Here is a 144,179-nt window from a genome sequence, read left to right as displayed (position 1 = left end):
TCATCTTGTGGTGTTTTACACTGTGGACGTCCCGTACTGTAGCGCCTAACACATTTCCTGTCTGCTGTAATCGTTGCCATAATCTTAAGATCACACTTTGTGGCACACGGCGGGCCCTTGCTACGACTTGCTGTGTTTAACCAGCCTCGAGTCGCCCTAGTATTCTACCCCTCATAACGTCCTCAATATGTGTTCTCTGCGCCATTTTCAAAACACAGTCACCATTAGCACGTCTGTAAACGTTTGCACACTTACTCGCTGCACAGTACTCTGACATACACCAACACACCTCTGCGTATGTGGACTGCTGCCAGCGCCACCGTGCGACGACCGAAGGTCAAATGCACCGCATGGTCATATCCCGAGGTGATTTAAACCGGGAAACCGCCCACCAGAGCGTTGTTCCGCCATGTATCAGCATTATCCTTAATTTATGAGCATGAGTGTAAATTTGAGAGTGCATTACTAATATTTAGACATTTTCAAAGACAGCGCACATCGATTATCAACTTTGAGCATCAAAACAGCGACTTCTTGAATTTAAACGATAAACATTTATGCAGATGACGCAGCGATCCCCCTGCCAACGCCTCCAGGCTATTATTATGGAGACAAACGGTAATTACGAACACAGCATCACCACTGTGGAATAAATATTGTTCCTCGAGATGGACCTGATCAGCCAAAATGTGCATATAATCCTTGGCAATAATGTGACCTTGGTGAGTAACTATGGGGCCCATGGAATACCATGATATGGCTGTCCAAATCGTCACAGAACCCGAGCTGTGTTTCACTCTTGGCAGCAATCAGTCCGCTTCGTAGGCTTGGAACGGCGTATGCCAGACGTAAACTCAGCCAGAAATTGTAAACTGTGTGAAACAAGACTTATCCGGCCACGTGACTTTCTTCATTGCTGCATAGTTCAGGTTTCATGGCCTCGGCGTAACGTTTTTTTTGTTAAGGACATTTCCATCGCTGATGTGTGGTCATGTAATTTCAGCTCGGCCTAACAGTTACCAGCTATGGAGCTCTCTTCGCGTTGTTTTGGTGCTGACAGCGATCGCCTGGCGATATTCAGTTTTACAGTGACTTTTGTAGCTGTCGTCCTCTTATCTTTCGCCAGAGTCCTTTCCATTGACCGTCTGTCACTTTCACACAACACACACTTCCGCCCGCGTTGTGATTTAGCGGATGATGCTTTTCCGCTTTCCCTGTATGCGATATAAATCTTCGATACGGTCTCGCTTGTAACACCAATCACTTCGGCTTTCTTGGTTACGGAAGAACCTATCATACGAGCACAAACAGTTTACCCATTTTCGAAGTCACTTAGCTCCGACATAATGCACTTACGACTATGCAGAGCACTGTTTTAACCACGATTGGCATGCGGCAACGTATTGAGGGCACTGCACGGTTACCGTTCGTGGTCAAACACAGGGTGGGGCAAATAAAAGTGGTCCGGACGAGTGGATGCGATTGGACATGAATGTATGCATATAACTACACCCAGTCACTTCCAACAGTATGGGGCAACTGCCCATTAAGCCGGACAAACCTTGGAGCAGATTTACACAATATTCACGGCCGACAGAGTTGTTAGCAGAGGTCTGGTCACGGTCCGCGCTGGCCACCCAGGTCACCTGATCAGTCAGTGTGCGACTACTTTGTCTGGGAAGCCCTGAAGTCTAACATAACAAAGTATTGATATTTCTTCTTATCAGCTAAAATACGCATCACAACGTTATATTGTAGTCACAATAAAGGAATAAAATCGCTCTTAGGCACTCGTTTAAATGTATTCACCAGAACTTGAAACAATATTGAAATGACTGTAATGAATCATTGTCATTGAATAAACATAAATATAAATGAAATGGTAAAGGAAAATGTAAAAAATGTTCCCAACTACGTACTTATTCTCCTGACAACAGAGTGTTTCGTTACACAATATTTTACAGAACAGTAATCAAACAACTTTAAGCTAAAATTGCTGATTCTCTTTTAACACATGGGTCAGATATAGTACAAGTGTTGCGTACTGACTTTAGTAACTGAAGCGATTAACAATCAAAAAGAGATATCTGCTACAGAAAAACTAGTGGCAAAATTTACTGGTTCCCTGACTCGATTTGATGTTGTGGTCACCAACAAACTCAAAAAACGCGTTATTTTACACGCCTATTAGAAGGGTAAACTAAATGCAACACGATATATTTAATTATAGCGCACGCTAAAATAACTGTAAACCACAAATATCGATTTACCACGAAGTATTCCATTCGCAGTTCGCGTAACTTTCGATAATTCTCAAAAAAATATATTTTTATTCGTGTAGATGTGCACTTAAATTTTAGATGAACGTATCTCTTTTTAAAGAGTCAACTACCGCTAAAACTGTATGACGGATAAACGCATGGACAGTGGCATTAGGGGCCCATTGTTTTAGAATGAAGATACAGTTGGCAAAAGTTTCTAAAAATTACAAATTAAGTGGGCATTTCACGGTATAGTACGAATTTCTCGCGGCACTCGCAAATCTTCGAAAATACAAAATATCACGATAGAAACAAGTCTTGGCACAATCAATGGAAGATTATGCGAAAACGACACGGACAGTTAAATATTTGAATCTATAATTTCGAGTCGAACCTATCTTGCACAAATAGTGTTCACAGAAAGGCTAATTTGCAAGCTGGCTTTCATTTTAAATTAAAGCAAGAAATGTATGGATTTTTTCCTTAGATGAATTTGACACCTTTTACACTAGCGTGCCAAAAATTAGCTTCACCTTACCTCTGTCAAAATCGCAAAAGCTGTGGAACACGCACGAAGCACGTCTTCCGACGGGTGCGACGAAAATGAGATCAGTGATAGCAATTTATTAAGTACTTGTGCTAATTATTAGAAGTCAGGGCATATATATTGTTTATACTTAAATATTTAATTTATTAAAATCACTAATTTCTTGGTTTGCCAGAGTCTTCATGAGGATCAGAACATTTGCATCTCCGCATAGTAAGTTAAATAAATTTACAGCGTATTTTGTACCAAAAAGGATGCTACCGTATAAATGTTTTTTGGTAGTACTATGCTGGCAACTTACTCTACGTACGTCTACTTGCTATAGCAGCAGTCGGGCATCAGTCCTGGTTTTTGTATCACATTTCCGCTTTGTTTTACGTCACATATCACTGACTACGAAGTTTTTGAGAAGAGACAAAGTTTCAGACGTTCACTGAGAAGTTCAAATTTTTCAGTTCGTATTTTAAGTGATTTTTCAGACGATGTATAATGAAGGATGAAGAAATCGAGATCAGTGGTAACGTTTAAACAATAACCGCCATGCACTAACGCTGTGACGCTTTTGAAGAGGAAGAAATCATCAATTTCTTCTATACAGCGTTACCACAAACAGTACAGAGTAAGACTGAATATCATTTATTTAAAAAAAAAAAAAAAAAAAAAGGTTTTCATTAACAAGAAGAGAAATGAACTTGAATGAGAGCATACACACCAGGCCAATCTAAAATCAAATACCTGGACTGCATGCTAATAGTACAGCCATGATAAGGACGTACCGGTAAAAAAATAATAATCATCACTGAATGAACGAAATAAAAAATTTAATTTTTGAGTCTTTTTGGTCTTCAGTCTAACACATGTTGGGTATACGTGAATTGCTTTGTGTGACTCATATTACTTTATGCAGTAAAAACCTGAGAGCTCAGAACCTCTTATCTCGAAGCGTTTGATATATCGCTAGATATTAAATATTTCATAGATATACTACATGATCGTTGACTAAATATTTCCCTGTGTTGATGAAAATCTTGCAGAACACGCGAAAAGAACCCGCATTTTACCCGCTTCTTTCGAAATGGGAATAGAACTTCATACAACTCATCACTGACAGAAAGATGGAAGTGAAATTTGTGCCAGGATGGAAGAGAGTTTTAGCGGCGCTGAATCACAGAATGCGGAAGTCGAATACATAAGCACTTTGGTTTGATTAGAACAGTTAAAAGCACAGAAAAATAATCCATAGCGGTCACGAACCGTATATGAAAAAGGAAAGAACGATTTGTACCGCATTGTTGGCTGGGAGATCCTGAGCGGTACACTCAGCTGCGAATAGTCGAGATGGCACAACAAGACACCGAAAGCTCGCAGCACCGTTGCCATCTTTCAAACTGCGCAGCGCTAACGGCCGCAGGCGAAACACAGAGGCGTTTACAAATTCGCGTAACGTTATTGGCTGAGACAGGCCTGCGAAGCTGCCGTTCCAACCTCACTGCAACTGTGAGGGATCAACTTAGTCGACTCGCGACAAAACACAAGAGGGGAAAAATTTCTTCCACAAGCAGGATTCGAAACGGCTTCCTCAGAGTCGAGAACCACTGCATGAATGTGCGTTAGCAAACACGACTAAGGAGGAGCTTATCTATGAGGATATAGCACTCAGCGAAGAATAAAACGGAAAGAAATCCTTGACAAAACTATCAGTGAACACAAAGTTGTCAGAATGTCAACAATTACTCCTATTGACAGAAATGTAAAAGAAGTATACCAGAATTTTTGTTTAGGAAGTGGATAAGACATTGAATGTTAATTACCTAACATAACGTAATCAAAAATTCAGTTCTGGGGAGGGAAAAAAGTTCTGCAGAGAGAAAAAAAGATTTTATTGTGGAATAAGTAACCATCTAGAGGATAATGAGGAATGGGAAGGAGCACCACGACTCAACAGAAATTACATTTTCGAATGAATCATTTTTCAGCGAGTCCCTCTGTGAGCTAACTGTAACGTTCATATCGCGAGATGTAAGTAGAAACCACCCCCTGATGCATTACCACTTTCTTGTACGTCTGACACTGCAGTTATCGGTTAGCAGTTCTAGGCGCTTCAGTCTGTAACCGCGCAACCGCTACGGTCGCAGGTTCGAATCCTGCCTCGGGCATGGATGTGTGTGGTGTCCTTAAGTTAGTTAGTTTTAAGTAGTTCTAAGTTCTAGGGGACTGATGACCTCAGATGTTGAGTCCCATAGTGCTCAGAGCCATTTTGACACTGCAGTTAGGATCTCCATGAGGCTCTCGTGCAAAGTAGGATATATTTAACGAAGTACGCAGATCTTTCAAAACTTCTCTTTCGCCTATGTTAATCCTAGCTGATAAAGATAGCAGACCGTTAAAAAAAGCTTCGAGCTAGTCCATTTTTATGGATAAACTAACAAATGGTTCAAATGGCTCTGAGCACTATGGGACTTAACATCTGAGGTCATCAGTCTCCTAGAACTTAGAACTACTTAAACCTAACTAACCTAAGGACATCACACACATCCATGCCCGAGGCACGATTCGAACCTGCGACCGCAGCGGTCGCGCGGTTCCAGACTGTAGCGCCTATAACCGCTCGGCCACCACGGCCGGCATAAATTAACAATAAATATATTCAGTATAATATTTGCAGCTTGATAAGACTTTCAGAAAGTATTCTACGAATCCAAGATTCGCGAGAACTATGTTGCATCAATGGATGGAATGTTAGTCCAAAAGAACTCACTAATTACACCACAGTCTGCAATGTTCCTTGGCTAGCAGCTCAGCACGCCGTAACTCGTAATTTATTCTCCAAAAAACATCCAAATTATTCAAACAAAAAGCTAATGCCCATAAAAACAATTCGCCGTTTTTATATTTATGTGCATCTGCTTGATTTCGGTATGTGTTAGAAATAGCTCACTTTATTTCTTGCTTCTGGATTTCCCTTTTGTTTCCAATGTCTCTTTGGTTTAGACTCGAAGGTAATTTTAACGAATTCTGATATTTTATAATAATGGTGCTTGATTCTCACCTTGATTCAGAGTGAGCCGAGCCGTGACTGCTGGTGACTACTATCTCCTGCTTTCTTGTTTCTTTCACGCACATTAATGTAATTTTTTATAATGTTCGTAATTTACAATTTATTTATTAAAATATTGTTTATATACATTGATGAAAACTCTTACCTTCCGTTTCTCAGCAAGCAGCTCTTCTGGTTCGAGAGAATTTCGAACTGGTGCACAGTCACCATGTATCGTATTTCTGATTATTAACATGCAATAAATGTAATTTGATAAATCTAAGACAAATGATATTAAAAAAGCTACATTAAAAAATAAATTGAAAATAATAACTGAATCGAAGAATGTGAAAGATCAGAGAAACTAGAGGTACTAGTAGCACTTTTAAACAACCACCACCCTTCCCATGTGCCACTGTAAAAGAAAAACTAAAGTCTGTTCCATTCTTTTTCTCGCACTAGCGTCCTGGCCCACAGCCCGATTTCCTTTTCCGGCACACAGAAATTGGAAACAGATGGACTTATATATTTCCTTTTAATCAGTATGCGGCTGGTGCGGTTTTCTCTTTCATAAGGTTTTGCACATAGCTCCGAGTGGCACACGACAGTGCTGTCGAAGCTGCTCAGGGTCCGTGGAACTGCTCGACAAGAGGTTCCATGAGAGACTTTCGTTGCAGCCAGTCAGAAGCTCCATTTCCACCATCTGCCCGTAAGTCCATCTTGTTGGTGGTGTTCAATTCTTACACCAGGTCCATAGCAGTTTCCTTGGATACATACACACATCAAAAAAAGTTTTGCATCACTCCGGTTCCCAGAGCTCCTGAAGATAGACACTGACTGTGGATATTGTATCACTTACACAGTCCCGTTGGCTGTTCAGAGATGTCACTAAACCCTCCCAAATATGTAAACAACCACGCATGAGCAGCACCTATTAGACGGATGGGGTCCGACAGCCGATCAGTTAGAGACATTCCACCAGGAAGGAGGTTCACGGCTCGTGTTGTCTATAGTTCAACCATGATTAGACGGTCAGTACCGCGGTTCGATCGCGTCCGCATTGTTACTTTGTACCAGGAAGCGCTCTCAACAAGGGAAGTGTCCAGGCGTCTCGGAGTAAACCAAATGGATGTTGTTCGGGCTTGAAGGAGATACAGAGAGGCAGGAACTGTCCATGACAGGCCTCGCTCACGCCGCCCAAGGGCTAGTACTGCAGTGGATGACCGCTACCTGTGGATTTACGCTCGGAGAAGCCCTGACAGCAACGCTACCATGTTGAATAATGTTCTTTGTGCAGCCACATGACGTCGTGTTACGACTCAAACTGTGCGCAATAGGCTGCATGATGCGCAACTTCACTCCCGACGTCTATGGCGAGGTCCATCTTTGCAACCACGACACCATGCAGTGCGATACAGATGGGCCCAACAACATGGCGAATGGACCGCTCAGGATTGATATCACGTTCTCTTCGCCGATGAGTGTCGCATTTGCCTTCAACCAAGCAATCGTCGGAGACGTGTTTGGAGGCAACCCGGTCAGGCAGTACACCTTAGACACACTGTCCAGCGAGTACAGCATGGTGGAGATTCCCTGCTGTTTGGGGTGGCATTATGAGTGGCCGACGTACGCTGCTGGTGGTCATGGAAGGCGCCGTAACGACTGTACGATGCGTGAATGTCATCTTCCGTCCGATAGTGCAACCATATCGGCAGCATATTGGCGAGGCATTCGTCTTCATGATGCTGTAGTCTACAGGAAAGTAGTATCACACGAAAGTTGTGAACAAATCAATGAGAATTTGCAGAAAATAAATGCGTGGTGTAATGACTGGCAGTTATCTCTCAATATTAGTAAGTTTAACCTACTGCGTATAACAAGGTGAAAATCCCCATTAATGTAAGAGTACAAAATAAGTGATCAGTCTTTGGAAGCGGTAACATCAGTCAAGTATCTGGGTGTGGCCATTCGAAATGATCTCAAATGGAATGATCAGATTACACAAGTAACGGGTAAGGCGAACTCTAGATTGCGGTTTATTGGTGTAATCCTGAAGTGATGCAGTACTTTAACAACGGAAATAGCTTACAATACGTTAATTCGTCCAGTCTTTTGTATTGTTCATCTGTATGGGACCCTTACCAGCTGGGTCTGATTCAAGAGAATGAGAAGGTCCAAGGAAGAGCGGCAAGATTCGTGACTGGTACATTTAGCCATCGCGAAAGCGTTACAAATCTCATAGAAAGTTTGAAGTGCGACGCACTTGCAGATAGACGACGTGCTAAACAGAAGGGGCTGCTCACTAAATTCCGAAATCCAATATTCACCGATGATGTAGAGCATATATTTTTACCATCAACTTTCAAATCGCGTAATGATCATCATTCAAAGATAAGGGAAATAAGAGCTCGTACTGAGGCGTTCAGACAGTCGTTCTTCCGCCGCGCGATCCGCGAGTGGAACAGAGGGGGGGGGGGGGAGGGGGGGATGTGACTTTGGCGCGAATTGTGCCCTCCGCCACGCTCCGCTTGGTGGCTAGCGGAGTATATATGTAAATGTAGACAATTCGCGCCCCCAGCGTGCACATCTTGTGAATGACTTCTTTCAGGATAATGACATCGTTCGACTAGAGTGGCCAGGATGTTCTCCAGACATGAACCCTATCGAACATGCCTGGGATGGATTGAAGAGGGCTGTTTATGGATGACGTGACCCACTAACCTCTTGTAAGGTGTCAGACAAATCCAACACCTTCCATGAAAACCCTGACATGATAAGCAAATCCGGCAGTGTGTCACATAGCTCCGAATAAATCCTGACATTAGATTAACCAAAGTAATACGATCAACGAGTGAGCAAATGGAATACCACAGACTAACACAAGAACGCCTAAATGCATGTCATACCTTCCCACCGTGAAACAGACGCAGTTCCGAGGGAAGAAACGAGAACAGAAGGCGAGAGCAGAACCGTGATAAGCCAGAACGCCCTACGATAAGGGACGGACACCCACATAGCCGGCTGACTGACAGGACCACCCCCCAGCCCATGTTAAAAGATAGAGCCCTCCAGAAGAACAGTATAGATCTTACAATAACACTAAAAGGGCCACACCAGCTGAAAGTTTTAGCGTGAGACTTTTTCGCGTCTCTTTTACGTTGCAAACGTTAAAAACATTGCCCCAACATGAAAAGTATAACGTTTCTCATTGGATAGACAGAATTTTTGTAGGTGGAGCTTAAGGTTAACATTGAGACCCTGATTGGTCAGTTGAAAACACAGCCAGATAGCTTTTTTTAAACCAACATCGGTAAATTGTAGTAAGGAGAAGTTAGGAGAGTTGTTGCTTCCGAGACGGCGAGGTGTGGAGCTGCGCCGCCCGCCGCCCCCTGACGCTGCCTAACCAACGACAAGGTAATGAACGCACGTGATGCCACATAACAGCACATAAAGCTTCACTCAGAACTGCAGAAGTCTCATCTGTTACACCCCTTTTTGCGTAATACTAGTGTCGATCGTCAATTAAAGCTCATGGTATTCACATTTGCTAAGTAAGTTAAAATCTGAAACATGATGATTTTTCTGTTATATAATTATTGAGAAGCCACATCAGCCACTGTAATAGATAAGTAATTAAAGATAATTAAGGTTACTGTAGACCATTTTGATAGTTTTCTCTTTTATGAAACTTAACTTAAATCTAGATTATAGATGTGATATGGCATAGGTCATCCTTCGATCCATTGTAGAACTTGGAAACCCATTCATGGAATATTCGTTCACATTTTTGTTGAACGTAGTTGGTTTTTATCATCCTGTATTAAAATATTTCCTTTTATCAATAGTGCAATTTATAAACAACGTTTTGTGAGTAGAATAAAATTTCCAATGGTAAACTTAACTGCTTTTTCGACGTTATTTTACCAGCTAACTAAAAATAGGAAAGCCTTGAACCCCTTCCACTAAATTTAGTTAGGATTAAGATTCTTTTACAGGGAGTGCAGTGGAGCTGACGCTGAAATCATTAAGTATTTGATTATATCATCGCTAGTCTCACTGAACTCTTCTGAACTCTACATGTCATGTGTGGTCTGGCGTCTCCTTACCAGCAACAGGTCCCAGGTTCAAACTAGTCAATTCCCTAAAAAACACGCTCAGACCGTCGTTGCGCGAAAGTGGTAGGGAGACACGATGTAGAACAAACAGACACGACACAGAATGTTAGACACTCTGAGGGATCTACGCCGAATCGGCGTTAAGGAGTGGGACAATCTGGACCAACAGTGCCTTGACGAACTTGTGGATAGTATGCCACGACGAATACAGGCACGCATCAATGCAAGAGGACGTGCTACTGGGTATTAGAGGTACGGGTGTGTACCGCAATCTAGATCACCACCTCTGAAGGTCTCGCCGTATGGTGTACAACATGCAATGTGTGGTTTTCATAAGCTATAGCCGGCCGCGGTGGCCGAGTGGTTCTGGCGCTTCAGTCCGGAACCACGCGGCTGCTACGATCGCAGATTCAAATCCTGCCCCCGGCATGGATGCGTGTGATGTCCTTAGGTTAGTTAGGTTTAAGTAGTTCTAAGTTTAGGAGACTGATGGCCAGCTGTTAAGTGCCGTAGTGCTTAGAGCCATTTCAACCATTTGAACCATGAGCAATAAAAAGGGAGGAAATGATGTTTATGTTGATATCTATTCCGATTTTCTGTACAGGTTCCGGAACTGTTGGAATCGAGTTGATGCAAAACTTCTTTTGATGCATGTATTGGAAATTTATGACAGCGACTCAAGATTATTAAACAAGTCTCATTTTACACTACTTCAGTTTCATACAAAAAAAGCGCTGAAACCTGAGATACACTGAAGCAAAATTAATTCAATTTCTAATCCGTCACTTACACATTTTTCTTCACAGGACGGTTTCGAAATTCTCTGTGACAAAGAGAGAGGCAGACAAAACACTACTCAAACTGCAGGTTCCGATTCTTGTTTTGCTCAGTATTGCTTCTTGGACTGTTAGGTCCTGAACCTGCGTGTTCGCGAAATATTACGGGACGCCGAACGGCTATGCAGAGCGACCGCGGCTGCCGCAACCACACCGCAGCCATTTACATGTGAATAGCGCCGTTGTGCGTCCGGGTCAATGGCAATCGGTGTCACGCTGTCCGTCGAGGGCAATTAATAACGGTAATGGCGTGGCTGTCGATTAAGCCTCATCTTCAGCTTCCGCCTGCCGGCTGGCCGGGCCCGGCGCCCTCCCTCGGGAATCGAACCGCTCCAGCTGAGAAGCCGCGCGGCTCGTGCTGTGTGTGAACTGTCTTCCGTCGTGAAATTTTAAACATTTTGATTGGCTGTGATCCAGCAACCGTGCGCTGCTTCATTACAGGATATATACACAGCCACTTCGGTCTTCCTCGAGACGAGCGACATTTACCGTCACATAAGAGAATCCGTTCCTCCAGTATATGGTCACGAACAGCATAGGGTGTTCCATGACTATTTGTTAATCCACCGCCACCAGATTTCTCTTAATGACTGAGAGTATTAATGAGTATATGTACCATGAAGCAATCTTCAAGAAAGTGGTATCAGCAGGGTTCTCTACAACAGATACCGCATATAACTTTTTTATTTGTATTCAGAAAATGTTATTTCTGTAAATTGTGTCGCCGCCCCCCCCTCCCCCCCAATAAAAACAAATGGTATGTCGTTACTTTACGGTAATATGCAGAATAAACATATTAGTTTAATTTTATTTCAGCCAAATTTGTGAAGATACTTGCTACATCTGTAGTTAAACCACGCGACTAGACCAAGGCTAGAATATGGATTTCGAGTCTCGTCAAAATGTAGACAATTGATTTGCCTTGCACCATCTGTTGATATAGTCCACCTACGTAGCTGAATACGATGGCCGACATATTTCAAGCAGCATATGGACATTTCGTAAGCGCCGGCCTTGTTTTTAAAACCCGATACGCCACCCTTACACTGCCGCAACGGGCTGGCGATATCAATTTAATTCATGTATATAACCGTGCGCGGTGGCTTTATCTCAACACTATGCGTCGCACGTGGACCTCTGCCCACGCCACTCTGACGGGCACCCTGACAGCGGAAGTGGCACCACACTCTCTGCATCCCCTGGTTTCTGTTGAACGCATTTCACCGACACTCGTCCACATCAGAGAGTTCTTGATTGACTTCAGCTACTTACGGTCAGAACTTCCGACGACACGGATGCCCAGCACGAAAGACTATTATCGCCTCTATCAACAGCAGCAACCTGTAAATACGGTCGCCCACAAACATCGTGAAGTTGCCTGGAGCACGGTGTGGCGAGCGGTACACACGCCTTTTCTACCTAAGACGGTGCGTTCATTGTGGTACGTGGTTGTGAATGGGAAGTTCGATACTCGTCAGAGGCTACATTCCGTTCATCTGACGGACGACTCCTTGTATCCGACATGCTCAGTCGTTGACTCGGATGCACACCGCCTGACTTGTGCAGCGACCAGCGAGTGCTGGCTACTGACGCAGCGCACGCTGGCATTACTCTTGCGGCGATTGCCGGAGTCTATCTCCCCTGATGATATATTGCGCCCCGACGGCGTATACTTTCCATCAACCAGGACAAAGGCCGTTAACTGGCTAAAAGGCATGGCCCTTTACTACGTATTTTGCGATGCTCAAAAAGGCATCCTCGATTTTTGGTCCATACTGATGACGACACATGCAGCTTTCAGCCGCCACCCGAAGTACAGAACCCTTTTCGCGAATTATTTAGGTTCATTATTTGCGGATCCTCCTGCTCACTGCGGCGTTCCGGGTATGAGACGCTGAAAATGAAGAAGAATCCTCGAGCATATTGATCCTCTACGCACGGAATAGGGGGGAACCCCTCTCAACAGACGAGACGACGACTCGGACGCTCGGCTATGGCAGTTGTAGGATTTTTTTTGTAATAAAACAAAAATAAATCCATATATACAATACAAAATAAAAAAATGAAAAATGTTATAAAAATTAAAGAAATAAATAAATAAAACAACATAGACAAACCCGTTACATACTCTTCCTGATCCTTCGGTCCTTCGATCCTCGAACACGTTGCTTGGACATGGCGGCGGGATGGCCAAGCTTCGGGTGTCGACCCCTGCCCTACCCTTCGTCCTGCTCCTGCAAAACAAGAAAAAAAAGGTAACATGTTTGCCTCTCCGGCAGCGGGCCCGTGTTCGATTCCCCGCCTGGTTAGAGATTTTCTCCGCTCGTGGACTGGGTGTGGTGTTGACCTCGTCATCCTTTTATCCTAATCACCAGTACGCGAGTCGCCCAATGTGGCGTCGACTGCAATAAGACACGCACTCGGTGGCCGAGCTTCCCCGGATGGGGCCTCCCGGCCAACGATGCCATACGATCATTTCACTTCATCTGTTGATATTTTCATATAGTTCATTAGCAGCAGCTTCAGTAAAAGAAGTAGTAGAAAACTTTTCTCGTATATGTGTCTCACCCACAAGAAGCGCCAAATCTGCATCCTGTTAAACAACGAATGGGAGCAGAAAATTTTTTCATCAGAAACTTCAAAATTCTTAGATATCCGTATTGATGAGAACTTAAATTGGACAATATCTTAGTTCAGCAACATTTGCAGTTAGAATCATTGCAAATCTTGGGGATAGACAACTCAGTGAGTTAACACTTTTGCATATTTTCATTAAGGAATGCCATGTGGGATAATGTTCTGGGTTAACTCATCTTTAAGAAGTAAATTCTTCATTGCTCAAAGACTAATATGTGGTGCTGACCCCGATCATTCTGTACTCACCTGTTTGAGAGGGGCATTCTGACTACTGTTTCACAGTATGCTTATTTCCTCATGAAGATTGTTGTAAATAATCCGCTGAAGTTCAAAAGGAACAATATCTACGTAACTACAATACTAGAAGTAAAAATGTCATTCATTACTCCACATTAACGTTGTCCTTACCACAAAACGGGGTGCACAGTAACACAACTAAAATTTTTGATAACTTATCCGGTGATATAAAATGTCTGACAGACAGCAAAGCAAAATATGAAAACAAACTGCTAAAGTTTCTCCTTCACAACTTCCCCTATTCTGTAGAAGAATTTCTATTATTGTAATGCATAAAAGATGATTGGTAGTAATTACTAACATGTGCAAGAATTTCTATTATTGTAATGTGTAAAAGATGGAAGATAGGAATTTCCAACTCAAGTCTGTATGTTTACTAGTACTACTACTAATAATAAAAATGATAATAATAAATTTATAAATGTTCAACATCTACCCATATTTAAAAAATAATTTCCTCTGTGAATGTAAAGTGACTCATTTCACATTATTAGGATTCATCGTGCAAATTATCCATGGGACACGAAATAAACTCGCTACCTAACAAGAAAACGCAAAATCACATCTTGTTCGTACTGTTCTGAAATACCTTGATACCGAGGTTACGAGACTCTTGCTCTCGCTCATACATCTCCAGACCTCGCACCCACTCGAAACAAATACTATGTAATCAAACGTATCCAGACACCAACAAAAACATACATTTTTCATATTAGATGCAATGTGCTGCCACCTACTGCCAGGTACTTCATATCAGCGATCTGAGTAGTCATTAGAAATCGCGAGAAAGAAGAATCGAGCGATCCGCGGAACTCACGGACTTCGAGCGTGGTCAGGTGACTGGATGTCACTTGTGTCATACGTCTGTACTCGAAATTTCCACACTCCTAAACATCCTTAAGTCCGCTATTTCCGATTTGTTTATTATTATTATTATTATTATTATTATTATCAGTCTTCTGATTGGTTTGATGCGGCCCGCCACAAATTCTTCTCCTGTGACAACCTCTTCATCTCAGAGTAGCACTTGCCACCTACATCCTCTATTATTTGCTCGATGTATTCCAATCTCTGTCTTCCTCAACAGTTTTTGCCCTCTACAGCTCCCTCTAGTACCGTGGAAGTCATTTCTTCATGTATTAACACATGTCCTATCATCCTGTCCTTTCTTCTTGTCAGTGTTTTCCAAATATTTCTTTCCTCTCCGATTCTGCACAGAACCTCCTCATTCCTTACCTTATCAGTCCACCTGATTTTCAACACTCGTCTGTAGCAAGACATCTCAAATGCTTCGATTCTCTTCTGTTCCGGTTTCCACATAGGCCATGTTTCACTACCATACAATGCTGTACTCCAGACGCACATTCTCAGAAATTTCTTCCTCAAATTCTCTTGGTCAGAATGCCCTTTTTGCCATTGCTAGTCTGCTTTTGATGTCCTCCTTACTCCGTCCATCATTGGTTATTTTGCCGGCCGTTGTGGCCGAGCGGTTCAGGACGCTTCAGCCCGGAACCGCGCTGCCGCTACGGTCGCAGGTTCGAATCCTGCAGCGGGCATGGATGTGTGTGATGTCCTTAGGTTAGTTAGGTTTAAGTAGTTCTAAATCTAGGTGACTGATGACTTCAGATGTTAAGTTCTATAATGCTTAGAGCCATTTGATTCGTTATTTTACAGCCTAGATAGCAGAATTCGTTAACTTCATCTACTTCGTGATCATCAGTACTGATGTTAAATTTCTCTACTACTTCTCATCACCTTCGTCTTTCTTCAATTTGCTCTCAGTCCTACTCTGTACTCATTAGAATGTCATTCCGTTCAGCAGATCATGTAATTCTTCTTCAGTTTCAAAAAAAAATGACCCTGAGCACTATGGGACTCAACTGCTGTGGTCATCAGTCCCCTAGAACTTAGAACTACTTAAACCTAACTAACCTAAGGACCTCACACACACCCATGCCCGAGGCAGGATTCGAACCTGCGACCGTAGCAGCAGCGCGGCTCCGGACTGGAGTGCCTAGAACCGCAAGGGCCACCGCGGCCGGCTCTTCAGTTTCACTCAGGATTGCAATGTCATCAGGGAATCGTATCATTGATATCCTTTCACCTTGAATTTTAATTCCACTCCTGAATCTTTCTTTTATTTCCATCATTGCTTCCTCAATGTAAAGATTGAACAGTAGAGGCGAAAGGCAACATCCTTTTCTTACGCCCTTTTTAATACGAGCGCTTCGTTCTTGGTCGTACTTTTTTCAGAATTTCGAACATCTTGCACCATTTTACATTGTCGAACGCTTTCCTAGGTAAACATATCCTTGATTTTTCTTTAGTCTTGCTTCCATTATTAACCGCAACGTCAGAATTGCCTCTCTCGTGCCTTTACCTTTCCTAAAGCTAAGCTGATCGGTATCTATCGCATCCTCAATTTTCCTTTCCATTCTTCTGTATATTATTCTTGTAAACAACTTGGATACATGAGCTGATTGTGCGATAAGTCTTTCACTTGTCAGCTCTTGCCGTCTGCGGAATTCTGTGGATGATGCTTTTCCGAAAGTCAGATGGTATGTCGCCAGACTCAAACAGCCCACACACCAACGTGAATAATCGTTTCGTTGCCACTTCCCCCAATGATTTTAGGATTTCTGATGGAATGTTATCTATCCCTTCTGCCTTATTTGATCTTAAGTCCTCCAAAGCTCTTTTAAATTCTGATTCTAATACTGGATCCCCTATCTCTTCTAAATCGACTCCTGTTTCTTCTTCTATCACATCAGAGAAATCTACCCCCTCATAGAGAGTTTCAATGTATTCTTTCCACCTTTACGTTCTCTCCTCTGCAGTTAACAATGGAATTCCCGTTGCACTCTTAATGTTATCACCCTTGCTTTTAATGTCACCGAAGGTTGTTTTTGTGGTGTCACCGCCAGACACCACACTTGCTAGGTGGTAGCTTTAAATCGGCCGCGGTCCATTTAGTACATGTCGGACCCGCGTGTTGCCACTTGTGATCGCAGACCGAGCGCCACCACAAGGCAGGTCTCGAGATACGGACTAGCACTCGCCCCAGTTGTACGGACGACTTTGCTAGCGACTACACGGACGAAGCATCGCTCATTAGCCGAGCGGACAGTTAGAATAGCCTTCAGCTAAGTCAATGGCTACGACCTAGCAAGGCGCCATTAACCATTTTAAGATAGAGTCTCACTTGTATCTTTAAGGAATGCTGTATTCACATGAAGGATTAAAAGTTAAGTATTAAAGCAGCTACGTACTTTTCTTGCTACCATTCATTACGTATCCTGTTTCAGACCTCTATCTAGCCTACGTGAGATTACGCGTGCCTTTCGGCTACTTCAGTGTGGCGTAGCTGTCTTGTTACGCCACAATAGTTTTGACTTTCTTGTGGGCTGAGTCTGTCCTTCCAACAATCATTTCTTTTTCAATGTCTTCACATTTTTCATGCAGCCATTTCGTCTTAGCTTCCCTGCACTTCCTATTTATTTCATTCCTCAGCGACTTGCATTTCTGTATTCCTGATTTTCCAGGATCACTTTTGTATTTCCTCCTTTCATCGATGAATGAAAGTATTTCTTGTCACCCATGGTTTCTTCCCATTTACCTTCTTTATACCTATGTTTTCCTTCCCAGCTTCTGTGTTGGCCCTTTGTAGAGATGTCCATTCCTCTTCAACTCTACTGCCTTCTGAGCTGTTCCGTATTGCTGTATCTATAGCCTTAGAGAACTTCAACCGTATCTCGTCATTCCTTAGTACTTCTGTATCCCACTTCTTTGCGTATTGACTCTTCCTGGTTAATGTCTTGAACTTCAGCCTACTCTTCATCACTACTACATTGTGATCTGAGTCTGTCTGCTCCTGTGTGCGCCTTAGAATTCACTAACTGATTTCGGAATGTGCCTGACATGATGTAATCTAACTGAATCTTCCCGTATCACACGGCCTTTACCAGGTATACCTCCATCTCTTATGATTCTTGAACAGAGTATTCGCTATTACTAGCTGAAACTTTTTACAGAACTCAGTTAGTGTTTCTCCCCGCCGTGGGCCGGGGCAGACTGGTAAAACAGGACAGGCGGCGAACTTTAATGCTGGGCAGAACGCAAATGTGAACACACAGGGCACAAAACACTCCTAGGGATGGACCTCCGCGGCTGATGACCCACGCATGTGCCAATGTTAACACCATGGCGTCGACAACTATCATGAATTGGGCACGTGACCATCTGCACTCGACGTTGGTGTAGTGGCCGAGCGTTACCTTGTCTGATGAATCCCGATACCTTCTTCATCAAGCCGATGGAAGGCGAGAATCCGTCGTCTTCCATCGGAACAGCTCCTTGACGCCTGTACGGTGCGACATAGACAAGCTGGCGCCTGCTCCATTATGTTCTGAGAGATCGTGCGAGGCATTACGGCGGCCAAGGATTATTTTAGACTAGCTGCAGACCTCGTACATCTCATCATGACATCGTGTTCCCCGACGACAGTAGCATTTTTCGGCAAAATAATGCGCCACGTCACAAGGCCAGGCGTATCATGAATTGGTTCGAGGAACACAGTTGCGAGTTCCAAGTAATGTGCTAACCCCCAATTCGCCAGATCTGAACCCGAAGGAAAACATCTGAGATGTGATTGAATGTGACAACAGAGCTCATGCCCCCCCTCCCCCCTCCCTTCCCCGGAATTTCCGGATATTAAGTGACTTATAATTTACGGGAATTAAGTGACTTGTGAGTGCAGATGTAGTGCCAGCACCCTCCAGCGACCTACCAAGGCGCCATTGGTTCCATTCCACGCCGCTTCGCCGCTGTTATCCGTGCCAAAGGCTGTTAGGTAGGTGGTCATAATGTCCTGGCTGATCAGTGTAATTATTCCCGCCGCGTTCTGAGCGTCGTAAGGTCTCAGTGTGAAATGATTAACGTCGTAGTGTGGCATGCTGTACGGTGATAATGCTGGGTGTGTTTAAAATGGAAATGAGTAACGTTTTCGGTGATAAGCCGCACAACTCGAGGTTCTCTAGTGACTATTCTTACTTGAACCCGTCATTGTCCGCGTGCTCAGATTACTAGTAAGTGAAATAGTAAATCGAAGAAAGACGAAGGTAATGAGTAGTAGTAGAAATGAGAACAGCAAGAAACTTAACATCAGGATTGAAGGTCGCGAAGTAGATGAAGTTAAGGAATTCTGCTACCTAGGTAGTAAAATAGCCAATGACGGACGGAGCATGGAGGACATCAAAAGCAGACTAGCAATGGCAAAAAGGGCATTCCTGGCCAAGAGAAGTCTACTAATATCAATTCTCGCCTTAATTTGAGGAAGAAATTTCTGAGAATGTACATCTGGAGTACAGCATTGTATGATAGTGAAACATGGACTGTAGGAAAAATGAAACGGAAGAGAATCGAAGCATTTGAGATGTGTTGCTACAGACGAATGTTGAAAATTAGGGGGACTGATAAGGTAATGAATGAGGAGGTTCTGGGCAAAATAAGAGAGGAAAGGAACTTGTGGAAAACACTGATGAGGAGAAGAGACAGGATGATAAGACGTGTTGTGACATGAGGGAATAACTTCCCTGGTACTAGAGCGAGCTGTAGAGGACAAAACTGTAGAGATTGGAACACATCGAGCAAATAATTGAGGACTTAGGTTGCAAGTGCTACTCTGAAATGGTTGGCACAGGAGAGGAGTTCGTGGTGGGCCGCATCAACGCACTCAGAAGACTGATGACTAAAAAAAAGAAAAAGCTTCTTGGCGTTAAGTGAGACAGAATCGTCGTTTAATAAAGAGTACATTAGCAGATCGTCTTATGTATGGCGATCAGTGACTAGGACGTTGCAACCTGCAGCAATCTTAGAATCCAGAGACCAATTGCCAGCCTCAGCATATGGTAAGTGAATCTGGAATTTTCAGCTGCATTTAGTTTTTTCAAGAGTCAGTTAGTTGCAAATTTCAGGTGCTACATAGATATTTGAAAACGATAACGAGTCAAACCGAGAACTGTGATGTAATTAATGCAGAAGACAGTGTTAATCAGGACAGTGTTGCCATAGATCTCATCAGCCAATCATAATTAATTAATAGAATTAAAATTGTACAGGAAACTGAAAATAAAGGTTCAAATTTGAATGTAAACATTGAATCGCATGAGGCAGTGATAGATAACAATCATGTTGGCAATGTAGGAAGGGAGGACTTGTTAACGCAGTTTTACAAAATTTGGATGAAAATTTATGATAACCAATATCTGAACAAAATACTTGATGATAATAACAAAAAATTAAATGATAGTAAGTTAGATCTGAAGGCAAATAATCAAAGGATGGGTACAGATACGAACAAACTGTTGCATCTAAAGGTGACAGACATTCGTAATGAGATGCACAACCAGTTCAGCAAATTTACAAAGGAATGTGGGGAATCACAATGTGAAACAATGTAAATTCATCCACGAGGGTGAGACACATTGTCAACAGACAAAAGCGGATGTAACTCAAATGCAGACCAAGCAAATTCCCAGTAGGTAATTGTGAAACAAAGTCATACTGGACCTCACAGTAACGAAAAATTTGTAGTTGTTGGACTGTTCAGCTGAGTGGTAGCTACCATTCCTTCAGCAAAACAGCAGGCACACCTTTTCGTTTATGAGTTGATGCAACTTCTAATAAGGAGAGATTTATTTTAATTTCCTGTGTGCTTTTTAGTTTAAATTCTCAAATTTCTTGCATGTTTGTTTATTTATGTAGCACACTTCTGTGTTTTGATAACTGTTGATTTTATATTTCCGTCATCTTTAGTAAAGATACGGTCTGTGATTGTTGTGTTCATATGCGAGCGGAGTTAGTGACCCTTCATTTACAGCTCCAAGCAGTGTTAACTTCAGTCATGCAGACTGAGGATATTGCCAATGTGAATCACTGTGTGGGCCGGGCTAGGGATCCAAGAGACGTCTAGCACATCCCCCATGTCCCTCGATTGGTCTACTACTGTTGCCACATCAGTTACTGCCCACACTGAGGTCAACTCCTCGCCTGTGGTCGACTTAGAGGTCGTTCCTAGGTGATAAGGTGTGGCAGACACCAAAAAACTTTCTGGGTAGCCGATAAGAGGGCCTCCCCAGTTCGTTTGAAAAACAAGTTTCAGTTGCTGTCTGCATCCAATAAACATCCTGAGCCAGATTTAGTCACTTGCCCTATGCCAGGGGAAGCCTCTCGGCCTGCAAAACCTGGACAATCACAGTGTAAGGTATCAAACAAATAACACACCTTTCGTGGGATTCCTGAAACAATTCCAGTTAAACCTATAGTTACATGATATAGTTACGTGAAAATGTACGATTTTTATTCATATGCAAATCGAATTAACAAACTGACATCTCATGAATATAAACCACTAACATTCACACTAGGAGTTGTATGAATGTAATTTCCCAAACCCGAGCTACAAGACGCTGTTCTGAGGAAAGGAGAATTTGATGACAGCAACACCCATCCCATGTTAGGTTGAAACCTTCACAGTGGGAAATCCAGCAGACACAATGGGACACCATAGCCACTGTTCAGGCCGCCAGCAGAAGCCACTCTTGTCCCTGGAAGACATCAAATAAATCTAGCTTTTAACAATGACCCATTGGAAAGCCTTTCTGTAGGAACACGGTTGGAGATGGCAGATAAATATCCAGAGAAACCCAACTCAAAACATTCATGACTCACTGTGGGCACCTACATTAAAATCCACTTGGAAAAAAGCTATTTGTCTCAGTATTACGTAACATAAGTTGAACTCTGCCTTACGAAAGAAACGACGCCTTTGACATGGTAAAGAAACTGTAGTGGGTGGAGCTATACAAGTACGAATGCTCTGATTGGCCAGAAAGAAAAAGCGTGGCCGCCAGCTTTGATACAGGCAAAATGCAGACAGAAAAGATCTCTCTTCTCCTGCAGCAAATCGTTGAGTGTTTGAGCAAGGCGACTCGCGCCACACTGAGACGATTGCGAGAGTAATTATGTGGACACTTGTTCACAGACTCGTCTTAACTCTTATGGAGTTAAACTGCAAAATCTCCTAGTATGGAGAATTGCACCAAGTACTGACAGTTAATGCTTGCGAGCGATTTGAGGGCAACGACGTATGCGCTATTCCAGCCAAATAGCGCGTACCATGCCTATTAGCTAGGGAACAACTAGGAGTCTCAGCTTCACCAAAGACGTAGGAACAGTATCAGACAGGTATTTAACAGTCGACAAAGATTCAGAACAGATTCTCAGGCCCACAGCATGCGGACAGCAGTTACTGCAGCTGCCAACCAAAAGTAAATACGAGTGCCTTGCCAGAAAGTGATATTCAATTTCCACTCAGACCTGCTGTCCTCTCGTCCCTCCTATTTTTCCCATACATTCTATCATGCCCTGGAGTTAAACATATTCACGAATGTTGGGCCTAATTAAAGTAGAAATGCGAGATATCCTATTCAATGAAAAGAACTGCTCATCCACTGTAGAGTGCTTTATACTCTTGACACTATTCCTACGTCTTCGGTGAAGCCAAGCCCCCTGGTTGTTCTCTAGCTAATTGGCACGGCGCATGCTATTTGGCTGGAATAACATGTACATCGTCGCCCTCAAATTGCTCGCATCTGTTAATTGTCAGTGCTTGGTGCAATTCTCCATAGTGGGAGACATTGCAGTTTAGCTCCTTAAGAGTTAAGAAGAGTCTGTGAACAAGTGCTCACATAATTACTCTTGCAATCGTCTCGGCACAGAGCGAGTCGCCTTGCTCAAACACTCGACCATTTGCTGCAAGAGAAGAGAGATCTTTTCTGTCTGCACTTTCCCTACATCAAAGCTGGTGGCCACACTTTTTCTTTCTGGCCAATCAGAGCATTCGCACTTGTTATAACTCCACCCACTAGAGTTTCTGTAGCCTATCAAAGGCGTCGTTTCTTTTGTAGGGCATAGTTTTAACTTGTGCTACATAAGACTGAGACAAACAGCTTTTTTCCAGACCAGTTTTAATGCAGATGGCCACAGTGAGTCACCAGTGTTTTGAGTTGTGTTTCTCTGGACGTTTATCTGCCATCTCCAGCCATGTTCCGGCAGAAAGGCTTTCCAAAGGGTCGTTTTTAAAAGCTACATTAATTTGGTGTCTTCCAGGGACAAGAGTGGCTTCTGCCAGTGGCCTACAGAGTGGCTATGGTGTCGCAGTGTGTCCGCTGGATCTCCCGCTGTGAAGGTTGCAGCCTAACATGGGATGGGTGTTGCCGTCATCAAATTCTCCTTTCCTCAGAACTGTATCTCGTAGCTCAGGTTTGGGAAATTACATTCATGCAATTCCTATTGTGAATGTTAGTGGTTTATATTCATGAGATGTCCGCTTGTTTATTCGATTTGCACATCAATAAAATTCGTACATTTTTATGCAACTATGTCGTCTGACATACCGATTTATCTGGAATTGTTTCAGGAATTCCACGGAAGGTGTGTTATTTGTCTGACTCCTTACAACAGAGGGTGGGATTACTGGTAGTTTGGAGCTCCCATATTAGGCACTAATGGTGCTCCTTAGAGATATGATTGACAAGGAAGGGAAGAAGTGCAGCGTGCTCTCTATCTGCTTATCAAGGGGAATCTTCCCAAATGTGGAACAGGTGCTACATACCATGAAGAGCAGATAGTACAGATAACTCCAGGCGGTTGCTCATGTTGGTACTAATCATGTGGGTTGTTTTGGATCAGAGGAGATTCTGCCTGGTTTCGGGCAGCTGTCTGAAGTTGTAAAACTGCCAGTCTTGCTTGTAAGATGAAGGCAGACCTCACTATCTGTAGCAATGGCGACAGGACGGGTTGCGGAACTTTGGCACAGAGCCAAGTGAAGGGTCTGACTCAGATGGTTCTGCAGTCATGTAGGCTGCATATTCCTCGACTTGCGGTATGGGGTATAGGGTTCCACGTAGTAGGTCAGGGATCCACTACACACAGGAGGTGGCTACATGGGCAGTTTTTTAGGTTAGAGGATCTCGAGAAATTACAGAAAAGATATGTCTACAAGTGTGCAGGACAAATACAGCACGATGGCAGACCTAGCAATAATCGGTAGTTTAGTTATAAACTGTTGTGTATGTGTTAGGAAACAACCAGAGCTTCAAGCCCTAATAACTGAAGCTCAAATAGTTGTAGGAATTGAAAGTTGCCTAAAGCCGAAGAAAAGTTCAGCAGAAATCTCTACAAAGGTACAGTGTTTATTGCTGTTAGGAGTAGTTTCACTGGTAATGAAATTTATATAGGTAATTTCTGTAAGTTAGTATTGGTTGAGGTTTTACTTGACTCACCAGAATAAACTAATAATTGGTTCCCATAGCCAAGCCCCAATTCAGATGATATAGTTGCTAAACAGTTCAGAGCAAACTTGAGTCTCATTTCAAATAGATACCCCATTCGTACCATTATAGTTGGTGGTGATTTCAATCTACTTCGATATGTTGGTGAAAATACATCTTGAACGTCGACGGTAGGCATAAAATATCGTCGGCAACTGTATTAAATGATTTCTCCGAAAATTAAGCTGTGCCTTTACTTCAGGAGCCCACTCGAAATGTAAATCGTTGCGAAAACGTACTTGATCTCTTGTTGTTGTTGTTGTCTTCAGTCCTGAGACTGGTTTGATGCAGCTCTCCATGCTACTCTATCCTGTGCAAGCTTTTTCATCTCCCAGTACCTACTGCAACCTACATCCTTCTGAATCTGCTTAGTGTATTCATCTCTTGGTCTCCCTCTACGATTTTTACCCTCCACGCTGCCCTCCAATACTAAATTGGTGATCCCTTGATGCCTCAGAACATGTCCTACCAACCGATCCCTTCTTCTGGTCAAGTTGTGCCACAAACTTCTCTTCTCCCCAATCCTATTCAATACTTCCTCATTAGTTATGTGATCTACCCATCTAATCTTCAGCATTCTTCTGTAGCACCACATTTCGAAAGCTTCTATTCTCTTCTTGTCCAAACTATTTATCGTCCATGTTTCACTTCCATACATGGCTACACTCCATACGAATACTTTCAGAAATGACTTCCTGACACTTAAATCAATACTGGATGTTAACAAATTTCTCTCCTTCAGAAACGCTTTCCTTGCCATTGCCAGCCTACATTTTATATCCTCTCTACTTCGACCATCATCAGTTATTTTGCTCCCCAAATAGCAAAACTCCTTTACTACTTTAAGTGCCTCATTTCCTAATCTAATTCCCTCAGCATCACCCGACTTAATTAGACTACATTCCATTATCCTTGTTTTGCTTTTGTTGATGTTCATCTTATATCCTCCTTTCAAGACACTGTCCATTCCGTTCAACTGCTCTTCCAAGTCCTTTGCTGTCTCTGACAGAATTACAATGTCATCGGCGAACCTCAAAGTTTTTATTTCTTCTCCATGAATTTTAATACCTACTCCGAATTTTTCTTTTGTTTCCTTTACTGCTTGCTCAATATACAGATTGAACAACATAGGGGAGAGGCTACAACCCTGTCTTACTCCCTTCCCAACCACTGCTTCCCTTTCATGTCCCTCGACTCTTATAACTGCCATCTGGTTTCTGTACAAATTGTAAATAGCCTTTCGCTCCCTGTATTTTACCCCTGCCACCTTTAGAATTTGAAAGAGAGTATTCCAGTCAACATTGTCAAAAGCTTTCTCTAAGTCTACAAATGCTAGAAACGTAGGTTTGCCTTTCCTTAATCTTTCTTCTAAGATAAGTCGTAAGGTCAGTATTGCCTCACGTGTTCCAGTGTTTCTACGGAATCCAAACTGATCTTCCCCGAGGTTGGCTTCTACTAGTTTTTCCATTCGTCTGTAAAGAATTCGTGTTAGTATTTTGCAGCTGTGACTTATTAAACTGATAGTTCGGTAATTTTCACATCTGTCAACACCTGCTTTCTTTGGGATTGGAATTATTATATTCTTCTTGAAGTCTGAGGGTATTTCGCCTGTTTCATACATCTTGCTCACCAGATGGTAGAGTTTTGTCAGGACTGGCTCTCCCACGGCCGTCAGTAGTTCCAATGGAATATTGTCTACTCCCGGGGCCTTGTTTCGACTCAGGTCTTTCAGTGCTCTGTCAAACTCTTCACGCAGTATCATATCTCCCATTTCATCTTCATCTACATCCTCTTCCATTTCCATAATATTGTCCTCAAGTACCTCGCCCTTGTATAGACCCTCTATATACTCCTTCCACCTTTCTGCTTTCCCTTCTTTGCTTAGAACTGGGTTTCCATCTGAGCTCTTGATATTCATACAAGTCGTTCTCTTATCTCCAAAGGTCTCTTTAATTTTCCTGTAGGCGGTATCTATCTTACTCCTAGTGAGATAGGCCTCTACATCCTTACATTTGTCCTCTAGCCATCCCTGCTTAGCCATTTTGCACTTCCTGTCGATCTCATTTTTGAGACGTTTGTATTCCTTTTTGCCTATTTCACTTACTGCATTTTTATATTTTCTCCTTTCATCAATTAAATTCAATATTTCTTCTGTTACCCAAGGATTTCTACTAGCCCTCGTCTTTTTACCTACTTGATCCTCTGCTGCCTTCACTACTTCATCCCTCAAAGCTACCCATTCTTCTTCTACTGTATTTATTTCCCCCATTCCTGTCAATTGCTCCCTTATGCTCTCCCTGAATCTCTGTACAACCTCTGGTTCTTTTAGTTTATCCAGGTCCCATCTCCTTAAATTCCCACCTTTTTGCAGTTTCTTCAGTTTTAATCTACAGGTCATAACCAATAGATTGTGGTCAGAGTCCACATCTGCCCCTGGAAATGTCTTACAATTTAAAACCTGGTTCCTAAATCTCTGTCTTACCATTATATAATCTATCTGATACCTTTTAGTATCTCCAGGGTTCTTCCATGTATACAACCTTCTTTCATGATTCTTAAACCAAGTGTTAGTTATGATTATGTTGTGCTCTGTGCAAAATTCTACCAGGCGGCTTCCTCTTTCATTTCTGTCCCCCAATCCATATTCACCTACTATGTTTCCTTCTCTCCCTTTTCCTACACTCGAATTCCAGTCACCCATGACTATTAAATTTTCGTCTCCCTTCACAATCTGAATAATTTCTTTTATTTCAGCATACATTTCTTCAATTTCTTCGTCATTTGCAGAGCTAGTTGGCATATAAACTTGTACTACTGTAGTAGGCGTGGGCTTCGTATCTATCTTGGCCACAATAATGCGTTCACTATGCTGTTTGTAGTAGCTTAGCCGCATTCCTATTTTCCTATTCATTATTAAACCTACTCCTGCATTACCCCTATTTGATTTTGTATTTATAACCCTGTACTCACCTGACCAGAAGTCTTGTTCCTCCTGCCACCGAACTTCACTAATTCCCACTATATCTAACTTCAACCTATCCATTTCCCTTTTTAAATTTTCTAACCTACCTGCCCGATTAAGGGATCTGACATTCCACGCTCCGATCCGTAGAACGCCAGTTTTCTTTCGCCTGATAACGACATCCTCCTGAGTAGTCCCCGCCCGGAGATCCGAATGGGGGACTATTTTACCTCCGGAATATTTTACCCAAGAGGACGCCATCATCATGTAATCATACAGTAAAGCTTGATCTCTTAGCAGCAAATAATCCTGAGCAAATTGGGAGCGTTGTAACGTATACAGGGATTAGTGCCTACAATGTCGTTGTAGCAAGACTGAACATCGTAACATCCAAATCTACCAAAAATAAACACCAAATATATCTATTTAAGAAAGGAGACAAAATTTCGGATGACATCTTCCTAAGAGACAGTGTCTAGTCCTTCTAAACTGACTTTTTAGCGACCACCTAATGAACATCGTGATGAAATGAGAGAAATAAGAGCTCACACGAAAAGATTTGAGTGTTCGTTTATCCCGCGCTCTGTTCGAGAGTGGAACGATAGAGAAATAGCTTGAAAGTGGTGGTTCGATGCAGACGTACATTAACGACGCGGTTTGTGCCAAAGATGTGTGTGAACAGAATAAGAAATCGCTCATTAAAGTAGTATCGGATGTACTACAACAACACTCAGACTTCAAACCAAAGTACGGGAACTGAAAGAAACGGCGAATCACCTAAAAATACGCAACAAGCAGGATGATGTGAACTTAATCCGACAGGAAGTAGAAATCTTAGCGCAGGTTGATGTTCAAATATTATTGTTAATAACATGCACGGGCACGAACATTTTAAGGAGTCTTTTTCCCCACCGTTACATACAGTTGATTTCATGTAAAAAAAATTTAGAGTTGCTTTCGCACAAATTCAGACTGAGCCTGAAAAGATTGATATTTGTGTACGATACAAGATACTAAAGAATGCAGGGTCCAGAGCATGAGAAAATTGAGTATCTGATCAACACACTGCATTTGTAGACTTCGAAAATGCGTTTCTCCGCAAATATTGGTCGCGAGGGAAATAACGAAGTATTAAAGAGAAATTATTTTCCATGCATACCGGTAATTATAATCACATCGACTGGTCAATGCGTGACTTCCTTCAGAATCACTTGGAATGGAATAGTTATCTAGACGATCCCATCAGTGACGATGATCTGATTATAATTTTGATGAAGCATATACCGTGAAAAGTAAGAACTTAGCTTCAGGAACGTTCAATGATTTCGACGAACTATTGTGGCTTGTTGATCGTTTAGAAGAGATTGACAATGAAGGAATATCAAGTGAATTGGAAGAAGGCACAGCATGTCTCAAACAACATTTCCTGTGATGCGAAGCGCTGTGGCAAGATAATTTTGGACGCCCGCCGTGGAGTCAGCAAAACGATAATCGACCTAGATACAATAGTGCGCAAAGAGATGACCACTCGCGGAATTACACGCGCAGTGATGATCGTTTTCGAAATGCCAAGAGGAGGGAAAATGATTTTGATAGAACTAACAAGTGTTGCAAGACAGAAGATTTCGGGATCGTTCACCACTCTGAGATACAGATGACAGACACCACCAAACGAGCGAACTTTGGTAAGCTGAAGGTAGTTATGACGCGAGCCGTATCGGAATATGCGAACAATTTATTGGATCAACTCGTCAAATTCAAATGATTAGATGAGACACTGAAGCTATTAAAGCTGAATTACGGAGAGAAGATGTGCAAACTACGGATGATGATTTAATTCCAGAAATTTAACTTAATGTAAATGATCATAAAGTTGCAGCCATCCTAGATTGTGTAAGTGATGCTACTGCTATCTGCAAGAAATATTGTGAACAGCTTCGTGAAGCAAATATGCTACTTGTATTTCCTGTAAATAGCGGGCCGGTGTGGCCGAGCGGTTCTAGGCGCTTCAGTCTGGAACCGCGCGATCGCTACTATCGCAGGTTCGAATCCTGCCTCGGGCAAGGATGTGTGTGATGTCCTTAGGTTAGTTAGGTTTAAGTAGTTCTAAGTCCTAGGGGACTGATGACCTCAGATGTTAAGTCCCATAGCGCTCAGAGCCATTTGAACCATTTTTTGTAAATAGTGTGCATACAGTTAGTTACTGTAGCTGGTCACAAAAATCTTGCTGTTACTGGGCTAGTGCTCATTAGGTCATTAGGTGCAAGAGTTTGCAAAGACCCACAGGGCCGGTTCGAGAACATTTTTCTACACAAGCGACTAATCATTTGGCGTCCTCCCCCCCCCCCCCCCCCCCCGCCCTCACTCCCGCACCTCCCCCCCTTTTTGCTCGTACACTTGCACCCTTGTCAGTTCTCGTTACCAACTGTGATACGGACTATATACAAATCTTGCAGTCGTGTTCCAGTGGCGCTCCTCTCATCTTGGTGTCCTAAGCGTCTGCTGCCACTTGTGGTACCTCCTGAATAGAAATCTTACAGTTCTGTATAGACATTTTACGGCTATGGCGCCTTTGACGCCCTTCTCAGTTTGGCGCCCCAAGCGGCAACTTGTGGCTTGGGCGTTAAACTGGCCCTGAAGATACTTTGACGCGACTGTGTTGGTTGTTGTTTCTTTGACTGTGGATTAGATTTTTGGTAATGATTTTTAGCGAAAGAAGATGTAGGATTGATTTTGGATGAGGATATTTAAGCATTTGTGATAAGAATGAAGAACTGGATCTTAATTTTGTCGGATTCGCCGGAGAGCAAGACGAGGTTTCTACAGTTGTATGAATTATGGTTATGAAGGGGAAGATATGTAATGCAATCGAAGACCAGTTTACAGTAAAAGAAGAAGAAATTAAGAAAATCAAGTCCAAAATTCAGGAGAAAACAGTGAGTCGAGTAATTTGCCCACACTCTACAGGGAAGAACTGCCAGAACTTGTATACATGTAGAAGCATTTTCAAATAAACCTGAACTGATGATGTAACGTCAATATCAAATTAAGTACGACCACACAAACAATTCAAAATGAAATGGTATTCGATAGCACTAGCTAGAAGAGAAGTTACAGAGAAGTAGATCAAATACATGATAGAAAATGGTATAATTAAGTGTTCAGACAAAGAACATTTCAATCCAACACATCCAGTAATTAAAAGAGACGGCTCGTCACACTTATTGGATGCCCGAGCAATCAGTCGCGTCATTCTGCCTCAGCTGGATCAGTTCAAAAATATGGAAGAGATACTGCAGAAATTGAAAGGCACTTGTTACCTTAGTTATTTGGATGCGATGAATAGTTATTGGCAGTTGGGGCTCGAGGAGAAAAGCCGAAAGTTCACCGTATTCTTATACATATCAACGTTGCTACCATCTCAAACGGACACTGTTCGATTTCAATATTTCATCAGCAGTATTTTTTCGAGCTTTGGACAAGATTTTGGGGAGAAATTTTTCCAGAACGCAATAAAGCAGTTAGATGACATTTTTATTGCGTCTACATCATTGGAAGAGCACATAGATACCTTAGATAAAGTTTTGGATTCATTTAAATGGTCTGGAGACATGAACAGTTTGCAAACATCAGAATTTGCGAGGTAGAGGATAGCGTCCTTGGACATGTCATCTCGTCAGCAGTAACTGAGTCAGATCAGAAGAAATTAAGAGCAAATCTCGGTTTTGGTAGCTAGCAGCGCACCTGCTTTACGTGAAGAACGTCACAGACCAGATTGGTAAATACCTTCGTTGGACTGGTGTCCACCCCATCTTCTACAACAGCCGCAAGATCCAGACATGCTAGGCTTCACCAAGTATAGGACAGATTCTGTGCACACTAGAGGCTTTACAAGGTGGAACGTCAGTGTGCAGAAGCATACATCGGCGAAACCTGCAGGGCAGTAGCAAGCACATATGGAGGACGAGCGCTACATTCGACTTGGGCACCAGTGGCCCAACAGCAGAAAGACTATCGTAAGGAAATAAAATTCTGCAAAACGTACATACTTGCCAGGGATGGTGAAATGCAAGAACAGAGAGACTATCAAAATATTAAAACACTCCAATAACTACGAGTGGTAACTGCCACCGCGCGGTTTACATTCAGCATGAGGAAAACTAAAGTCCACACCCCATTCACCGATGATCGCATAGCAAAAGGCAAATACTTACGCCCTCAACATTTTTAAAATTTTGACTTAATGTCATGCTCAGTATAACGTCCATGACAAAATGTAAGTGATCTGGACAACAAAAAGATACATTAGTTCACCCAGAAGAAGGCCATTGTAGGCGTGGTCGAAGCGGTGGTTTCACCAGTAACAGTTTTTACAATTGCGGTACCACACATAGAAATCTTTCATGTTAATTATTGTTCACTTTCCGTTTAAGTTCCCAACTGTTAACTAGTACCGATCGTCAGAACTCCCGCATCATGGTATGCGCACAAACTTCGAAGAGGGTGCCGTCTTGAGTCCCTGTTGCAATTATGACATCACATACTATTATCGTCGGACTACAATAAGGGCTGTGAGAAACAGGTTCATTCGCAGCTACGGGGGTTGGCTGTGGTGGTCCATGAACGTACCACACTCTCAACTTTGGAGAGGAAGTCGTTCGTCACGTAGAGGAGAACCCGACGATGAGTACCCGAAACATAGCCCAAGACATGACCTCCTGTAGAGACACGGAGCATTCTCTCTTCTGTGGGCGTGCCGTGAAAAGTAAGATTTGGAAGTGATTTTTACCTCCAAAAAAGGCACATAACTTTCTTACCAAAACTTTGCTTAGTAAGATCCTCCACATACCCTAGAAGCCTGTAACACGAAATATACACTTTACATTAATTTGTCCTCTTTGCAAAAGGGCGACCGTTCCTGATTTGACCACGCTCAATCACCACCGGACCTGGTCAGACTTTTCGTCTTTCTGCGGCACAGCAGGGCCCCCATCCAAACAGAAAAAGGAAAAGCTGCGTTTCGATATAGCGCAATTGAACGCATTGTCATTGTGGCTTCAAATCTAACAATGGGAGGGAAGAAATTGTATGGTTACTTACTTGATAATATCATATGCCTCACCGTGCTGCATGCAGTTGGCTGTGAGAGAAGTCTGTTGTCCACAATACTCCCTCTTAAAGAAGCTTACTCCTGTGACAGTATTGTTGTAATTGACGTACAGAGCTAATTATCCTTGGGCATTACAAGCTTAACACGGGGCTTGTAGATACTGTAGAAACTAAATGCAGTTAAAGAAGAGAATGGACTGCTTTCAGGAACAAATTTCACTGGCAAGTGATTGTGTCTTTTAGCGTGGGAAAATAGAGCAGAACAGTATAACCGCAAAAGCTTTTTCCAAATGATTCTATTGGTGAGACGAAGAACCTGAGCTGACCACTGAAATGTATGGACACACCCCAAAGAAACACTGCAGAACACCATAGGGAAAATCTTACTAGTGTGGACACTTGTCTTCAAGGTTTTACGAGAGAAAACGTGCTGTTGACTGACTGCCCTATCGCTGGTTCTGGAGGTCTCGTACCACTTGGGCCACAAACGCACAAGACCTCCTGCCTGAGAGTGCCACTGTCAGCCCGCTACCACACACTGCCTAGCATATGAAATGAAGTACTACAGCAAAAGTCCACTTCCCAACGTTCAGTTCGTGTCAACGCAATAACTAAAACCCAAGAAAAATTACCCTGCGTTATTCATTACTGTAATGGGCACATCACTGTCTTCTTATATTAATGCTAGTGATTTAAAAAATCTTAGTTGTTAAGTATTGATGTTTCTCAAACGTAATTGAAATTATGTCTCAGTAGTCCAAAATACAATTGTTTGTGAAATAAAATGTTTACAATGTACTCTGCTTGCATTCTTCCAGCTGGTGTATTAATTCTTCATTTACTATTAACTGTAAATGCCATATTTACGTGCAATGATATGATTAATAAATGTAATCAACATTAATTTATTGTGAGACCTAACTAAATCTGTCACTACAACTTCTCGACATCAAATATGAATGGTTCATGGCTTCTATTCTGTAGCAGAATTTTTAGAGCAGCTGAAATACAGGATACTCGAAACAAGACAGTGCTGCTACTGCTAGCAGAGCAAGCTCTCTTATGTACAAAGGAAAAAAAACTCATGTATTTGCTGAAATAATAGTGGTTTTGTACTTTCTGTAAGCGTGATTGTGTCTGTGTATGTTTTCGCGTGTGGCCGGCCGCTGTGGCCGTGCGGTACTAGGCACTTCAGTCCGGGACCACGCGGCTGCTACGGTCGCAGGTTTGAATCCTGCCTCGGGCATGGATATGTGTGATCTCCTTAGGTTAGTTAGGTGTAAGTAGTTCTAAGTTTTAGGGGACTGATGACCTCAGATGTTAAGTCCCATAGTGCTTAGAACCATTTGAACCATTTTTGTTTTCGCGTGCGTGTGTTTTTGCACTGTAGCCCACAATCTGGAAAGACTTTTTCGATTAATAAATAAGTAAATGAGAAGGCAAGAAAATATAACACAATGGATAACGATCCTGAAGATCGTAAATTGTGGACTTAATAAGACAGTTTGAAAACACTGCACTCAGTCTATTAATGTTCCAGAGTAAGGCTGTATAATACAGCTTTGACAACGTAATCGTAACACATGCCTCAAAATTTCCTGTAACAATTGATTTAAAAACCCATTTACAATAACATCTGCAAGTACATTTGTTCGTTACAACTTTCATTTACACACTGGAACAATTTCCTAGATTTTGTATTAATATTACGATTACTTGTGGCTTAATATGTCATTTTAGCTGTGCTCATTGCCATTTCATTTGTTGTACACTTTCCTCAGGGTAAACTACTCAGTCTTACCTTCAAACTATTCGAACATCGAAAAAAGTTTATGTATACTACAGTAACCATGTTGATGAACACGGTGGTCCTCTTTTGTATTCATCTTTTCCATAGTTCTCACTGATTACTTGACTTTGCAAGACATTATTACCTCAACACATGGACACCTCAGGCCACACCTCAGTCTGAAGGGAAACTGTGATGCAAGTGACACCCTCCCAACTAAATCAGTTTTCATATACAGGAGTGTCTGACAAAAAGTCGCCATCAAAAGGTAAGTAATCTGTTTCTTGCAAGTTTTTGTTTTTACGCACTAACACAACATCCGAACGAGACCTCACCAGCTGTGCAGGAAAGACTGGAGTACACGGCAAATTCGAATTCAGCAGATCTCGTAAATCTTGAAAGCTTTTCATTTCTAAGTGACAATAAGAAAAATAGAGGAGTGGCCAGAAGTTCCGCTAGCATATACACACCCCAACCACACTGTAATCATTGGAAGAGATCTTTAATCATCCCACTATTGACTGGGATATTTCAGTTAGGTGCAACAAGTCATTCTGGAGAACATTGCTAAATACCTACTCTGAAAACTACGTAGAACATATAGTTTGGATCCCCACTCATGCTGAAAACATACTGGATCCAACGGCAACAAATAGACTTGACCTCTTCGAGGATGTCCACATTGAAACTTGTATCAGTGACCACGAGGCAGTTGTAGCAACAATGATAACCAAAATGCAAAAACCAATGAAAGGAAGCAGAAAGATTGACATATTCAGCGAACTAGATAAAGAGGCAGTAGTATTATATCACAATGAGGAACTTGAAACATTTAGATCATGACAGCAGCATGCAGAAGAATTATGGCTCAGAAGAATAGTTTGAAAGCCTACCACTCCTTTTGAAACTGAAATTGAGTGTTCATGTGAAATTATGAACCTGGTATTACACAGCAGAAATGTATTATGGACAAATGTAAAACTTTCTCAAAATCCTCTCCAGCCAGTACCAAACCAAGGCAAGCCATGACAATGCCCCGTATCGCATTCAGAATGACAAACAGGCAGAATGCTGATTTTGCGAAACGCAGAACAAAATCAGAAGATATTGCCTCATTTTTTTCACATGAGTGAAAACTCAGCAACATGACATCAGCGGGGAGACAACATCACGTCATTCTAACAACACTGCTTGATTTCGTAAGAAAGAGTAAAAGTTTCACAATAACACTAATCAGCCCTCTGATATTGCGGAAAAGTACCTTCGTGAGAGAACCATACTGTTTCTCATCTCCAAAGCACCCAAAGCTGCTTAAAGGTTATCCTAGCATGCCCCTTCGATTTCTATGAGAGTCTTTTCCATCATGGGCAACATGGATTGTTGTACAGGCTACGCCGATCGCCAACACAGCCTGCCGCCCACCAGCACCGTGGTTACGTGAGCCAACACTGCAGGCGAACATCAACGTAGATTGCTGAGACAGCGTCATCGAGTCCCGAGGGTGTGCATTGAACATCTGCAGGTCTGCGCGTCTACACAGGGAATAATACACGATTGTAAAGTTTAATGTAATAAATTCCTGTTCTGCTAATGCTGTATCATTAGCGTCCAGTACACAGACTGGCCTGCTCCATCGCACTCCATGTTCCATTATCCCAACACAGCACGAGTCTCAACCCAGGCTATTATACCAGTTTCTTCTCTGAAATACATCCCCTCCCCCCTACATTGAATAACGTCATTAACAATCGGAGATACCAAAACTTTCGAGAAATGCAATGAATAAAACGGGAATAGTGCAGAAGTAACACAAACGAAATTTAAATTAGAATATTGACTACAAACATCATACCATATTGCAGGATGTTATAGCTCGTGCGATCGCCCGTGAGGTGGGGAGGACTCACTTGGCCATGGGACACTGCCTCTCGGCACTTGGCTGCAGCGAGATTGTGTGTGAGTGAAGGGGCCGGCCGGGACGTGACGTCACAAGGAACTAAAGTGGGGCCCACGAGAAATTTGTGCTCCGCAACGAACTTGCGACGTCATACTATTCGCCTTGTGCGCCGTACATCATCAACACTCGGGCTCTGTGCAGGGCCCACGGAGAATCAGTGTGTCTGTAGAAGGGTTCCCACAAAAAGTCTTAACTCTGTCGATTGATACCGACAGCTAGCGAGCGTTTAAAAGCGTAGTTAGAAATTACTGAACTTCCATGAAATAACTACTTGCTTCCCGCGGGAGGCAGCTGCTGGCTCTTTTAACACCAGCAGTGTCACGTGCTGTGATGTACGCACCGCGGGTTGTCTTTCTCGCGGGTCTCGGAACTGCAGCTGCGCCCCAAATCATGTCTCAGACTCGTCTGTTTGTGATATTTCTGTAATTTTAATTTTATCTATATGAAGTTAGTCATAACTACAAACTGAAAGCCATAAAAACGGAACAGCTGGTAAGCGATAAGCCGGCTGTGTGGAAATGGCGAGCAGAATGAATTAATACGCAAACTTTTGCACACCTAACGAAAGATTTATTGATTTTTTTGTTTTTTGTTCGGTTTTCTACAGATTTTTCGCGAGACAAGTGCACTTGTAGCAGGTGATACCTTGTTTGCTGCAGTGATGCGCAGTACACTCTTCATTGTAGGATCCAAAATCAATTACATTACTTTGATTTTTATACTCTGCGCCGGCCAAGGTGGCCGAGTGGTTCTAGGCGCTACAGTCTGGAACCGCGCGACCGCTACGGTCGCAGGTTCGAATCCTGCCTTGGGCATGGATGTGTGTGATGTCCTTAGGTTAGTTAGGTTTAAGTAGTTCTAAGTTCTAGGAGACTGATGACCTCAGAAGTTAAGTCCCATAGTGCTCAGAGCCATTTGAACCATTTTTTTTATCCTCTTCGTTACAGAGAATGGCTGCTCACAACAGTAGGTTGACCCGAACAGTCTCATATTCCGCGTCTTATTCATATTTAGCTAAGGAATATTTCTGTCCTTCCACCGAGAGAAATTCAAACTATTGTAGCACCCATCCTTTAACGACGTTCAATTCTGTAAGTCAGTTAGTTCTAATTGCATCGTAGGCGGCACAACATTAGGTAAACTGAGAAAGGAGTACTGAGAAATTGCAATTATTTCTCTAAATACTATAGTTCTTGGAAATCCAATTCTAAATTATTTATTAGCTGATTAATTATATGTTGCTGTTTTACAAAACAGATGTTAGCAGATAAATTTAGAGAACCAAGGAGAATGAAGAACGTCAGATTACCATTCCCTACTTTCCTCTCAAATAAACGGAGTTTATCACTGAACGCCAAATAAACGAGTTTATCACTGAACGCTCTGAGTTTGTCCTGCATGTGTACCATCAATAAATCTTTCCTCTGCAGCGACACATTCAGTTTATTTAGGTGCATCGTTATATCAGCCAGAAAGGCAAGGTCTGATGTACATTTTGGTTCTGGCAAGGTATGTCTTTCCCTTTCAAGTCTAGTAGCAAAGCAATTCCCTCACAAATTGAAAAAAAATATATTTTTTTAAATCAAGTGCCGTAAAATTCAGCTGATCCACCGAACAGTGCAATGGTGAGGTAAATTTCCATACTGAGCTATATCTGCATACTTAGCTTCAAAATCTCGAATAAACCTTCGAAATGACGATGATTAACACCCGGCTTTCGCACAAAATTCATGCACTTCGCCACAATGTCCATTACATGAAGAAGATCCACAGTTTCAGCAAACAATGCCCCCTAATGAATGAAACAGTGTATATCGCAGATTTCCTTTCCAAAGTCATTCTTCAGCTTATTTTTTACGCGAGGGCCTAAACTTTACTGACCCCCAACCATTTCCTTTCCAAAGTCGTTCTTCAGCTTATTTTTTACGCGAGGGCCTAAACTTTACTGATCCCCAACCATTTGTGACGCACCGTCATTGGTCAAGGAATGGAGGTTTTCCGACGGTGTGTTCATGCAGTCTACGGAGCCACATACGACTGCAAAAAAATCGAGCCCAGCTGTCGTGCAATCCAGTGATGCCATACCTGTCAGCTCGTCCGTAACTTGCAGTTGCTTGTTCACAGCGCATACAAAAACAGCAAGTTTATTACAGTCAGCTACATCCGTGCTGTCATCGAATGCGAGAGAAAAAAATAAACTGTGGGCTTTCTTTCTGAGTTTCGCCTAAGAAACAGCTTCCTTGTCGAGAGTTCGATGGGACACTGTTTGCTTTGAGAGACAAAGGCCCCAAACAGAATGGTTTGCTAGTCAGTGCTATAATATGAGCTACCTAGTAACTTACACGAATTACAGCTTCCTTTAGATTTTATGCAGCAACATTTAGCTGAAAAGAATAAATACATGACAGTAGTACAAGACGTTTTTTACAGTTCTAAAAAATCTTCAATCACACTTATTTCAATCTTACATCCCTGTAGGTTGCCCTTCCAACTGGAAACCAGTTCCTAACAAGCATCCCCTTCTTTCGATCTGAATCTGCTGCGTGAAGGCGATTGTAAACTGAACAGGGTGTCTGGGCTAGAAGCATACACAAACAAATGCTTATAACAAAAGAACCCGACATTTTATGTTGTTGGGTAATCACGCGATCAATAGAGGCACTCTCCAAGATGTCATCCTCACTTCCTCACTTTTATGTACGGCGCTGAGTCGTATATCGCATGTGCGCGCATGGGCAGTAAGCGAACGTACTCCTGACAGTCAACATGTGGACGCCACAACAAAAGGCGCAGCGTGTGCTGTGGTTAGCAGAGTTAAATTCTTTAACACATGTTCAGCGGCGTGCAAAAAGGGAATGGAACATTGATCCCCTCACACGTAAAACCATTTATCAATGGAGCAGAACTCTTCGGGAAACTGTAAGTTTTATTTCAAGTGCTGAAAAACATCCCAAAATGTGAATGAAGAAACCGTGAAACGTGTGCGCGAAATATTCACTAGAAGCCCACATAAATCCATCAGACAAGCAAGTAGTGAACTAGCCGCTCCGCGTTCGACAGTGCACGTCATTGTGCACAAACGTCTCCAGTTGGCGTGCTCCAATTTTTGCACCACATTAAGCCTGATTTTGCTGTTGAAATGTTGCATCGCATAGACGAAAACGACGACTATTTCGGTGCAGTGCTGTTCAGTGATGAATAGACCTTCCATGTCTATGGCAAAGTTAACCCACGAACCTGTCGATTATGGCGAAGTGAGACTCTAGGCTACGTGATTAAGTACAAAAAGGACTCACCAAAAGTTAATGTGTGGTTGGCATTACATAACGTGGCATGACTTGTCCGTTTTTATGGAGTCTGCAGTGACAGGGCACACCTATCTCGACATGATGGCGAAATATGCAGTCCCACAGATGCCTCCCGGCTTCATTTTCCATCAGAATGGTGCTTCACTTCACTGTGATAGGGATGTTACCATATTTATCAATGAGGTGTCTTCTCAGCATCGGATCGGAAGGTGGGTGGGGGGAAGGGGGGTGGGGAGAGTCCCATTGCTTGGCCTTATCGGCCTCCCGATCTGACTCCGCTGGATTTCAGTTCATGGGGGTTTAAAAAGGACAATTTTTACAGAACAAAGGTTTGGCATCTGGTGGATTTTGGACAAACGATGTACGCCGCCATAGAGGCCATAACACCTATCATGCTTATGAACATGTGTCGAGAAGTGGAGTACCGTTTTGATATCTGTCAAGCTACAAACAGTGCCCACAGTGCCCACAGTGCCCCAATAAGCACAAAAATGTTTGAGCTCCTGTGTAAAACGTTGGACAAATCAAGTTATAAACCTTAATACAAACAAATGTTTTTGTATACCTATAGCCCGGACATTCTGTATTTTTTTACAGAAACAAGTGTTCTCTGACACGTCAGGCACTGCGGATGTTAGTAAAAAGGTATGTTTCTTCTGACAGATCAGTTAGAGGGCTTCCACAACCAGATATTTTCGTTGGTGTCACAATTACACATTCACTAGAACTAAACAGCTGGAGGGCATCTGTTTACTTGTGCCTGCAAAGTACTAGCGTGCATGACGTCAGCTCCCATCAGCCTGGAACCATGAGAAATACAGGCCCTGCAACGAACTTGTGACGCCACATTAGTCAACTTATCTGTCACACTTCGTGAATACTCAGCTCCACACAGGGTCCACAGAAAACCAATATGTAACTGAAAAGCTACCCAATTCTTAACTTTGTTGTATGCTACCGAGAGCTTGCATGCATTTAAAGATGCAGTCAAAAATTATTAAACTGTATAATTACTCGCTCCCCTCCAGAGATGTCTGCTAGCACTCGTAAGACCTGCAGTGTCACGTGCTGAGACGTATGTACCATGTCCTGTCTTTCCATTGGACCACGCCATCACCACCACAGCTCTGAGCCGAGGCCATGAGTGCACGTGGACAATCCTGTCTATGGGGCACTTGTTCAAACAGCCTGCCGTATTGCTTCATGTGTAATAAGCTGTGCCTTACAGGATCAGTTTACGTAAGAAAACGAATTTGCCATCTGTGACCTATGTTAGTTAGTTAGTTAGTTACGTGTTCCATTGATCGATGGCACGGAAAACCCGTTATGATGTGGAACGTGTCAAATGCACAAGAAATGTGCACAGGAAACAAGGTTTTTTTTTTACATTATAGTGTTATACCTAAATCTTTCTATTATCTATCCCATTCCCTTAAATGGCACAAAATGCATATATTATAAATCCTGATTTATTTACTCATATTCAAGAATTCATCCATGGTATAAAAGGAATTGTCAAGGAGGTGTGATTTCTATTTGTTTTTGAAATTACAACTGCTGTCTGTAAGACATTTTATTTCATCAAGTAATTTATCAAAAAGTTTTAAAGCAGCATATTTTACCCCTTTCTGTACCAAAGATAGGTTAAGTAAAGGATAGTGTAGTTCTTTCTTTTTTCTGGTACTGTAATCATGAATGTAGCAGTTGATTTTAAACTGGTCCATATTGTTGAGAAAAAATTTCATTACTGTGAAGTAGTTGTAAGAGTTCCTAACCCTTTAAACAGTTGACTACAAGATGTGCGCCTATGAACCCCACACATTATTCTAACTACTTTCTGTTGAGCAGAGAATACCTTTTGCCTAAGTGTTGAGTTGCCTCAGAATATTATTCCGTATGACATCAGAGAGTGGAAGTACGCAAAGTATGTTAGCTTACTAATTTCTACATCCTCAAAATTGGCAATTATTCTGATTGCAAAAGTTGCTGAACCTAGTCGCTTTAGGAGATCCAAAATATGACTTTTGCAATTAAGATTCTCATCTATATGTACACCCAAAAACTTAGTATGCTCTGCCCTGGCTACTGACTTCTTTTGATGTGCTATGTTTATTGAAGGAATGGTACTTTTTGCAGCAGAAAATTAGATGTACTGTGTTTTTTCAAAGTTCAGAGCAAGCCCATTCACAGAAAACCAATTAATAACTTTTCCAGAGACCTTATTTGTATCATTTTCTATTGGACTTCTTTTACTGTATTAATAATTATGCTTGTATCATCAGCAAACAGTGTCAGTTCAGCATCTTGTTTCAAGTAAGAAGGGAGGTCATTCACAGATATCAAGAACAGGAGGGGACCCATGATCGAACCTTGTGGAACACCTCATGTAATTTCACCCCCGTTAGATGAAGTGACAAACTCCTTTGAATCACTTGAAGCATATAAAGAGACTTTTTGCTTCCCGTTCTATATATTTGACTTAAACCACTCATATGCTGTTCCATTTATACCATAGAATTGTAATTTCTCTAACATAATGTCATGGTTCACATAATCAAATGCTTTCAATAAGCCACAGAATATTCCTACTGGTGACATTTTACTATTTAAAGACTCTATTATGTGGACAGTAAAATTGTAATTTGCTGTCTCAGTGGAACAGCATTTCTGAAATCCGAACTGTGATTTACTAAGTATCCCATTAGTGAAACTTCCTGGCAGATTAAAACTGTGTGCCAGACCGAGACTCAAACTCGGGACCTTTGCCATACACAGGCAAGTGCTTTACTGACTGAGCTACCCAAGCACAACTCACGCCACATCCTCACAGCTTTACTTCTGCCAGTACCTCGTCTCCTACCTTCCAAACTCCCATTAGTGTTGAGGTGGCTAACCACTCCTGAGTACATTACTTTCTCAAAGAATTTTGAAACTGCTTTAAGCAAGGATACTGGCCAGTAATTATTGACATCTGTGGTTTCCCCCTTTTTGTAGAGAGGCCTGACAATGGCATATTTTAAACAGTCTGGAAAAATACCGTGAGTCAGTGATGCATTACATATGTGACTCAAAACATCAGCTGTAATTGCTCCACATTGTTTTAATAACTTGTTAGAGATGTCATCTACTCCAACAGAACATTTATTTTTCAAAGATTTAATAATTTTCCTTATTTCACAAGAGGTTGTTAGATGAAACTTAATCTGAATAAAATTTTTCAAAACTGACTCTTCCATGTACTGCACGGCTTTTTCTTTTGAACTGTTCTCATCAATTTTTTTCTGCTACACTTAAGTAATTATTGTTAAATACAATGGCTACCTGTGTACTGTTGGTTAAGATGGTCTCATTCTCTTTAATAGTAGTACTACCTACCCCAGTGGTTACTTTTCCTGTCTCCCTTCAAACAACTTTCCATATTGATTTGATTTTATTGCTGGAGTTAGTTTCTTCTCTAACATACATATTTCTTGATTTCCTTACAACTTTTCTCAGTATGCTACAATAATTTTATAGCATAAAACTACTTCTGGATCTTTACTAGTTCTTGCTGTCAAATACAGTTTTATTTTTCTTTCTGAAGACACTTTAATACCTGTAGTAATCCAAGGTTTCTTTGAAAAGTTTGTGGTGTTACATTTAGTAATTTTCTTTGGAAAACAATGTTGAAAAAGGGATATAAATTTATCAAGAAATATGCTGCATTTATCATTAGCATTTGGCTCATTATATACATCTTCCCAGTTTACATTTGCTAAAATTTCTGTGAAGTGATCTATAGTTACTGGGTTGAGCACCCTCACACTTTTACTTAATGGTTTCTGAAGTGTACATCCTGTTAGGTCTTGTAAGTTACTCAGTTGTGCATCATGGTCAGATCATCCATTTACCACAGGGAAAGCAGGTGTTTGTTCTAAATCCTCTTGCTGTACAAATACATTATCTATTATGTTGCTTGATGACCTGTAAATCTGCGTACTGGTGTGGTAGATAACAATGACACTGTCTCTACGTTGTGTGTCTCAAAGTACCGTATTATATAGTCTTGCCTGTGGTGCTGTAAAATTCTTACAGAAGATAACTGCAAGCACTGCATATTTATGCTCTGTTGTGCTCTGTTACCCCTGAATTAATAGCAAAGAAAGTGAGCGGAGCACTTTTTATGAAGCAAATCTTAAGTATCCACATATAGAGATTTGTGACTCATGGTAGAATTTATGACAAAGGAAGAAGCGTAAGATAATAAATTCGTGAAGAATAAATGTATGGAAAAAGTAATATAATGTTTGGAATAGGCAACACACATAAGGTTATTCACTGTGGATAAATAAAAAGTATCAGGTCAAACTGTTTAACTTCCCCACCATACTAAAAGCACACAGAAGATTCAAAATAATGTTACTAGCTTCAGGAGCACGATCTTATAAGTGAGAGAATCTAATTGTACATCATTTCAAATCGCAGGTGGTTAAATTAGAAATGGATAATGATAACCACACGTTTTTATGCGATCAAAACCTAGAATAAAGCATAATGTTCTCTACACCAAGGTCTAATCTAACATTCAATGCTTTATCTCATAGCACACAGAAATTCAAACTACTTAAATGCATCCTACATACATGTCATTTGCTGTGATCTAACTGTATTGCACACAGATATCAGCTGAATGTGCCCATTACAAAAGCACAGGACACATCTAAATCATGTCTATGATGTGCTTCCAGAAATGAGAGTGCTTTGTACATGAGTCATCCAAACCAAAGTACACGTGCCAGGCTCTCTGATTGGTCAGCATCCATCAAAGCTTCTCTGTGTCCCTAAAACAGCCCATAAGTGATAAGATTTGTTTGTCAAATTGGCTCTTATCTATCCATGAGTTTGTGAAACAAGCCTGTAACCTTAGTAACAGAGTTTTTCAATATAATCTCACTTCTGAAGCAGATGATGTTCTCATTGTGAAGCTGTTTAAGGCTTCTGGGAATGTCTACCAGTGCAGACAAATCATTTCTTGCTTTGACTTTAGCTCTGTGTATAATGAAAAGGGAAGAAAGATGCTGGTCCAGGAAATGGTTGAAATTGAGAGAAAAATACGCCCACAAAAATCCACTAAAGAAAATACCACACTTGGAACCTGAATATTACATCATCTTTCTCCAAATGGACTGCCAGACTTCTAGTAACTGTGTTACTTCATCCTCACACTCACAAGTATGAGAAATGTTATTGTCTTATACTTGGTCCTCTAATGACAGTTCATTAAAATGCCATAACGTGGGAACATACGCTTTGTCCATGGAAGCATCGAGCAACGTCGATTTTTCTTTTATTTTATAGCACCCCGATTTGTATGTTGTGTGAAGAATACTGATTTTCTTCTAAACATCTTTCTGTGTAATATATGGCTGGGATAGTAGCAACATGTCTACCATTTTTGTAACTGCCAGTGCTATTTTGTTTTGATGCTTCACCACAGTTCCTGTGGTTGTGAAAACTCACTATACAGAGAGGTAAATTATGAAAGAACTCTTTTTAGCTAAACATTCATAGTGAAACATCGACACAAACAACGTCCACCATCTTGTCAATACTGCCGTCAGTCAAACTTCTCTGAAACACGTTAAACACTCTCTATGAGTGTCAAACAAGTCAAACGGTGCTGTATACGGTCAAACATTTGACAAACCGTCACACGAAAGAGCGTGTTCCACATGTTTCAGAGAAATTTTGATTGTGCCAGACTTGACAAGAAGGAAGAAGTTGTCAATGTTGAAGTTTCGCCAACTACGTTTAGCTAAAAAAGAGTTTCGTTGTAATTTACCTCATTGTAGTATGAGTTTTCACAACTACGGAAGCTGTAATAAAAACAAAATAGGATAAAAAGAAAATAGTACTGGCAGTTATCAAAATGGTAGAGGTTGCAACTTTCCCCCTTATATTAAGCAGTAAATAGTTAAGAAGAAAATCAATATTCTACGCACTCCCACTAGTGGAAGTGCAATAAAAAAAATCTAGTCTCTCTTGTTCTTTCACAGATGATGTATATGTTCCCACGTTGTGGTATTTTAATGACTTGTCACTGGAGAACCAAGTAGAAGAGCAAACATTTTCGCGTATTTGTTTTCGTTTTCAATGTGCAGGGAAGTAACCCACTTATTAAAAGAGTGACTGCCCATTTAGAGAAAGTAGATGTAATAATCAGATTCTGAGTGAAATAATTCCTTTAGCAGATTTCCATCAGTACTCTTTTTTTTTCAATTTCAACCATTCCCTGGATCACCGTCTTGTTATCTTTTTCTTTTTTATAAATAGTGCAAAAGTAAATGCAAGAAATGCTTGATCTGCATTGGTACCCATAACTACCAGTACAAAATACTTCAGAACATGAATGACATCTGTTTCAAAATTGAGCAGATACTACCTGTCGATTTCTTTGCAAAGATGTACAGCTCACAGCTCTATACAGAATCAGCTACTGCCGGACTGTCTTCGATTTGACCATGGAGTTCACAAGTAACTTACATATTGTGCATGATTTGAAAGATGCTCATGTGATAGCAGACATCTTTCAAGTAGGCCATTGTACTGGATAGATATGTACACTTGACAGCAAAAAAAGTGGGCCACTGCTAAATGCAACTAACATAACATAGCTGTGTTACAGGTCCTCTGTACGCCAAGACCCCATGGGCTATAGTCATCTGGGTACCGTAAGAGACTACTAGAGAAAGCTGCTCGTTATGGCAGTCAGTCCAGATGTAAGCTAATATTGCCATGCACGAACATTAGAAAACACATTAGTAGATATGAGAGACTCCCTAACAGTTGTAAATTAAACTTCATTAAAATAAGTGATGCTTCAGAAGTCACTCATTAAATGACATGACGAGTTGTTATTAGTAATACGAATTTGAACCAATTGTTAACAAAACAAAGCTGGCGCATCTGATCGACGCTCAACTAGGCGTAAAGAGACATAAAATGTCGAAGTGTTCAGCAGTATCAGTTTACAATGCCGAATGTCCGAACCTGGAAATAAATAACGATAGGCATTTTCATATTTTCGCGGCGCAATGAATGTTCGATAAAATTTCGGACATGCAGTCGCACAAATTTCACTTCTTCCTCTAATATTTCGGCTGTATACCGTCCAGCATTCTTCAGAGTTAGCCGAGGTGATTGACGTTCCAGCACTTGCTCCGTCCTTTTAAACTTTGGAACACGCAGTATATCGAACACCGACCCATACGGATTTACATTTACGTGCAAATTACTGCCACTGTCCTTCGCAGACGATGCATGTACTCTGAATTCTGGTACACAGAGCAGTCTGAAGGACGAGCTTCTACACATGAGAAGAGTGAAGCCAATGGGTACTACCAACAGGAGATTTATAGGACACTACAAATGCAACCAACAGTGAATATAAGTTTTAAGTCCATGGCTTTACTGCCATAAGTGAGAAGCCTATCGAGAAAAATAGGACGGATCATCAGCAAACAAAAAGTGAAAAAGATTTTTCGCCCTCCACCAAAGATAGCAGCACTCCTGGGTTCCGTTAAAGATGATTTGGTGCTTCGGAAGCCTGGGATTTACAGTATCCCCTCTGAGTGTGGCCGTTCATGACAGATGAACAGAGCACCGCAGGTACAACCGGCTCTTACAGCCTAATAAATCTGCTGTGGCAGAGCACTGTATTGACACTGAGCACTCTATAGTGTACGATAACGTCGAAATTTTAGGCTCAACTTTATCTTTCTGGGACTCTGTAGTGAAAGAAGCAACCGAAATTCGGTTGGCGACGAATTTAATTTACATATATAGCGGCTTGAGCTTGGACAGATCATGGAATCAGGGCACTTTCTGTAGTGCACTCACAAAGACGTCGCGACGGTGCAGCTCGCAGTGATACATCGATATCACAGTATGCATCGACCGCGCAGCTATAGATCTAATTCCATGCATACGTTTCAATTCTTTGCCACCAATCAACGTCTCTGGCGCCTTGTGTATATGTGGCCCCATGCGCAGTGGTGCGGTCCGCAGGTCTAAAAGGATGGAGCAAGTGCTGGAGCGTCAGTCACATTTGCTCACTCTGAAGATGGCTGGGCGGTTGTTAATATTGTGGTCTTCAGTCCAGAGGCTGGTTTGATGCAGCTCCCCATGCTACTCTATCCTGTGCAAGCCCCTTCATCTCCCAGTACCTACTGCAACCCACATTCCTTCTGAATCTGCTTAATGTAGTCATCTCTTGGTCTCCCTCTACGATTTTTACCCACCACACTTCCCTCCAGTACTAAATTGGTGACCTCTTGATGTCTCAGAAGGTGTCCTACCATTTGATCCCCTTCTCTAGTAAAGTTTTTCCCACAAATTCCTCTTCTCCCCAATTCTATTCAGTACCTCCTCATTAGTTACGCGATCTACCCATCTGACATTCAGCATTCTTCTGTAGCACCATATTTCGAAAGCTTCTATTCTCTTCTTGTCTAAACTGTTTATTGCCCATGTTTCACTTCCATATATGGCTACACTCCAGACAAACACTTTCAGAAAAGACTTCCTGGCACTTAAATCTATATTCGATGTTAACAAATTTCTCTTCTTCAAAAGCGCTTTCCTTGTCATAGCCAATCCACATTTTATAACCTCTCTACTTCGACCATCATCAGTTATTTTACTCCCCAAATAGCAAAACTCATTTACTACATTAGGTGTCTCATTTTCTGAAGTAATACCCTATTATCACCTGATTTAATTCGACTGCATTCCGTTATCCAAGTTTTGTTTTTTGTTTATCTTTACATTGTATCCTCCTTTCAAGAGACTGCCCATTCCGTTCAGCTGCTCTTCCAGGTCCTCTGATGTCGTCTGCAAATCTCAAACGTTCTATTTCTTCTCCATGGATTTTAATTCCTACTCCAAATTTTTCTTTTGTTTCCTTTACTGCTTGTGCAATGGACAAACTGAATAACATCGAGCTACAGCACTATCTCACTCCCTTCCTAAACACTGCTTCTCTTTCATGCCCCTTGACTCTTATAACTGGCCTCTTGTTTCTGTCCAAGTTGTGAATAGCCTTTCGCTCCCTGTATTTTAGCCCAGGTACCTTCAAAATTTTAAAGACACTACTCCAGTCAACATGGTCAAATGCTTTCTCTAAGTCTACAAATGCTAGAAAGGTAGGTTTGCCTTTCCTTGACCTATCTGCTAAGATAAGTATTAGGGTCAATATTGCCTCGCGTTTTCCAGCATTTCTGAGGAATCAAAACTGATCTTCCCCGAGGTTGGCTTCTATCAGTTTTTCCATTCGTCTGTAAAGAATTCGTGTTAGTATTTCGCAACCGTGACTTATGAAACTCATAGTTCGGTAATTTTCACACCTTCCAACACCTGCTTTCTTTGGGATTGGAATTATTATATTCTTCTTGAAGTCTGAAGGTATATTGCCTGTCTCATACATCTTACTCAACAGATAGAAGAGTTCTGTCAAGGCTGGCTCTCCCAAGGCTATCAGTAGTTCTAATGCGACGTTGTTTACTCCTGGGGCCTTGTTTCCACTTAGGCCTTTCAGTGCTCTGTCAAATTCATCACTCAGTATCACATATCCCATTTCATTTTCATCTACTTCCTCTTCCATTTCCACAAAATTGCCCTCAAGTCATCGCCCTTGTATAGACCCTCTATATACTCCTTCCACCTTTCTGCTTTCCTTTCTTTGCGTAGGACAGATTTTCCATCTGAGCTCTTGCTATTCATACAGGTGGTTCTCTTTTCTCCAAAAGTCTCTTTAATTTTCTTGTAGGCGGTATGTACAGCGTTATTACAAATGATTGAAGCGATTTCACAGCTCTACAATAACTTTATTATTTGAGATATTTTCACAATGCTTTGCACACACATACAAAAACTCCAAAAGTTTTTTTAGGCATTCACAAATGTTCGATATGTGCCCCTTTAGTGATTCGGCAGACATCAAGCCGATAATCAAGTTCCTCCCACACTCGGCGCAGCATGTCCCCATCAATGAGTTCGAAAGCATCGTTGATGCGAGCTCGCAGTTCTGGCACGTTTCTTGGTAGAGGAGGTTTAAACACTGAATCTTTCACATAACCCCACAGAAAGAAATCTCATGGGGTTAAGTCGGGAGAGCGTGGAGGCCATGACATGAATTGCTGATCATGATCTTCACCACGACCGATCCATCGGTTTTCCAATCTCCTGTTTAAGAAATGCCGAACATTATGATGGAAGTGCGGTGGAGCACCATCCTGTTGAAAGATGAAGTCGGCGCTGTCGGTCTCCAGTTGTGGCATGAGCCAATTTTCCAGCATGGCCAGAAACACGTGTCCTGTAACGTTTCTTTCGCAGAAGAAAAAAGGGCCGTAAACTTTAAACCGTGAGACTGCACAAAACACGTTAACTTTTGGTGAATTGCGAATTTGCTACACGAATGCGTGAGGATTCTCTACCGCCCAGATTCGCACATTGTGTCTGTTCACTTCACCATTAAGAAAAAATGTTGCTTCATCACTGAAAACAAGTTTCGCACTGAACGCATCCTCTTCCATGAGCTGTTGCAACCGCGCCAAAATTCGAAGCGTTTGACTTTGTCATCGGGTGTCAGGGCTTGTAGCAATTGTAAACGGTAAGGCTTCTGCTTTAGCCTTTTCCGTAAGATTTTCCAAACCGTCGGCTGTAGTACGTTTAGCTCCCTGCTTGCTTTATTCGTCGACTTCCGCGGGCTACGCGTGAAACTTGCCCGCACGCGTTCAACCGTTTCTTCGCTCACTGCAGGCCGACCCATTGATTTCCCCTTACAGAGGCATCCAGAAGCTTTAAACTGCGCATACCATCGCCGAATGGAGTTAGCAGTTGGTGGATCTTTGTTGAACTTCGTCCTGAAGTGTCGTTGCACTGTTATGACTGACTGATGTGAGTGCATTTTAAGCACGACATACGCTTTCTCGGCTCCTGTCGCCATTTTGTCTCACTGCGCTCTCGAGCGCTCTGGCGGCAGAAACCTGAAGTGCGGCTTCAGGCGAACAAAACTTTATGAGTTTTTCTACGTATCTGTAGTGTGTCGTGACCATATGAAAAAAATGGAGCTACAGTGAATTTATGAAATCGCTTCAATCATTTGTAATAGCCCTGTATATTCCCCTAGTGATACATTCTTGTACATCCATACATTTGTTCTCTAACCATCCCTGCTTAGGCATTCTGCACTTCCTGTCACTCATTTTTGAGACGTTTGTATTCCTTTACGCTTGCTTCATTTACTGCATTTTTATACTTACTCCTTTCATCAATTAAATTCAATATCTCTTCTGTTACACAAGGATTTCTAGTGGCCCTCGTCTTTTTACCTATTCGATCCTCTGCTGCCTTCACTATTCCATCTCTCAAAGCTACCCATTCTTCTTCTACTGTATTTCTTTCCCCTGATCTTGTCAATCGTTCACTAATACTCTCCCTCAAACCCCCTACAACCACTGTTTCTTTCAGTTTATCCAGGTCCTTTCTCCTTAAATTCCTAACTTTTTACAGTTTCTTCCATTTTTATCTACGGTTCATAACCAATAGATTGTGGTCAGAATCCACATCTGCCCTGGAAATGTCTTACAATTTAAAACCTGGTTCCTAAATGTCTGTCTTGCCAAAATTTAATCTATCTGGAACCTTCCGGAGTCTCCAGGTCTCTTCCACGTGCACAACCTTCTTTCATGATTCTTAAACCAAGTGTTAACTATGATTACGTTATGCTCTGTGCAAAATTCTACAAGGTGGCTTCCCGTTTCATTCCCTACCGCAAGCCATATTCACCTACTACGTTTCCTTCTCTTCATTTTCCTACAATCGCGTTTTAATCCTCCACGACTACTAAATTTTCCACTCCCTTAACTAATTTCTTTTATCGCATCATACATTTCCTCAATTTCTTCATCATCCGCAGAGCTAGTTGCCATATAAACTTGTACCACTGTGGTAGGCGTGGGATTCGTGTCTATCTTGGCTACAATAATCCGTTCACTATGCTGTTCGTAGTAGCCTATCGCATTCCTATTTTGTTATTCATTATTAAATCCACTCCTACATTACCGTTATTTGATTTTGTATTTATGACTCTATATTCACCTGACCAGAAGTCTCGTTCCTCCTGCCACCAAACTTCACTAATTCACACATATCTAACGTCAACCTATAAATTTTCCTTTTTACATTTTCTAACTTACTTACCCGATTAAGGGATCTGACATTACACGCTGCGATCCGTAGAACGCCAGTTTTCTTTCTCCTGATAACGACGTCCTCCTGAGAAGTCTCCGTCCGGAGATCCGAATAGGGGACTATTTTACCTCCGTAATATTTTGCCCAAGATGATGGCGTCATCATTTAGCCATACAGTAAGGCTGCCTGCACTAGGGAAAATTACGCCTGTACTTTCCCCTTACTTTCAACCGTTCGCAGTACCAGCACAGCAAGGCCTTTTTGGTTGGTGTTACAAGGCCGTATCAGTCAATCATCCAGACTGTTGCCCCTGCAACTACTGAAGAGGCTGCTGCCCCTCTTCAGGAGCCAGACGTTTCTCTGGCCTCTCAGCAGATACCCCCTCATTGTGGTCGCTCTGTATCGCTGAGGCACGCAAGCCTCACCAGCAGCGGCAAGGTCCATGATTCTTATGGGGAGCTGGGTGGTATACGACCAAAATATTAGAAAAGAAGTGAAATTTATGCGGCTGTACGCCCGAAATTTAATGAACAAATGAATATACGTTTAGCACTGCACCGGGAACCGCATGAAGCTTATTTTGCCACTGAGAAGCAACCACAAAAGGTATATAATAAACTGAAATGCACAAGTGTGAAACGCCATGAAGTAAAGTTGAGGTGATAGACAGGAAGTAGAACCCAATACCCACATGAATTGTTTACTAAGCACAATCAGATGTCAGATATTAATATGTTCACCAAGAGTGTGATATTGGAACCTGAAACGACGATACAAATCATTTTTACCTGTCAGGGATTCGAACCCGACATCTTTCGTTATTGTCGTATAGCTACAAATAGACATATAATATTTATTGTTTCTTCGCCAGTAGCGAGATGTGCACATGCTGAGCTAGAGGTAACGCAATGAATATTTTTGTGCTGTCTGGAACAACAACCCCGCGCACATCGTCATTGTTGACCACAGAAAAAGAGGTGTCAACTATCAAATTCTCTTTCACTTGTAGTTAGGATTGCGCCGTTCGTAGAGGCGTCATGGAATCATCAGAAAACTGCGAAATAATGTGAGAGAATCATCTTGAATGGTTCAAATACAGATAAAAAATGGTATCGGAGCATGAATCCCAGTCCAGGGAAACTATTTTCAAATTCTCAGGGTCACTTAAAATAAGAAATGAAGGTTCTATGACAGTACATGACGACTGGTTCATGAGCTAAGATAACGTTACTAGTTTAAGAAAGCTTAGTAGAGAGTTTCTGCAAGCAGTAACTTCCACATCTGACAGCCAAAACTAACCTACCTCTGCTCCAATCAGCAGCGAATGGACATGTTTAAAGTTGATTTGGAACCACGGCACAGTCCTGCGCTCTTTAGTCGGCAGTACAGGCTGTGAAGATGGTATGTTCCTGGCTGTTAACAACTGTTTCCCCCCAGACGGAATCGAACCCACACCAAAGCCATTACAAGCTAGCCTCAGTCCAACCAGCCACCCAATTTTACAAGTATGAGGGTCACTCCACAAGAAATGCACACTTTTTTTAATCCATCTTTTATTCTACACATTTGAAAGTTTTACAGCGTGTAGATACATCCTTTAGGAACAATATTTCATTTCTCCACATAGTTTCCATCCCTCTCAACAGCCTTACGTCATCTTGGGACCAACGCCTGTATACCTGCACGGTAAAATTCTGAACCAACCTGTTGGAGCCACTGTTTGACAGTGTGCACAAGGGAGTCATCATCTTCAAACCCTGTTCCACGAAGAGAGTCTTTCAGTTTCCCAAAGCGACGATAGTCACATGGAGCCAGGTCAGGAATGTAAAGCGGGTGTTTCGGTGTTGTCCATCCGAGTTTTATGATCGCTTCCATGGTTTTTTGACTGACATGTGGCCATGCATTGTCATGCAACAGCAAAATATCCTGCTTTGCCGATGTGGTCAAACAAGACTCAGTCGAGTTTGAAGTTTCTTCAGTGTCGTCACATATGCATCAGAATTTATGGTGGTTCCACTTGGCACAATGTCCACAAGCAAGAGTCCTTCACAATCGAAAAACACCATAGCCATAAGTTTTCCAGTAGAAGGTGTGGTTTTGAATTTTTTTTTCTTGGTTGAATTTGCATGATGCCACTCCATTGATTGCCTCTTTGTGTCTAGTGAAAAATGATGGAGCCATGTTTCTTCACCTGTCACAATTCCTCCAAGAAATTCATCTCCACCATTCTTGTACTGTTCCAAAGTTCGCTGCATACCGTTTTTCTTGTTTCTTTGTGAGCCACTGTCAACATCCTGGGAACCCACCTGGCACAAACCTTTTTTAACGTCAACACTTTCAGTATTCTGCAGACACTACCTTCACCTATCCCAACGTAGCGTGACAATTCGTTCACTGTGATGAGTCTGTCAGCAGTTACTAATTCGTTAACTCTCCACACATGGTCTGGAGTGTGTGCACTACGAGGTCTGCCGCTGCGAGGATAATCCTCAATATTGCCGTGCCCACTTTCATCCCGTAACCTGCTTGCCCACAGACTAACTGTACTGCGATCGTCAGCAGCATCTCCATACACCTTTTTCAACCTCTTGTGGATGTTTCTCACTGTCTCGTTTTCACGGCACAGGGATTCTAGGACAGCAAGTTGCTTCTGACGAACGTCAAGTGTAGCAGCCATCTTGAAGACATGATGTGACGGCGCCACTCACAGGAACAGGTTGAACTATGTTTAAAAACAACCAGGAAGGATATATCTACACACTGTAAAACTCTCACACATGCAGAATGAAAATTGTATTTTTACAAAAATAGTGTGCATTTCTTTTGGAGTGACCCTCGTATGTTCTTTATACCTAATTTCGAAATTCCTGTCTGTCATCCCCAGATATACTGACACACATTCTTGGCATTCTAGCTGGTATATAACTCCACTTTGGTTTCTAGCTGGTTTATCTGCTGCTATTAGTAAATGTGACTGGAGTGCTTTCTTGTTCTGTAAGCATTGTGTAATCCCTGTTTCTTTACTATATTTGCAATCCTATGTATTGATTTGTATTTGTGTGTTAAAGTGTACCATTTCTTTGTGTTATTAATGTCATGAGCGTTACATTTAAACAATAAATTCTCGTTTAATTTCTGCTTTTTTTACTGTCCTCTATCATTTCTCTCAAAACCTGTGAGACCATATTCTTTTATATCACCTTACATGTAATCTATTTTTCGTTCTGAAGACGTTCCTTCCTTTTCTCTCTGTCCTAATACACTCCTGGAAATTGAAATAAGAACACCGTGAATTCATTGTCCCAGGAAGGGGAAACTTTATTGACACATGCCTGGGGTCAGATACATCACATGATCACACTGACAGAACCACAGGCACATAGACACAGGCAACAGAGCATGCACAATGTCGGCACTAGTACAGTGTATATCCACCTTTCCCAGCAATGCAGGCTGCTATTCTCCCATGGAGACGATCGTAGAGATGCTGGATGTAGTCCTGTGGAACGGCTTGCCATGCCATTTCCACCTGGCGCCTCAGTTGGACCAGCGTTCGTGCTGGACGTGCAGACCGCGTGAGACGACGCTTCATCCAGTCCCAAACATGCTCAATGGGGGACAGATCCGGAGATCTGGCTGGCCAGGGTAGTTGACTCACACCTTCTAGAGCACGTTGGGTGGCACGGGATACATGCGGACGTGCATTGTCCTGTTGGAACAGCAAGTTCCCTTGCCGGTCTAGGAATGGTAGAACGATGGGTTCGATGACGGTTTGGATGTACCGTGCACTATTCAGTGTCCCCTCGACGATCACCAGTGGTGTACGGCCAGTGTAGGAGATCGCTCCCCACACCATGATGCCGGGTGCTGGCCCTGTGTGCCTCGGTCGTATGCAGTCCTGATTGTGGCGCTCACCTGCACGGCGCCAAACACGCATACGACCATCATTGGCACCAAGGCAGAAGCGACTCTCATCGCTGAAGACGACACGTCTCCATTCGTCCCTCCATTCACGCCTGTCGCGACACCACTGGAGGCGGGCTGCACGATGTTGGGGCGTGAGCGGAAGACGGCCTAACGGTGTGCGGGACCGTAGCCCAGCTTCATGGAGACGGTTGCGAATGGTCCTCGCCGATACCCCAGGAGCAACAGTGTCCCTAATTTGCTGGGAAGTGGCGGTGCGGTCCCCTAAGGCACTGCGTAGGATCCTACGGTCTTGGCGTGCATCCGTGCGTCGCTGCGGTCCGGTCCCAGGTCGACGGGCACGTGCACCTTCCGCCGACCACTGGCGACAACATCGATGTACTGTGGAGACCTCACGCCCCACGTGTTGAGCAATTCGGCGGTACGTCCACCCGGCCTCCCGCATGCCCACTATACGCCCTCGCTCAAAGTCCGTCAACTGCACATACGGTTCACGTCCACGCTGTCGCGGCATGCTACCAGTGTTAAAGACTGCGATGGAGCTCCGTATGCCACGGCAAACTGGCTGACACTGACGGCGGCGGTGCACAAATGCTGCGCAGCTAGCGCCATTCGACGGCCAACACCGCGGTTCCTGGTGTGTCCGCTGTGCCGTGCGTGTGATCATTGCTTGTACAGCCCTCTCGCAGTGTCCGGAGCAAGTATGGTGGGTCTGACACACCGGTGTCAATGTGTTCTTTTTTCCATTTCCAGGAGTGTATAAAACGAACTGTGACACGCTTGTAAGTAAATAATACGTTGCAAGCTTTTCCCTTTTTTCAAACGGCTGTGGAAATAACACCACTGGTCAGAATGACGTCAAATTGCAACGGAAAAAACTAACCTTCTTGGCGGTTGATCAATAAGGCCGAGAAAGGGTGGAGATTAGAAGACGTGTGGTAGGCGTGTTTGCCAACCAAGTTCCTTGGTGCTAACTTCCAGATCACATTTGTTACTCTCCGACTACAAGGCATCTCATTTGTTGACAACAAGTGTCAACTGCGAAGGAAAAATCCCTGTAAAGCAGTTCGTAACACAAAACATCTTTGTACCAACAGGAAATAATCAATAACAATATATTTTGTGGACATATATAGGCCATCGTTTGAGATAATGTTTGTTATGGCTTACCCACTACTTTCCTGTTATGAAGCTACTATATAGTAATTCAAATCAGCATCAGGCTACACTGATTTAGGTTTACAGTGACCTCCTTAATTCTATTACGGCAAATGCCAGGATCAATTCTTTGATGGGGCACAGATGACTTCCTTCCCCATCCTTCCCATTTCAAGATTCTGCTTTGTGTCTAATCGTCTAATCTAATCTTTTAATGTCAATATGGCTACTGAAGGTAAGTGTCGCAAGAAGGTTAATTGGTTGTCATATCTGCCAATTATTCGATACACTATCACTGTAAATCTTAGGAATGTCCTTCATCAATATCTGTTCGTCTTCCTGAATGTTTTGATTAATTTATCTCAAAATCATCGTACCTGAAACGAAACTGCTTGACTGTCTCGATAGCACCCAATCCACACAGGGTACAGGCGTTTCGAACTGCTTCCACTGCTTTCACGCTTTTATTAAACACCAACAGTACACAGTGTCACAAATATTACTCTTTACTCCGTCTTACACTACATTCATGCATCAATGACACTCCTCGTAATGTCAGTACTCGGAAATAATCAAGTTTTTATGGCACGAACTGTACTACATACTCCAACAAAATAAGACCATAGCTAAATATGCTTATAGCATTATGCCATAAATAATCGCCACATAGCATGCTGAAACTTAGTATTATATCATATGCAGCATCAGAAAATGTATACTTGCTATTTCGAGCGCAGAATAGGTGGCTGGAGATCACAGGCTCTATAGCTGATGCATCACAATCACTTGGGTGGATGCTGGTCTGAATCAAGCGGCCGCCAGCTAATGTTGCTAAAATCGATCTTACTATGCCAGACACCCATGAACTCTTTCACAAACACGTTTCCACAAGATTTTGCTGTTACTGGTTGGTTAGAAGATGAACCAAACTGTCTCTGACTTTCTGTCAAACTGATGCTCTTAGCAGACAGACAGAGCACAGCTTAAAAAAGAAAGGAAAATGATGGATATGATATCATGGCTTTTTGTTAGCATTGCATGACATTGACTACTAGACCTCGAATAGGTTATTCACAACACCAGATCAGGTGAAAGTCAACACTTCTCGTAGTATATGCTGGGTACCCCATTGTGACAAAAACATGATGCTAATACTTGTGAAATTGGGTGGCTGGTTGGACTGAGGCAAGCTTGTAATGTCTTCGGTGTGGGTTCGATTCCGTTTGGGGGAAACAGTTTTTAACAGCCAGAAACATACCATCTTCACAGCCAGTAATGCCGAGTAAAGGGCACAGGATTGTGCCATGGTTCCAAATCAACATTAAATATGCCCATTCGCTACTGCCTGGAGTAGAGGTAGGTTAGTTCTGGCTGACAGATGTGGAAGTTACTGCTTACAGAAACTCTTTCTCTACTAATCTTTCTTAAACTAGTAATGTTATTTTAGCTCATGAACCAGTCGTCATGTATTGTCATAGAACCTTCATTTCTTGTTTTACGTGACCTTGAGATTTTGGAAATTTTTGCGCTGGACCAGGATTTGAGCTCCAATTGCAATTTTTCTCTGGATTTGAAATCTTCGAGAGGATTCTCGTTGTTTCCTCATGATGCCTCTATGTACAGCGCGATCCTAGCTAATAGTGAAAGAGAATTTGATAGTTGACACCTCTTCGTGTGTGGTCAACTACGACGATATGCGTGGTTTTGGAGTCCCAGGCATCACAGAGCTATTCATTGTGTTTACCTCTAGCCGAGAATGTGCACATCTCTCTACTGCTGAAGAAAGAATAAATATTTCATGTCCATTTGCAGCTATACGACAATAATGAAAAGTGCTGGGTTCGAATCCCTGCCAGCAAAAATTTCAAAAATGTTTTGTATCATTGCTTCAGGTTTCAATATTACGCTAATGGTGAACATATTTAATATCTGACATCTGATTGTGCTTAGTTAACCATTTATATAGGTACCAGTTTCTACTCCCCATCCATTACCACAACTTTACTTCTTGGTGTTCCACACTTGTGCATTGCGCCTCATTACATAACTTTCTTGTTTGCTTCTCAGGGGCAATACAAGCTTCACTGGGTTCCCAATGCAGTGCTAAACACATCGTCATTTATTTCCAGGTTCGGACATTTGACCTTATAAACTGATACTGGTGATCACTTCAATATCTTACATCTCTTTATGCCTAGTCAAGTCTCGATCAGACATGCAAGCTTTATTTGGTTAACAGTGGGTTCAAATTCGCTAGGAACCAGTGATTAATGTCCACAAATATTTTATTAGCTGATCTTTCTAAGACTACACTTGATTTGCTATTTATTGCAATATTTGTATCATCAGCAAACAAAACAAACTTGTTATCTGGTAATGTTACTGATGAAAGGTCATTGACATACACAAGAAAAAGTTAAGGGCCCTAAGATGAAACATTGTGGGACCCCAAGTGCAATTAGTTCCCAGTTGGATGATGTCTCAAGGCTTAACACATGTTTCTTTCCTAATAACACCCTTTGTTTCCTGCCAGAGATATAAAATTTGAACCATTTTGCAGCATCTCCTGTTACACCATAATATTCTAATTTACTTAAAAGGATATTGTGATTTACATAGTCAAATGCCTTTGACAGATCACATAATATACCAGTTGTCTGCAATTCTTTGTCTAATGAATTAAGTACATTTTCACTGTAAGCGTAGATAGCCTTCTCAATATCAGAATCCTTTAGAAATCCGAACTGCAACTTTGACAATATGTTATTTGTGATAAGAAGATTATAAATCTGATTGTAAATTACCTCTTATAAAGTTTTTGAGAACCCTGTCAGAAGTGAAATTAGATGGAAATATGATGCTATTTCTTTACCTTCCTTCTTATATAGTGGCTTAACTACAGTGTATTTCAAGCATTCAGGGAATATTCCACTGATAAGCAACTGGTTACATAGATTGCTTAATATGTTACTTAGCTTAGAATCACATTGTCAGTTAACTTTGCTGATATTTCATCACAACCAATAGATGTTTTTTGATTTTAAAGATTTTATGATGGACATTACCTCTGCTTGGGTAGTGAGGGTCAAATTCATATTATGGAAGTTACTTTAAATGTCTGGTCTGAAGTATCCCATGGCAGCATCTTTTCAGTAAGAGTTATAACATGTTTGTCAAAAAGTTCTGCAACACTATATGCACCTGTCACCAATGTATCATTTACTCTTAATGCTATTTGTCCCTCTTCATGTCTGGTTCTACCAGTCTCCTCCTTCACAATATCCCATATTGTCTTTATTTTGTTATCTGATATGACTATCTTTCCCTTGTAATATATTTGCGTTGATATCTGTATTACAGTCTTTAATATTTGCAGTATTTCTTGTAATGTGCTATAGCATCAACATCAGAACTGTTTTGGATTGACAGATACAGTTTTCTTCTTGTTTTACCAGATACCTCTATTCCTTGAATAATCCATGGCTTCTTTGTAGACTTTGCTCTAACCTTGATTTGTTTTGGGGGGAAAATGTGTTCAAGTAAGGTAAGCACTTTATTAGCAAAAGTGTTATATTTTTCATTCATGCCATGAGCATTGTAAACATCACTCCAGTGAATGTCTCTGAGGAGTGTCCTAAAATAATCAATTTTTGGCTTGTTGATTGCCCTCTTGAGTTCAAATTTAACAGATTTTGTATCCTGTTCAGTATTAACATTTAACAGTTGGAAGTGTGTGTCATGGTCTACAAGGTCTTTGACTATCGGTTTTGTACTATTATTTTGTTCCTTGGACTTTTCTATAAAGATATTATCAATGGCTGTTTGTGAGCAATTGGGTACCCTAGTTGGGAACTTTGCAATGGTAATTAAGTTGAAGTTCTTATTGGCAGAGACTTTAAGGAAATCTACATTGAAGTCACCAGCAACCACTATTTCTTTGTTTTTAGTTGTTAAATGGGCCAGTACAGCTTCAAGGTGGTTTATGAACAGGTTAAAGTTACCTGCGGGTGCTTAATATACACTTAATATTATGAAGGATTTTTTGTGAAATTCTACTTCTGTTGCACACACTTCCATATGCTGTTCTAGGCAAAATTTATGAATGTCTATGTTCTTAAATTTATGACAGTTCCTAGTGAATGTGACAACTCCTCCTTTCCCCATTGATGCTCTACAAAAGTGAGATGTTAATCTAAACCCTGTAACACTTAAAAAGTTCTATACCAGTTGTCTCATGATGTTCAGAGAGGCAGGTTACGTAAGCTGGATTTGAGGACTCTAATTCATCTATGCAGATAATTTATTCATTAATTTTATTCTCGGTCATCAAATATTTTGATGCAATAAAGATAGTTGACATTTCACACTGACTGAGTTAAAATTGGGTAGAGTTGAAATTTCTGCTGATTGTTGAAAATTCTTAACCAACAGCTGTTTATGCTGATGTAATAAGCTAGAATTATGTTTTTTTGGTTTCTTTCTCACACTGAAGTTTCGTCTCAATCCTAACCTCTTTTAAAATTTAGTTTCTTTCTGTCCTCCCTACCCCAAAAAAGGGACTTTTCTGAACCCTGTAATCACTCATGACAGTGATTTCCCCCTTTAACTTTTCTGCTATTTTCTCACGCCAGTTTACCCTTCTCTTTCCTGTTGAGATGAAGGCTATCGCTACTATAATCCCACCTACTGAGAGAATCAACAGGAACCACACCAATGTGTGACCCTGCACCCAACATAAGCAGCCGTTCCAACTCCAAATTAACTCTCCTGACAGAAGAGTTCAAATGAGGTCGGTCTTGGCGCCCAAGAACAAATACAAACTCAACACTGGTACACTTCTATGCTGATGCAATGTTTGCCAGGTCACACTCTATGCTGTACCCAGGATCTCTGTCAATACTATTTCCTGGCCCGTCACTATAACCACGGTGTCTTCCTTAGTGAAATATTTTCAAAGTGATCCTAAATTCTCTGTCACCTGCCCTAGACCAGCACTAGGTTTAAAAAAATTGGTGACCTGGTGTTCTGATCCTAGTTCATCCTGCAAAAGTTGGCCAGTACCTCTTCCAGGGGAACTACCTAAAATTTCCTTTATCTTTATACACCTGCAGCTGCTTTCATTACTACAGGGTCAGTTTCTGTACACGGGCTATCGCCTGTATTTGTCACACTTACAGCACGGATGGTTTGAAAATGGACGCAGGTGTCCGATGCCAATCACCATCAAGAAATAAAAAATAGATACTTCTCAATGCAACTTATGACGGAGTTACAACCACTTACTTTAATTATAAGACAAGTTGCTGACCTATTTTTCACCTGCAGCATGCTGCTAGTTCGAAAATACACTTCGTGATAAAATACATAAGAGTGAAATGTACAGTAATAGTGCAGCAGAACAATTGTGAAAAGTCATTTGGGAACATCTGAGGGCATTGACACAGCGGTAAGCTTCTAGGCCTATTAAATTAGTTCAGTACACTTTTTGCACTGTTTTTTTTCCTTAATTGTCCCAGTTTTCCTAAACTTTTTCAAATGCCCAGCTTTTTAATAAAAATGAAATGGACATAGTAACATAGAAAACATATGTGTATGTATGAATATTATTTATATCGATGATGCGCAAAGGGCTGCACTGTATGTGCTTGTATCGATGTTTCGAATGAAACGTAACATATCGACAGAACAGCGCGACACGGATACGTCACTGAGTTTCAAAAAGTGTTTAATAACATTCGTGATAAGGAGGTATAGTTAGGTTCTGCCTTTGCCAGTACTTGACGTATGCTGAGTCACCTGTTGTAATGTCTTGATTAAGAAGCATAGTTAGACACTGAAACAAGAGTAAACCATAGCTGTCACTGTCAGTGAAAAAGAGTTTGTTCTTTTAAAGGTACGAGGTCCCAAAAAGATGCACGTAAAAACATAATTTCTATCGAAATAACACTTGCCGTTAAGAGCACCTGCGTTTGTATCTGTCTCACAAAGCGTTAAATGCAAGAAAAATTATTGTTTTGTGATAAGCAATATTTCTGCTGATATGCCGGTATCAGTGCAGCCCACATCTAAATTTCCGAGATCTGCCTTTGTAAGAAATACTTTATTACGGATGTTTTCGCTATGATTTTATGGTGGTGTCCGTTCAGTTGGTATATGTATTTTGTGACCTAAGAGATTAATTTCTTAAGTGTAGTGCCTAGGCAGTAATTCAGAATGGTTTGACACCTGAACATGGAGGTTTCAAAAACCGTATTTAACCTCAAGAGAACGAAGAAACTAAGTCAGTATTAGTGACCTCATGAAGTTTCGCATTTAGATTTTTCCTCCTAGCAGATTGATTGACTTTTACTTGGTCCTATTTGATTACATTTTGTGCAATGTATGTGCTTGTAAACAGGACAAGTCAACGTAATCCAATGTCTCAAGCATACATATTACTGTACAAAAACTCAAACTGGCGAATAGGGTAGTAATGTTACCTACATTGTTTCATTTGACAGCACCAATTGTGTACATAATAAATGGTCTTTTTTGGTCTTTTAGAAAATATAAACTCTACAATTAACTTTCCCTCAGAATGGGCGCCGTAGGAAGATACGGATTCTTCATTGTAAGCACACTGGGGCTGTTCAGTGCTATATTTTGGACATACATATCACAAGTACCACCACTTCCGGAAATTAAACCTCAATGGTGGGGTCCAGGCCAGCCTCAGGCAGTCGACAGATCAATAAGACCATTCAAGATAAACATATCAGATGAGGTAATAAATTATTTTTAATTTTCTGTGCCTTTTGTTAATTTGTTATATAAATCTCATGTTCAATAAATCTCATTCGTCAGATTTTTTTCCAGTAAACACTCCATGTAGAATCCTATTTGTTTTTTTCTTAATTTATTATTAAGCTAGGTGTAACCACCAAAAAAATGTTACGCTTGGAGTGTTGTTAAGTTATATGTTCACCACTGGAGCCACTATCATCCTACATGAATTTTTTTAGGTAAAAATAAGGAATGTGTCATTCTGAGTTAGTGTCAAAATTTTGATAAAAGCTGTAGTGGTTCAGGTTCAAATTCTGGTACAATACACAGTTTTAATCTATTTTATTTGATCGCTGCCAACACCTGCAGTCATGGTTATTATCCTTGTATGAAGAAACCAACAAACCCTGCACCCCTCCCTCGTCACTGTTGCTACCACTGCTATTGCTGCCACCACTTCTCACCCTCCCTTATTCCATCCCAGCAGCTGAGAGAGGTTAGAAACAAGAATAAAAACTTGACATGCACATAAAGCAATCATCTGTTTAAACAGAAGAGAATTTCCTGTTCAAACTGCCACAGCCTTCATTGTTGGTACGTTGTGGACTTATAATTTTGGGTGCAGACATGTTTGTCACAATAGCAGTTGGCTCAGATTAATCTCCATGGCAGCCAAATTGTTGGCAAATACAAATGTCGTAAACTGAGGGTCATTCTGGCTAAGGATGATAAAACTGGCAGTAGCCTAGAAATTCGATTGTGACACTTTCTACTACTAGCCCACCAATGTAAGAGAACTGTGGTACTCATGACTTTGGAAGAATTGATGACCTGAGAAGTCTTCATGGTTGTCTTTAATGCTGTTTAATAGTAATAATTATGATAAACAATATAATTTATTTGTAATAAAATACTACAGGAAACATTACATTTGAAACAACTGCTACATACCCTACCCTCACAGTATGGTAACTTGTGCATTGTATTCTTACATTCTCATTCCATTTGTAGATCTATATCGACAGAGTAATAAAGCTGCTTGTAAACTTGCATTACCAGAAATAGCATGGTGCAGTTGTACATACTACTGTGTTTTTGGGTCAGTGGGTATGATTTGGCAACTGCTTCACGAGGCCAAACTAGAAAGCAAGCATGCAGCTTCCTAGGAGAAGCTTCATAATGAACGTCTACTGTCCCCTTTTATCTGTCAAGGACAGTATTGGTCTTGAGTGGCAGGATCTAATATGTTTTGATAAATCAGTATTTTTATAGAAAAATGATTTTCCAGTATGAGTGTATAGGCTGCACAGTGTCTATTTTGACACCAAATATATCTGCAGGACACCACAAATTGGCTGGTTTGTAAATGAAGTGTTCCTGTGGACTCTGAGTGCTTCACCAGATAAAGAGACAACATGGTGCTACCAAGTATGTCTGCATTATGAGTAATATTTTGATAGCATTAGGACAACAACTGCAGTGGTTGACAAAAATTTGGAAACACCTTGAAAAATGCAATCTTGAAATTAAATGTAGATGCTAGCCAATCCTGCAGCTTGTGCTGTTGTATTTGACCATTAACAGTGCTTGTGCAATATCCGCAATACATTGCAAGCACCCAGTTGTAGTCAGGACAGTGAATGCATTATATCAGAGCTAAGTCAAACATGCGCATTTTGTTGCTACTTGTACGGTGAGTGCTTCTGTGACCAAGATAGCTGAAGGGCTTGGTGTTTCAAGAGGCACCTTAGATCGATCTTTTATACAGGAAAAGTGGAGAAACATCTTCCACAAATCACAATGCAGACAAAAGTGCGTTGAGTGATCATGGCAAATGGTCATTTAAGAGGATTATGATGGAAGAATAAAAGGATGACAGCTGCAGAAGTCACTGCAGAACTGAATGTTGCACTTGTGAATCCTGTCAGCACCAAAGCAGCATGAAGGTAGCTACAGGAATGTCTCTGCAGGGCAACCTAGAATTCCAAAACTACTCATTGGTGTTGCAAATGCCCGTACCCAGAAAGCTTGGCGCCAAAGTCATGAAACCTGGTCTATTAAGCAATCGAAGAAAATCATTTAGTCGGATGAGTCTTGTTAAACACTGTTTCCAACTTCTGGCCAATTTTACATTACAAGAGTAAAACTTGGTAAGGGTTCGGCAGTGATTCTTATGACATTTCAGAAACTTTCCCGCAACCAATATTCTTTATCATCTTTTGTGATTTATTTGTAGATTCTCGTCTTCTCCATTACCTAACCTTTCATTAACAACTATACTTAATTCCATACCAACTACTTCTAAGTCTCCTAACTGAGCATGTGGTCATTTATATAACCATTTAACAGTGAGGTTATTCTTTATTACTTTGTTAAAACTTACAATATAATTACAATTTTATAACCGAAATTATCTCCCTACAAGACTTGTATTAACATTTGCTTGGAATTTAACACAATTACAGTGGCAATTTTTATCAACATTATTCTTTTTTATGAAATTAGCAAACTAATAACATTATCATACAGAAGAACTAGAATAGTAATTAGTGGAATCATCTTTCCAGGGAAAATCTATCTTCAAAATCTGACATTTACACCGAACGAGGTAGCGCAGTGGTTAGCACACTGGACTGTCATTCAGGAGGATGGCAATTCAAACCCATGTCCAGCCATCATGATTTAGATTTTCTTTGAATTCCCTAAATTGCTTCAGGCAAATACCATGGTGGTTCCTTTGAAAGAGCATGGCTGATTTCCTTCCCCATCCTTCCCTAATCCAAGCTTGTGCTCTTTCTCTTATGACCTGTTGTCGACGGGACATTAAACACTAATCTCGTCCTCCTCCTATTTGAAAATTGCATGTATTACTTGATGTTAACAATACAATGTTTTATGTATTCCTCTTATTTGACTTAGTCAGCTACACTGCTTGACAAAAAAAAGTGAAGAACAATATAGTCAAATTTACAAAGAACTTAGCAGTATGAGAGCTGACCACAACTGTTCAAATGTGTCATTGATATCCTGAATGTTGGTGTCAAAGCTGGTCCCACACTTTCTATCACAGACAGATGTGGGGATCTTAATGGCAATGGGAGTACCCCAACAACACATAGACAGCTGCTAGAGACACATGCTCTGTGTGGACAAGCAACATAAGGAGGCAGGATGTCCGTGATGTACCATTGTCCCATCAGGTTACACTCAAGTCATCCATCAGCTGTGACCTGAAGCCATACCTATGGCTCTCCACACCATGATGCCAGGCTTAACATCAGTGTGCCTATCCAAATAGTTGGAAGAATGGGAACACTGCCCAGGTCCCTGCCACACTCGCCAACTATGGTCATTTGGGGTAGTGCATCACTCAACACAGTGCAGCCACATTCATCAGCAGTCCATGTTTCTTGGTCACAGCACCACTCCAAACACAGTTCTTTATGTTAACGGCAACCTAAACATGGGACAGTAATTACCTAGTCCAGCTACTGCTAGTTGCTGCCTAATGGTGTGGGATAGTACAGAGTGCTGCAATGAGTCAGTTATTTGTTCTTGGGGGCAGATGTGAAGGGTTGAAATGTGTCTGGTGCAGAATATGGAGATCCTCGCTTGTGGTGGTCAGACATGGTTGACTAGAACTGTGACAAAGAGTATACCTGCCCTCATGCTCCCAAGCAGTTAAACATCCATTGCACCACATCTGAATGCCGCAAAAATCTATATATTGCATGATTCAACTAGGTGACTGAGTGGAGATTCATGATGAGGCCCATTTCAAACACTGTTAGGTGCAGATAAAACTCTTGCACAAATACACAGTATTTCTTTGTCCTTCTGTGACCACTCAATATCGGACAATGTTATGCCTCGTATGTAGCCTACCAGACCTGTTAATAACTCTAAGCCCAAACAACACTAATGTACTCTGGTGGCCTTTCTACTTGTCACAGACAATTGCAACTCTTCCAGTCCACTGCAGCTGCCTAATGCCGTTTCATAGCATGTTGATGGTGAGGGAAGAGGGTGTGGACCACTCTGCTCAACGTATTTTGAAATCTTGTTCCAGAACACTTCTATGTGACAAACAGTAACTAATATGAGTATGTAATATGTCAAGCTCACCCACATATATGTTCAATATTATTTTAACAGTATTTTCATTTTGATATTCTGCCTCTATATACTGAGGTGACAAAAGTCATGGGATACCTCCTAATATCGCATCGGACCTCCTTTTGTCCAGTGTAGTGCAGCAACTCAATGTGGCATGAACTCACCAAGTTGGAAGTTTCCAGCAGAAATATTTAGCCATACTCCCTGTATAGCCGTCTGTAACTGCAGAAGTGTTGCAGGTGCAGGATTTTTTGCACGAACTGACTTCTTGATTATGTCCCATAAATGTTCGTTGAGATTCATGTCGGGTGATCTAGCTGGCCAAATCATTTGCTCAAATGGTTTAGCCACTCAGATCACCCAACATGAATCTCAACAAACATTTATGGGACTTAATCAGGAGATCAGTTCGTGCACAAAATACTGCACCTGCAACACTTCTGGTCACAAGCCTGGTAGAGGTGCTGAAGGTGATGTCATGCGGTTAGCGTAGGCACTCACGTTAGTTGTCTGCTGCCATAACTGATTAATGCCAAATTTCATTACACTCTTCTAATGGATACATTTGTTGGTCATCCCAAATTGATTTCTTTGATTATTTAATACAGTGTTGCTTATCTGTTATCATCAACAACTCTTCACAAGTGCTGCTGCTCCCAGTTGCTAAGTGAAGGCTATCAGCCTTCTCTCGGAATATTGAATTCCCTAACGATTCTCAAAAACAAATGTCTCACTCCACATTTAATTCTTGTTGTGCTTCCGTAATCACATCGGAAAGCTTTTCACTTGAGTCAGCTGAGTACAAGGAGAGCTACACCAATGTGTTACCCTTTTATACCTTGTGCATTTGATACTACCACCATTTATATATGTGTGTGTCGCTGTCCTGTGACTTCTGTCATATCACTGTATACACGCCTCAAAATCAAAATGAATAAACCTAAGCAGTTGTAGAATTATTATGAAATGAAGTTAATTGTTTCATACTTACAATTTAATGTTGGAGAATAGGGCATCTCCTGCAAGTGTTCTTTATTTTAACAGTGCTATCTGTAAAATCCAAAGAAAGTAACACACAACAGCAATGTTAATAATTAGAAAGTGGTGCACTACTACTGTAATGACATACTGGTTTGTTTTTATTCATTTACACTGTTTGTGAGATGGTTAAAATCCACGTCCAGCCACCCTAATTTAGGTTTTCTGTGATTTCTCCAAATATCTTCAGGAAAATGCAGGGATGTTTCCTTTCAAAGGGCATGGCCAGTTTTCTTCCCAATCCTTCCCTAATCCAGTGGGACCAATGACCTCACTATTTTGTCCTCTTGTACCAGCCACCCAACCAACACTGTTTGTGGACTGCAGCATAAAAATGTTCAAAGCAAAGAAATCTCTGGCACCAGTTAAATGTTAGATTTGACACAATGAACAAATCATGCCATCACTGTCAAACAGATGTTCAAAAACCTCTTACTTCGCTCTACTGTATTTCGCGCTTGGGCACTTAAATCAGTTTCACCTACTTGACTCCTCTAAATGTTGCAGGGAATTTGTGGTAGAACACATTTGGATTAAAGGGAATCACTTACTGGAAAGCAGAATTATTGAGTTGTCAACAGGCACACAAGAAAGAGGAGGAAAACTTGCTAGCGTTTGGAGTAATCCTTTATCGAATGAGAGCAAAATTACACACACACACACACACACACACACACACACACACACACACACACACACACACACAAACACAAGCGATAGGGAAAAACGAACAATTAAATCTTTACATGTGAGCTCTGATATCTCTTATTACAATGTTTCTCCCTATGTAGAAATAAAATATTTTCAGAAGAAAGTTGTGGTTGAAATTTGGTGAAAAGACCTTACTGCACTGAAAAATGCCTTGGTTTTAATAATTACCATCCCAACTCACCTGTAATAACCTTGATACTTACTCCATTATTTGCAGTAACAGAAAATGAGCTTCCCTTCTTTGAACTTTTTTTTTTTTCTCCATCAATCCTGCCAGGAACAGGTCCTGTAGCATGCAGCAGTACTGCAGAAGAGAATGGACAAGCATAGTTTATGAGTCTCTTTAATGGATCTATTGCATCTGTTAAGTGTTCTGCCAATAAAATGCAATTTTTGGTTTACCTCCCCCACAATACTATATGTGTGACCATCCCAATTTAAGTTGTTTATAATTGTAATCCATAGGTATTTAGTTGAATTGACACCTTTAGATTTGTGTGATTTATCATGTAACTGAAATTTAATGGATTCCTCTTTAGATTTGTGTGATTTATCATGTAACTGAAATTTAATGGATTCCTTTTAGTACTCATGTGCATGACCTCTACTTTGCATTATTTAGAGTCAGTTGATACTTTTCACACCATACAGATACCTTGTTTAAATATTCAACCTCATCTGCAAACAGTCTAACAAGGCTGCTCACATTGTTTCATAAATCATCTATACAGATTAGTAACTGCAGAGGGCCTATAACACTTGTTCAGGAAATGCCAGATACTGCTTCCATTTTACTAGATGAGTTAGACTTTCTCCATTCGACATGTACATTGTTGTCAGTATATAGTCACACTAGTGATTATTGTAGCAAATAAACATTTGTAGACTTTAAGAAGGCATACGACTGTCTCCGTAGACCTCCTGTATTAAAAAATTTAAGGAATTTGGACACCATCCAAAACTAATTAAACGAATGGAACTTATTCCAACCAACACAACATCAAAGGTGGAGTTTAGAAGAGAAATTTCTGAACTATTCTGCATAAAATAGGTGTTAGACAAGGAGACTGCCTATCACCATTATTGGTTAAACTGTTCAGTGGAATATGAAGTCTGAGAACCAAACCAAAGAACATAACAATTAGAAGTGTGAAAAATTATATAAGTTTAATATTCAAGCGGGTGTGCCGAGTTTTAAAAAAAGCATGTTTAGGTGCATGGAATATTCAGTACTCCACCTATAATGACATTGTAATTTCTGTAGGAATCAGTTAAATAGTTATATTTTGGAGTAATATTATTATATATTTGTTTCAAAAGCTTTAAACAGCACCTGAATGAACCAACTCATGATACAACAGTAAGAAATACATTATTTAATTCATGTATGACTGATATTTAACTTATAACTAGTATAAAAATGACTATAAATTAATTTTAATTATTTGATGTTAACTCTTTAGAAATATATTGTGCAGTCAATCTCCTCCTGTTGGTATGTAATCCACGTATGCTCTTTAATCAGATATGGTTGACAAGTAAACTTGTTGCTTCACACAAGCTTTTGTTGTGCAGTTGTCTTTTTCCCTTCCGCGCACATGGCAGTGCACTTTCTACCTCTTCTCTGATGGCCCTGCTGTGTCAATGTCTTCTTCTGAAGGGAATTTTCTTCTTAGAAATTCCGAAATATTGGTCAGCAGTAATATGATCTATTTTTCAAGTGTTCATTCATCAGCTCAAATGTTTCTGGTTTGGAAAGTGAATGTAAAATTTGGCAATTTATCCCAACTATATTTAGAATAGTATAAAACAACACCATAAGGCATCTCCTTGTAATTCTGGAAACAGAATATCCTGATACACTTTTGTGTATTGAATCCAGTTCTCCTCTCGAGCGATTGTAATCGGTAATGATTGGCTTCCCTGTTTTCTGGTCGATATCATCCATGTTGTTCACTGTGAATGGGAGTATCAGTGAGTGATTTCTTTTTGTTTAGTATGACAAAAGAGAATTGTTACCTTGAAAGCCAAATTTAAACACTCTGCCAGGTTGGTTTTTTAGAGGCAAAAATTGAGGCAGGATTGTCCTTTTGTTCATGCAAAGAGTGTCTAGGTTGTCAGTTTTTGTCTGTAACATGTTCCACTAATTGGCAGCTCATGTACCAATTAGCAGTGGTGACCTTTATGTGTATACCTTTGATATGACTGACACGCTTTTTCTTATGAGTTCCGCTGAGCTGTTTGGTACTTGAAATGATCCATCCATTAGCTTTCGCACAAAGTATATTACTGATGTAAAAACTCTTTGCGCCACACGTGGCAAATATTTTTATCCCATGTTTGGTGGGTTTGGATGTTATGTGTAGCAACCAGAACTGTGTGAGACCAGAGCGCACTGGTCAAAAGGCCGACAGTTTCAATGGGGAATCAGCAGTACAACACAGACACACACAACAGGGACGACTGACTACACAGACCACAAGGCAAAATACAGAAACCAGAGAGCAAAACCAATTCAGATACCAAAATGTAGCATCTATTGGTGACCAGAGCAATGATGAATAGATAAACAATCACAAGTGCTGTCAGAACACAACTGTGATCTGAGCCTAGGCCCGGAGCTTGTGATCAGTGGACTTCAAAAAATAAGTAGGCCACCCATGGAGGACACAGTGCATGACACATCGCAAGATAGGGTCGTGGCACATGTCCACCGCAAAGTGAGTAGCGGCAGTGGGAAACCCATCTGAGGTGTGTTGTCGTTCCAAGTTGATGTGAAAACAGGATATCTCCAGTTGGTCAAGTGCCGGGTCTGGGACTGTTGGTAAACACAAGAGGGCATCCACATTTGCATGTTGTGTAGTAGGTTTGTACTTCATGGTACAATTGTAGGAGCTAAGGAAAAGAGCCCAATGCTGGAGCCTTTGGGCCATCTGCTCTGGATGCCAAGAGTGTGGCCCAAAGAGTGGTACTAATGCTACTGTGGTCTGTAACATGGGTAAACTGGGTCCCAAATAGATACACATGGAATTTCTTCATGGCAGAGACAATTGCCAACACCTCTTTCTCGATCCAGGAGTAATTGCATTGGGCAGGCGTCAGCATTTTTGATGCATAGGCAATAGGTTCCTCCATACCATCATCATTTTGGTGTGCCAGTACTGCACCAATGCCATAGGGAGAAGTGTCCACAGCCAAAACAATGGAGCATGATGGGGAAGGGGGCTACGGCAGTGTGCAGAATGTAACATGCGCTTCAGATTAGATTAGATTAGATTAATACTAGTTCCATGGATCATGAATACGATATTTCGTAATGATGTGGAACGAGTCGAATTTTCCAATACATGACATAATTAGGTTAATTTAACAACATACTTAAGTTAATATAACAACTTTATTTTTTTGTGTTTTTTGTTTTTCTTTATTTTTATTTATTTATTTATTTTTTTATATTTTTTTTCTTAATTTATATCTAAAAATTCTTCTATGGAGTAGAAGGAGTTGTCATTCAGAAATTCTTTTAATTTCTTCTTAAATACTTGTTGGTTATCTGTCAGACTTTTGATACTATTTGGTAAGTGACCAAAGACTTTAGTGCCAGTATAATTCACCCCTTTCTGTGCCAAAGTTAGATTTAATCTTGAATAGTGAAGATCGTCCTTTCTCCTGGTATTGTAGTTATGCACACTGCTGTTACTTTTGAATTGGGTTTGGTTGTTAATAACAAATTTCATAAGAGAGTATATATACTGAGAAGCTACTGTGAATATTCCTAGATCCTTAAATAAATGTCTGCAGGATGATCTTGGGTGGACTCCAGCTATTATTCTGATTACACGCTTTTGTGCAATAAATACTTTATTCCTCAGTGATGAATTACCCCAAAATATGATGCCATATGAAAGCAATGAGTGAAAATAGGCGTAGTAAGCTAATTTACTAAGATGTTTATCACCAAAATTTGCAATGACCCTTATTGCATAAGTAGCTGAACTCAAACGTTTCAGCAGATCATCAATGTGTTTCTTCCAATTTAATCTCTCATCAATGGACATACCTAAAAATTTGGAATATTCTACCTTAGCTATATGCTTCTGATTAAGGTCTATATTTATTAATAGCGTCATACCATTCACTGTACGGAACTGTATGTACTGTGTCTTATCAAAATTCAGTGAGAGTCCGTTTACAAGGAACCACTTAGTAATTTTCTGAAAGACAGTATTGACAATTTCATCAGTTAATTCTTGTTTCTCAGGTGTGATTACTATACTTGTATCATCAGCAAAGAGAACTAACTTTGCCTCTTCATGAATATAGAATGGCAAGTCATTAATATATAATAAGAACAGCAAAGGACCCAAGACTGACCCTTGTGGAACCCCATTCTTGATAGTTCCCCAGTTTGAGGAATGTGCTGATCTTTGCGTGTTACGAGAACTACTTATTTCAACTTTCTGCACTCTTCCAGTTAGGTACGAATTAAACCATTTGTGCACTATCCCACTCATGCTGCGTGAAGGCCTGCACACAGGCTGCTGACCACTGAAACAGAACGCATTGCTTCCACAACTGGTTGGGGACTACATAATGTGTGCTACCTGCAGAAGGAACTTGAAACAATAATTCACCATCCCCAAAAAAAGCCTGCAAATCTTGAAGGTTTTGGGGACACGGGAGAGAGTCAACAGTGGAAACATTAGTCAGTGGGCTGAATCCCATCTTTGGTGAGCAAGTGGCCAAGGTAGTCCACTTGATCCTGAAGGGAAAAAAAGGCATTTGTGCAGATGGCACCTGGGTCCCACATCATGCAATGTAGTAAAGACAGTATGTAGGTTACACAGGTAGTCTTGGCGCATAGGACCCGTAACAATTAAATCATCAGGGCAATTGGTACGAGCTGGGATGGACATGGTTAGCTGTACCAGGTATTTCTGGAAGATCACTGAAGCAAAAGAGATCCCGAAAGCCACACATTTGAATTTGTGTAAGCCTAATGGTATATTGATAACACTGTGTTGTGATTCCTTATTGAGTGGAATCTATAAATAAGCATCAGCAATGTCTATTTTAGAAAAACATTCACTTCCAACAAGTTTTGAGAGGAGGTCCTCTTGACATGATCTGGGGTATTTATCAATTCAATAAACTTTACCAACAATTGCAGAAACTGGTTGCTTTCAGAATGAAATAAAATATCTTAAAGTGTATGGCTGTTGGTAAAGTTGAACTGAAAAATACATACTAGCCGATGTTCCCTGGCCATAATGGACCAACAGAGATTGAATGTGCCCTACCAGGTGTTGGGACAAGCCCGTGAATTCATCAGCAACAAAATTAAATTAATGGTAACAACTACTGTCGTTGACTTTGCACTGGGTCAGCTGTACCATTAAGACGAAGACTGAAGAATTGGGGATGAAACTATAAATAAGAAATTTGTACTCTAAATGTGATGACCTTAGTAAAAGTCTGCACTTGAATCACCCGAGATTCAGCAAATTGTTAAGTTGTAACAAATTAGACAGTTTGTTGCAGTTTTCTGAATGGGTAGTGGAAAACAAAAGAGGAAATATTTTTAACAATCACAATAAGAAAATTTGTATTCTAGAATTACACCAGAAATTATACACCAATAATGTGGTTAATTTTAGGAGTCACAAATTTTTCGATACAGCAGTTAATAGGACTGGCATTATCTTCAATAAGAAAGAACTTGAGATGTTACAAAAAGACAGTAAGTATGCAGTAAACAGATCAATACATATTAAGGACATAAAATCATTGATTTTAGAGATTAAAAGAACTTTAAACTACTGTAAGGTCAGTAAACCACATCAGGTTTTCCTGGGTAATAATGTGGCTGAAGCTGTATCCTCACTTCATAGTAAAAAAATTGTAAAAAGAAGAAAAGTAAAAATGTGAATGATGAATTAGTTGCACACAGTATCAATGAGAAACTCAAAACCCATGAGGCAGTTGTCATTAAGACAGATAAAGGGGATACCCTTGTTATATTACACATATATGCATATGTTAATAAGGTAAATGAATTCTTTGAGAAGAATGGAATTTCCAAAGTTAATCATGATCCCACTAAATATTTTGCTAAGGAGATCAAACGTCTTCTAAAGAATATCTCCTTTTTATTTTTTAGACTTTAGTGGTTGGGAATCCACATGCCCCAAGGTTAAGAGGACAACCTAAGGTACATAAAGCTGATGTTCCTATCAGGCCTGTTGTTAGTTATATTGGTACTCCTGCCTACAAGGTGTACGACAAACTGAATGAAATTCTAGTTAATAATTGCATTTTTGAGAGATGTTTCTCTGTGTAGAATACTTACATTTTAGTAGATAAAATAAAAATCCCAGGTGGCTCCAAATGGCTATCCTTAGATGTGACTAATTTGTACACTAATGTGCCTACAGCAGGATGGACTAGCTGTGGGGTGTTGTTTATCAGGGACATTATCCATTGTTTTTCTAAACTATATTGAAGCATCAGCCTTTGCACAATATCCTGGGTTGCATGACAATGTTCTATACCATTTTCACTATGTGGATGACACCATTATGTTTTACAAAGAGGAGAACAGTGGCCGTGATAAAATCTTTAAGAATTTTCAATAACCTTCACCAAAAAATAGAATTCATGTATGAGCAACAGGTTAATGAAAAAAATTATTTCCTCGACATATATGTGAGGAATAAGAGTGGTAGGCATAGTTTTGCTAGTTTCAGAAAACCCAGAGCTTCAGATGCCTTTATACCTGTGGATCCCATGCACTTCAACAGGTACAAAACCTCCTTTTTCTATAGCTCTGTCAGCTGGCTAAGTAAAATCCCTTTAGAAGATATAGAAATCGAAAATAAAAGAATATACTAAGGGATATAGCAGTAAACAATGGTTACCAACCTGAGATTATTGACTTAATTCATAATAAAATTGTCAGAAAGAACTCTAATTTGCTGCATGAAATTACTCTCACCCAGGTTGAAACTAGTAGAAAAATGCACTCAAGCATGGAGTTTATAGGTCCTATTTCCTAAAGAGTAGCACAAGCATTCCGTGAAATCAACATTGAAGTTGGTTTTACTAGTAAAAATACATTACCCTAGGCTCTTACTCATTCCATCAAGAGACACTATCCTTTTTTGAGGTCTGGGATCTACAAAATTAAATATAGTGACTGTGATGTAATGCATATTGGGCACACCGGTAGAACTTTTAAAGAAAGATTTCGAGAGCATACAGCTCTGCATATCATCAAGCATTCTACTTTTAAGGAACACTTGCGAACAACAAAACATAAAATTGTAGGCATTAATGACAATCTAGAGATACTGCACATCATTGATAAAGGTGGGGCTATCGATGTTTTTGAAAATATGGATATCTATGTATGTCCATGCGGGGAAAGAACATCAATTTTTTTAAATGAGCAAACAGAATCAAAGAATAATTTCTTTTTCGAAATTTTTCACAAACTATTGTGAATTGAAGTCTGGTATCTAAAAAGGAGATTGTATGGGTAGCACCTGCGCATGTTAGTTCTTCCCGCAGTGTGTTTCGTGTTGTGTTTGTTTATCACATGCATTCTACATGTCTATGATTTTATGATGTATCTATCCTTACCATTGACTGTCTTTTGACTCGGTGGAAATATCTTTGACCATGTTCATGGAATGTAGGTGGGCTCAGTTGCTGTGTCACACTTTTGTATGAAGCAGCTGCTCAATGTTATGTTGGCATGCAGCACATATGGATTTGATGTTTATCTTGCACCTTTACTATAAGCTTCACTGCTTTGTGTTTTAAGATTGGAATTCACAATATCCAGTTTTATGGTGCGATACGATAAGTTCATTGATTTAAAAAATACATTTGGTGAGTAGTTTATATTCTGTAGTAGCTATTGATATGATGAAATGGATGATACGATTGTAGTAGCCTTGCACCAATGTGGCCTCACTGGAATGTTATGATTAGGTTGAGGTATCATACTTTTGTTATTAGTGTCACTTGATACAGCTTTTTGTAGAATGGTCATTGTGCTTTTACCGTCTAGTTACCTACCGATTTTATTGTGTAGATGTGTGATGTAGTTTTAAATAACATTTGTTCACTTTCTTTTCATAGAGATCACTCTGTCTAGATGTAATACCTGTTAACACTGCTATTTTAACTCCTGTCAAATGGTATAGGATGACAGCTGAAGAGTTATTGTTAGGTTTTACTGATCTTCTGTTTTGTTTTCAGTATCAGCGTTTTAGTCTATTGTGCTGGATATACACAGAGATTTGGTTTAATGCTACTAATAAATATGTACACAAGTTTTAGTCTATTGTGCTGGCTGTACACTTACATTTGATTTAATTCCAATACTTTCATCATGTTTAAGCTTAAGCGATATTATGATTACCTGTCACATCCTGTAAGCTTGATTTGGTACACCCTTGTATTACTACATGTATATTCTTTTACTATGCAGAGGCCTGAAGATGGCAAAATGAATTGCCGAAATTGGTTGCTTTCAGAATAAAATAAAATATCTTTAAAGTGTACGGCTGTTGGTAAAGTTTATTGAATTGAAAAATTCGTATCAGCCAATGTCCGCTGGCCATAATGGACCAACAGAGATTAGTATGGGTAGGTTTCCATCAGAGCTTGGGCATTAATCATAGACTTAAAATCTCCACACAGCCAGAGCCTTTTGCCTTCTGGACGATGACCATGGGTGTGGTCCAAGCGCTAGTTTTGACCAGTTCTATGACCCCCAGCGTCATGAAGGTGATAGAGTTAGAGCTTAATGATCATCTGTAAGGAGACCGGAAGAGGACATGTTCAACAGAAACGGGGCACTGCATCTGTATGCAAAGAGATATATGCCTCAAAATTGGTGGTGAACCTGAAGCAAGGCTCAAACACCCTGAGACACAAAAGAGGCACTAGGTCATCATGTTCCTGGAAGGGGACTGTGTCCGAGACAACCAAAACTTTGTCCTTGATGTAGAACCCAAACAGCAAGAAAGCATCCATGACAAAAATGTTGCCAGTGGAATGACTGTTGTCAACATACAGTGTTAGTGGCCATGTATCCATCTTACATGTTACCGTAGCGGAGAAGTGACCTCTCTCTGTCACCATATGCAACCACCTTGAGAGAGGCGGGGCAATTTCGGGTTACTCAGACAAGCGTATGTCGGGAGATGGACCAGGGAGACCGTTGCTCCCATGTCAACTTGGAAACAGACGTCCTAACAAGCAGCCTAACGAGCAGTCATGAAATTAATAAACAGCTTGGGGGTGCAAGAATTCCCCTAGAGAACAGTGGCCTGAAGTTCATGCACCGTCCCATGACACAAGTTAGGAGTGGGGTTGGATTGACCACATGCCTGATGGCAGACAGTTTAGAGTTGCCCATCCTTTCAACAATGAGTGCAGTGCGCCCAGCGATCAGCGCAGTCTGCACACTGGTGCATCACAAAACAGTTAGGACAAGAAGGCAGACCCCGCTGTTTGTGCCAATGCAGCTGGATAGGCTGCTCAGAGGTCATTGATATGTACAAAAGTGATGAATCTCGATGCTGCATCAGGAAGAAGGCTTGAGAGAACTGCTATCGCCATGGTGGTGGTCAAACCATTACAATCTGGGAGCGGGCCATAGAATGTTTGTTTGATGCCTGTGCGATCTTAAGAATGCATAATTTTCATTATGTTGTAAAAGGAAGGGTTGTCTAGCGTGAGAGCCATGTGCAAACTTCTGGATTGGGAACCAATTGGACCACTGTAGCATGAATCAGAGAATCAGTATATGAGGTTTTGCAAGATGTGTTGGCTCATGTGAAATCACGACGACAACTGAGACACTGCAAATCTGTCATTCATTAGTGAAAGGACTGGCATGTGGTGCTGATGGAACTCTGAGCACAATATGACCATGTTTAATCATTGTGAATGATAGTTTGACAGCAACAAACACATTTCCTCGAAAGTGATGCAGCCGGGTTTGAGAGGGGAGCCAACTTTTTAAGTAAGAAAAATGCCTACAGGGAAACCCAAGAAAGGAAGAGTGAATGTTAGAGGGCATCATCAGAAACCTGAAATGTGGTGAAGTGCTGTTTCAGCCACTGCAAATACATGTCCCAATCCTCCTTGGTATTGTTAAACAACGGAAATGCGGATGGGCAGGACTCCATCTGAGAGGTGACCTCAGTCGGGATGGGTTGTGAACCTTGTACCTGTAATTGTTCTGACAGAAGCTGAGTTTCCTGATGCAAAAGGTCCATTGGCTGCTGGAACTACTGTTGCAATTGCTGCTGCAGGAGCAGCATTTGCTGTTGTTGTTCCACGAGCTGTACAAGTTTTGAATCCATAATGCACTGTTAACTTTTTACCTCATCGCCAGTCCTAGTAACTGCAATCGAACGAGACTGGAGTACACCAGCCGGCGGTGTCAACGGGAAATCATGGTACAATGCAGACACACACAACAGGGACGACTGACAACACAAACTACAAGGCAAAATAACAAAATCAGAGAGCAAAACCAAATCAGGTACTAAGATGTAGCAATTATCAGGGACCAAAGCAATGATGAATAACTAAATGATCACAAGCGCTATCAGAACATGACTGCAGTGTGAGCCCTGGTGATGCTGGCTTTGTAGGACCACCATGAGTGCAGGTAGGCTGGCATGGCAGGTGTGGCCTATGCTTAGTGTTGTGGTGGTGACAGCAGCACTTCCAGATCATAGGGGTGCTGCCTAGCAGCTTTCAAAATTGTCGGACCAAAATACCAGAGTATGTACTGGATCCAGGAGCAGTGGCCCCTACATCCAATTGACATTTCATTGATCGCCACATATTCAATAGGATTATAGGATCATTTTAGGCTGATTGTAAAGGAATGTGAAAGCTTTCTGACAACAGCTAACTTGTCAAGTTTTTTCCTTTCGTTTTCAGTGGAAATGTCATCAAACCTCTCCAAGCAAGACAAATAGAAATCTTTTACAACTCATTGTAGCCCCCCCCCCCCCCCCCAATATATCCAAACCTGCACCGTCTGACTCCCAGAGTTCTTGTACATTTACTTGTTGACTTTTCTTTGTATCTTCCAAAAATAAAATGTCCAATAGTGCCATAATTTCGCATCTGTCCATAACTTTACAATCTCGTGTGTGTGCGTGTATGTGGATGCATGCATGTGTGTCTGTATGCAGAAGAAGCTGAGTAGCACCGTCACTTTGGTGTATTTTAATTTCTATATTCAGTTCGAGGACATTCTAGAAGTATCCACAAATATCAAGAATAATTGTACTGGAATGTTCCATAACTATACAAGTATACCTACCAAATGTGTTCTGGCCAGAGGCAGTTTGCTCCACGCTCTTGTATGTTCAAGTGCTGAATAAACCTTCGTTAAGTGTTGTTATGGTTTGCCATTCATCTCTAATTACACCTTCTTCTACGTGACATTATTCTGGTGGAGGCACCGGGTATTGAAACTTGTGATAGATCACATTATTGATGACACAGTGGCTCCCATCAGGCCACAACAGCCGCTGTTTACGTGGGCAGAAACTGGAGTTCGAGCCACATTCAGCAGATTGCAATCTATCGGAGACAGAAGAAGACGACGACGTTACAATGACACCAACTGTGTGCCACCACATGAGACATCCTTCCGGGTTCTCTGGTGACGATGGCCAAGACCCAAACAAGTAGCTGAAGGTGTATGAGGCTATAGCCAAATTTAACAAATGAGATGACACCATGTGTTTGGCTAACGTATTTTTCTACTGGGAGGGCACTGCCAAGCAATGGTATGAGAACAACGAGGAGAAGTTCACGAGCTGGGAAGTATTCCAGGTGGAACTGCGCAAGTATTTCAGTGACACACGACGACAGAAGTACAAGGTTGAAGATAAATTAAAGTGCACGGCACAGTGTCCAGGAGAAACTACAGCATCCTACATTCAAGACATCTTGTAGCTGTGTAAAATAGTGGCTCCTAGAATGAAGGAGGTAGGTAAGGTTGCACATGTCATGAAGGGTGTTGCTGAGGACATGTATCAAACGTGATACATGTCCTGAAGCAGGTTTCGACAGCAGATGACTTCATAAAAAGATGCCAGTATATCGAGTCAATGCATCAAAAAAGAACTACACGCAAGAAGTTTGAATGGCTTCCAAATGTGGTATGGATGTCCGTGATGGAGGAAGGAACGGATTTCACAAGTGTTCTCCGTCAGATAGTGAGAGAGGAAGTTTATAAGGCACTTGGATTGCACAGCGAGCAAAAAACAGAGATGCTTCAAGAGGTCATAAGGGAGGAAGTGGAACAAACATTGAACCCAATCTCTCGTCCTTCATTTCCCTTTAAAACTGTGAAAAAGTCAAGACCCAGGCGAAGTGACATTCCTACAATGCCGCATGAGGAACCTGTTTGGACACCAAGAGGAACCAGGATAACCAACAAGTATGTTTCCACTGTGGACGACTGGGACATGTGGTGCACTATTGTCAAGAAAGACGGTGGCCTGCACCAGAAGACAGCAGACGGATCTTAGCAAACGCCAACTCCGGGACACCGAAGATGAAGAAGATGATGATGGTGCAGGATGACGTAGGTCACCATCGCCACAAGCTAGCCGCTGGAGAGGATATTCTCCAACATGCCAATCTATCTCTCCATCACCATTTTGAAGCTCCATCCAATCACCTAGCCGCCACAACTTGGAAAACTAAAGGGTGTGACCTTGGAGGTGAGGCTGCCCAAGAGAAAAGTCCTCCGCTGTCAATCACTACAAAAATGATAGGAAACTACGTCAATATCCTCATGGATGGCCAACCAGCCCAAGCTGTTGTGGACTCTGGAGCATCATATTCAGTCATTTTGGAGAAGTACCATCGCCAGTTGCAGAAAACTTTATTCATCGACAACTAAACATCTCTGCTGAAGGTGGCTAATGGGAAATATGTAAAACCTACAGGAAGATGTGTCATTTGTGTGGTTATAAGTGGCCATACACATCCCTTAGAATTCATCGTCTTAAAAGAGTGTACTCATGACGTCATTCTCGGATGGGACTTTTTGAAAGCTTCTCAGGCAATTATAGATTGTCGTCGCTCGAAGATTGTGCTAGACAAGATGAGATACTGTGGACAGGAAGATGCGCATCCGAGTGTGTGTGCTGGATGAAGTGATCATTCCTGCAATCAGCACTAGAAAGGTAACTGCCATGTGTCATGCCATACATAAACCCATGGATCGTGTAGTGGAATGTAAGAGAAGCATACCACTGAAGAATAACTTGGTCATCCCAGCCTCTGTCGTCTCGTTTAAGAATGGATTCAGCGAACTGTGGATAGTTACCTGTCACCGAGAACTGCAGATCCTTCCAAGATGCATGTGCGTAGCAAATGCTGAGCCATTAATTGCCGAACAGCTGAGCATCATAGAAACCTCCCATGCTGAGTCTGTGGGTGAAATTGGAGCTACCACTACGAGACAAGATCTTTTAGCTTGACTATCACCAGATCGTTGGTGGGGAGGCTTGCGTGCCTCAGCGATACAGATAGCTGTACCGTAGGTGCAACCACAACGGAGGGGTATCTGTTGAGAGGCCAGACAAACGTGTGGTTCCTGAAAAGGGGCAGCAGTAGTTGCAAGGGCAACAGTCTGGATGATTGACTGATCTGGCCTTGTGACAATAACCAAAACGGCCTCGCTGTGCTGGTACTGCGAACGGCTGAAAGCAAGGGGAAACTACAGCCGTAATTTTTCCCGAGGGCATGCAGCTTTACTGTATGATTACATGATGATGGCGTCCTCTTGGGTAAAATATTCCGGAGGTAAAATAGTCCCCCATTCGGATCTCCGGGCGGGGACTACTCAAGAGGATGTCGTTATCAGGAGAAAGAAAACTGGCATTCTACAGATCAGAGCGTGGAATGTCAATCACTTAATCGGGCAGCTAGGTTAGAAAGTTTAAAAAGGGATATGGATAGATTAGAGTTAGATATAGTGGGAATTAGTGAAGTTCGGTGGCAGGAGGAACAAGACTTCTGGTCAGGTGACTACAGGGTTATAAACACAAAATCAAATAGGGGTAATGCAGGAGTAGCTTTAATAATGAATAGGAAAATAGGAATGCGGGTAAGCTACTACAAACAGCATAGTCAATGCATTATTGTGGCCAAGATAGATACGAAGCCCACACCTACTACAGTAGTATAAGTTTATATGCCAACTGGCTCTGCAGATGACGAAGAAATTGAAGAAATGTATGATGAAATAAAAGAAATTATTCAGATTGTGAAGGGAGACAAAAATTTAACAGTCATGGGTGACTGGAATTCAAGTGTAGGAAAAGGGAGAGAAGGAAACATAGTAGGTGAATATGGATTGGGGCTAAGAAATGAAAGAGGAAGCCGCCTGGTAGAATTTTGCACAGAGCACAACATAATCATAACTAACACTTGGTTTAAGAATCATGAAAGAAGGTTGTATACATGGAAGAACCCTGGAGATACTAAAAGGTATCAGATAGATTATATAATGGTAAGACAGAGGTTTAGGAACCAGGTTTTAAATTGTAAGACATTTCCAGGGGCAGATGTGGACTCTGACCACAATCTATTGGTTATGACCTGTAGATTAAAACTGAAGAAACTTTAAAAAGGTGGGAATTTAAGGAGATGGGACCTGGATAAACTGAAAGAACCAGAGGTTGTACAGAGTTTCCGAGAGAGCATAAGGGAACAATTGACAGGAATGGGGGAAAGAAATACAGTAGAAGAAGAATGGGTAGCTTTGAGGGATGAAGTAGCGAAGGCAGCAGAGGATCAAGTAGGTAAAAAGACGAGGGCTAGTAGAAATCCTTGGGTAACAGAAGAAATATTGAATTTAATTGATGAAAGGAGAAAATATAAAAATGCAGTAAATGTAGCAGGCAAAAAGGAATACAAACGTCTCAAAAATGAGATCGACAGGAAGTGCAAAATGGCTAAGCAGGGATGGCTAGAGGACAAATGTAAGGATGTAGAGGCCTATCTCACTAGGGGTAAGATAGATACTGCCTACAGGAAAATTAAAGAGACCTTTGGAGAAAAGAGAACCACTTGCATGAATATCAAGAGCTCAGATGGAAAACCAGTTCTATGCAAAGAAGGGAAAGCAGAAAGGTGGAAAGAGTATATAGAGGGTCTATACAAGGGTGATGTACTTGAGGACAATATTATGGAAATGGAAGAGGATGTAGATGAAGATGAAATGGGAGATATGATACTGCGTGAAGAGTTTGACAGAGCACTGAAAGACCTGAGTCGAAACAAGGCCCCCGGAGTAGACAACATTCCATTGGAACTACTGACGGCCTTGGGAAAGCCAGTCCTGACAAAACTCTACCATCTGGTGAGCAAGATGTATGAAACAGGCGAAATACCCTCAGACTTCAAGAAGAATATAATAATTCCAATCCCAAAGAAATCAGGTGTTGACAGATGTGAAAATTATCGAACTATCAGTTTAATAAGTCACAGCTGCAAAATACTAACACGAATTCTTTACAGACAAATGGAAAAACTAGTAGAAGCCAACCTCGGGGAAGATCAGTTTGGATTCCGTAGAAACACTGGAACACGTGAGGCAATACTGACCTTACGACTTATCTTAGAAGAAAGATTAAGGAAAGGCAAACCTACGTTTCTAGCATTTGTAGACTTAGAGAAAGCTTTTGACAATGTTGACTGGAATACTCTCTTTCAAATTCTAAAGGTGGCAGGGGTAAAATACAGGGAGCGAAAGGCTATTCACAATTTGTACAGAAACCAGATCGCAGTTATAAGAGTCGAGGGGTATGAAAGGGAAGCAGTGGTTGGGAAGGGAGTAAGACAGGGTTGTAGCCTCTCCCCGATGTTGTTCAATCTGTATATTGAGCAAGCAGTAAAGGAAACAAAAGAAAAATTCGGAGTAGGTATTAAAATTCATGGAGAAGAAATGAAAACTTTGAGGTTCGCTGATGACATTGTAATTCTGTCAGAGACAGCAAAGGACTTGGAAGAGCAGTTGAATGGAATGGACAGTGTCTTGAAAGGAGGATATAAGATGAACATCAACAAAAGCAAAACAAGGATAATGGAATGTAGTCTAATTAAGTCGGGTGATGCTGAGGGAATTAGATTAGGAAATGAGGCACTTAAAGTAGTAAAGGAGTTTTGCTATTTGGGGAGCAAAATAACTGATGATGGTCGAAGTAGAGAGGATATAAAATGTAGGCTGGCAATGGCAAGGAAAGCGTTTCTGAAGAAGAGAAATTTGTTAACATCCAGTATTGATTTAAGTGTCAGGAAGTCATTTCTGAAAGTATTCGTATGGAGTGTAGCCATGTATGGAAGTGAAACATGGACGATAAATAGTTTGGACAAGAAGAGAATAGAAGCTTTCGAAATGTGGTGCTACAGAAGAATGCTGAAGATTAGATGGGTAGATCACATAACTAATGAGGAAGTATTGAATAGGATTGGGGAGAAGAGAATTTTGTGGCACAACTTGACCAGAAGAAGGGATCGGTTGGTAGGACATGTTCTGAGGCATCAAGGGATCACCAATTTAGTATTGGAGGGCAGCGTGGAGGGTAAAAATCGTAGAGGGAGACCAAGAGATGAATACACTAAGCAGATTCAGAAGGATGTAGGTTGCAGTAGGTACTGGGAGATGAAGAAGCTTGCACAGGATAGAGTAGCATGGAGAGCTGCATCAAACCAGTCTCAGGACTGAAGACCACAACAACAACAACATCACCAGATCTCACTAAGGAACAACAGAAGAAGCTACTTGGCATTCTACAAGAGTTCTCTGAATGCTTCAATCAGCAGGTGAAGAGCAAATTAGACAAATAGACAGTGAAACACTGGAGACCATCAACCAATAAGCCAGAGAGTATACCGTGTGTCAGCAACAGAACGTTGAATAATTCGCAACGAGGTAGAGAAAATGATGAAGAATGACATCATTCAGCCGTCACAGAGCCCATGGTTGTCACCAATGGTCCTCGTCAGGAAGAATGATGGCAGTTGGTGCTTTTGTGTTGATTACACGAAGCTTAATAAGGTAACTAAAAAGGATGTTTACCCTCCTTCAACAAATTGATGATAACACTAGATTGTCTGAAGGGGGCTAAGTTTTTCTCAACCATGGACATGTACTCATGATACTGGCAAACCTAAGTAGATGAGGCTGATCGTGAGGAAACTACATTCATCACCCATGAGGGCCTGTATGAGTTTAAGGTAATGCCATTTGGTTTGTGTAATCCATCAGCAACATTTGAACAGATGATGGATAATCTTCTAAGGCACCTGAAGTGGACGATGTGTCTTTGTTATTTAGATGATGATATAGTGTTCTCAGAGACATTTGATGAACATGTAAGAAAGACTGAGGGCCGTTCTTAAGTGTCTCCAAGAAGGCAGACTGAAACTTAATCCAAGAAAGTGTCTCTTTGGAGCAAAAGAAATCAAAATACTTGGACACCTTGTGTCAAATGAAGGTGTGTGTCCAGACTGAGAAAAGGTGATATTAGAGATGTGAGAAGCTTCCTCGGATTATATTATTATTACCGTCGTTTTATCAAAGACTTTTGTATCAAAGCCAGGCACTCCAAGAGTTGTTAAAAGCCGATGCTAAATTTATCTGGGGTGGTGCTCAACAAGATTCTTTCAATGTGCTGTGAAAAGCTCTGACAACTGACCTTGTACTTGGTCTGTATGATGAGAGAGCACCTACAGAACTACACACAGATGCCAGCGGGTATTGGATCGGTGCTGTTCTGGTGCAAATTTCGGATGGAAAAGAGAAGGTTATAGCCTTATCTTCTAGGGCACTTACAAAAGCCGAGAGAAACTACTCAACTACAGAAAGAGAATGTCTCGCTGTGGTCTGGGCCATGTGCTAATTTCGATAGTATCTATGGAAGGCCATTCACAGTTGTTACAGACCATCATTCACTTTGTTGATTGACAGGTCTTAAGGATCCAACAGGACGTCTCGCCAGGTGAGCACTACGTCTTCAAGAGTATGACATTACCATAGTGTACAAAAGTGGAAGAAAACACAAAGATGCCGACTCTCTCTCAAGAAACCCTGTGCAAGACCATCAAGACTTTGAAGAAGATAGTGACTGTCTTGCTGCACTCCAAGATCTCTCTGCTGAGCAGGAGGAGGACACCAAGATATCTCAAATTATGCTTGCCTTAAATCAATCAGAGGATGTGAAAGGGCAATTTAAGGTAGTCAATGGATTACTTTGCAAGAAAGACTTTGATCCGTTTGGAAAGAGGTGGCTACCAGTGATTCCTAAACACATGCACTTAGATGTTCTACAGAAATTCCATGACACACCAGGATTTATTAAGATATACAATATGATCCACAAGAGATTTTTCTGGTTTATTTAGGAATGTCCGTCACTATGTGTCGCACTGTCGAGAGTGCCAAAGGAGAAAGGCAGTTCCTCAGAAACCACCTGTCCAACTAATACCAATTCCACCAGCTGAAACACTTTTCTAGCGTGTTGGGATTGACCTCCTCGAATGATTTCCAACGTCTGCTGATGGAAATAGATGGATTATTGTTTGCACTGATTATCTGACACGCCATGCCATTACAAAAGCCATGAATACAGCCGAAGCATTCGAGGTAACCAAATTCTTCGTGGAAGACATCATATTAAAACACGGTGCCCCAAGGTCATTAATTACAGATTGAGGGAACGTTTATCAATCGAATCTTGTGACAGAGATAAACCGTCGGTGCAACATTACTCATCACATGACGACTGCCTACCATCTGCAAACTAACAGGCTTACTGAACGCCTTAATAAGACCTTGGCCGACTTGCTATCAATGTTCGTCAATGTTGAGCAGAGCAACTGGGATAAGGTGCTACCTTTCGTGATGTTTGCCTAAAACACCGCCAAACAAGACACCACAGGATTTGCGCCATTTTTCGTGGTGCATGGGCATAAACTGGCTACGATAATGGACACTGTTTCCATTACATCCTGATGACGTGGACGACGACTACATCGGCCACATGTTAACCAGAGCTGAGGAAGCTCGGCAGTTAGCACGAATCTGCACGCTGCAGGCTCAAGAAAACGATCGCTGAAGGTATGGCGGGAGCCACTACCCTGTTGTTTACCGGCCTGGTGACCTCTTCTGGATCTTCACTCCTGTTCGGAAGGTTGGTCTCCCTGAGAAGCTCCTCAGGTGCTACTTTGGACCTTATAAAGTTGTAAGACAGTTGTCTGATGTTACTCATGAAGCTGAAGTTTTCGACCCCGACACAAGATGACAGAAGATCAGAGATACGGTCCACATCCTTCGAATGAAGTAAATTTGAGGTTCCAGTGACAGGCAACAAGCAGCAATGTGATGAAGAGCATAGCGGCAAAGGAAGTTCTGGGAAGATCACCGCCAGGGCGAACATCAGTCATCGGGAGTCGGAGTATGCAAGACCGATGACTCGTTCCCGGACTAGGACGACATAACACCGAGACGCTGTTCTCTTAAGGAGGGAGCAATGTTGCAGAAGAAGCTGAGTAGCACTGTCACTGTGGTGTAGCAGTTATGATACTAGACTGTTACATGGGGGGTCTTGAGTTCAAAACTCACCTGAACTGTAAAATTTTAATTTCTATATTTGGCTCAAGGAAATTCTAGAAGTATCCACAAATATCAAGAATCATTGTACTGGAATGTTCTGTAACTGTATATATACATATGTGTTCTGGCCAGAGGCAGTTCGCTCTCCGCTCTTGTATGTGCAAGTGCTAAATAAACCTTCAATAAGTGAAGTTAGTGTTCGTCATTCATCTAATTACACCTTCTTCTATGTGACAATATATTAGTATGGAATACTAGCATACTTATATCAGTTTCATAAAGCTTGAAAAATGCATCAATTTCATTAGAAATGTTGTTTGAATAGCTTGTGAGCTTGTGAAACTTAATAATATTTTTTGCTTAGTTTTTTGTCTTAGAGGCTGGTTTTTTACTCATTTTCATAGTTTGCCTTTTTCTGAGAAAAACCCAATTCCTGAACTTCTTTCTTTCTCATCCCCACTTTGTCTTCCTGTTCAGTGTTAGTTTCATGGTCTTGATAGCTAAAATGAACTTCTTTGCCACTCAGCTCACCTTCCCTTTCAGCTATCTCAACAAGATTTATTCCACGTCTCTCAACTTCAATGAGTTCTTGAAGGTATGCGAGTATCTTGTCAAGCTTTATAAAATCTTTGGACCTGGGAACAAATAGACAAAAAACTCTAATTGTTGGCTAACAACTCTTACATCACGAAAACATACAAAACATTACTTTTATATTTTTCAATGCTTGTAATAAATACTGTTATGAGTACTTTTAGAGTTCAGTCACTTTCTTAGATAAAGTAAAGTGGCACACATGTTAAAACTGACAAGAAAGTATAACACAAGCGGATGCATGGGATACGGAGTGCTCCATTAACCTTATCCTTGTGAAACAACACGATGCTGAGGGCCCTGAGTTGAGGATGGGGGGGGGGGGGGGGGGTCAAGTAACAAGTAACAAATACCTAGACCTACCACAGTGCAGGGCTTTGCATTACGCTACAGCACTACAGAATTCCTCAATGGGGTACTCAGTACCCCAGTGCACCCACTCGAAGGTTAAACTGCTTGAGATTTACTGCTGATCTTTCTCTCCTAGCCAACAATGTTCAAGAAACCAGACAAGAAGTTGAAATCGCTATTAGAAATAGCACAGAAAATTGGCCTTAGAATATCATTCCTCCTGTGGGCTCCTGTAGCTGCTCCTATGGGCTTCTGTTGCTGTTAATAAGAATGCAGACATTGTTCATAGCTTGATAGGCTGAGAGAGAGATAAATTTATAGAGCAGAAACATTTGTGAAAAATTGAAATTGTATTTCAGACCAGAATTTGGACTCTCACCACTGGTCTCCATTGCTCTCGAGATGCCTGCCCTGGCATTTAAGTGACATGCGCTTCCTTTCTAATCTTCTTCTACCTATCCTTCATTCCTCTCCTAGGAAGGAAATAATAGTTCTGAAAGCTAGGATAGTTTCTGGTATTTTTATGTATGTCTGCTGCCAGTTCTAAAAAAAATTGTTTCCTGGAGGTAAATAAGGTCAAACATTATCTCTTGTAATTGTTAAGTTTTCACGAATATTTGTTTGCTAACTGAGACTGACTGTTAATTGCAAGTTGTAGAATGTAGTAAAATGTTGTGTTTTGGTGTTAGTGTGCTTAGTCCCTTAAACAGTTTTCTACATGAAATCTAGGTGTATACCATACGTTATTCTCATTGAATGTTTTCTGCACACTTTATTGATAATTTGTAGAATTTGGTCTAATAGTTAAATGAGTAAATGAGTGAAAAGACACAAGATAGCTTTTGGACTCTCATTTTGCCAAAATGAGCAGTCCTATGCAGAGGAAAAAGTTCATGAATTTGAATGTTTATGATGGTCAGTTTTTTTCTATCAAAGCATGTAGTAATTTAGAATATTGTTTCATTTATTGGTCCATGTGGGGTAGCTGCACAGTCCAGGGTGCCTTGTCACGGTTTTGCCACCCCCTCCTCGCCCCATTGGAGGTTCGAGTCCTCCCTCGGGCATGGGTGTATGTGTTGTTCTTAGTGTAAGTTAGTTCAAGTTACATTAATTACTGGTAAACCTTTGGGCTGAGACCTCAGCAGTTTGGTTCCATATAACCTTACCACAAATTTCAAAATTTTCATTTATGGGTGACTGAATTTCTGCTTCTGCCATTACATTGGAAACTGAATGCCATTGTGATGTGTGTTAAAATTATTAGTCTTTCTGTTGTGTGTACATGTGGTATAAGATAGCTCATAAAACATCAAATTTATATCATAGTGATTCAGTATTAACTCTTTTTAACTATTTGTCACAGGTCTTGGATGATTTACAAGACAGACTTGAATTATTACCAACTCTTACTCCACCACTTGAGGGCATAGGATTCCAGTATGGGTTCAACACAAAATATTTACAGGAAGAAGTAATAGAATACTGGAAGACAAAATATAATTGGAGAGAACAAGAAAAGTTTTTGAACAAATTTCCACAATTCAAGACTTGTGTGGATGGCTTAGATATTCATTTCATTCATGTTAAGCCAACCAGTGTTCCTGAAGGAACTGAAGTGTTGCCATTGCTGCTACTGCATGGTTGGCCAGGATCTGTGAGAGAATTTTATGAGATTATACCTCACCTAGTGAAGCCACAACCAGGTTACAACTTTGTTTTCGAAGTTATAGTGCCCTCATTGCCTGGGTATGGTTTCTCTGATGGTGCTGCAAAGCCTGGCCTTGGAGCTGCTCAAATTGCAGTAATTATGAAGAACTTTATGGAAAGAATTGGGCTGCAAAAATTTATTGTACAAGGTGGAGACTGGGGAGCTGTGATAGCATCTAATATGGCCACCCTTTTTCCAGAGAAGTATGCTTTTATTTTATTCAGATGCAATCAAATAACTTTAATCTCCATTTTAATGATACAAGACTTGCTATAAGCTTGAAGTTACTTAGAATGTATTTACATGAAATATAGTGTTTCCGCATAACTTATTTTTGTCACAACACAGTTTGTGTTTAATAGTACAAATTTTTGGCATATATGTGAGACATTTTATCAATTCATTGGAGCAGAGCAACTGTGACATCTGTTATTTCTAAATTTTTGTAAGATGTCTGATTAATATTAACAGTCTTGGGTCAATTTCAGTGTAAAGGGGCTTCATTCAAATGCCTGTTTTGTACAGAGCTTAAAAAGCACAATAAAGCTGTTTTTGGGGAGTCTTTGGCCAACATTTGTGGTTGAAAAGGATTACGTTGACAAAGTTTATCCACTGTGGGAACATTTTCAGTTTTTGCTTGAGGAATCTGGTTACCTGCATCTCCAAGCCACAAAACCAGACACAATTGGTATGCCATCATTTTTTATCTGTATTGTTGTAAACATAGTTCCTTTGTTTGAAATTAGCTATAAGACTTATACTTAAATATAAACACAAAAGGCAAAGTCAGGAGTGCATTAAGAGATATTCACAGTCAGCTGATACCTATAGCCCACACTTACTCTATACCAAGGAGAAATAATGATCAGTTTATTTCAAACGCTGTTACACTACACACTAATCAAGATTACCTAAACAGTGAAAAAGTATGCTTTGGTCATATACTAGAGGGAAATATAATCCATGTTTTATAGTCAAAACTGGCAGTAAAGAGAATAACATGATGAACTGGGGGGGGAGGGGGGGGGGGGTTGCAGAGGATAGCAGTTTGTTGTAGTTTCACAGTGAATGACAAAGTAGTTTTGAAATTTTAAGACAAGTGGATCTAAGTGCACTTATTACAAGTCACTGGCCAATAAGTGTTACGGTTGCTTCAGACTAATACTGAATTGCTGTATCTGTCTGTCTGATGGGGCAGGATCTGACTTCAGTTTGCTAAGGTTTGTCCTCCCCCCACTCTTCCCCCACCCAGCCACTAGGGGGGGGGGGGGGGGAGGACAACTCCCCTCCCTGCCCCTCACAGAGTACAACCTCATTAATAGTCATTACTCAATGTGAACATGTTGCCTTCTATCACTGATTAATATTTTCTGTTTAATACGAATTATTTATTGTACTTAAGCGCACCAGACAAAAACTCACCCCAAGGAGACATCACTTTAATACCATATAAAACTGCCTGTGGCCTTGATAATGGCCGAAGTTCAGTAACGGAGATGATTCACAAGCTTCTTCAGTTATTTATGGAATACTCAGTCAGTTCTTGGGAGGAACATGTACATACTAAAAACTCTAATACATAGTATTAATGTTCCACAATAATTCTTGTTTAATATTAGTTATGAACTGGCTTTTGGCTTTCTAGGCCATTGGCAGGTAACTTAATACTAAACAGATAGTCCACACAACTTCAGCAAGAGTTCATAGTGGTGCAAAGATTACTTTTCAATGATATGTAACATTTTACAACTATAGCGATACAAAAACAGGTATGCTGTATCCAGCTGAAGCCACCCATTAGAGTGCTCAGAAATTCCCATTACAAACTTTTAGGACTTGTAAAGGGGAGTGCATACATAATATTTTGAATAGGAACCCATGTCCAGAAACATACCATTTCCATTCTACAACAGTTTCAGTTCAGATGTTTAACTCATCTACTTCTACTTGAGTGGTTTAATTAGCCGTGAGACACTACAGTTATTTAGATAACAATTTGAAAGAAAACATAAGTAAACATCCATTTATCACTTATGCACATTTGTTTACATTAACCCGTAAACATTATGTGTTTACATTATTCCAAAACAAAAAAGAAGCCAGCATACTGTGTGTACAGGAGAGTACTGATGCATTACAACAGTGGCTCAATGTGATGATCACCAACATTGTTACAGACATTGTACCTATGAAGCAGATTCTGATACGCATTTTCCATGCCACCTGTCTCTCTTCAGTTTCTAGAGAAGGAGCCACAATTCATGCAAGCAGATCTTTGTCTGTCTACATAGGAGTCTCATAAATTAAACTTTGCATACAACCCCACTAGCAGTAATCCCTAAGAGTTAAATCTGTCGATCAGTGGCCATGCTGTTGGACCACCTTGGCCTAACCATCTTGCACCATATCATCTGTTAGAGATGTCTCCTAACCACTTGGGAGAAGTGAGGTGGTGCACCATCATTCTGAAACCACAATTTCTTGACTGATCTTGAGCAGCACAGCTTCCAAGAATGGGTCCAATACAGTTTGTAGGAAGATCAGGTGTGCAGGACTAGATAGCCTGAGTGGAAGAAGGTATGGCCCAATCACGTGACTGACATCCAGAATACTTGCCCACATGTTTATCCAAAATACTTGCCCACATGTTAATACCAAACCTGTGCTGAAATCCCTGAACTTGCATGGCAATAGGGTTTCTGTTTGCCCAGACATGGCAGTTCTGTGAATTCGGAGCACAGTCCCTAGTGAACTTACATAACGGGACTTGACATGGAAACAATAGCCATGTTCAGTAGGCAATGTACTGTGGAAAATTGGCTGGACCCATAGCCGTACCCATTCTAAGTGGTATGGATGTAATTACTGCTCACACACAACTTCCCAGATGCAACTGGTAGAGTACTAATTGACGGGTTCTCTTCAATGCAATGCAGTACATCTTGTTCAGATTCAGGCATACAGCTTTACCATGGAGCACCACAGTCCTGCCTCCTCATTGTGAAAGTATCTATTTGCAGAGCCACTGCAGAACTTGGGCTAAAAGTTTGTACGATGGTATCCTATATTGCAGAAAATGTTTTTGATGCAGCCAACTAGCAGCTCTTCCATTACCTCGAGCTTCGCCATACACGAGGAGCATGTCTGTGTATTCCGAAAAAGTGTACTGAAACATGTTTACTGTATCAGAGATGCACAGGCATTGTATGGGTCTCACAGCAAGGCATATGTTAAGTGACATCAGGTGACAGTCTGATGCAGTACACATCATCCTGTCTACCCTATTGTACACCAGGACAAGCAACTGTGAGATTTTTCTCTTTCCCTCAGGAGACATGGATGAATTACACATCTGAATTGAAACCATTTAGAATGGAAAAGCATGTTTCTGGACATGGGTTCCTATTCAAAATATTATACACTCACTTCTCTCTAAAAGTCCTAGGAGAATTAAAGGGAATTTCTGAATACCCCATATATTACAGAGCTCCATAATTGTGGGGATGTTGATTGCTGTGTTTCATCCACTGTTTTAAATAGTTGTGCTATTTCTTGTAGGATTAAGATCAGTTTATTTAGTGGGCCAATCAATGTGTGATAGGGTGTAGACATCTTTGTTGTCATCATGGAAGATGGGAGTGTTCTCGGCATACACATCAGGAAATTTATTTACATCTACATGCATACCTGCAGACCAATGTGAAATGCATGACAGAGGGTATTGTATATGGGGTCTTTAAAAAAATAGGTTTCCATGTTTTCCAAGATAGTAGTGTTTACCAAAACAAGACCAATGTGGGTTTTAAAATGCGTAACTTAAGAGCCATCATTTCCAGCAACTAGCAGACTTTAGTTGCATAACTCCAGTAAGAGCAAATCACCACAGACTTCGCACCATTCATATTTTTGTTGTGGAGGAATGAGAACTGCAGCAAGTCGAAGAAGATCCTGGAATCAGTGTGCATAGAATTTCAGCGCCTATCAGAGTTAGTCATTGTCTTTTTCTGAGCAACCTTGCATGAATAGTTGCTATACCAACATCATTTACAGCCCTAAGGCCAAAACATCATCCTGCCAGAATGCAGTTCTGCCAATGGCTGTTGCAAAGATGTGGTGAAGTTCCACTTTTCACAATAAAGATACAATTCATGGACAAAGTTGGTTTCACGTAAGATGGGATTCTTAATTTTCATAACCAACATGCAGTCCTGATGCATATCCAGTACCAGATGAAAGACAGGTAGTGTGATTCATTTTCTCCAAAACATCTGTGACGGCCTCACACAGACATTTAATGGGCAAAGGATAGGTCGAGAAGGTCAAGTACATTGGCCAGCTTGCTCCCCCAATGACAATCCCTTGGATTTTTAGTTTTGGGGGTCATTAAAAATCTTTGGTGTATGCAAGCCCCATTAATGATGTACATACGCTACAGCAGCACATAAACAATGGCTGCCAGCACATCTGTGACCAACCTAGAGTTTTTCAGTGTGTGCCTGATCCCTGAGATCCATAACAGAAGGATGCTTTACTATGAATGGACACCATATTAAGCTCTACCTTTAGCGGCAGCCTAAAAGTGTAGTTGATATATAGGGCTATTACAAATGATTGAAGCGATTTCATAAATTCACTGTAGCTCCATTCATTGACATATGGTCATGACACACTACAGATACGTAGAAAAACTCATAAAGTTTTGTTCACCTGAAGCCGCACTTCAGGTTTCTGCCGCCAGAGCGCTCGAGAGCGCCAAGAAAGCGTATGTCGTGCTTGAAATGCACTCACATCAGTCAGTCGTAACAGTGCAACGACACTTCAGGACGAAGTTCAACAAAGATCCACCAACTGCTAACTCCATTTGGCGATGGTATGCGCAGTTTAAAGCTTCTGGATGCCTCTGTAAGGGGAAATCAACGGGTCGGCCTGCAGTGAGCGAAGAAACGGTTGAACGCGTGCGGAAGTCAACGAATAAAGCAAGCAGGGAGCTAAACGTACCACAGCCGATGGTTTGGAAAATCTTACAGAAAAGGCTAAAGCAGAAGCCTTACCGTTTACAATTGCTACAAGCCCTGACACCCGATGACAAAGTCAAACGCTTTGAATTTTCGGCGCGGTTGCAACAGCTCATGGAAGAGGATGCGTTCAGTGTGAAACTTGTTTTCAGTGATGAAGCAACATTTTTTCTTAATGGTGAAGTGAACAGACGCAATGTGCGAATCTGGGCAGTAGAAAATCCTCACGCATTCGTGCAGCAAATTCGCAATTCACCAAAAGGTAACGTGTTTTGTGCAATCTCACGGTTTAAAGTTTACGGCCCCTTTTTCTTCTGCGAAAAAAACGTTACAGGACACTTGTATCTGGACATGCTGGAAAATTGGCTCATGCCACAACTGGAGACTGACAGTGCCGACTTCATGTTTCAACAGGATGGTGCTCCACCACACTTCCATCATGATTTTCGTCATTTCTTAAACAGGAGATTGGAAAACCGATGGATCGGTCGTGGTGGAGATCGTGATCAGCAATTCATGTCATGGCCTCTACGCTCTAACGACTTAACCCCATGCGATTTCTTTCTGTGGGGTTATGTGAAAGATTCAGTGTTTGAACCTCCTCTACCAAGAAATGAGCCAGAACTGCGAGCTCGCATCAACGATGCTTTCGAACTCATTGATGGGGACATGCTGCGCCGAGTGTGGGAGGAACTTGATTATCGGCTTGATGTCTACCGAATCACTAAAGGGGCACATATCGAACATTTGTGAATGCCTAAAAAAACTTTTGGAGTTTTTGTATGTGTGTGCAAAGCATTGTGAAAATATCTCAAATAATAAAGTTATTGTAGAGCTGTGAAATCGCTTCAATCATTTGTAATAACCCTGTATAACAGCAAGCAAATTACATAAGATGATCTGCTGTTTCTCAGTTTCATATGACTAGCAAATGTGATGGTTTCATTTCATACCCCCACAAATTGTTACATCTAGTTATTTGTGTGAGTTAACTGATCCAGTTGCGACTCAATGATATTGTAGCTACAGATGCTATGTTTTTGCATTTTTTGAAGTGCACAATTTTACGCATCTGAACATTTAAAAACAGTTGCTAATATTTGCAACACTGTGAAATCTTATCAATATATAACTGAATATTTGGGTAGCATATTCAGGTGGTACTTCATTATAGATAACTGCATTATCTGCAAAAAGTCTGAGGCTAGTTTCTGTATTGTTGTACCCTTTGAAGATGTGCCATTTCATGTGCTGCTGTGACCAGTGGCATTTGGTAGGTACCAGACTCCAAATGGCCAATGCATGCAGTTCCCTTGACAATGTTCATTCAAAAACTGATTGAAGTGGATCTCTATTCACTGACAACAGCAATACCTGTCAGGACTGAAACAAATTGTCATACGAGGAGATGGCCACCAATAGACCTTCTAGATTTATCTTAAAATGTATTTTTTTTTAGGACCTAAACCTCTTATGACTGCTGACAAGTTGTATGTTCTTTAATAATGGACAGCTTTCTGAATCAGTGAGTTTGAATCTTTACGTAGATTATTCTTAGTTCTAGTATGGATTCCTCAAAATGATCTGTTAGTTTGAAAAAAATGTGCTAATTCTCAAAAAAATTCATTAAGGAATAAATACACAGTGATGCAGTAGTTAATATATACTGCGAAGCAGTAGTTAAATTTCCTAGATCAAAGCCAGATGGTCTTGTACCAAACCTAAAACAATATTGTAGCATATGATAAAAGTCATTGTAATTCTTTGCAGAGGCCAAGAAACAAGGCTGCCTGCACTTGAAACATAGTGTTGCTGCCTTGACAAACATTGTTTGAGCTGTAGTGACAGTTCTTATAGGAGACAATCTGTTTTATGTAGCTATCTTGATAACCATTCCATTAAATCACCCAATGTTTTCTCGTACTGGAATTACACAATTTCCTTTGTTTCCAGTTGACTTATTTTACATTCTTGATTACATTATTGAAATTAAGGTAAATGATATAATAATCAGTATCATGAGTGGTGAAAATGAAATGAAATTTCTGAATGTCAAGCAGGCCCAATAGCCTGACAAGAGTGCCTATTAGGTTCTGTACCCAATGAACAAGTGAATTAGGCTCACTCTAAACTATGATTTACCACAAAATTTCCGTTCTATGGGACAGATATCTCAGATATATTCTGATTTCACACTGTTGGACTAAATGCAATCAAGTTATAATGCCTTATGATGAATGAGATTTGTTGGATAAAAGAGCACTTCTCCCTTAAAACCCACATCCTTCCGTCTTTCCCTCTCCTTCCCTCTTTCCTGATGAAGCAACTGTTGGTTGCGAGTCCCTTGTTCTTGTGAACGTCTTCCGTATGCTCCTTTCTTCGCCAATTCACTGGAGAACCACTTCATTCCTTACCTTATCAGTCCACCTGACTTTCAACATTCTTCTGCAACACAACATTTCTAACACTTTGCTTCTCTGCTGTTCCGGTTTTTCAACTGTCCTTGACTGACTACCATACAATGCTGTGTTCCAGACATACATTCTCAGAAATCTCTTTCTCAAATTAAGACCTATGTTTGATATCAGTATGCGTCGTCCTTGCTTCATCCATTAACTGGTTATTTTGCTTCCAATGTAGCAGAATTCCTTAACTTCATCCACTTTGTGACTAACAATTTCGATGTTAAGTTTCTCACTATTCTTATTTCTGCTACTTCTCATTACCTTTGTCTTTCTCCGGTTTACTTTCAATCCCTATTTTGTACTCACTAGACTCTTCATTCCATTCCCATAATTTTTCTTCTCTTCCACTGAAGGTAGCAGCAAATCTTATTGATATCCCTTCACCCTGTATTTTAATCCCATTCTTGAACTTTCCTATTATATCTAGTATTGTTTCTTCAGTATGTAGAGTGAATAGCAGGGAAATAAGGATACATCCTTGTCTTACATCCTTTTTAATCCAAGCACTTCAAACATATTATCCAATCTTATTGTTCCCTTTTGATTCTTGCTGCTGTTGTTGTTGTTGTTGTTGTTGTTGTTGTTGTTGTTGTTGTTATTGTCTTCAGTCCAAAGAGTGGTTTGATGCAGCTTTCTATGCTACTCGATCCTTTGTGAGCCTCTTTATCTCCATATAACTGCTGCAACTGATATCCTTCTGAATCAGCTGACTGTGTTCATCTTTTGATCTTCCTCTATGATTTTTAACCAGCACACTTCCCTCCAATACTAAATTGGTGATCCCTTGATGTCTCAGAATGTCTTCTATCAACCAATCCCTTCTTCTGGTCAATTTGTGCCACAAATTTCGTGTCTCCCCATTTCTGTTCAGTACCTCCTCATTAGTTACATGGTCTACTCATCTAATTTTCAACATTCTTCTGCAGCACCACATTTTGATAACTTCTATCTCCCTTTTGTCTAAATTGTTTATCATCCATGTTTCACTTCCATATGTGGCTACACTCCAGACAAATATTTTCAGAAAAGAGTTCCTAACACTTAAATCTATATTTGACGCTAACAAGTTTCTCTTCTCCAGAAATGCTATTTGTGGTGTTGCTGGTCTACGTTTTACATCATCTCTACTTCGGCCATCTTCAGTTATTTTGCTGCCCAAATAAGAAAACTCGTCTATTACTTTAAGTGTCTCATTTCTTAAATTAATTATCATAGCTTCACCTTATTTCATTCAACTACATTCCAGTACCTTTGTTCTGCTTTTGTTGATGTTCATCTTATATTCTCTTTTCAAGGCAATGTCCATTGCATTTGACTTCTCTTCCAAGTCCTTTGTTGTCTGACAGAATTACAATATCATTGGCAAACCTCAAAGTTTTTATTTCTTTTCTCTGAGCTTTAATTCCTTCTCCAATTTTTTCTTTCGTTTCCTTTACTGTTTGTTCAATGGACAAATTGAATAACATTAGGAATAGGTTACAACCATATCTCACTCCCTTCTCAACCACTGCTTCCCTTTCATGCCCCTTGACTGTTATAACTGCTCTCTGGTTTCCATCCAAGTTGTGAATAGCCTTTCACCCTGTGTATTTTACTCCTGCCGCCTGCAGAATTTCAAAGAGACTATTCCAATCATCATTGTCAAAAGCTTTCTCCAAGTCTACAAATGCTGTAAACATAGGTTTGCCTTTACCTATCTTCTAATATAAATCATGAGGTCAGTATTGTCTCATGTGTTTCTACATTTTTCAGAAACCAAATTGATATTCCCCTAGGTTGGCATCTACCAGTTTTTCCATTCTTCTGTAAAGAATCTGTGTTAGTATTTTGCAACCATGGCTTAATAAACTGATAGTTCAGTAATATTCACACCTGTCAGCAATTTCTTTCTTTACAATTGGAATTATTAAATTCTTCTTAAGCTTTAAGTGTATTTCGCCTGTCTGATACATCTTGCACACTGGATGAAAGAGTTTTGTCATGACTGGCTCTGCCAAGGCTATCAGTAGTAAGAAGGAATATCATCTACCCCCAGGACCTTGTTTTGACTTAGATCCTTCAGAGATCTGTCAAATTCTTCTTGCAGTATTATATCTCCCATCTCATCTATGTCCACTTCCCTTTCTATAATGTTGCTTTCAAGCTCATCTCCCCTGTATAGATACTTTATATACTACTTCCACCTTTCAGCTTTCCTTTCTTTATTTAGGACTGGTTTTTCATCTGAACTCTTGATATTCATATGCCACTTCTCTTTCCCCAAAGGTTTCTTTAATTTTCCCATAGGCAATATTTATCTTTCCCATAGTAAAACATGTTTCTAAATCCTTGCATTTGTTATCTAGCCATTCCTGCTTAGACATTTTGCACTAACTGTCAATCTCATTTTTTAAATGTTTGTAATCCCTTCCACCTGCTTCATTTGTTCCATTATTATGTTTTCTCCTTTCATCAATTAAATTCAATATATCTTGTGTTATCCAGTGATTTTTACCTATTTGATCCTCAGCTGCCTTCACTATTTCATCTCTTAAAGCTACCCATTTGTCTTCTACTGTATTCCTTCCCCCTGTTCTAGTCAACCATTGCCTAATGCTCCATCTGCAACTGTCAGAAACCTCTGGTTCTGTCAAGCTATAAAAGGTCCCATCTCTTTAATTTCCTATCTTTATCCCCGCCCCCCCACAGGGAGCCAAAGTTCTTTCGTGTGTATATGTGTGGTGCACACAAGTCCCTGAGCTATTGCAGCCTTTATTCTTTTCTGGACTGCTTTATCATCCCTTCTCGTTCCCTGTCCCTGTCCCTTTCCCTTTGCTCCTTCTTTTCCCTCTTTTGGTGTTCTTCTTCATGTCAGCCCAGCTATCCTTCTGACTTTGCTTCACCTTGCGGTTTTGGTTGGTTGCTTTTCTCCTCCTTTTTGGCTTTTCTTTTTTTGGTCCCCTTACAAGGTTGACCTCCATCTCTAAAGTAGTGTGAACCAGATGGGGAAGGACTCCCTCCCTAGCGTCTTTGGCGTGGGTTCCTCTCCCCCTTGTCCATCCCCCTCCCCCCCTCGTCCTCCTCCTCAGCCCTTTAGTCTCCTTGCTAGGCCACCAACTCTATAGCCAATCCATGTGGTGTGGCTGTTATGTGCTCGTCTGGCTGAGCCCCCTGACACCACAGGGATCACACTGCTGGTGCCTGCACTGTTAAAGCCTTGTGCAAGCCTAGGAGTGGTTGCCCATCTTTTAGGGGCATCAGAACTCCCGGCAACCACTGTCCTGCCAGGTGGTCATTGCTATTACTGGGCAGTGCTCACAAGGAGAGTCCCTGTTTAGTGAGAGTGGTACCAGGGCATTTAGTGTGAGTGGTACCAGGGCAGACATTTGGCACATGAAACATGTTAAACTCTATGGTCACTATTCTGCGGCCACATCTCTTCCTCAACATAGTTCTGTCTCAGTTCCTGTTTCTGCATTCCTGGTCTTACTCTTCTTGGCTACCCCTCCTGGGAGGAGAGCCAGGCCTGCTGGCTTGGAGCAAAACCCTTTCCATGGTTCCTGGTCTATACTAGCACGCGCTGACGGTGTAGCGTTTCTGCCTGCTTTATTTATTTCTTCATTTGTTGTCCTCTGTGTCGATGTACTGCGTTGCTACACTGGCTGAAAAATGGGTTGTGGAAGTACAACACACTACTTGAAATGATGTCGCTGACAGAGGCACAGTTGCGTTTCACTGTCTTTTACTTTCACTTTTCACAACCCCCAATATTACACAGTTATATGGCCAGTGCACTATTGTTTAACATTCGATAACCCTCATTAATAATTTGTAGGTGACCCATCCACATACTGCTACAATAGTTTACTGTTGAACATCTACGAGCACTAAAAGCCTAACCAGAAAGTTCACAGTTCTTGAAAAATAGAAAGGTACATACGGAGAAAACACTGTCATTTTTCCACACGGTCTAATTGTGTAACACTTATTACACTGTTAAGTTGATGCATTGTTGTCGTTCTAACCAACACAGGTTCCTTGTCTGAAACTTGGCCGTGGACTGACTGTCTCATGACCAAAAATCGGGCCCTTATATGTCCTCACAATAATAGGGCCCAAAACTACACTTTGTTCGAAGTTAAATTTACAGGAATTACAATTAAAACATAACTCATTAAATTTACTGAATACATCAAAAAATTCGTTCTTTTTGAACAGTTTCTACTTCTATGAGGACTAAGTCTAATTATTTGTTTAATGATGAAATTAACAGGTATTGTTATGCAAACAATACTTTGGACAAAACTATTACTTACTTTTGAATTAATTACGGGCTGGCTTTGCTAACATGTTTATGAATAGAGCTAAATAGATACTTTAAGATTACTAGTATTTCATCTACCAAATGTTTATATTTGGTACAGAATTTATATTTGTTTATATGTCAACAATAGAATTTAAGTTACGACAACTACTGATTTCGCCCTATAATGAAAGATACTAACTAGTAATAATCAAAATAAATTACATTCATAAAACAGAGCGCAAAATTAAATCCGGTGTTTATATTCCTTAAAACTGAGGGCCAAGCTTTTCTTTTATGAAAATGAAGAGTCTATCCACATATGTTAATGGTAATGAGTTAAAATTGAAAAAATGAATTTTAAGGAGGCAGATGACAAAACAAGAGGGGAATAAAAATTTTCCCAGCTTGCTTCGTCACAATGAGGAGACTTTCGCTGCTACCAGGCCTCTTTTTCTTGTGGAACATATTGAGGATAAGTTCAGTGAAGCTGAGTCATTAAGCAAGATGAGATCTGGTTCTCTCCTTATAAAGACAACTTCAGCCAGTCAGTCAGCCCTCCCTCATGTCTTAGGAGACATGCCTGTGACTATTGCTCCTTACAATTCATTCGATAAGACACAAGGTGTAATTTTCCATAGGGACCTTCTCCTCCAGTCTGATGATGAACTTAGGGCTAATCTGGAATGATGTGGCATTCATTTCATTCATCTTGTCCAGAGAGGCCCTAAGGATCATCGTGTAGACACTGGCACTTTCACCACGGTATTTGAGGGCCATACCCTGCCCGAGAAGGTCAGGGTAATGGTGCACAGATGTGACGTGAAACTGTCCATTCCACCTACCATGTTTCACTTTCGTTGCCTCAAGTTCGGTCACCTGTCCTCCCAATGTGATGCCACTCCCATCTGTAGCGACTGCGGCCACCCCTTTCACATGGGAAGCCCTTGCATCCCACCATGTTGACTGTGCAAACTGCTCTGGTCTCCATTCTTCCCACTCACCGGAGTCTTCAGTTTACATGAAGGAAAAAAGAATTCAGGAAATAAAGATCTTTGACCATCTCAGCTACTCTGAGACCCAGAAGAATTTTGATGGACTTCACCCTGTAAATCTGTCCTCTATCTTTGCCCCAGTTACTTCCCCTCCTCACCCTCCTTGTTACCCACACCAAAACATTGAGGGACCAGTCGTAGGGCCGCCCCAGTTCATTTGAGAAACAGGTTTCTGGCTTTATCTGTGACTAACGAAGCCTCGAAGCCAGATGCAGTTGTATACCCTGTTCCAGGCGAAGCTGCTCGGTCCGCAAGGTCTGGGCATTCACAGAGGGTGGGTTTGCTGGTAGTTGGGAGCTCCAACATTAGGCACATAATGGGGCCCCTTAGGAACAGGGTTGCTGAGGAGGGGAAGGAAGCCAGTGTGCACTCCATGTGCATACCGAGGGGAGTCATTCTGGATGGCATGAAGAGCACAGGGTGCAGCCAGCTGCAGGTTGTGGCTCCTGTTGGTACCAATGACGTGTGTTGCTTTGGATTGGAGGAGATTGTGTCTGGTTTCAGGCGGCTAGTGGAAATGGTAAAGACTGCCACTCTTGCTTGCGAGATTAAGGTGGAGCTCACCATCTGCAGCATTGTCGATAGAACCAACTGTGGTCTTCTAGTGCAAAGCCCAGTGGAGAGCCTGAATCAGAAGCTCAGGCGATTCCGTGACCATGTAGGCTGCAGATTCTTTGACTTGCACCATCGAGTGATGGGTTTCCGGGTTCCGCTTAACATGTCAGGAGTCCACTACACACAGGAAGTGGCTACACAGATAGCGGGGGCTAGCTTCGTTGCCCCCTCCTGAATCAGACACTGTTTTTATGATTGTCACCAGAGATGACCACCGACCAAGTGACATGACCTCCCCTCACTTTCTTTATGTCTCACCTGGACTCTCACCACACGATAATCCAGTGGAATTGCAAAGGATATTATCGTTGCCTGCCGGAAGTACAATGCCTTGTGACCTATTCTGCATATGTCTTGCTTTTCAAGAAACGCGCATCCGTGATGTCCACTCTCTAACATTTCATGGTTAGCAGACATTCTGTCAGAACCACCCTGGGGTAGCATCTGGAAGGGTCTGCACTTTGGTTCACACCGACATCATTAGTGACTGGATCCGCCTTCATACCAACCTGGATGCAATAGTGGTTAGTGTGCAAACGACTCCAGAAATCACTGTTTGCAATGTCTACCTCCCACCAGGTAGGCTACTTCCTTATGTTGAACTGTCTATTAAAGCTATTAAAGCCGTCTTTATTCCAAAAGGAATAATACATACATATATGAAATGAAAATGGTACACAAGTGTATAGTACCTCACCAGTACCCCCACTGTAGTGGGAGCTTACATGTAGTGACACACCTCAAATGTATATATTACATAGAAAGATAAACATAAACATAACAAATTTACAAAATAAGAAGAACATGAAAATAGGAATAAAGATGTTATTGCTCCTGTGGCATACCCCAGGAGTAAGGGAGAGAGAAGCAAGCACTCTACCCAACGCCAGCCCTGGGCATCGGGCGATGTGCCGTCATTTGCTCAAAGATCGTGAACGATGCACAGCACAGCATCATCACCCTAGATGAGATGATGGAGAACTCCTGTACCTAGAAGCCAGGCTTCAGGAGGTTGCTCACAGACTGTGGGACTACGTTCCCCTCCAATTCAAGGTGGCCGACGAATAAGTGATGCTCTCAATGCCAGGACACAGATGAAGCACAGCACACCTGATAGACAGCATATTGTACTTCACCGCCTTCTGCTGGTGGCACTAGTCAAGCCAGAGGTGGTCGCCATCCCTGGGCATCGACTTTGCAGGCCTGGCCGTCTTTGACCACGATGATGTCAGGCTTGCAGTTTCCTTCTAGTATTCGAAACTGGGGCTCCACCGAGACATCAAAGCCCCTTTGCATGTGTCCACGTGTGAGGTACTTCACAACAGGATCATGACGTTTCACACAGGACCCATGCGTTTGTCTGCAAGCCTGGATGATGTAATTGGCAGTCTTGAAGGCCCTGTAGCCCACGTGGTATCAGTTGTCAGCCTCACACCTGTGACTGTGCTGCGCCTTGGAAGGCAAGGCAGGCGTGGATGGCATTGATGAAGTCATACCCAAAGAGGAGGTGACTGGTGTCGGCAACCCACTGGTGCTGCCCCCGGATGGTGGCAGACTCGGAGAGGGCTACACCGTCGAAGGGGATGTGCAGACAGGCCGCCCACATGTCCCTGACCTGCTCTGTCATCGTGAGGAGATGGCCTTCCCATGTCAAGGGGAGGAGATCGTAAGATCAATAGTAGGAAAGGTGCCATGAGTGGCGCTGAAGTGGGTAGGGGAACCGTCATTAAGGGGAGACAAATCAAAGTCCGTCATAAATTTGTCAATTAGCAGACCTCTACCTGTCCAAAGTGGCACTCCCCCATTGGGGGTGGTGTGCATTGAAGTTCCCAAGGAAGAGATATGGGGGTGGAAGTTGATGTCTTTGGTGGGAGTAACTATGACACTCTTAAGGTAGGCAAACAGCGGTGTTTCACCTACAGCTGGAGTTTTCTTTCCGAAGCCTAGTCTTGCTGCGGCCAGGCCGCTGCTGTGAGGCTCCTTCTTTGGGTTGTAGTTACAGGGTGAATGATGCGCAATACATGGGCCTAGCCTCTTAGCCTCTCCTCACCTGCGGTCTTCTCCACTACATGTGGCCCCACTGATCTCGCTGAGTGGAAGACTGCACCAGGGACTTGGGTTGGGGTTGGTGGGAGGGGGGGGGGGGGGGGGTATTATCAGCACGCCCCTCACATTATACCCTTTCTAGTTGGGGGCAGCAATACAGAAAACAGGGGAATTGGCCCCCTCATTGGAGGTGCCAAACCAGCTACTCCAGTGCCTTCCTAGCCAACCGAACCTGCTGAGTGTCCTGTACAAGACACAGCACACGAATGCCCTGAATGCGCCCGCACCTTCACTACCAAGTCCGGCTTGGGGGTCTACCACTGTCGACAACACTAGATGCATTCTTAATGTTAACATCTTTGCTTTTAATCCACCTAAGATTGTTTTCACTTTTTGTCATGCAGAGTCAGTCCATCTGATGATCATTTCTTTTTCAGTTTCTTCTCATTTCTCCTGCAGCCATGTCACCTTGGCTACTCATAGTTCCTATTTGTTTCATTCCTGAGTGATTTCTATTGCTATATTCCTGTCTTTCCCCAAACAGTTTTTGTACTTGCTCCTTTCGTCACTCAGTTGAAGTATTCCTTCTGTTACCCAGGGATTACCTTCCTTTTACCTATGTGTGACTAACTATAGAGATATTCACTCTTCTTCAATCCAACTGCCTACTGTGGTATTCCTTCCCACAGTATCCACATCCATAGTGAACTTCAAGTGCACCTCATCATTCCTCAATACTTTGGTATCTCACTACTTTCCACAGTAATTCTTCCACACAATTATCTTAAACTCCAGTCTGCTCTTCATCATTACTAAATAGTGATCTGAGGGTATATTGGTTCCTGTGTGTGCCTTACAATCCAGTATCTTGTTTTGGAATCTCCAGCTCACTGTAATGTAATCCATTTGAAACGTTCCCATGTCTCCAGTTCTTTTCCAAGCGTACCTCCTCCTCTTGTGAGTCTTGACCAGAGTATCGGCTATTATCATCTAAAATTTATTGCAGAACTCGGTCTTTCTCCTCTTTTATTCCTATTGCCCAACCCATATTCTTGCTTGACCCTTCCTTCTATTCCTTCCCCTAAAATCACATTCCAGTCCCCCCATGGTTGATAGTTTCATCTCCCCTTACGTACTAAAGTACACGTTCAGTATACTCGTATACTTTCTTTGCTTCTTCATCTTGTGCTTTCAACATTGGCATATGTACCTGAAGTATCATTGGCAGTGTTGGCTTTTGTCAAATCTGACAAGAAGAACCCTATCACTGAACTGTTCACAGTAGCTCATTCCCTATCTTACTTTCCTATTCATAACAACTGTTACTCCTATTATACTATTTTCTACGGTTGTTGGCATTACCCTGTATTCATCTGACCAGGAATTATTATTTTCTTTCTGTTTCACTTCATTGGCCCCCACTATATCTAGTTGAGCCTTTGCATTTCCTTTTTATACTTTTTCTCTCTTCTACTACATTCAAACTTTTGACATGCTCCATCTCATAGAATGGTATCCTTTCATTGATTATACCATCTTTATCTCATGGTCATCTCCCCCTTGGTAGACTCCTCCTAGACATCTGAATTAGGGAATAATCCAGAATCTCTTGCCAATGGACTGATTGTCATGACACTTTTCAGTTACAGACCACATGCCCTGTGGATACACATTGTGTGTGTTTATGCCATGGTTTCCGTTTTTGGGGCAGTTTCTCACCCCAAGGGCAAGGGATTGCCCTGAATCTATCTTTTCACCCACCCCTCTCTGAGGGAGTGTGACTTCTTATGCCGGTAGTCTTTGGCTGCCTTTGCTGATGATTTTTACTCAAAATTTAATCAGTGGCTGGATTCAAACCCGGAGCTCATCGCATTTTGATTACTAGTCAAAGACGCTATCCAGAGGCCATGGCGTGGCATCATTACATGATTAGAAATAAATGTGTCGCAACCAAATTTTACAATATTCCTCTTGTATTGATTCTTCACTTCCCATTTCTCCTTGCAACAAACGCATAATAAAAACTGACTGCTGCCTGTGCAGTCACAGACATGATCACTCATATGATCTTGTAACAATTAGTCATGTTTATTGCTTTGCTGATCTTATGATATAATTAAAATTTCAAAATTATTTTGATGCAAGAGTGACATTAAAATTTACTTGATATTGTAAGTTGTCATAATTGCAGTGATGATTTTATATAAGGATTTCCATTTTTGCAGTCATCGGCATGATCATTTATATAATCTTTTGTCAATCAATTATTTAGTTTCTCTGAAAGTATCTTTCTTTCTCACCTACTTTAGTCGTTAACATTGCCCCACATAATTTACAGCTAATAATCAGTATTAACATTTTTCCAATAATTGTAACTTTTCAAAAGTAATGTCTTTTTGTAAAAATTACATGAATCACGCAAAATTAACACTTCTTTCATATCTCTATTATTAATTCGTGTTGCCAGGTATTTCATTTATAGGGTATTGAATATAAATAAAAGAAAAATAACACAAAACAACATAATTGAACAGCACCAATGTAATACTATGAAGCAATATAAGAATTGAAAGATTATTTATGAAAAATGAAATTACATGTGTATTGTGACATACAGTAATCATGCATATCGTACTTTTTATTTGGCAAATCTTGTTCTTTTACATTACAACAAACATCTACAATAGACTGTGCTAATGCTTCAACTTTACTAATGTGTTGTGCAATAGTACCATAGTGTGACATCTTATAATAACTGCTGCAACTTTATGTATCGCAGATAGCTGTTCCTGTATTACTTAAGCTTATTCCGTATACTATTTTCTGTCATACACGATAGTTTACAGCTGGCCAAATTCCTTATAAGAGTAAATAAAAAGCATAGCTTTTGCACTAAGCTCATCCCACTAACTCTGTGCATCTGTGCCTTCAATCAACCTTACTTTACTTCTGTCTAAGTCTTCTCAGCATGAAAGAGAATTTCCATTTGCTATGAAAGTTACGTGCATCAACCCCCCCCCCCCCCCCCGCGCACACACACACACACACACACACACACACACTCATCTGTTTCTTCAAATTCATAGTTATCAATCTACAGGGTCTCCAGCCTTTTTGCCTTGTAATTTCTTTCTACTTTCATAAATTTTGTTTTCTCGTCACTTACCTCTAATCCAGTTTTCCTTGCTTTTTTAAATAGCTTTCTTACCAGTATTTTTAGGTCATCTAGATTTTCAATGATTAATGCTAATTCCCTCTTATGCTGTTCTCAGAGCGACCATTGCTTCCTGTAAAACAAAAGTGGTGATAGTCCATCTTCTTGTCTAACTCCTATTTTATGTCAAAAGCCATGGAATATTCTCCTTCCATTTTCACAATACCTTTTGAGCCTTCCAATGTAACTTTTACAAGATTTGTAATCTTTCAAGAATGAAATTTTCCGTGTGCATCGGAGTGTGTGCTGATATGAAACCTCAAACCTCCTGGTAGATTAAAACTGTGTGCTGGACTGAGACTCCTGGTTTCTTACTAATTACCTCTTCAAGTACTGCATAGAAACTGTCTTTCTTCTAATCTTCGTCTACCTCCGTTGGGTACATGGTGTAACTGTTGTTACATTTGTGAACCTATCTGTAATGAGATTAACAGCTATTCTGTCATTAATTGGTTGAAAATTAGTTCGTGTCCCAGCTGTTCTTTTACTGACCATATAACCTACTCCCTTTCAGAAATTTCCATCTTCCAGTCCACGGTAGTACACAGTGTGTTTGTCTGTATCTAAGTTTCCCATTTGTAGGTATCTTGTACCTTGCAGAGCTAACTAGATGTGTTTCATATCCGTTGAATTCTTCTCACAGAATACTGAGATTTGCAGGTGTTGCCAAAGTTTTAATATACCAAGTAATAAGCCTTTCTCATAAATTGTTTTTGATATTCCATATTTCCGTTTTTATCGAAAGCATGTTCTTGATGTTCCATTACCAGTCCTTTTTATGGGTTGGCTTATTAGCTCAGTGCCCAATGGCCAACTAGCAGGACTTGCACAGTTATTTTTTCACTGTGAGTATTTTTATTTCCTCACTACTCTTCATCTCTTCTGTATAGAGAGCTACTGAGTTTTCCTAACTTCCAGTGGGGTCAAAATCAATTATAATAATAATAAACATGTGAAACATTTTTAGAAAGCTGTTGATATTTTGCGATAGTTATATTGTTTGATTAGGAAAAATACTGCTGTGTTATGCGTGATGATAGAAAATACAGTTGTTGTTGAATTTTTCCTGAAAAATATTTCTACAATTTCAGGAGTTGCTCTGAGGGATTCTCCAGCTGGTTTAGCAGCATATATATTGGAAAAGTTTTCAACATGGACTAACCCAGCATGGAAAACATCGTCAGATGGTGGTCTCACCAAGAAGTTCTCTCTTACAAAATTACTGGATAACATAATGATTTACTGGGTAACAGGATCAATCACAACCTCAGCAAGATTATACAGTGAAACTTTCACCAAAGCTCAAATGGCATTAGAATTAGACAGGTGATTTAAAATATTTTTCAAAAATAAGCAAACTCAAAATAAATACAGCAGTCCCCTGACATTGCTGTAACTTTGTGCTTTGGCAGACTTAGTGACATAAAGTACGGACCTGCCGCTCCACCTAGTTTAGACAGAAATCTCGATCAACATTCACACTGGCCCAAAGCTGATCATTTGGTGTTTGCAAGACGCTGTAGAAAAACAAATTGAAAGTTCCAGGCAGACTAAAAGTATGTGCCAGACCGAAACTCGAACTTGGGAGCTTTGCCTTTCGTGCTGTACCATCTGAGCTGCCCAAGCACGACTCATGACCCACCCTCACAGCTTTACTTACGCCAGTATCTCATCTCCTACCTTCCAAACTTCACAGAAGCTCTCCTGCGAAACTTGCAGAACTAACACTCCTGGAAGAAAGGATATCCAGAGACATGGCTTTGCCACTGTGTGGGTGATGTTTTCAGAATGAGATTTTCACTCCGCAGCAGTGTGTGTGCTGATATGAAACTTCCTGGGAGATTAAAACTGTGTGCCGGAGTGCTAGTTGTGCAAGTTGTGCAGTAGAGATTCTGTGAAGTTTGGAAGGTAGGACACAAGGTACTGGCAGAAGTAAAGCTGTGAGGATAGGTCGTGAGTCATGCGTGGGTAGAGCACTTGCCTGCCAAAGGCAAAGCTCCCAAGTTCAAGTCTTGGTCTGGCACACAGTTTTAATCTGCCAGGATGCTTGATATCAGTGCACTCTCTGCTGCAGAGTGAAAATCTCATTCTAAAAACCAGTTGTACACAAAGTACAAGAACACAGTGCACCAAATGTAATTTGTATGTGCCTTTCAGGGAATTCAAAGTATTCAGTAACATATCAGACACACAAGTGATAACTTTGTTGCTTGTAAATATTGTACTTTCATTGTGTTTTTCAACATGTGGTGTATCTTATTTTGGTGTGAAAATTGCGGATTTATTGACGAAATGTGAACTTTGTTCCTTGCAAATAACAGTGCACCATTTTGAATATAGCACCTCCTCTCATGGGTGAGAGTTAACAAGGCAAACAAGTGAATCATGGGTAGGAAGATGTCTGCCATAATTTGAGAGATTGTTGTTACACTGTGAAATAGTTGCAACAGCAAATGTACAACTGTATTAATTGTGTTATTTGAAGTGCTTGCAGAATTATACATAATTCCAAATGGTGTGTTAATTGAATCACTAGCAGCCATAATGTTTCATTTTACTCTTGCCTGTTTCCTTACTCTTGTAGTACTAAATTCACCAGTAGTGTGCTGTAAGTCCTTTTCATCTGTGTGTCTTAAGTGTAATCTTATCCCACTTGATATCAATGCATATTGTTTGTTAAACACTCCAGTGGGCACACTGGACTAAAGTGCAGTGACTGTACACATTTTGTCACAGTAAATGATGCAGTGCAATAAGAGTGCTACTATTCAGTTGAAGATTGCCTCAGTTTATTGAGACAATACTGATTTTTGTTTTCCACATTTTTGTAATTTATTCTGACCTAATGCTAGAGCTATTCATTCAAGAACTCTTCAATATTTGTCAAAGCAGAGATCTAGTAGGACACTACTTGAAATCACATCTTTGCAAGACATTAATATTAACTGAAAAGTTTGTTAGTTTGGTTCACAGTACCTTTTTGTGTTGATTTTTTAATTACAAGGAAGCTTAATGGCTGACTAGTTTTTACTTTCAGGAAACGAAATGCATCTTCAGCAAATGAAATTTACCTCAGGAAATGAAGTTTCAGATATTGTCAAGAGACACATCCAAAAGTAGTAAATATTACTCCTAGCTTTAGGAAATTCTATGTTCCTTCTTTGGGAACAGTATAGTGGTTGATTCAAGAATGTTGAAAAGCAGGGGTAGATAACTCGTACCACAGTTTGACTGTGACCCACCTGCTGTGATATGGTCCCTCTGAACCAAGACTCTTGAGTTACCTGCCTGTATCTATCAATGGTCTGAAAGCTAGGAATAAAATATATACATAGCCTGAAAACTGTATGCCTCAGAATTTATTTTGTGTTTATTACACTTGAAAAAAAAAAAAAAACATTCATGACCATTTGTCTTCTGTTTTCAGCATACCAACAGCTGTCCCCAGTGGATGCACAAATGCTCCCAATGAACTTATGTATTTGTCTGAATCACTACTTCATAACAAGTACGTCAACTTGATCCATTTTTCTCACATGAAAGCTGGAGGACATTTTCTCGCTTTTGAGGAGCCACAATTATTAGCCGATGATATATGGCAATTTGTAAAGAAACTGAGAACTATTGCAAAATGATGGTAAGGAAAACTGATCCTGAATTGTTATGTTTATTATTTTCATTGCCTAAATTGTATAATTTTGCCAGAATATTGTCACAAATCAAGTTAATGATACTTATGTATGATATGCACCCTCCCATTCTTAGTAAAACATCAGTTGTCTGTTATAACCTTTTTTTGGTATGTGGAAAAATAATTAAGTGTGTACAAAAAAACTGCTCTAGTGGTAAAATAGCAGGAAAATTGATTCTTGCATAAAGTAAAAATGTATTTGAGATACTTTGTTTAGAGTCATTTGTTTGACCATACAGCACAGCTTCAGCTTTTTGACAACTTTGAGACATTATCTTGGCCAATATTTTCTGTAAAGAAACAAAACTGGGCCATTTTGTACAAATCTTTGTGCTCTCTTAAATAATAAGAAAATATTTGGTGACCAATTTTCGTATGTATTATAAACAGTAGTTGGCCATCAAAATAGCTGCTTGGAAAAATACAAAATTAAATCTCCTGTAGTAACTGCAGAAGAAAACTGAAACTTCTTGTTTACCAACAGAAGGTCTACAAAGTAAATTGTGTTATGCTACTGTTTCCCAGTTGTTGACATATTGAGGGCAAAGTTAATGATTTTTGCAAACATGGCAAAAACAGGTATTTGTAGCCCACTTCTACTGAAAGTATTTTCTACAAACTCTTTTACATTATTTTTATTAGCAAAACCATGTACCAAACAACCTAAAACAGCAGGTTTCATTTTGCAATGTAAGCATATGAGGCACTAAAAATGAGTGACAAACTGGGGGCAAAGCGAAATTGTGTCCATATTGTGCTGGCACTCAAATTAAATCTGACCTCCATTTTATTATGTTTTACAATTGTTTAGTATACCCTAGAGAAGGTAATATCAAAATTCCTAATGAAGACAATATGATCTAAAGTCAGAACAACTTGAAAAACTACAAAGAAAAGGGCTGTATTATGTTATCACTCATCATGAGATATTTCATCCAGTTTTTCTGCTGTAACATCTACAGAATTAAACTAGTTTTAAGGTTCAAAATTTAAATTTGCATTAACAAGGCACTGGAGATCATTGTTGTAAAACTGTTGCAGAACAGCTACAACACAAATCCTGTAAACTGCCTTCAGTTTTACACCATTACCACAATGTGTAAATTTTGGTGAAGTTCATAGCAGTATGCCTGTGCCCCCCCCCCCCCCCCCCCTTTTCTTTCTTTAAATGTCGTTAATGAGGATTTTGAATGCATATAGTGCATCTAATGTACTTGGAGCCATGGTGCTTAAGTTGGTAGAGCACTAGACTCCAAACTTGGAGGTCCTTGGTTCAGGCATGAATAGGCAAGTGGATTTGTCCTCATTCCAGTCCTTCTGGAATGGGGCCAACTTCACTCTTCCTGCTGTCAGACAAGCACCAGGCATCTTTTCTGGGGGTGAAAGATGGCAGGGCCAACAGGCCCACCACCCTCTCGCTCTCAGTGGCGTGGCGAAGAAAGGCTGCAGTCCATGTGCATTCAGGCCTATAGCTTGGTCACGAGCTTTCGTCACAGACTTTATTGATATACTATTTTAATTCTGGTTTAAAGTACAGCATATTTTGTGTTTGCAGTTTATGTGGAACGTAAGTGTACTGATGAAAAATTGTATAAATGTTTTGCTATGGACCAGGGTTGCTTAACCGCTGTTGGTTTGTTTTAAAGTGGGAAAATCAGCATCCCCATCACAAGAAGACCAGGTTCGGTAGCTGTGCAACAGCAGCCATGGGTGACTTTCTGTGCCACAGGATCCTAGCCTGATAAGGGTTTGTTTCCACAGGGTCCCATGACTGATGATACATTTCCTTAAGTGTCCCAGCCCAGAGCTAGAAGAGATCTCTTGTAGGCTCCTAAGCTTATTTTTACTCAAAGCCTCCAAGTGACTTTAATTTTTTAGAGGTTTCATAAATTTGATGTTGCATATTGTAATGGATCTGGAAGATGTGTTATTTTCTATCGGATTTGTCGATACCAAATCTAATGAGGGAAGTTGTAAATGTTTTCTTATATTTTTGTCAGAATATTTTTTTTGTAAATTGTAATTTGCCCTATTTTATGCTAATTTGCTTATATGTTTGAGAGTGACAGCATATTGAGTAATATTAGTAGATGTGACGAAGAATATCAAAGAGACTGGTTACAAGTGGAAGCTTGTGTGTTGTGTAAAATGTCTTTGACCCTGGAGTCGTCTTTGACCGTAGTCAGTCGGCAGTGAACTCTCGGTGTGTGTGACAGTGGAACAATGTGCAGGTCACCATTATAATAATTTACAAGTGAACAGGAAAAATGAATTATGTTACTACTTTTTTATATAAACATCAAGAAGGAACCACATTCGAAGAAATGGTATTTGAAGCACCAAAAATGAGGCAAACGCATTGAACCAGGTCATTTCGGCAGCCGACGAAACAGCATTGTGGAATCATACTTTCACTAGACGACTGAAGCCAACACAAAAAGACAAATATCATCTTACAAACATTTCACGGAAAAGGTGCTGTCACGAAATATGCTAAATTCAAGTAAATAAAAATAGTGAGCATATTTCAATATCACAAGGAAAACTATACTGCATTGTCAGAAGAAAAAAGGATAATAAGCTTTTTATCCTGTAGATCACACTTAAGGGCTTCAAGATGCAAACTTTGACGTTTGTCGATGTACTGATAGCATGACAGACACCAACATTTTGTTGCTACTTCTTCATTAACTCCATCCATTGCCATTACCTTTGTTTGTAAACTGTGTCTTTGTAATGGATCCATTGCTTTTACACAATAACCTCATATGGATCACAGTCCATGAAATAGCTGGCAACTGCAGATGATACAGCTTCTGATCAAGGACACATTTGACAGCTATACAGCATGCGTTCTTTACTTTCCTAACAGCAAACTGCCTTGTTGAGAAAATTGTTACAATATTCACTTATTGCTTCTCTGTTAACTATAAGCTTAGCATTCTGGAGAACCACACTATCACAAACTGCATGCATTCCAGCTGATCTAACTGTTACTCTCTATTTTGGTAAGGTCGCAAAATTTTTAGAACCCTTTTTGTGACCCGTTTCATTTCTAGTAGCACACATACATTTCCCGTAGATTGCACAGCAGCAAACTTTCTTGCATGTATGTCTTTGTGCTTGTAAGTCTAAATGTCTTGCGCCCTTTTTCCAAGGAATGATCTGCTAAATTTATAATCTTCAAAAACAATTTACAATCCACTGTCTTCTGCTGATAATTGTCTTCCTTGCTGATTTTCAGTGGGTGCTAGAATGCCTTTCCCTGCTTAATCTTTCGAGCATGCTTTACCATTTTTTAGGGTTCTGTGCCACAGTCTGTAAAAACAGAACTCTTATATCAGATCCCTTTGTTTTTCATTTGACTGACTGACTGACTCACTCACTAACTCACTCACTCACTCACTCACTGTTAAGAAACATTCCTCTCAAGTAGACGTGTGTTCAAATTTATGTCCTATATTAAGGTCTATGGCCCCTTGGAGGTGTAAAAATTTTAAGCTTTGAAATAACTTCAATCAAAATTTACAGACGTTTATGTCACATATTTTGATACTCAAAAATCCACTCCTCAGAAACTATAGGTTGCTTCCCATTGATCTATAGGGTGCTTCCCATTGACTTAGAATCATTAAATTTGGTAAGTAGTTGGTAAGTAGCTAGGGTTTACTGTAAAAGTAAAGGGTAAAACCCGAAAATTGGTAATTTGTAATTATATTACACAACAATATATTTTGTCATCTTTTTTTTATCCATCTGTCTGCCTGCCAAGACCTTTTTCTTGTGAACAGTTTGGTGTGTTTAGTTCAGATTTACATCACACACTAAGGCCTATTGTCCCTTGGCGGCACAGCCATCCTGATTTAGGTTTTCCGCGATTTCCCTAAATCGCTCCAGGCAAATGCCAGGATGGTTCCTTTGAAAGGGCACGGCTGATTTCCTTCCCCATCCTTCCCTAATCCAATGAGACCGATGACCTCGCAGTTTGGTCTCTTCCCCCAAACAACCAACCAACTCTTGGCGGCATAAGAGTTGTGAGCTAAGTAAATGCAATCAAATGATATGGTCATTTATGTCACATACTTTTACACTAAAAAACACACTCATCAAAACCTATAGGGTGCTTCGCGTTGACCTAGGATCATGAAATTTGGCAAAAGCAAGGTTTCACAGTGCAAGTAAAGGAAAAAAATCCAAAAATTTTTCTTTTGTAATTATATCACATGAAAAAATTTTTATCCCTCTGTCTGCCCATCTTTCAAGACCCATTTTTCTTTGGAACAGGTTGATGTATCAAATTCAAATTTATGTCACATATTGTCCCTTAGCGATGTAAATAATTTAAGCTTGTAAGTCAATGCAATCAAAAGATTCATTCATTTACATCACATATTTTGGTACTCTCACACTCAGTTGCTAGAAACTATAGGCTACTCCCGTTGACCTAGAGTCATGAAATTCAGCAAGAAGCAAGGTTTCACAGTACATGCAAAGTAAAAAATCTGAAACTTATTAAATTGTAATTATATCACATAAAAAATCTTTTGGCATTTGAACATACATTGCATTCACCTTCCATCAAAAGTATTATAGACAAACGTTGTTGAACGCGAAAGTAAAATGTAAGTCGCAGTCGTATTTTAGTAAGTAAATATTTTTTTTCTAAAGCTTCTCTCTCTCTCTCTCTCTCTCTCTCTCTACATATACAAACTGAAGTCATCTGTTCACTTCTTTTTGTATATCTGCGCTAGTCTCAGGAACTACTATAGAGATTTTGATACAGTCTTGGAATTCCCAGGACAAATATTTGCTAGGATAAATATCAATAACGGCAAAAATTGATGATACACTGTGATGATGAGGGTGATAAATATGACTCCATGTATTTAATTAATGTGGTCTTGCAAGCTGCATGAATTTTCTGACCTGGCATTGTTATGAACGAGCTTCTTCTTCTTCTTCTTCTTCTTCTTCATCAGAGCACAAGCTGTTTCAGCATCGTTGACTGAATTCATGTCTTTGTTATGATTTCATTTTCCAACAGATTACAGCATTTTTTTTTTTTTTTTATCAACTGTCGTATTGAGTCAGCAAAAGAGCTTCATAGTGCAAGCAAACTTGGGGCATATTGCCCAGCTTTGCTTCAGAGTGACTGCCAGGCTAGTAGTTCTTGTTTGCAGTCACTAAAATCTGTAAAAAGTTTCAACCCATCTTTTTTGCATAGAAAATTACAAAACACTTTGATGCTCCATCTCATTGGCCATTTGAGCAGGAAGGCAAGCTACTCCTTTCTATTAAATCACAAAAGTATTAATTGCAAAACACTGTGTGCCCAAATTGCAGCTAAACTGCAACTAAATGAAGTTATGCACATTGTATAACACTGGAATAAAACACCTAACAAAAATGTATGTTGCTATGCAAAAAGTAATAAAAACTGATATTATTAGAAATATAGAATGGATTATAAATCTTGCATGATCTTCTGAAGCACAAAAGAGCTACACTCAGCCAAGAGAACTCGGTCGCTATGCTGCAAGCACAACAGCAAAATGCAAATAGTGTGAACAAGGCTCCACAAGATTGAAACAAAAAGAAGTATAGCCAGTTATCAGAGTAAGTGTTGATATGTTTTCTACAAAATGTGTGCCTACAGATATTTTCCATGTTAAATTGGTTGTTAAATAGTTAGACTTACTTTTAACCCTTAGCGAACACAACTAAAAATCACAAGATACCCTGTGTCTAGAAAATTAAATACTCTTGAATATTCACTATGAACATTTTTATCATGCAAGGCATGGTTCAACATGCAGTGCTGATTGTTTGAGGACAACGTTTGATCGAACAGAACCCAAAAAATTACAGTTTACAAGTGGGATTACCTCAAATGATTAGGCACAAAAAGGAGAACAATACCCATTCATTGGATTCTTCATATCCTTTCATTCCAAAAAAAGAAAAAAATTGCAGAGCTGAGTGCTTTGGTGGTTTTTGAATAAAAAGTCTTTTAAAAAATATTTTTTTTTTTTTTAAATACTGAAGCTTTATTTCTATTCATTCGGACTTCTTGCACCTCCATCTTGTCATTGTTCTAGAAGACCTTATATGTTTGCATTACAAAGCCAAATCCAGTTTTTTGAGTGCTTTAGAACATGTTCTGTCTGATGAAAATAGTTTAAAAGAGTTTGAAGAAAATACTTTTTTGGAAAAGATAGCTGAGATTACCCATTTTTGCTATTTTAAAAAAAAATCATCAACTTTGTCCTCAATTTGTGAACTATGACCTTTCATTCGTAACTTAAATGAAAAATTTCACGTTATCTTGCAATTACTTCTACAGATATACAAAGGCAAACTGTACATTTTCTCAAGCAGTTATATTTGCTATCAACTTTGCTTCAAATTATCTGGATGAAAATTGCTCAGGAAATCTTTTTTTATTATTATTTCACTTAAAAGACCAAAAGTAGTTGTACAATATGGCCCAGTTTCTCTCTCAACTCAGTGGTGTATTATTGAAAGTTGCACTACAGGGACAAGCAAATGGCTATATCTCTGTAAGTATTACCTTGTCAGAAATAATGCTTTACCAATGCTTATTGGAATGTGTGAATGTTCACACAAAATTTCATCAAAATCTGTGATAATCATGAGGGAACTTTCTTGAAATAAGACTAGTTGGCATGGAGTGGCCCTGTTGGTGGTTTCTCTGCATGTAGAAACTATTTTGTTGTTTCAGTAATATATATGTTACAATCCCTTATGAAATGACAGCTCCGTAGCCTGTATGTCGTCATTCAAGCATAGTCCAGTGTCACTATTCCTATGACACAGAATCGTGAAATGTGACTTTCTTGTGTCCACATAATGTAGGTTATTCATTTGTAAACTATTATAAATAATTCTGCCACAGAACTTGAGTGGTATATTACTGGCAAACACCAGAAATATCTAATCTAAGTATCTATCGGCTCACTGTATTCCATAGGTTCTGTAGAATTGAGATTGCATACACCAGCAGTAAAGTTAAGACACTTAAAAATGAACTTGGAAAACAGCGGCTTGCCTGGAGTTCATACTTTATCCATCATGCTTTACCCAACAATAAATAAGCTCAAATTATTCAAACCATAAAAAGTTTGCTTGGGAGATACTACTAAAATTATATACATACAAAATTTCTGTGCAGTTTTAGTGCATAACTGTATTAGAAGCATGGGATCATGTTGCATTCATCTCACACAGAAATATTATTGACAAACAAGACCATACAGCTCTGCACATCAATAAATAAGGGCACAGGTTTTAGATAGCCTATGTATAATTATTGAGATAGCTCCTGTAAACTGCTTTTTGTAGCTCAAAATGAGAGTTTTAAATGTAAAAGTGTGTGTGTGTGTGTGTGTGTGTGTGTGTGTGTGTGTGTGTGTGTGTGTGTGTGCGCGCGCACACGCGCGTCCGTGCGTGTTTGTTTTTGTAGGTCTATTCTCATTTTTCTTCTGTTTCAGAACACAAGAGTCAAAAGTGATGGAAGATGATTTGTTATACTCCCATAAAATTAATGAAAACTCCTCTGTTTGAATGGGGAAGTTAACCTGATAACATTTGTCAACATGCCACATATTAAAAAAATGTTTCTGGTAATTATAGTATTCTCCCAAAGTAAATAATGGAGATCATGGTGTACATTTGAAGAACTTCGAAGGGAATGATGAAAAATAGCAATTTATCTCTCACTGCCTGGGCATCACAAGTCACGTGGCTACCAATGAAGCTTAAAATCTTTGCTGAAGACTTGAAAACATGCAAAGCAAGAGGGTAAATAGGATGATAACACACACATTCAGTATTTCTCCTTCCATGATGCCAAACAGCACACACTTGAAGTGACGCAAAAAATTGTCATAAATGTAGTGAAAAATTTATTGATGTGAAAGAGGCTTTGAATACTTCACATTGAGGCTCCATGAACATAAATTTCAGCAAATAGTATTTCTCCTTATCACAATGGAGATGGTATGAGTGTACTTCCAGAAAACGCTTCATGTGGTGTGCATCATGGTATTTAATACCCATCACAGTGAAGGCTTTCCATTTCATGTATTATTGTTTTATTTTTAATAAAGCTTAAAATGAATTTTGTGTATCAGTATATTATTATTATATTATTCAGTGTGTTATTATGGCACTAATAAAAAAGAAAGAATGAAACGGGCTATTTGCTTGCGGAGTTTAAATTTGTTCTTTGGTCCTGCAGTAGAAGTTTCTAAATGCTTTGTTATGATCTGGGGCACAGAAATATGGCACTGTAAAAGGCATCTGGCTTCTACTTTAATTTCTTTTTCTTCTGATAAATACCAGTTTATCTCAACAGTACCTTTTCATTTATCTCATAACTACATATCATTTAGAATAGTTAAGTCACCACCAACCATACAATTTTAAACTGTACAGTTTTCAGCATCTTAAAATTACTATTTTGTATGATGATGGTAAAAAAACCATTGCCTCATTTTGAACACCCCAGTGCTTTCTAGAGTGGGAGAAAATAGGCTATAACCTTTAACCCTGCTGTACTGTTTGGGTCTGTTATCCAAATTGGTTGTAAATTTCAGTTCTCATTATTTAAATACTAAAGCAGCTTTATGAAATTTGATTACTTTTGTCTGAAAATGCATGAGAAATGTGTGTGTAAAGATCTTTTAAAATATTTTAAGTAGGTGAGTCATAAATCATAATGACCCAACATAAGTATGATTACTCTAATATCAAATATTTCGTAGTTTTCTGTTACACTTTATCATAATAATGAACTTTATCATTACAACATGTACCCAACAGTCAACAATGCCTCTGCATTTACAACAATGGGCTTGTTTCTTGCTTTCTCCAAGATATTGCTTAGTGCTTCTCAGTTATTTGAATCATAATATTTCTGCTGCTCAGTTCGAATTGTGACACCATGGCAGCTGGATCATTGACTGATATTGAATTGGAAGACTTAGTAAATTCCTCAACAGGTGGAGGAAACCTTCAGAGTTTGAAGACCATGTCAGCTACACATCTGAAAACAAATGTTCTAATGACAGTCCGTAGCCTCTACAAAATAGTGTTCAGTATTTTCTGTGTAAAAACGAGGGTACAGAATAACCCTTACACCTACCAGCACAAAATGACCGCCTATCAGCTTCGAATGGCATCAATAATACCCTGGAGTTCCCAGATATACAACCAATAATATGCAACCACAATTTCAAATAGTATTTTTACAGTGCTTCAAAATAAAATAATAGTGATGTCAAATATTGAGGGGCAGCAAATTTGTGGACAACAGTGGTCACACATCGATGGTTCCATTTTTCACACATACGTAGGACTCTTAGTCCTTGCTGACACACAGTACATCAGTCACATTGGGAAATCTACAAAAACTTTGTGGGATTAGGATTCTGAGCAGAACATATTTCAGGCAACCATGTCCAAGGAAACATTCTGTAAAAGACCGCGTTTCTACGGTTTGATAAGAAATCCACTAGAGAAAAAAATACTATGTACTGATAAACTTATTGCAATTTGTAGTATTTGAAGTGGGTAGAAGCTTATTACAATTATTTTTAACAACACATAGAAATGTGACAGTGTCAACAACTGTATGAAAAAGCGTTTTGCAGTATTTTCATTACAGATCAAATTGACCTGAGCAGTATATTTGTATAGTAAAAGTGTACAGAACAGCAATGTTTACTAGCTGACAGATTCATCTGCAGAAGTAACTGGAAACGAAAGGGAAAAGCTTCGTTGAATAGTAGATATTAGGATTAAGCGGAAAATTACTAGCCAGGCTCACAGCTGGTGTTGATACCAGAGAAATTTTGTTTTTGCTATGGAAGTAGAAGTTGAGCAAAACTGTAAATTAAATGTTGACTTTAATTACAAAATATTTTTGTTTATACAGCTGTATGTTCAAATGGCTAAACTGAAATAGTGCTATCAAAAAATTACTAGTTTTGAATGGCGTTTCAGCAACAGAAATTCATTTTAAGTTGTTATACATTTGTGGGGAGTGTGATTCTTCATTTTTAATGCAAAGGAAACAAACAGTTGAATGCAGCTCCCTTTATCAAAGACGGTCCATATGAATTATGTAAAAACGTATCCACAGACAAAGATATTAATAGTGCTCACAACATGGCATTAGACAACCTGCAGTTAATGATGTATAAAATAGCTGATGCCAGAGACTAGGCTGCTCCAACATTGCCCCACAGTATCCAGATCATTGCAACACTGCTCACATGCTCCCAACTGGTGCAGAAATGACCCTACTACCTGCCTGCCCATGTGTCAGCCTGTTGTCCACCCCTGCCATGGGCACACGGTTTCCCTTTCGCAGGTGTATATTTCACATGAATAATTAACTATGAAAAAGGTTTGCGCAAGGTTAATACCTGTCATTTTGTCCCCAAGATCTTTTCTTTCTCAAATCATACATATTGTTCTGCATATAGCTTTCTCCCTCCATTCCCCCTTCCTCCACATGACCTCCTTCCTGCTTACTCCCTCCCACCACTTTTCACCTTTCCAGAGACCTAGATATTCTAGTTTGCGAGACAAAATGTCTATATTTATATTGTCATTTGCTCCTTTGCTGTCTCAGAAAGTAGTGGAAGGCACTTATTTTCTTTCAAAAGGTAATTGGAAGATCTGTGAATGATTGGGTAATATTTTCATTGTGCTTTCTCCCTTTCTGAACCAGAACAGCAAAAAAATCAAAGTTTAACATCCCTGCCAGATACTGACATGGTCACAGAAGTTAATACAGGTGGTAGTGTAATAACAGATGAGACACATCCAGGTGGTAGTGCACAATTTAATACTGTTTTGTCATAAAGGGGTAAAGGGACATTGTTGCCAGATCCTTTGAAATTTTGTAAGATGTTCCTTTTTTTAAGTAGCCTTAAAATATTAAATTTTTTATAAACTTTGTGAAATTTTCCGGTATTCTTGTACAAAAAAAAAAAAAAAATTGTACAACTCACAATTGCACATTAACATGAGCTAGTACATCTCTCTCACTGGAGTCTTACCCTGCTATCCTATGCTTACCCAGAGACTTATGCCATGCTCTCTATGAATAGTTTCCACGTGGAATGATGTGGGACATCATTCGAGTAGCACTGTCAGTGTTGCATATGGAAACATCCACATGGTTGTGTGGGAGTGTTATGCACTTGCGTAACAGGAGGTTGCCAACGTGAAGGGGGGGAGAGCATTGTGTTGTCATTACTGGTGATCTTTTTCATGATTCAAGACATCACTGAATACTCTGCATCCAAATTTCCACTGAAAGACAGCAATGAGAGTATATTTACAACCAGTGTATGCTCTTCATCATGCTGATTCATGTGGTGATAACTGGCAAGGAAACAGAGCACCACATTTTAAACACTGCCAAGGGTGACACAGTTGGAATGGATCAAGATCTGTGTATTTCAAATTATGTTCCCAGCTGCAGACATGGGACTGATGGTCTCTACTACATACAATATTAGCAAGTAGTTTAATGTTTCATGCAACTGAAATTAAATCATCTTACATGATGAAAGTTGTATTGCAGTAGTATACACTGCTTCAGATACATGGTTCGAAACTTCTGAAAATTAGAAAGTTCAGATACGTAACAGAATTCTGACTGAAAGAAAAAGCTTCTACACTCTTGATGTATATGTACATGGTTATGTAAGTGACCTTTTAATTTAACTACAGATCAGAAGCTTTTGTCCCTATAGTTCTTAACACTACAACCATGTATAGAGTAACTGTAAGTTCGTACATTGCTCCTCACCCCATGTAGGTGGCATTGAGTTGCAGACAGGCACACTGAAAAGACATTTAAGCTTTTGGACAAAAGTTCCTTCTTCCAAAATAGAAAAACACACACACACACACACACACACACACACACACAAACACACAAACAAAATTCTTGCAAGCACAATGATGCAAGGGCTGATAAAGCCATGGAAAACGAGTACCACACAGCCAAAATGGTCTGATTTAGTCCAGTTCGATCTTGAAGAGGGGCAATGGGGAACTGTTCATAAGGCACTGGGCATTGTTGTTGGTTGGGGAAGGGACCAACTTTCAAAGGAACCATCTCGGCATTTACCTGAAGCAATTTAGGGAAATCACAGAAAACCTAAACCAGGGTGGTCGGACGCGGATTTGAACCATCGTCCTCCCAAATGCGAGTCCAGTGTACTTACAACTGTGCCACATTGCTCGGCCCACTGGACATTTAGTGACTTATCAGATGACACCAAGACCTTGTACAAAGTAATGAATTGTTGATTTGTGTGTATATGTTAGTTTGAATTCGGATTCTGAATCTGTGCTGTCAGCGTGTGACGCAGTAGAATATGTTATCAAGTTTAATCCTCAATGGGTAAAAAGAAGCAGTAAAAATGTGTTGTCATACCTTCTGCTTCACTTGTAATTGTGATGTGAAAACAATGGTAACGGTGATACAGTAAATCACACAAGTGGACAGAAGTATGAAGTGTAGTGAATTGTCCAACAGAGGCAACTGAAAATCGATATGCCATCAGATAGTGATAATTTAATAACAGCAGACATGTGAAGTCAGTAAAATTCACATTGCCAGTTTTGTTTCCCAGCATGAGTTACCACCTTGGGTGATTGAACATTTGCTGAAGTTTTCCGAAGCTGTAAACTCCAGTTCAGAATAAAAGTATGAGGAATTATAAATAATTTTATTGCAAAGCAAGTTATGTGCAGCTAATTAAAACACAGAAGACAAATTTGGTCTCATCATTGATGAATCAACAAATAAGCGATGTGTAAAATACTTGTGTGTTGCAGCATGTGTCCTGAGTGTTGGAAACAAAGTGATATCTCCTTAAGACAAATTACAGTTGTTGATGCCAGGAGGAATACAGTATATCAGGAAATAGCTAATTTATTCTGCGGCCACTATGTTCACTGCAACCAGAATGTTGTGTCTGTAGTTGAAATGAGGTAATGTATAACACTACAAACATTTAACAAGTGAGTAAAACATGAACATATTTAATAATTTTTTCATAATGTTGGGCCACAGTCATAATATATTTCTTTAAAGTCAGTACTGCCATTAGACTGTTTTTTATTTGCGGTGTTACATTACACGATCATGATTTTGGCTTTAAAGTGCCATTATCAAGTGTTTTAATGTTATACAGTGCCTAAGATGGCATACTGTCATATTTAAAATACACTATTAGACACATTGATCCTTAGACAATGTGTCTAATAGTGTATTTTAAATACAACAGTATGCGGTGTAATGTAACACTGCAAATAAAAAACAGTCTATTGGCAGTACTGACTTTAAAGAAATGAACATATTTATTCACACAGTGTTCAAAGTAAAGTGTGCTATACATATTTTTTGTGTGTCTGTTCCATCCTGGTTGTCATACAGTCAATCACTTCATATAATGAAGTTGATCTCTTGCTAACATTTTCAGTCTCTGAATTTTCTGTACAACAATGTTGATTTGCTAACAGTTTCAATCACTGAATTCTCTGTGCAATATTAGTAGTGTCATGCTAGGTACTTAGTAGTTGTCTAACTGCAAGTCTTCAGATATTTGGGACAGAGCTCAGTGTGCGCCATCTTAAAAGGACTGTGGATGGATACATTGCATTCAGTGAGTAGAAGCAAAGACAGCTTACTCTGATGGTGTCTGTGGTGCCCTATATAAGAATACGGTTAGCCCTCCATCTATTTCACATTCCTCATCCACACAAAACTTCACACCCTCATCACATAGTGTGGGTGCAGGTGATGGCGTGGGGAAGATTTGTGCCATGGTGCAGCTGGAGTTCGATGCGGCATAGTAACAAATGGCACTAAACAACCTGTGTCCTGACATTCACCATGCGAACCATTGGGAACATCTGGCAAAAAACCAGATGTAGGACATCCAGCCAATGCCACAGGTGGGTGCAGCAGTGGTGCTGCTGACGAAACTGAAGATTATGAAGCTGATGTAGGTTCAATGTCCATGACTGATGTCACTGTAAATGGTGACGCATGCCATGGCATCGGGTACATAGGTGGGTGAGGGTCAATGTGCATGGCAGTCATCTGTTGACCCATTTACCTGAACATTACACATCAGCAAAGGCTGCTCAGAGGTATCAGACTGGGTTGCAGGCAGTGTTAGTGAAAAATGAAAGTCCATGGCAGGATCACAATAATAATGAAAACAAAGTTTGAATTGGTGCTGTTGATGGGTGACTGTTCTGCAACGAATGCTATACTGAGCTTGGCCAGTAGTCTGAATGAGAATGCTGGATTCCCAGTTTTGAGGTTTGTTATAGGTGTGTTAGGAAACTTTGTTGTTTGTGAGGAACTTCGTTGAAAAGTTGGCATCTGGAACAAGCTGTTGAGGGTGAAGAATATGCAAAAAAAATAGCGGTGACAATGGCCATGTAACAGTGCTGCCCACAAAACAACATGAAAAGCAAAAGGTGCTGAGAATCAACAGCAAAGGATTTTCCCTCAAATGTGAAGAATGAAATTTGAACGTCTGACCCTTGAAAGTGCAAATGAAGTTTTAAGCTTCACCATTCAATCAAGAAGACAATGATGCCATTCAGACACGTTGTATTCCATATTGTTGGCAAAATAGTTGAAATTCAAATGAAGAAACAACAGATAGAAGTGAGCACACCAACAGTGCTAGCTCTAATTGGTTAATTCATTGAAATGACACAGATATGTACTTCGTGCATGGACGATAACTTGCCACCTTGTGTTCCAGAAAGGACCAGCAAAATCAGTACGGGTTCGTTGCCAAGGACTGTCAGGTCGAGGCCAACTGAAAAATTCTTGATGTCATAGTGTGTGTGGCAGTTGGCAACTATTTTTTCATGCTGTTTATCAAGAATGAACCATGTAGAATGCTGACACACTAGCAACATAGTTTTAACAATTTTCCAATGTCGTCTGCATAAAGTTTCAAAACATTCTGCTGCGTGATGCAGGAATCATGACTATGTTTTGTTCAACATGCAATAAAATTACACTACTCTGAAGAGAGGGACTGTTCCATTGCATATGTGGTGTTTGCAAACTACTGCATCTGGGGTTGATTTTGGAGTATAAGGCCAACCGATGTAAATGTAGTACTTGAGCGATTGATCGTGTTTAGTAGCTTGTGTGAGCCACCAACAGTTAACGGAAAAAGCTTGTAGTGCTTGCATATCAGAGTGGTCAATTTGAAGACAAGAAGCTTCTGATGCATAGAATTTTGGATCACATCCCCATAGGTAAGCGAGACAGAATGTCAGCGTTTGTGTGCTGTGCCATAAGGTGATAAAGAATTTCATACTGGTAATTTGACAGAAGTAATGACCAACATTGCAGCTTATGTGCTGTATGATAAGGCACATTTATTGTTGGATGAAAACAAGCAATCAGCAACTTCTGATCAATCATGAGAAAAAAAAATTTTGCTATGGAGATATTGATGGAATTTTATGACACCATATGTGACGGCTAAGAATTTCTTTTCTAGTTGTCACATGGTCAATAAGCAGCATTCAGTGTTTTCAACCGTGTGAAATAAAACTGCCTCTATTTGTGTGATGATGCAGCAACTGCAAGCAATACCAATTTCTGCAAATCATAGTGAATAACATACCAGTGAGTAAACAGTGCATTTTTCAACTTATGAAATGATTTTTTGTATTCTCTGGTCAATAGGAAAGGAACATCTTACACCAGAGGCAATGTGAAGAAGCAATAACTTGCACTGTATTCAGAATAAATTTAATGTAGTAATACATTTTTGAGGAACTGCTCGTAGTTCCAATAAATTTTTATGAGAAGGTAATATCCAACTTGAAAAAGGGATTATAAATTTTTGACACTCAGTTCTAGTGTTTGTCTGGGCACAATGTCATTCAAAGAATTTGAACAGGATAGAACTTTCAACAGTACTAGGTCGAGAAAGCATTGAAACAGTGCAGGAGTAGGTGTACTTCTGAAGGGGAGGCACTGCTAGTGATATAACCTGAAGTGTGTATTGACCACCAGAAAGTTTTTCCCTTCGTTATCCAGGAGAAGTTGAAAGTAAGTATCAGCTAAATCAATTTTGGAAAAGTATTGTCCACATGCTAGGCAATCCATAAGTTCTCGATATGTCGAAGCAGGAAAGAATCAACAACTCTCTGAGCATTAACTGTTACTTTAAAGTCTCCACAAAGTCTGATTTTACCATTTGATTTTCTTGTAATAATCAGAGGATATGTCCATTGTGTTTCTGAAATGGGTTTCAAAGCATCATTTTCTCCCAAACTGTTGAATTGAGAAGTAATTTCATTGCAAACAGTGTGAGGTACAGACATACAAATTACAACTTTGGTTGAGTGTTGTCCGTGACCGTATACTGCACTTGAGAATTCTTTGCATGTCTCAATGTGTCATCGTACAAATATCCACGTTTTTCACACAGTTGATGAATGCTGGTATGAGAAAACTTGAGTAGGTATAGTTTATATTTTTGTTGCAAAGTGTACATATCAAGAACAGAAACCATTTCATCATTGTAGGCTGTGAGGTGTAGATGTGATATATGTAGCTTAGGATGTTTCACTTGACCATACGTATTCTGATTAAATAATGTGATTGAAGCACCACTGTGTCGCAGAAATGGTATAGTTTGTTTGCAAATCTGTAAAGAGTTGATCAGTTTGTGGTTATTCCTCTGAATGTGTCTGTCAGGTCTGACTTTCAGGAATCTCCATTCGTCTGGTTGGTGAGTGACAGTGTGTGTTGTTGTTTGCGTATTTGAGGAGAGCCGATTTGAATGAACAAAATTTTGCACTGTGCATGTAGCTTTATTTTTGTCTTCTCACTTTTAGATTTATATAGAATACAGTTTACTTTGTGATTCTTTTGCAGGCGCACTTGCTGTGTGTGTGTCATGACTTACAGCAGTTTAGCATTTTACTTACATTACACCCAGCACAAGAACTTACAAACTGACTGGATGCCTCGCATACTGCTTATGGTGCTACTCACAACTGTTGTTGACATTTGCTGCATGTTGTTGAGCTTGTTTAGAACTATCCACAGCCAACATTTCAACAATAGAAATGTTAAAGTCTATTTCCATGAAGTCTTACACATCCTGAGGTTCATACACTTTGAATACATCGGTGAGACCAGGACTGCAATGTTTTAAAATCCCAGCCCATATTCTATTGTGAACAAGGTTCTGAACAATGGCACCATGAAGCATTTCTTTCTGAAATGAAGCTCTGTAAGTGCAGTTACAGTCACATTTCCTTGTCATGCCTGTGAGTTCAGTGAACCATTCCATGTAAGTCTGATTACTCTGAGAAAAAATTTGAAAGGAGTAGCAGCTACATGAGTCTGGGAATCAAAAATTTCGTCTACCTTCATAACAACTTCCTCATAGCATAAGGTTTGGAATGTGTCTAGTGTGCGATGCGAGGCAAGCTGTGTGTGGTCAACATAAAACTGTCAATACCTCACAGAATATGATTTGGTTCACAGTGCCCAGAGTGAATGCTCTGTTAGAGAGACCTTTCATACTTTGCCTACTTCAAGTAAGACATATCAGAGGGTATGTGGTGAAATGCATTTGACATTCATTTGCACTTTGTGTTTCTTACCCATGCTTAAACTACCTAAAGACACACAAGTCCTACTGAGGAATATATATAGTTATGCAGTGTCTCCAAATTCTGTTAGGACTGTGGTTATAAAGTGTAAATCATGGATTATGTTCACAAAATCACTGTATTGATTCAAAATAGTCTCCCCCTGCATCAAAACTCAACTGAAATCATTTGAAAAGTGTTTGTAAAGAGTCATTGTAGTCCTTTTTTGGAGTTGCATCTAGTACTGTAGGAAAATTTGGTATTCAGGTCTAATTTGATGAATTCTCACCCACAAATGCTGGAGAACGCAAGAAACTTTATGTTGCCTCACTGTTCCACTGCCATTTTCCAATGAGTGTCAGATATGCACTGTTACGTTCATGGCCAGGACTCCTGCTGCAGTAGTGCTAGAGTTTTGACTTTCTACACAGCTGTTTTTGAAACTTCAAGGATCGTAATACTTCAGCTCGCCATGAGATAGCATTGCAGTTTGGAATTTGACACAATCAGTCCTAATGCACCTGGGACACACTGTGTATGTCCAGTGTAATGTTAAGTGAGTTGGTGAACTGAAAGAATTTCATAAGTTTGTAAAGGGAAACCGTGCAAATAACTTAATCACATCCAGACATGCTGCTCCATTTAAATATGGCTGTATCCAAGATTATTGAGCAACATGATCCCAAAAACCTTTTTATGGATGCTGTGGCTAATGACAAGTGACACAATCCTACAGAAAGTATATGATAATTCTGCAAAGCTCTTTCTTAATTTTTTGAAGTTTGTGTTGACTGTATTAATCGTAAGATGCAATCACACTCTCCTCAAATCCATTTTATATATTGCGATGCTGAGGGAACATTGAAAACTACTTGTATCTTAGAGCCATCAGCCTGGCCCACTTTCACATGGGTAGCATTAAGTATCTATGGGCAGACCATGAGTGTGATGTATCATATTTTGCTTTGCAAGCTACTGTGAAGAGTTATGAATAAATTTCAGAGAACAACGTTTAGTTTCATATAACTTAGGTGATGTATGCATCGCACGATAACAAAGTTGTCTGGAGACGAGAATGTTGTGTGTTTAATATTGAACTGGCATTTGGAATGACGTCTCAAGGCAATGATGAAGGAGCACCTTGTGATGTAAGTAGTATTATAGCATCAGATTGCCAATGTCTGCTATGTGTGTTGTTGTCACGGCCGTCAGATTTAATTATGCACCATCCAGTGGAATAGCAGTGACAGTTTATTGTTTGGCTTTTTGTGTTACATACTTCTTGCATTGTAATGTGTACCTAGTTACAGAGTTTCCCCGTTACGCGCTGATGCTTAACATTCAGGGATTATTCGACTTTCATGTATAATGCCTTCTAGTCTGTTCATTTCTTGGAGCTGTTATGTATTTGAGTTTGTTTATTCTCATAAGTAAAGTTTCTACATTTCACGGGTCACAAAACTGATATTTCAAGCACTACCATCGGACTAAGTAAACACATTTATCAAAGGTTGAACAGACCTAATTCCAGCTGTATCAGACAATTGGTGACCCTGGCATTATTTTAAGCCAATGAGAACTAAGCCCCAACCACAATATGAAAAACATTAATAAGCTGCAAGATGAACTGGCTTACCTCCATTCAGCCCACACAACCCTGTATTGTGGTTCATGCAAGTTAAAATGGAGTTTTAATATGCTGGCATCAAGTGTGATGCAACAAAGTTTGCCCTGGTATTGAACCAGCTAGATCACCAACTCATCATGGAACGGCACCACCAGCAGCAAATTCTTATGACGAGCTCAAGACAGAATTAATTTGGAGGCTCACAGGGAGATGGAATTTGTTAAGAACTGATGCAAGAGAATGCTGGAGACTGCAAGCCGTCACAGTACCTTCAGCACTTATGGAGGAGATACTGGCACTGTTCCAGATAATTTGGTGCACACCCTTTTAAGCAGCCATCTACCACCACAAGTCGTGGTGACAGTAGCATCCAAACAGAGATACCATTGCAGAGATTGTGGACAGAATTCAAGACGCCATTCCTCCTGCTCAGGTTAATGTCAGCAGTACAGCAGCGGTTTCATGTGCCGATGACAACACTCTAACAGAAAAGGTTGATTTATTGTGTACACAAGTCAGCAAACTGATTTCTCAAAGCAGTACCAGCAACAATTTATGGTGTTACTGTAGAAGATCAAGGAGCCGTTCGTCAACTAAAACTACACCTTATAATGCAGAGCATATCAGTGACAGGAAACTGGGCCAAAAATATTTGGTGAACACTGGCTCTGATTTAAGTATATTGCCATGAACTTCAGCACAATGCTGTGGGCCGCTGATGACATTCTGTCTGTCAGCAGTGAACAACTCTTGAGTTATGGAGCACAGTGAACAGATTTGGATTTAGGACTGTGTTGCCCCTTCGTCTAGGATTTCGCAGTCGCTGCTGTTGTGCAAGTGATAGTATGTGCTGATATTGTGGCTTAGTACCATCTGCTGCCATTCGTGGTGAGTGCTGAGTTCATTGACAGTGTCACCATACTGACTTCTACAGGATTTCACTACAGAGCACAGCACCAAGCTAACACAAGTGAGTGATTGTTAGTACAGCTCTTTGTTACAGCAATTCCCATCTCTGACTAGACATCAGGTGCTCCTAAAGAAGTGTGAGGTAACAATGCACCATCTGAAAACAACTGATGGCCACCCAGCATCGTGTAGACCTAGACATTTGGCACCTGACTGTCTTACTATAGCTAAAACAAAGTTTGACAGCATGCTCAAAGAAGGCGTTGTCCCACCATCAAGGGGCCCATGGTCATCCCCTCTAAACTCAGTACTTAAGCAGTATGGAGTGTGGCATCCATGGGCATATTATTACACACTGAATGCCAGCATTGTACCAGATCACTATCTGGTACCATTGCTGCAGATCGGTACTTATTTGAGCCGAAGCGTATAACCCAATCCTGACAGCACAGCAAGACATACTAAAAATAGCAATTATCACTCCGTTTGGGTTATTTGAGAGTATGTATGTGACTACTGGCTTACAGAATGCTGCTCAAACATGGTAACAATTTATTGATTCAGTTCTGCAAGGCCTGCCATTTTGTTTTATGTACCTCAATGAAACTGTTATCTTTTTAGCCACTGAGGCGTCCTGAAGTGCTTAGAGCAGTATTCTGTGGTCTTGAACACAGTTAATAGGTGTTCAGGCAATTCAAGATTACTTTTTTTGGCTATCAGATATCTTCTGCAGGCTCCCTACCATTAGCAGAAAATTTTTAAGCCATCCACCTGGTACCGAAGCTGAACACCATTAAAGAGTTATTCCAGATCCTAGGAATGTTGAATTTCTGTCACCACCATCTACCACATTTAGCAGAACTACAGGAACCATTAACTGCAGGACTTGCTGAGCCAAAAGTTACAAGCAAGTATAATCACTATTTTGCTTCAGTTTCTTTCATGAAGAAATTGCCTGCAGAATTTAAACTAAGCTGTGAGGGTCAATCCATTTAAAATCGCCCAATATGAATAAAATTTGTTGCTCAACATTTTTGATTTTCTTGATTTTTTTTTATCATGAGTTCCCTATAGGCAGGCATTCACAAAACACTGTTTTAAAAAATTTTATAAGTCATAGTTTTTTTCCTGGCAGCCGTTAGTGGAAATCGACATTTGCGGAAAGTTTAATTGCCATGTTATTTTAAAAGATATCAGAATAATTCAAAAACCAGTGTGCTCAGCATGAAATGAACTTCAGGCATATTTTTTTTAAATTTTTCTATCATGCTAGAGAGTCACTCAAACTCTTTCTGTAAAGACTCTGAAAAAATTTATCAATCTTCACTTTTTAAGGCCTTCAATTTTCATGAAGGAAGAGAGACTCACTAATAATCTGTTATCTCTGTGTTGTGTACTTACATAACTACCTGCAGTAAAAGTTGCAGTCCTGAGAATGCACTCCTGTTTTTTCTAGAGCTTTTCAAAAAGGGCCAAAACCCTTCCAACGTCAATTTTTGCTGGTCAATATCTAAAAAGGGACTGAATGAAAAGAAGTGAATATTTTACAGAATGTTCTTTATTCTCATGGGAATATCTCACAAAAAAATTATGACTGAGACTCAACTACATTGAGAGTAATAGAGCAGCAAATTTCAGTAAAAACACTACCCCTCTACATGCTCGTGCAGTGCCAAGTTATCAAACAAGGGCTTGAAATTATCACAGTTGACATTGGTCAAATGATGTTTAAATCATTACATGCAATAAATGATCAAATATTTCTACTTTTAAATAACAATGGGCGGATATAACAATTGGTACGAGTTCTAATTCTTAAAATTAACGGTACATTTGTTGTACTACACTTGCGTACAGTATACACATAATAATGTTTCTCCATGTATACAGATTTAAAACTTCAGTTGTAACTACTTGCCTGCTGCAATTTTCATTAGGGAGATAAACAAACACGATATTTCATTGCATAGTTTATCAGTTATGTTGTGTGTTCTACCAGACACTGCTGTGAGTTCCAGTGGAGTCAGCTTTCGTACTATTTTATTTGCAGGCACCCAAGCAGTGTCATTTTTGGAAAGGTGAAAGGCAGTTCTTTGACCAGAAGGGTGAAAGAAATGCACTAAAACATCATTGTTATCTTCACTTTTCTCTTCAATTTTTGCAAGCAACCACTTCTCATCATACATACAAATAACAAAATCATTATTTGTAAAATATGATACATTTGTAAAAAGTATTGAAGTTTGATGGTCATCAAAGTTGGAGCCTTTGGAAGTAACAAAACATCTTATTTCATTGTCACTTATGGGAACATATCTGTGATAGCTTCTTGCTCCTTTCAATGGTAAACAACAATCAAATCTCTCAGTCAGCTTTGTTTTGATTTGTTCAATTTCAGTTGAAGAAACAAATATATATCTAATCCCAGTAATATTCTGTTGACAGTATTTGAGCAAATCGTGTGGAGTCAGGATCTGTTCTGTGTAAGGTCTTTGAAGGGAAGCTCGTGTAACTTCTCTTTTTGTTGTTCTGCCTATCCCATCGCAAGAATTCTTTCCGTATGATGAGGCAAAGAAATCCCATTCTGCTGGTAAACCAAAATCATTTTTGTGTTGGCAGATATTAATGAAGTTTTTCTTACTTTTGTACTGGCTGCTTGTGCCATCGCTAAAGTAGATTATCTTTTCAACATTACGTTTGATATTCTTAATTTCTCTAATGAGGTGATGTTGAAATGCATACACAGTCGTGGTATTACGTTCTACCCCCCTGTGGGATCGGGAGTTAGAATAGTCCCGCGGTATTCCTGCCTGTCGTAAGAGGCGACTAAAAGGAGTCTCAAACTTTTCGGCCGTATTTGATGGTCCCCTGTTGGGTTTGACCTCCATCTCTCAAAATTTTTCCGAAGAGCGAGCCGATTGGGGAAGGGCACCTTACTTGGTGCATTGTGTCCATCTTGCGATCAGACCTTTTCCCAGCTTCTTTGTCATTGCATTGCAGTTCTGCCCGCTCTCCATCTCTTGGGCATGGATGCATTCCTGCATGCACTTTCCACCTTGCACTGTGCAGTGCCACTTTCTGCACTGACGGCGACTGTGGACCACATGTCACCTAACATCCAGCATGGTAGCCAGTCCGTTGTGGTGGGGCCGCCATGTACCCTGTTGGTTGTAGCCCCCTGACAACACAGGGATCGCTCTACTGATGCCTGCGCTGTTAACTCCCCACGTATGCCAAGGAGTAGATGCCCATCTACCTGGGGTATCAGGACTCCTGGCAATGGCCATCCTGCCAGGTGGCTATTGCTGAGGCTGGGTGGCGCCCGTGGGGAAGGCCCTTGGTCGGAGTAGGTGGCATCAGGGCGGATGACCCGCAATGAAGCGTGGTACATCCTCTCTCGCTGGCGGCCAGCCGCCAGCAGTCTCTAAGCGTTCTTGGGCTCAATTTAATGCTCAGAAGTACGATCCGAAAATGTTCCCCTCCCTGGCCACGCCGTGGGAGGAGCGTAAGTCTCAGGATGGAGGTAACAGTTACTCGCCCCGATTCTTTGATGGGGAGTCTTTTCTATCCACAAAGCCTCAGTTCTTCGTCGAGCATTTAGAGGACAAGTTTGGGGAGGTGGAGGGCTTGTCCAAAATGCGCTCTGGGTCAGTACTGATACAAACGGCATCCTCCGCCCAGTCACGCAGGTTACTTTCTTGTGACAAGTTGGGGGATGTTAACATTACCATCACACCACATAAGAGTTTAAATATGGTCCAGGGTGTTATTTTCCATAGGGACCTACTTTTGCAGTCTGATGACGAGCTGCACCCCAACTTAGAGCGTAGAGGTGTTCATTTCGTCCGGCGCATTCATCGAGGTCCGAGGGACAATCAGGTTGCTACCGGTGCCTTCATCTTGGCCTTCGAGGGTGATACATTACCGGAGAAGGTCAAGGTGATGGTCTACCGTTGTGACGTCAAGTCCTATATCCCTCCCCCGATGCGGTGCTTTAAGTGCTGGAAGTTCGGCCATATGTCTTCCCGCTGCACTTCCAGCCTCACATGTCAAGATTGCGGACGCCCATCACATCCCAATACTCCATGTGCCCCACCTCTCATCTGTGTCAACTGCGGAGAGCATCATTCACCTTGCTTGCCAGACTGCAAAGTCTTTCAGAAAGAGTGCAAAATCATGGAATATAAGACCCTGGACCGGCTTACCTATACAGAGGCCAAAAGGAAATATGACAGACTACATCCTGTGCGAATGACATCGTCTTACGCAGCTGCTACAACAACTGTGCTAGCCCCATCAGTTTCGAGACTTCCAGCCAGCTCGATGAGCAGTACAACTCCTCCTGCCCCCTAGCCTGTGGGGGGCTCTACCCAACCGGGTTGCTCCTGCACCACCTACCTCAGGAGCAACATCCTCCCACCCATTGGGGACGTCCGTCCCTGCTTCTCAGCCGGAGAAGCGTCTAACTTCTTCGGCTGCTCTTGCCCGTAAGGGTTCCCTTGGGACCCTCCCTTCCCTGGCTTCCACCAGCGTGAAGGATGACGACCGACAGTGGCATAAGTGCCCACAACCAGTTGGTCGTAGGGCTTCGCGATCCTCCTCACAGAGACTGATTCGGTGAAGCCTTCCCAGCAGGTGAAACCCAAGGTTCAGCGAGAGAAGTCCAAGCGCAAGACCTCTAAGGCCAAAGAACTTGCGGTGGCACCGACCCCGCCACACCCTTCGAGCTCTGCGTCTGAGGAAGAGGTCGAGATTCTGGCGTCCGCTGAGGACCTTGATCTCACAGGTCCCTCAGACACCATGGATGTCACTCGCAAGGGTACTGAATCAGTGGCAGCGAGTGAACAAGCGGCGTAAATTGCCTTCCCAGTCCCGTCACGCCTTTCTCAGCCATGGACAATTCCATCCTCCAGTGGAACTGCAGCAGTTTCTTCCACCATCTAGCTGAGCTCCGACAACTTATCAGCCTTCACCCTTTCTTCTGCATTGCTCTTCAGGAAACTTGGTTTCCAGCAATGCGAACCCCCGCCCTCCATGGCTATCGGGGTTATTATAAGAACCGGGCAGCTTATGAAAGGGTGTCTGGTAGCATCTGCCTCTATGTCCTTCACTCTCTGCACAGCGAGTCTGTCCCTCTACAAACACCTTTAGAGGCTGTCGCTGTTGGGGTGTGGACGCCACAGGCTGTTACCGTCTGCAGTCTTTACCTTCCACCGGATGGTGATGTTGCGCAGCATGTCCTGGCTGCACTGATAGCCCAATTGCCACCACCTTTCTTCTTACTGGGCGACTTCAACGCCCATAACCCTCTGTGGGGTGGGTCGGTGGCGACAGGTCGAGGCGCCACCATTGAGCATTTCTTGGCACAGCTCGATCTTTCGCTTTTAAATGATGGTTCCTTCACACACTTCAGCATGGCGCATGGCACGTACTCCGCCATCGACCTTTCGATCTGCAGCCCTAGCCTCTTACCATCTGTCTAATGGAGGGTGCATGACGACCTGTGTGGTAGTGACCACTTTCCGATCTTTCTGTCACTGCCCCGGCGACACTCTTCTGGGCGCCCTAGCAGATGGGCTATGAATAAGGCTGACTGGGACTTGTTCTCCTCTACTGCCGCTATTGAGCATCTCTCTAACGATGACATTGATGCAGTGGTTCAATCGGTCACCACCGGCATCGTTACTGCCGCCGAATCTGCCATTCCCCATTCTTCTGGGTCCCCTTGGCGGAGGACTGTGCCTTGGTGGTCGCCTAAGATCGCTGAAGCGATTAAAGATTGCCGGCGGGCGCTCCAGCGTCACAAGCGACATCCCTCCGTAGACCACCTTATTGCCTTCAAACGTCTGTGTGCACGGGCCCGCCTCCTTATCCGCCAAGGCAAGCAGGAGTGCTGGGAGCGGTATGTGTCCACCATTGGCCTCCATGTCACTCCATCGCAGGTCTGGGCCAAGATTCGACGCGTCTACGGGTATCAGACCCCTGTCAGCATCCCTGCGCTCTCACTGAATGGAGCAGTTTGTACTGACTCCGACGTCATTGCAAACCGCTTGGCAGAGCATATTGCTATGAGTTCCGCTTCTGCGAATTACCCCCTGGCCTTCAGCTCCATTAAAGAGCAGATGGAACGTTGGAGCCTTTCGTTTCGCACCCACCATCCAGAATCGTACAATGTTCCATTCAGGGAGTGGGAATTTTGCAGTGCCCTAGCGGCTTGCCCTGATACCGCTCCTGGGCCAGATGGCATCCACTGTCAGTTGCTGAAACGCCTTTCAGTGGACTGCCAGCGACGGCTCCTCGACCTTTACAACCGTATTTGGGTCGAGGGTGAGTTTCCGTCGCAATGGCGGGAAAGTATTGTTTTCCCCATTCTGAAACTGGGCAAGAACCCTTTGGAGGTGGACAGCTACCGTCCCATTAGCCTCACCAACGTTCTTTGCAAGTTGCTTGAACGGATGGTGAGCCGGCACTTGAATTGGGTACTGGAGTCTCGGGGCCTTCTGGCTCCGTCTCAGGGTGGGTTCCGTAAAGGCCGCTCTGCCGCCGACAATCTGGTGAGCCTGGAGTCGGCCATCCGTACTGCCTTTGCCCACCGTCAGCACCTGGTCGCTGTCTTTTTCGACATGCAGAAGGCGTACAATACGACATGGCGTCATCACATCCTTTCTATGCTTTGTGGATGGGGTCTTCGGGGCCCTCTGCCAATCTTTATCAGAAATTTTCTGTCATATCGTACCTTCCGCATGCAAGTCGCGGCCTCCCATAGTTCCTCCAGAGTACATGAGAACGGGGTACCACAGGGATCTGTCCTCAGTGTCTGCCTGTTTTTAATAGCCATTAACGGACTCGCTGCGGCGGTGGGCACGTCTGTCTCAGCGTCCTTGTATGCTGACGACTTCTGCCTTTACTACAGCTCTATTGGCATCGTAGCTGCAGAACGTCAGCTACAGGGCGCTATCCGTAAGGCGCAGTCTTGGTCTGTAGCTCAGGGGTTCCAGTTTTCGGCAGCCAAGACCTGCGTTATGCATTTCTGCCGGCGACACACTGTCCACCCGGAGCCGCGGCTTTATCTTGACGGCGAACTCCTTGCAGTGGTGGAGTCACATAGGTTTTTGGGGGTGGTTTTTGATGCTCGGTTGACTTGGCTGCCTCATATTCGGCAGCTTCAACAGATGTGTTGGCGGCATCTAAATGCTTGAGCCACACCCGCTGGGGAGCCGACCGATCTACCCTGTTACGGTTCTACCAGGCGTTAATCCAGTCCCGTCTGGATTATGGGAGCCTGGCTTATGGCTCAGCATCCCCATATGCGTTGCGGGTGCTGGACCCAATCCTCCACAGCGGGTTACGCCTTGCCACTGGTGCCTTCCGGACCAGCCCAGTGGACAGCATACTTGTGGAGGCGGGTGTCCCTCCACTGCGGTTACGCCACCAACACTTGCTGGCTTCTTATGCTGCCCATGTTTTCAGCTTGCCTGGGCATCCTAACTATCGGCTACTATTCCCACAGTCGCACGTCCATCTTCCAGAACGCTGGCCCAGGGCTGGATGTACGATCGCGGTCCGCGTCCGAGAGCTTCTCTGTGGGCTTGGGGCTTTACCTCTTCCGCCTCCTTTCCGGGCATCTCTGCGTACACCCCCGTGGTGTGTGCCTCACCCTCGCCTTCAGCTGGAATTGGCACAGGGCCCAAAGGACTCAGTCCCTCCGGAGGCTTTCCGCCACCGCTTTCTTTCCATCCTTGCAACGTATCAGGGCTCTGGCATTGTTTACACTGACTGCTAGATGGTTGCTGGTCGTGTCGGTTATGCGCTAACTCTAGGGGACCATTCCGAACAACGTTCCTTGCCGGCTGGCTGCAGCGTTTACACTGCTGAGCTGGTCGCCATCTTTCGAGCCCTAGAGTATATCCGCTCCTGCTCAGGTGAGTCCTTCGTAATCTGTAGCGATTCCCTGAGCGGTTTCTGAGCTCTCAACCAGTGTTTCCCTCGTTCTCGTCTGGTGATGGCTATCCAGGAGTCCCTGCATACTCTTGCCAATAGCGGCCACTCTGTGGTCTTTTTGTGGACCCCCGGCCATGTTGGGATACCCGGCAATGAACATGTTGACCGCCTGGTGAAAGAGGCCACCAGTAAACCATCTCTGGATGTTGGCCTCCTGGAGACTGATTTGCGAGCAGTCCTCCGCCGAAAAGTTTTTGTGTTATGGGACGCTGAATGGCATGGTATGACCACCCCCAACAAATGCCGTGTTGTCAAGGAGGCAACGGGTGTGTGGTTGTCATCCCTGCGAGCCACCCGCAGGGACTCAGTAGTCCTTTACCGGCTCTGCATTGGCCACACTCGCTTGACACACAGCTTTCTACTGCGGCATGAGGACCCGCCTCTATGTCGATGCGGGACGGCTTTGTCGGTAGTCCACATTTTGTTGGACTGCCCACTTTTAACCATGCTCAGGCAGACATTTGGGCTGCCTGATACGCTCCCTACCCTTTTAACTGACGACAATGCTATGTCTAGCTTAGTTTTAGGTTTTATTCGAGCAGGGGGTTTTTATCATTTAATCTGAGTGTTTGTTTTTAATGTTGATTCTGGCTTTTGGCCTCCGATTTTAAACTGAGTTTTTAATGTGTTCTCGGTGGTTGGCTTTTCCTTTCTTTTCTCTATGGTCGGCCAACCACCGTCACACTAGGTGTGATTTTAATTTGATTCGTCTGATCTCTGTTTGAGTCATTCCTGTCCTGTGTTGTCTGACGTCTTTCCTGTTGTTCGTTTTTATTTTCTTTGGGTGGTTTTAGTTTGTTGGAAAAAGGGACCGATGACCGTGGCAGTCTGGTCCCTTTAATCCCACAAACCAACCAACCAACCTATTATGTTCTAGGTGGTCACTAATTACACAAATAGATCTGCAACACACATTGTCTTCTTTTTTAAAGTAGATGACTAACGGATGTAGTGTCGCTTGTGCATTAGTACAGTGAAAACTTTGAATTTCATCCTGTACTTTAAATGTATAGTTTTCTGCAAAATCACCAATCACTAAACAGTGGGTTTCTTTCAGGTTTTCTTTTGTTTCCTTAAAATATTGAGCTTGAGCTTTTGAGATAAAGTGATGGGATTTTAAAAGCACCAGCTTATCAACAAGAGACTGTAAAAATTCCTCACTGGGCATTACCTGCGTAATAACCTCAACTCTATCAGTTTGTACCCATTGTTTGAAAACTACTTCATCAGGCAAGATGTCAAGTTAATTTTTTAAGATATCAAGTAGGGTATCTGGTCCAGGACATCCTGCACATACGTCAAGCATACATTTTTCATTATAAATATCACATACCATGAAAGCTATCAGGTCTTTATAATTTGCATTAAGCTTTGCTCCTTCCATCATAAGCTTTGTGTTTTGATGATGCTTGCAAATGCATACAGTATGAGTTCCTGATGAACCCGGAAGAACACACCACTTTGGTCGTAGAACACAAAACATAGAGCGGCCAATTTTGTTATCTGGGTATTTTTGTTTATAGAGGCTGTAGAGCTCATTCAGTGAGAGAAGAATTAACCTTTTCTGCTTCTGCACTTTAACATTGTCAGTCACAGTTGAAACACATTCCTTTTTACCAGGACACATGCGACTATTGTCATCATCCTCGTAAAATTCTTTAACACTATTAATAACAACTTCACTTATTTTGTTGGCACCTTGTCTTTTCGAAAGATATGGTAAGATACCTTGATCCATAACTAGCTGCCTAGTTAACTTCACCATGTATTCAGATGCACCAAATTCCTCGGTTATTTTTTTCTTTGACCATGATCTTGGCAAGAGGCTAATTATCTTAATTTTGTCATCTTTACTGGAAACTTTGAATTTTTCTTTCATTTTGGTAATAAGTATATCATACTCACTTTGTACATTTTCTGTACTATTTCCATTCCGAGCATCTAAGTCATTATGGAAAGATTCTTCCAATTTTCGCTCGACAGCACTTATAATTTTATCAGTTTTTCTTTGTAAAGCTGATAGTCGCTGGTCTTTGTTG

At 40.9% G+C, this 144,179-nt stretch overlaps 1 protein-coding gene across 4 annotated transcripts; it reads left to right on the top strand.

Annotated features, from left to right (window-relative positions):
• The first annotated feature begins 62,238 nt into the window (after nucleotides 1-62,238).
• Nucleotides 62,239-126,913, top strand: LOC126469960 (juvenile hormone epoxide hydrolase 1-like). 4 transcript variants are annotated; one of them, XM_050097406.1, is made up of 7 exons: nucleotides 62,239-62,452; nucleotides 63,136-63,322; nucleotides 91,173-91,720; nucleotides 92,006-92,205; nucleotides 111,301-111,535; nucleotides 113,637-113,846; nucleotides 126,786-126,913. In XM_050097406.1, the coding sequence occupies exons 2-6, from the start codon at nucleotides 63,137-63,139 to the stop codon at nucleotides 113,842-113,844; spliced, it is 1,377 nt and encodes a 458-aa protein (XP_049953363.1). In that variant the 5' UTR covers nucleotides 62,239-62,452; nucleotide 63,136; the 3' UTR covers nucleotides 113,845-113,846; nucleotides 126,786-126,913. The 4 variants fall into 4 exon arrangements, with proteins under 4 accessions (XP_049953363.1, XP_049953352.1, XP_049953335.1 ...); XM_050097395.1 differs by lacking the exon at nucleotides 126,786-126,913 and adding an exon at nucleotides 121,412-122,040 and having other exon boundaries at nucleotides 62,239-62,307; XM_050097378.1 differs by lacking the exon at nucleotides 126,786-126,913 and adding an exon at nucleotides 121,412-122,040 and having other exon boundaries at nucleotides 62,240-62,452.
• The last annotated feature ends 17,266 nt before the right edge of the window (nucleotides 126,914-144,179 follow it).

This window comes from Schistocerca serialis, chromosome 1 (genome assembly GCF_023864345.2).
Source record: "Schistocerca serialis cubense isolate TAMUIC-IGC-003099 chromosome 1, iqSchSeri2.2, whole genome shotgun sequence".
Classification (NCBI taxonomy): domain Eukaryota; kingdom Metazoa; phylum Arthropoda; class Insecta; order Orthoptera; family Acrididae; genus Schistocerca; species Schistocerca serialis.
This window is presented reverse-complemented; position numbering and strand designations above follow the sequence as displayed.

Bases quoted from the DNA above. Each gene is read 5' to 3' on its own strand.
- LOC126469960 (XM_050097406.1), top strand. From the start codon at position 63,137: ATGGGCGCCGTAGGAAGATACGGATTCTTCATTGTAAGCACACTGGGG. The intron at 91,721-92,005 runs GTATGCTTTTAT...GGTCAATTTCAG, and splicing joins GCCACCCTTTTTCCAGAGAA to TGTAAAGGGGCTTCATTCAA. The intron at 111,536-113,636 runs GTGATTTAAAAT...TTCTGTTTTCAG, and splicing joins ATGGCATTAGAATTAGACAG to CATACCAACAGCTGTCCCCA.